The following is a 144,179-nucleotide window of genomic DNA, read 5'->3' as shown; positions in this document are numbered from 1 at the left end:
AAAAACCGCTGTCCCTGCCAGGTGGGCCTGCAGCTGCAGCCTCCTGTCCATTATTACCAGCCGCCGTTTCATTTTGAGATTTCCTTTGCTCCTGCGCCTTCGCCTCAGCATCCTCAACACCAGTTTTACGAACTTCTTCTTCAATAGCACGCTGCTCCTCAAGAGTCAATTCTTGGGCCGATTTATCTGCGTCGGGTTCCTCCTACAAGAAACCAATCATTCAAAGCCTTGAGTCCAAACCATAGCCCCCGTCTTTGGAGTGAAAATGCACATCAAACTTAAATGTCATCACAAGATACTTCCACGGCATAAGGGGGGCTGAATTCCCCAACAAAAGATGCATTCTTGTTTAATACCCAAACAAGAACATCTTATCAAAAATTCTCATTTCAAACAATTAAACTAAATTGAAAATTCTTCATAGTTAGGCAACCCTGCTAACAAGTTGCTGTCAAGTTACTTTAACTGAAGCTCCCATTTCATATATATTTCATATTTGACTCTTTGAAGGTAGGTTGCCTTTCAACATGAGCTGATTTTCAAGGGGCTCTCCGATAAAAACATAAATTACAATCTGTAAAAAATTAAAATTAAAAGTTGCTAGCCAGTATAAATTAAAATAAAAACCCTATCAACAAGATCTAAGTAAGTTCAACGAATTTATATAAGAACTTATGATTAAAACAAAGAAATTGTCATCTCTAAAAAGTATTTTTAAAACTGTAAAGAGTGGATGCTGGCTTTGACTCAGCTTAGATGATATCTTAAATTTTTGCAACTCTAGCCATTATTAAGAGAGCTGTAAGATTTTAATGACGTAATCAAGGACCTTATCTCAGCTCTCTGCCCCAGGCCTCTTCCGCCTCCAAAGAGTTTGTTTACAGAAATCAATCTACAATAACATATATCCACAAATCCAAAATAAACTGAAGTTAGAGCACTTACAATTCCCTGATCTTCTGGAATAGTTCCATCTTCATTTTCAATCCACGGGGGTGTAAAGCAGAGTTGCTCTGATGATGGGATTCGTGATGTTTCTTCGATTAGGCCAACAGAAAAATTCTACAAAACGATTAAAGAAATGCTGAAAAATATTTAGCAACAGATGCACAAAGAATTGCAAATGAGCTCTCAAAACAACAAAAATGAAATTTTTCTTTAATTTTTGTACAAAAAGGAGCAATGTGAGAAGATATCCACAAAAAACGGATAAAATGAAAAAGAAGCGAATTTCTAGAATTCAAACACATTACTAATTTTCGAACACAAGATTCCTAATTTGGAACACAAGATTCTGAAATTCGAACACGAGATTACTAAATTCGAACACGAGATCCTTTTCTTCGAACATGACATTCTGAGATTCGAACACGAGATTCTTAATTTCGAAAACGAGATTCTTAATTTCGAAAAAGAGATCCTGAAATTCAAACACGACATCTTGCCGAAAATTGCTATAAAAATTGCATCTTCTCAGCCAAATACTTCTGACTTGCTTTGGTCTTGAAAGGTCATTAAATTGTAGGTAAAATTTCGGAAAAAGTTGAAAATTAAAAGGCAAGGGCGTCTAGATAGAAGGCATCAAAATTGGACTGGTAAGAATTCTACCGTTGCATAACAATCTTATATTGTGTGATTGCACGGAACTCCTCCTAAGTTGTTGTTGTAGAAGCCTTTAAGTTCTACGGTTACGCAAAGCTCATCTTCACAGGATACAAGGCAAGCATCGCTTGCATAGCAACCTTACTCTTTGCGGTTACAAATAAGCCTTTATGTTCTACATATGCGTGAAGGGCCTTCCGTTCTGCGGATAATGCGAAGATCGTCTTTAGAGAATACTAGGTGGGAAACGATTCTCTTGTTGCACAACAACCTTTATATTTTGCGGTTGCGCGTAGATTCTTACTTTCTGCGGTGCTTACCTTCACAGAATCAACAGTTGTGTTTGCCTCACCATAAACCCCATTGTAATGCATTGTATTCCGGAAACTATCCAGAACAGGAAGCCTTCCTTGAGTGTCATCAGAAGCCGGTGCTTGAGTGAGAATCGTCGGTGTCTGCATGGAAACACTGGCAGCTTGTGTTGAAGATGTAGGAGACTGGGCCAAGTTTGACGTCATAGGGGTAACGATAGGAACACCGAAGTCACTTGCATACTCCCTTGGTGTCTGTATACCCTTTATGAAATATATACAATTTAGTCATCAGTTATGATGTAGTAACATACAGCGAGAGGAAACTATTGTCAAAAGGTCAATGGTCAAAAGATCAAGAGGTCAAAGGATAAAAGACGAGTAAAGGCGAATAGAGGTCAGTCAAGAAGATTATTTGTGCGTTTCTGACTATCAATAATATTTTAGATAAATCTATAAACAACAAAATACGGAAACAAAAACTATTTCAATACTAAATTACAGTACAGTACAGTACAGTACAGTACAGTACAGTACAGTACAGTACAGTACAGTACAGTACAGTACAGTACAGTACAGTACAGTACAGTACAGTACAGTACAGTACAGTACAGTACAGTACAGTACAGTACAGTACAGTACAGTACAGTACAGTACAGTGCAGTACAGTACAGTGCAGTACAGTGCAGTACAGTGCAGTACAGTGCAGTGCAGTGCAGTGCAGTGCAGTGCAGTGCAGTACAGTACAGTACAGTGCAGTACAGTACAGTACAGTACAGTACAGTGCAGTACAGTACAGTACAGTGCAGTGCAGTACAGTGCAGTGCAGTACAGTGCAGTACAGTACAGTGCAGTACAGTGCAGTACAGTACAGTACAGTACAGTACAGTACAGTACAGTACAGAACAGTACAGTGCAGTGCAGTGCAGTGCAGTACAGTACAGTACAGTGCAGTACAGTGCAGTACAGTGCAGTGCAGTGCAGCACAGCACAGCACAGCACAGCACAGTACAGTACAGTACAGTACAGTATAGTACAGTACAGTGCAGTACAGAACAGTACAGCACAAGTTTTGAAGATTTCATCCTCTCGATGCTTGATTCATTTAATTCAAAAGAGAAAAAGATTTTCAACTTAGTCAGTCAACATAAAGACTTGAAGCTGTTTTTGTTTGTTGAATTTCAAATACCCTCGAAATTTGAGAAGCATGAAAATAAATTTAACTAAGCAATAGCAAGCAATACGCCTCCTTTGTTAAGAAATGAAAATTCACTGAAAAAGAAATTTAATTCTCTGTTTCGATAAACCAATGAAAGGTGCTTTTAACACTGTTTTATCTCAATGGAGTAGTTGAAAGTGTCAGCTGAATTTTATTTTCAGTATAACTTTGATGGCAGTTGTATAGTTGAATAATAATTAAGGAAAGATGACAACGCTATAACCTTAACAATATTCGATAGTTGTAAACTCACAGAATTATTGTGACTGATCCAGGGTGGAGTAAATGGAATGCATTCATATGATGGAATCTTTGAAGATAGACCCTGCAGCTTTCTTTCAGGAGCAGAGAAATCCTTAAACAAGAAATGATATATTGAACAATATGTGGTCATTAAAATAGGTTATGTATATGTTAAAGAGAAGTTAGTGACAAAGCTGATGATGGAAGGGTAGATGGAATGGTGATCGATTGATAGTTTGATTGACTGATTCATTGGAGATGATTTATTAAGGATGACTGATTGATGAAAACGATTGATTGAAGATAATGATTGATTGATGATTATTGATGTTGACTGGTGACTAATATTTATAATTGATTGATTGATGTTGATTGATTGATGATGATTGATTGACGATGATTGATTGATGGCTAGTGATGATTATTCAATGGTGATTGATTGATGATGATTGATGTTGCCTGATTACTTGATTGACAAATGATGACTGACGATAAAAGATAATGATACACGTTGATTCATGTTGACTGATGGCGGTTGTTATTATATTGATTGGTGACAAAACTCACCTTCACACTGTCTTCTTCCATATCATCAAACCGAGGTACAACATATGGCACAGCCTCGCTTTGTTTACTCCTCTTCGATTTCTTGCGTAACTTCACACCACTTGTGTCTATAGTCGAGGTTGACACGACAGAACAGGAAGAATTTGTATCTTCCTTCACCGGAATAACTGCAACTTTTGGGCGATTCCCTGCAATACTCGGTTGGTCACCCTGTTGGTCATCCGTACTGGACAACAACGGAACGCCTTCTGCTGGAGTTTGGCAACCCTGCAGACAAAAGAAACTATGTCATGCTGATCCCAGCTATATCAGGAGCCATTAAGATGAAAAATCTCTAAGGGGAATCATATTTTGGAATACAGCGTTCCTGAGTGTGAAGCCATAAAAACAATTCTACATAATTGGATTTTGATGACATAACGTCAAATGACACCATAAAATACTTCTTAAAGTGCAAATAAAGTTAAATATGTTTAAATGCTTACCAATATATAATTATCAATAAGAGCGAAACAACAATATATATATACATTTAGGCCAATGAAAAAATAAGTAAAGAACGTACAGAGGGTGTCCAAGGTGGCGTTAGGTGAATTCGTTCGCTTGAAGGGATTCTCGATCCAATTTCCTGTCCATTTTCATATTTGGAGAAATCCTTTAAAGGCAATGGCAAAGCTAACTCAATAAAATTCAATTTAATTCAATTCAATTCTGTTTTATTCATAGACTATAGAGCAAAAATACTAGATTAATATTGTAATATAAACGATCGAAGAAAAGCACTTAGCAAAAGTTTGATAAGAGCAAGAGTCTGCTAATAGGGCAAAGGTCATTTTCATAATAAGGGTAAAGGTCAAATATAAGGGCAAAGGTCGACACTTTTCCAAAACATTACATAGACAAAAAGCTGCACATTGTTAAATTGGTTCAGTTTGTATCTTCAACTTACTTCCAAATTCCTCTTCATATGAAAATGATTATGACAAATCTGGTGACACAAACGCCATTAATTGATTGAAAGACTCTCCTTAATTAAAGGTATATTACCTTAACAGAGTCAGTTTTCTCTTCGTAGTACTTATAGCGGGGAAATGTCACTGAAACCGTACTTGTATCATTCGCATTCGTAGCGGACACGGAAGAGACTGGATCCAAATCCGGCGCTGATGACGTCATTGCTTTTCCTCTGTGGACCATGACAACACCCTGAAGGAGAAACACCAATAAATCACTTGAATAAACGGCCCCGTTTAGAGCATTTTACAAGAACCTGAACTCTAGTTTGGCTACAAGTTAGAAACTGAAAAGCTGGCCTAAGTTCCAGCTCAAGAATTCACCATACTGCAAATATACACTTTTCGTTTAAAAGCTATTCATTTTCTAAAAAGTTCCCTTCTCCTCAATCCCGAACCCCCGGCCTTCAAGGCACCAATACGCCACAAATACCAAACTAAACAAGCATACCTCTCTTGCTAGTGCTTCCTCGTCCTCTTCATACCAGGGGGGTGACAAGCAAACTTTCTCCTCAGACCCTGCTTTGCTTGTGTCTCTTTCGTGGCATTTGCGATCGCTAAAGTCCTACGATGGTGCAAAGGGAATTTATTAGAAATTAAAAAAAATTAAGCGAAATACAAACTGGTTGCTTCCTTTCAGTACTGCCCTGTGGTGTACTGTACTGTACTGTACTGTACTGTACTGTACTGTACTGTACTGTACTGTACTGTACTGTACTGTACTGTACTGTACTGTACTGTACTGTACTGTACTGTACTGTACTGTACTGTACTGTACTGTACTGTACTGTACTGTACTGTACTGTACTGTACTGTACTGTACTGTACTGTACTGTACTGTACTGTACTGTACTGTACTGTACTGTACTGTACTGTACTGTACTGTACTGTACTGTACTATACTGTACTGTACTGTACTGTACTGTACTGTACTGTACTGTACTGTACAGTACTGCACTGTAATGCTCTGCCCTATGCTGTACTGCACTGCACTGCACTGTACTGAACTGTACTGTACTATACTGAACTGTACTGCACTGCACTGTAATGTACTGTTTTGTACTTAGTTAGGTTGTATATATTCTATTCCTTCAATACTAACCTTAACCGAATCAACTTCATCATCGTGCCATATTGGCGGCCTCTTAATGATTTCATCGGACACCCTTTTGAAAATGCCTTCTTCTGACGTTTCAGCATATGTCATTTCTTTTCGTCGGTCCATGTCAGTAAAATCCTAAAGAATGGGAAAAAGAAAACATTTATTTTCAACAGTTGCAAGATGAACGCATTGGGCGTTAAACTTGGGTTTTCCAACCCAGGGCCCTTAAGGTGACAGGCCAGTTGGTCAAGCTTTATGCTTATGACAGAAGGTACCTGTTTTACTTTGTGATTCACTTGTTCCTCTATCTCAAAGCCTCAAACTTCTCGAAAACTAGGGATGTACCGGATATCCGGTAAGCCGGATAATCCGGCGCCGGATCGCTGATTTTTTGAAAATCCGGTTCCGGCCAGATTTGTTTCCGAAATCCGGCCAGTTGCCGGATTTTCCAGAACTTTAATCATAACTAAGAAAATTTGGAAAACCAAGTCAGACTCCCTTCATACAGTGATTAAAAATCGATTTTCCAGAACTAAACAATATCGACGATAAAACAAGCGCCTTGAAAACAGATTTGAAATAAAAGTGCTCGTCATCACGAAACAAGAAGACTGGATGATATAATTCACAGATTTGGTCCAGGGTTGCCAGATCGGCTTTTTAGGCCAAATTTTTCATTTTTGGTTTTTAGATTTAGATTGCCTGGAAAAATTGTTTTTTGCTTACTACTTAAATTTGACCTTGTTGGCCTTTTAAGCAGACGTCCAAAATTAATAAGTAATTACTACATTCATAGAATAATTAGTAGTTAACTACAAAGTGTTAACCAAATTTCAAATTTTATCACCTAACCTAAATATTATCTTGATATTAGCAAAGAGTTTTGGAAAAAAGTAAGACTCTTATCAAAGTTAAGAAATTATCTAACAGGCACAAGCGTAGAAATATAACCAGTGCCTGCTCGATGGATTCTTGAGAGAGTTTTTGATTTGGCCTTTTTATGAGCATTTTGGCTTAAATTGCTCACCAGTCTAGCCTTCGTTTGTAAATTCAATCTGGCAACCCTGAATAGGTCTCTTTGATCTTCTCGCTATACATTTTTTCGCAAAGTGGCTCAAAACTTTTTATTACTGAAAATTCTATAAATGGTCAGATTATCCGGTAGAATCCGGCCGGATATTCCACGAAGAAATCCGGTAAATCCGGTTCCGGCCGGATTCTGAAAATCCTGATCCGGTACACCCCTATCGAAAACCATGACGTTTCCAGGAGATGGTGACATCAGAAACTAGCTTGTTTAAAGAAGTTCTTCATTGTTTGTGAAAACGAAAAATGTCATATTTTTTAAGGACACAGTGTCCGGAGAAAACACAGGTGTATTATTTGAAAAATGCGTCAAAGTGCAGGGTTTTTGTGAACACTATCCCGGTTTTTTTATTTCATATTATATTCTATTCATATTCATATTATTTTATTATCATATTCATATTTTATTCCTGGATATGACGACAATGTCCAGGAATTGACCTTTTCCAGAAACGGACACTTTCCTACAATGGACAGAAACTCAAGTCCTTTTGGCTATTAGAGATTTCACTTCAATAACTTAGAAAGATATATAGATTAAGCATGAATCTCGGAGCAACAGCTTAGAACAGTCCTGTTCCATACACCAAAAACGCGTACAGCTCTGCCTATAAGGTACCGAACACTTTATAACAGACCGGTAAACAGTAATTTTCATTAGAAAGGTATATAAATGATTGAGATTCAGGTATCAAGGTTTTCATTTTTCAACCTACCCTGACACAATCCAGTTCATCCTCTTGCCAACATGAATCCAATTCTCGAGATCGAAGCAAAATCTCGTCCTCAACCTTTCGTATCATTTGAGCCTTTTTCGTTGGGTCATCGTTCCAGTTTTTAGCATCACGACATCCAGGGTGTTCTGGCCTGTCTTGGCAATAAGCAATATGCAGACGTGGATTTGCCGGAAAATTCGGTACTTGCTTATATTGTTGTGGTTGTTTGGGCTGCTGTTGTTGTTTTGCCTGTGGTGTCTGCGGTGGTTGTTGCTGTTGAGGTGAAACTGTTGCCTTGGAGGGGGGAAGTTTTTGGAGTGATGATTGCGAAACCTGTAAAGCAAGGTAGGATGATATCGTAATCACTTAATCATTCATTCAATCAGTACTAATCATGTGACATAATCACCCAGATCTGTGTAGACAAAAGAAGCTGGCTTTTTGGTCATGATGCTAAACATATAAAACTGAGCTGGAACAGAATTGAACTTCTCATTTCAACACTTGGACTATTTTCAAGGTTACCACTCATTGATTGGACAAACAAGGATTTTGCCGTTGTATATATTTGCTACAACCTATCTTTTCCTTGTCCTTTTCAGGGCACTGAGAAGTTATGCTTATCAAGCAGTGTCTTGGTCTTTTCTCTCAATGTTACCACACCTCGTGATTCACGCGTAGAATTACAGAGAGCTGGTGACTCCCTCACCCTGGGTGAAAGTTTGCTCATGTTAAGGACTCGAAACCTGGTTCATTGGATATATAGTCCGTAAACCTAATTATTGAGGAAATGTCCACACTTTGTGACTCCTCTGCTTGTAATAACAGAGAGTTGGCAACTCTCCTTACCTCTTGTAAAAGTTCAGTCATTTCCTGCCTTGAACCACAGATTTTTGGATTTGCAGTCCAAGACCCTAATCACTGAGCCATTCTTATGAGGAGCCAATCAAACGGGTCCATCATGCTTTGCAGTCATTTCCCGACCGATATTTGCTTCCACAAAACATTTAGCTGTGGTCATTCTCCGATATTTAAACCTTAAAAGTTTGCCATATGTAAAGTACTTCAGGATATAGCGATTTGTTTAAACCTTTCCGAGATAAAGTTTAATTTTGACTTTAACTCATAGGCCATAACTCAATAATATCAATTCTCTACGCTGAATATACAAATTCTGTACCTTTTTAGTCCTTGAAGACGCATTTGGTGGGGCGTATTTCAAATTAGTCTGAGGAGACACAATGGCCTTTTGCAGCCCGGGTTTACCAGCCTGCTTGGGCAGTTGAGGTGTCACCATTCCCATTGGCTTGCTTTGGGAATTCGCTGTTGCGTTACTGAATACAGGTGCCTGTGAGAACAGAGGTGCCTGAGAGAAAACTGGCGATTGTGAAGAAACAGGCATGCTGGGATACGGTCTTGAAATCGAGGCAGGTATATGTGGAGTGTTGTTGGGCGCCACAGTTTGGTTGTTGTGTTGATAATGCGAATTGTGTTGCGTGTTGTGAGATGAGATTGTTGGATTCTTGCAGCTTTGTTGCACCAGTGTTGGGCTTGTGTACCCCAAACGTTTGATTGTTGTCGATTCCGAAACAGTGGCAGTTACAGCCGCTCCAGAGTTGGGAAATACTAAAAAGAAATTGAATTGTTTATTTAAGATGTCAAACTAAGGGACAGGCTGGTAATAGAAAGGTAAATAGATTTGTTGACAATTGAATATTAGGGAAATCCGGAAAGCTTAATCATTTCAAAGGCCACTTTTGGGGGCATATATCTGGAGATATATTCAGGAAGGCAATATTCAAAGGGGCTATATTCGAGGGACTACATTCTGGGGGCTATAACCAGGGGGCTATAATCAGGAGGGTTAATTCAGGGGGCGTCATTGACGGATCAATTTGTAGAGGGCTTTATACAGGGGGCTATACTAAGGGGCCTTTATTCAGGGAGCAATATTCAGGGGGCAATTTTAAGGGGGCTTTATTCAGGGGGCTATATTCAGAGAGCAATATTAAGGGGGTTTTATTCAGGGAGCAGCATTCAGGAAGACAATATTCAGGGGGCTTTATTCAGGGATCTGTATTGAAGGGGCTATTATCAGCGGGCTATAATCAGGTGACTATATTCAGGATAGAGTTATGTCAGAAACAAATACAGAATACAAGTGCCCTTTTAATCTCTAAGACAGAACACACAATATTTTTACGATATCTCAAATTAGAATAACATATCAAATTAGTTTAGCGAATAAATCAGACGAGGACAGAAAATCGGGGGATTATATTTGGGAATGTGTTTCCCGCCCAGGGATGAAGGACGAATTATAAAACGAGGAATTACTAAATGATTCCAAATTAAATATACAAATCGTAAAGCATGGGCTAAATCACCTGGTTCCTGACATGATCCCTGATTGGTTGCTTCTCGCTGACTTCGTTTCATGAAAGGCGATGTCGGGTTTTTCGACTGGAAGTTGGTGACCGGAACTTGTTTGTTTCCGGCCGGATCACTTACCCTGCCCGCCGGAATCCAGGCGCTCCCAATGCAAGAAGTTGGTACCTAAATTTCAAATATAAACATATTGAAAATTGGACTCGAGGCAATACAAAAACAACTTAAAGTCGAATTGTCTTAGAAGTCGACATGCACTAGCGTAGTGTGGTGTATATTTGGGTTTTTATAAAGAGCGGGTTTTTTAAAAGGTGGGTTGAAATTTTCTGAAGTGAAAGTGTTTGCCAAAACATTTAGAATTTCGAAAATCTAGTCCAACATTTTCGTCGATGAATCAGGGGGTTAAAGTAACGAAGTCTTTAAAAAACCCAAGAAATGACAGAGAGGTTTCTCTATAAGTATCCGTTCTGCGTTTCCCATACCTGGTGCGTTTGAACAGCCCCTTGGGATTCAATTGCAAGTTTGCTTCGCTCAAGTTCTTCTTCTTCCTCTTCTGACAGATTGCACCTGGAGAAGATTGCATAAGATTTGGAGTCATTATAAGAATCATAACTTTGTATCACAACACTGATAATGAAACTATTCAATATTTGAATACCGAATTTGCAAGACCACGTTTCACGAGGCAGGCTTTTAAACTGTTTTAAGTCTCAGGATGAAAATTTAAAGAGAACATTCGATAACATTCAAACAACTACAATCCTAGGTAGAGAGGGAGTTACAGTTTTCAACCCCCTGCCCCTATTTCAATGTTAATAGATCTAAGTAAACATGTACAAAGTTTGAATGGGGAAGGGTTAGCTATCCTGCCCCTAGTTCAATAACTTTGGGTAGGGAGGGGATGGTTGTTGGACAATATATTAATCTTATCCGATACATGTCTAGGGATTTTTTTGACTAGCTTTGTCCAAGCTTGTGGGTGACATCGATGTGATATCTCGAATTGCAAATCAAACACAAGACGAAATGTGCTCAAAGCAACAAGGTTCCAAATTCTTTTTTATTAAAACGCACGTTATAAGAGCACAGGCATGGCCATATTAAAGCAATATAAGCAAAAAGTGCCTCATAAAAGGAGCACACTTTCATGAAGAAGGAAAGAAACCAACATAACAGGCCTAGCCATAAGACTTTTAACAGGGAACAGTAAACGCTATCCTAATTACTTCCGGGTGAGGTATTTCTAGATAATTAAGAATAGAAAGAAAGGGAAAATTGATTTCACGAAGGGAAATTTGCTTTTTAGAGCAGTTTAGGAGAGCAATCTGTGGCTCCTCTTCAGCATTTGAGGAGAGCCTGGTGGGGAGGAAGGTGGCTCCTCTCGAATGGCCAGACCTGAGAGCACCGAGGATCGACTTCCCTTAAAAAATAAGTAATATATCCTGAATGAAAGAATATAACCTGATGAAACAAAGTTCATTCGATCAGCTAGTCAACCTTGCTACTAGAAGTCTAATGAAAACAATGCTATTCGGCGGTTTTAGACCCTCTTTACACGAAAGAAAATGGAACGGTTCCAACTAGCCGAAAAAGGCGTTGCATTTACACGAGAACTGTTGGAATCGTTCCATTTGGGACCTGCTATCCGTTCTCTTTTGGCTTCGCTACAGAAGTAGTTCCATTTGGAACCGTTCTATTTGGCTCCCGTGTAAACGGGCGGAACCACTTGGAACCGAGCCAAATGAGAACGCTTAGATAACGAGGCTATTATAAGATGACTTTCAACAGTAATGCAGTTTCCTTCTCTGTCCAAACGAATAGTTTCTTGGTGCTTGTAGCTGCAATTTCTTAAATTTCTAGCTTCTATTTCTGTGTGTTCTTGTTGAAAATAAACATGAACCATGCGATTATCTGATTTACTGATTTTGGCGCCAAAAACTGCGCATGGTACTCCTCCCTTGTAACAATGCTGTTGCCCTGGAGCGGAGACGTTTTGAACCGTTCCAAGGTTCTTGTGTAAACGAAAGCATGAAATATTTGGAACCGCATCATTTGGAACCGTCCCATTTTCTCTCGTGTAAACAAGGTCTAAGTGACGGTGATTGAAATTACGAAATCATAGCGTCATCGTGTGAACAGAAGACCTATCCGATATGAAAAGCGATCCGATACGAAATGATTTCGGTATCGTGTGGACAGGGCCTGAGATTTTGAAATCATGCTGTGATTTGCTACAAAGCTCAAGAGTGATTGGGTTTCTCACGAAATGTTGATTGTCATTTTACCTTGGTGTTTCTCTGTCCAACTGGTCGATATTTCGGTCTAGAATATCATCTGAAAATGAAAAGTATTTCGTTAAAATTCCTTCAAAACGTAATTGACCTCTAGTCACAAACAGTAAATCAAAGAATATCACAGCAAAAATATATTATGGGGGAATACTGTGATTAGCACAAAATGGCTGCGAAAAATGGCTGCCAAACGTTACTCCACTGCGACACGTAAACAGGGCAAGATACAATATTATATGCACAAATTAAATTGATTGTTTACGTTCAGAATTAATAGAATACTCAGAAACCTCAGTCAGTTTATGTTAGAGGAACAAGCAGCTTCGATAACTAACAGCTTTTTGCATCAACACGGAGAAAATATTTCAGGCCTTAAAAATGGCAATAAACAAGGTATTTTTCACATTGTCACATTTTCAAAACAAGGCTTGGCCACAAAAGGTAGCAAAAAGCTACAAATATAAACGGCTTCTTTCTAAAAATGCTTTTCTGAGTTTGGAATAGTAAATCTTTTAGCTTTCGTCAAACCATTGCAATTTTTACACAGAAGTGAATGGACTTGATGTTTAGTTCATTACATTGGTGCTGGGTGAGAGCTAATCAAGTAGGGACTGAAAGACATATTTAGCAGTAGCGGGCACCTGGGGGGCGAGGTGACGGTTGCCCCCCCAATATTTTGGAATACAATGGTCTTTTGTTCTAAAACAATGGGAAAATGGTACATCATCTTTTCAAAACAATAGGCTTGCCCCCAATATTTGAGCAAGTGTCCGCCCCTGATGTTTAGGATTACTGCGACACCCCTATCACCAACAATACCCCCTTATCGTGCAACTGACATAGGCTAAGTTGCGCAACTGCTCAAAGGGTAGCAAAAAATTCTCAAAAACCAATAGCGAGAGATAGAGAGGGCTGCCACAGTCTCAGCCACCCAACCCCCCCCAACTTTGGAACTCGGCCACCTTAACCCCCTGGCTCTACACCCCTTACCTTCAATCACACGACAAAGCCCCCTTTACACGCTGTTAGCACGAGGCTTGAGCTGGTTCTTCAAAAAGAGAGACCTGGATCCATCCAAGGGGTAAACAATTGCAAAACGAGGAATAATGTGTGAAAATCTTCATATATTGGACTTATTCGAGCAAAATTCGGCTGTTTTGCAGAGAAAAATTCTTCTATTTCCACTTGATTTTTCGCTAACTTGAAACTTTTTGGCCAATTGCTCCGTCGCCCCATTACATGCAAACACCTTGATGCCCCGGTACTCGTATTCAACAACGTAATATTACGCACATGCAGCCAAGAAATTAATAAAACAGAAGACAATACCAACAGACTGCCTTATTAAAAATTTATGACGTCTTGGCAGATGAAATGGAAGCAAGACCTTCCCTGCAGAGATTTAATAGATTTTCTTTCTAAATCACGAGAAAAACAAGACATCTAATTTATTAAATCAAACACCAAAGTACTTTTGTGAATAAAAGTCGAGAATTAATCCTCTAATTGGAAAAGTAATTTAATATCTTAAACTTATTCGCATTTAAACAATTCGTTTTGGTATCAGCAATAAAAAACATCATCAAAGTTATATTATATTGTATGATATTATATTATATTGTATTGTATTATATCATATTACATTATATAATATTATATTATATTATATTATATTTCATTATATCATATCATATTATATTATATCATATCATATTATATTATATTATATTATATTATATTATATTATATTATATTATATTATATCATTTTATATTATATTTCATATGACATAATATATAAATATATTACATTGTATTTGTTAAAATCATATACTATATCATTACTCAAATGTAATAAAAGCCAAAAACCTAAATCTAGATACAAAAACTTATATTTTGAAACTAAATAAACTCAAGTATTTAGCAAATAAATCAGGATTCAATTCCCTGGCCTTGATTTGGAAGGGGGTTAAGAGGGTAAGGGGTGATCCCCACATCATAAATCCAGGTATCACTTTGTGATCTGTCTTGTGCACATTTCTTGACAAATTTTCCTTTTTCCTCTTGTTTCATCGAAATCAAATATACCTGATTACATTATCTATCAAAAACCCCCTTTTCCTGCTTTGAAGGAAATAAATAAAACAAAACCGCTCTCAATCAGATCTTCCTAGTGGTTAAAAGCGGTTACCACTTTCAATTTAAGTTTTCAAAGTTTAAGGTTGGGCTCTCATATATCATATAGTCAACTTAGAAGCTTAAAAACAGGATTAGGGCAGATCTTGACTGTCTTCTACATAAATCATGGCTGATCTGTTCATATTAAATGCAAAAACTTCTGCAATGAGAATAGAACTGCCTTGGGTCACAGAAAGGCACGCTATCTAGGAATGGGTAACAACTAACAAGGACATGGAACTCTCCAGAGATGATTTATTTATCTCTGTGTGGACAGCTACTTCTGAAAAGTTAACCAAGAGTTTTTACAAGACACCCATTTTTGAGCAAGATATTCCAACTGAAAGTCAATGGCTCCAAGGGAGATAGATGCATTTTCGTGTACCTATTAAATGACATTAGCAAACATTCTGGCACATGCAGAGACATAAATAAACTTAAGGTTTATGTATCCATTAGGGAGGGATGTTTACATAAGAGGCAAAAATGGGTACCTGTGGACAAATTTTCAGACCCATTAAAAACATCAGGAAGAATTGTTGGACATGCTAGTACTTAAGCAAAAGTGAAGCTGCCATAAACGGAAATAAAGTAAAGTAGTATGAATTGCATTATACAGTACATAATATCATACCATATCGTGCCAAATCACACCATTTGTAATGATATGATAGAGCAGACCTGGCCATAAGAACAGCTTTTAAGCAGAAGAGCAGTAAACATTATTTCCAGGTGAGCTGTTTGAAGGTAATTAAGAATAGACACAAAGGAAAATTGATTTCAAGAAGAGCAATCTGTAGCTTTTGAGGAGAGCCTGGAGGGAAGCAAGAGCTATGACTCTCCTGAAATGCCCAGGCCTGATAGGGTGATATGATAAGGTAATTTGCCTTTGTTGTGTAATGGCTAAGGCCTAATGATTGTGGGTTTCAAAGTCAGCACTTGCTACTTTTGTAGACAGTACCCTTGGGCAAGGAATTAATTCAAGTTTTTGCCTCTATCCACCCAGGAGCATAATTAGGTAATTTATATTTGTATTTGTTTCTACCTAGCATCCAAAGGTAGTTTTTTAGAACACTGAGAGGCTATGCCTATCGAGCAGTGTCCTGGTCTTTCCTCTCGATTTGACCACACCTCGTGATTCCTGCACCTGGAATTACAGAGAGCTGGCGACTTTGCTCACTCTGGGTGAAAGTGTGGTCATGTCAGGGACTAGAGCCACGGACCCTTGGGTCAGTGACCCTAACCACTGAGCCATCCTTGCTCTTAGGTAACACTGGCCCATAGCTAAAAATGCTATCTGTGGCTACACCCTGGTATGTGGTCCTAAGTATATAGTGACCAGGGGGTATTGTGCAAAATTACTAGAGTAGCCTTTGGCTAGTGACGTACTTTAAAACCTCAATTTTCACCATACCATGTAAAGCACACCATATCCCACCACAAATACAACAAAACTCAAAATTTAAACCAAAATCCAAACCATATCATCATAACCAAAGTTATACAACACAATATGATAAAAAACACTAGACAATAGCTAGTGAATTTACGGTAATATAGTTAGCAAATAGATTTAGTACCAGAATGAAAATATTATAGTTTGATTATTAACAACACGACGTCATGAGCATGTTCTCGTTATCAAATCAACACAAGAGCAATAAGAATTCAAGTCACTTGATAACGAGTACATGCTCGAAATGTTGGTTTTTAACAATCAAACTATTATATTTTAATTCTAGTACTCAATTTATTTGCTACCTATAGTATCGTAATTCTGGATGAAGTACCACATGCAACGTACATATTTAGCTAGTGAATTTACTTAACAAGAAAAGAGTAGCTTTTATAGTACAGATACCAAAGCTTTGATCTGTTGAAACTTAAGTGCCTGTTATCTGGAGATCAGGAGATAATTTCCACAAGGCATTTCACAAAGGAGGAAAATTTGGGGTGAAATGTCTTACTTTTGTTTAGATGTATGTCGTCTAAGGTGTTGGTTAATAATGGTTTCTATTCAGACAGTATAATGGCATATTTCTGGCTTCCATCCACCATATCATTTTACTCCTTTGAGCTCCCTGTTCTCCTTGTACAGTTATGTAAACTGAGAACCATAAAAAAGGATTGTTTTAAGAAATTATAGGCCTTCTATGAATTATGATAACTTGCTTCATTTACGACCTCCTGTACATCCTGTCTCTTAAGGAATATATGTGGCCTTAGTCCCCTTTTAGAGTGTTTTTCACAGACTGAGAAACATACCCCCATTACTTATGTAAAATGCTCTTCAGAATAAATTATAGTTTGTTATTGGATCTATCTTAATTTTGAGGTACCCTATACATCAAGACAATAAGAACTATTTGATCTTTGTCTTTGTGAAATAATGGGTATCTACAGCTGAAAAAACAGACAAAATTGATCGATAAGATAAACTTCAGGCCTTCTATACATTAAAATAACTTTAATTCCCTTATATTGTTCCCCCTTGCCCCCTCTAGAGAAGCACTGTCTTATTCCCTTTTAGAGTATGTGTTATTATAGACTAAAAAATATATCCTTCACCAGTTTTGTACAATTATCTTGAAAATAAATGATAGTTTTAAAGTGCATCTGCATCTTAATTTTGAGATATTAAAGCCATCAAGGCAATTTCCCCTGTTTAAGAACTCCCTGCTGCCCCCTCTCTCAGCCTATCTCCTTTGCAGAGTGTTGTGTTTTCATATAATGTTAAATCTCTCCCTTTTCGCCGACGCAAAATGCTTTTCAGAATCAATGATGGTCTTTAAGCGGATAATACTTTTAAATAATAAAGCGAATTTCGCCCGAAAAGAGGAAACACCAGCCGTCATATTTTATACAAAGCGTTTTTACGTGACCGTTTCGTGATGGCAGTTCAATAACGCCGACATGAAATTCTCACCAAGCCTCTTTGAAATCCACTGGCCTAAATAGTTTACCAATTGATAAAACAAATAAGTAAATAGTTCAAGATATGGTTGAAATCCTAAAGAATGAAATCGCAGTTCAATAAGTATTTACCTGAAAGGACCCAGGAAACGGGCCTGTTTGATGTTGTTCTACCTGAACCAAACATTTTTCGTCGCTAGCTCAAAGCCAATTTTCGCCAAGATAAACTCAAATTCTGCAACAAAAATAAAGATCAGAAGTAGTGAATTAAAACATCGTCCTTCAGATCCAATTTCCGGCATTAAATAATCTAAAATTGGCTATATTTAACGCTAAAGTCGCATGAAAGGAAGTGATATTGTTATACCGAAGTATGGCAGACTTTTCAAAAAGTTTTCGCAGGATTCCAGTTGATTTCCGTTGCACATATACCAGTCTTTCTTACTTTAACGTACATTCTAACTATCATTTCGGGTAAATCTTGTAAAATAAAGACTTTTCTAAATACTGGGAATCAATAATCTCTCGGAATGAGGGCTAAAGTGGTGCATGTTTTTGTAGCCGGTCCCAAAAGTCGGCATTTTCAAAGAAACTAGAATTCGAATAATGCCCCAGCGATGAGTCAGAAATCTTTAATTTACAACACAAAATTCTTCTCAATCATGTAGATACTTAAATTATCGATACATATTAGCCTTCGATAAGAGAAAACTTGGAAAATAATGTGAACTGAGCTATATTAAATGAAAAAACAGTCAGTCTGCAGGCCGTGACACTCTAACCGTGTTCACTATGATATAATTAAATGAAAATTATTGACACCGACAAACAATTTCAGAAACCAAATAAATTACTATAAGATTTAATATGTAATTAAGAATCAAAATGATAAAGAAATAATCGCATCAGGGGATCAATGTGATTACAAAAAGTAGCAGATTTCGAACGGAATAATCAGCATGTTGGTTAGGCCCATTTTCGGAGCGCAAAAACAACATCACACCAAGCTTACCTTGAATTGACTTTGTGAAAATAAATCTTCTTCATATGATGCAAAATAAAACTATTTTGCATCTTCTGTTTCAATTAATTCATTTGCCGATCGCACATGGAAGTAACCGAGCTTTCCCGTGGCTATTCGGGACCGCCATGTTTAAGAATGCTGAAAGCACAAAGTTGTTGTAAATTTTTGCTTCATTAAGCATAAATGTCATATTTTCCAGGGAGATTTTTCGTTTGTCAAAAACCGATCAAGATTTGGTCAATTATAAATGTCATATTTCTTTAGGGTTTCCAAGCATTCTCTTGAACCAAAAACTCCAAAATTTTAAACAGAAAGATGATTAAATAACTTTCAAATTATAGGTTTTAGAAGGAAAAATCTGTCATTTGGAAAACGAAGTGGAATTTTCAGTGCGGGACATTTTTGTAGCATGTATGGGGTATGACCCCATTCATAACATCTTTTTCAAAGCACGTGACCGCAAGAGGGGTGAAATGAGGGAATCACCACTTGTCCTGCCCTCAGGGAGGGGCAAGGGAAGCACCTTAAATCAAAGATACTGATTTTTTACGTGCATTTGAAAATAGAGAAGCAAATTGTTTTGGCAAGTCCAAAGTATCGATATTCTGTAGTATCAGGCACAAAGATAATTTTTGTTGGGTGCAGGGTTTAAACATGGTTTAAAAAACACATATTTTTGTCAAAAGTTTTGAAGGTACAACAGCTTTACATGCAAAATTGGCGCTATGACCCAAAAAACATCACTGACCTCTACCAAATGGAAGATATTTTCAACAGAAATTTGTTTTATTTTACATTTAAAGTCAGGGTTTGAGTCTTCTGAAGAAAGGATTGCAGATTTGAGTTTTCATTTTTGCAAAACATTTCTGCTCCACATTATACCAAGATAAAATAGGGATACCAAGAACCTTTTTTATCTTGATTATACACAGCAACACTTTTTCAATTGAAAATTATTTTTTTCTGTATGGGGGCGAAACAAGGGTTGTTGTGCTTGAGTGCAGTGGAATAGGGGACACGCACAGTGTTGGGGGAAGACAGATAGATCAGGCTCGTTCACAGAACCGAATTGTCTTTGCAAACCGTTATTTTGTAGATAGGAGGAACTCGTTTCAACCTTAGGGCCTAATTGGTACTATTTTCAATAGACAAGCGGCAGTGATTCAGCAACCTTTACAGTCCTGGGCTCGCGTTTTGATTGGCCTATTTCGATCTACAACTGTGTATATATATTTCCTAACGTAGAGATTTCGAACTATATTCTGACGTTTTAAACTCTGAAGAGTGTCAGACAAAACGCTAAAGCGTGTTTCAAGATATTTGCTTTTTCAAAGCCAACCAACATGTTTACCTAGCATTCTGTTTTCATGACTGGGCCTGCTTTGTTGGATAATGTGGAAACCTAATATTATAGCATAACTTGAAAAATCTTCTCGCGGAAATGTCCCACTGAGGCCATCTGTGTACCAATGTTGGGATGACATTTCGAGACAAAAAACAATTTATGAAGATTATGAAGAGCAGTGGCCAAAGACACGATCCCTGTGGCATACCACCATACTTTGCAGACTGGAATCTACCTCCTGTAGAAACTAAAACCATGGCACTCCTACCCTACTTGAAAACGCTTTTGGGTTTTTTACAGCACAGTCGATCAACTATACAGGGCCTCCGACGAAGGCCCCCCCCCACGTTTTTGCAAAACAATAGAGTTTTTTTCCAAATCTTTTGTTATTGGTGTTAAATTTTCCCTTGCCCCCCCCCCACTTTTCAACCTTTGTCGGAGGCCATGCTATAATTGCCCTTTTGGCAGACCCTCACCCTAGATGCAAGAATTTAATATTGTTTCCAATGATTGATTGTCTCCAAAGACGTTTAGCCACAAATCTGTGTAATATCCTTTCAAAACATCCGATTGGCTTCACTTCGCCTGAAAACCGCCGCGCGGTCTTGTTGTACACAAACAAATTAGAACGCCTTTAGAGCGCGGCGCCGCAGTGGTGTCAATATTTTTTACCATATCTATTTGTTTTAAACTATCGGAAGTAGCAAGCATAACTAGCTTAGAAAGGAAAGGAATGCCGAAATTGTTGACAAGACTCTTTTGGACAGGCTTGTTACCTTTTAAACCACAGAACTCGATTAGCTCCTTGAATTTCCATAACAGCAGACGTTTTGACAGGAATCAGGTTGCCAATACAATGCAATAGGGGCGTGAGAAAATTGGGGGTTGGGGAGAGGAAAGCGAGTGACGCGAGGGACGATAAATAACTTACTGGCAACAATTTGCAACGGATACAAATTTCATATACTTACCAAAGCCACTATTACCCTGGATAGCAGAGCTTCACCTCAACAAGGCAAAGGGTTAAAGAACGGGGGGGGGGGGGGAGAGAATTGCGAAGGAGAATGGGAACGGAGACCTTCTCTCTCACACCAATTCGATTTACAGCCTCGTTTTGAGCTCAGATTTTGTTTTATCAACATAGTTTTAGGCCGGATACAATTTTTCTTGTGCTTTTATTTGAGATTTTACGGAGAAATGAAGTTTGAAAACTTGTAAGGGATTTGACCTCAGAAGTCATTCCGGGTGAAACTTTACCCTCTTACTCGCCAATCACGGTCAAATCCCTTATAATTTTTTTATTTCTATGTCGTCATAAAACGATATCATGAGCAATACCATAATGAAAACTTCCAAGTAGACTAAAATCAATGCTCGCAATCCGAATCTGAGGTCAAATATTTTGTGCAAATGAATAAATCGAATTGGTGTATTTAGGCATTATGATTTACACTCTCATTTTATTATAAGAACCAGTAAATTTAAGTTCAGGCTAACTGTTCTTAATTCTTTTGAAAATCTGAGGCTGGATTGTTCTTCATTTGTTCTTAAATTAAGTGGGTGTAAGCAGTGCTATTGCTAGCTCTTTCGCTCCGATCTCATTTGCCAACAAAGTGAGTGAGACAGCCTTAATTTGCTGACAAATTTGAATATTCACCGAAAAAGCACCCACACATCGCTAAAAAATCCTCGATTTTGAGAAAAAACGTTGTTGGAAATTGCATTTTGCAGAAACTCAGCCTCAGCTTGTTCTTAATTTGTTCTTAACTTTTGACCAGTTTTGAGGCTCGTGTTCTTATAAAAAAAGAGTGTAGGTAAATAGATACAGACCATATAGTTGGTTACCTGTAGTAGAGTGGTTGGCAGCCGAGATAATAAAGAGGACGATGTGTCGTTAGCAAAATACCTGAAATCTTGCTGCTCTCTAAAGCCGCTGTAATGGGCCTTGTAAAACCACGCTAAATGATACTAAAGATATTCTCTTTTTTTGAATTGGTTTTTCTCCGGCCCCAACCGTGGGGGGAATCAATCTATAGAAACATGGTACGCCTTTAGTGTAAGTCCTATATTTTTATCCAAAAATTCCGAATACATTTTTTGTTTTGGTGGAAATCTCGTACGCCAATTGTAAATTAGCCCCCCCCCCAGGAACCCTACCCCCCAGAACCGTGCCCCCAAAACCCAGTAAGATAAACGGAAGTAAACTTCGACCCTACTTACTGTTTGGGGTAAGGGAACTTTTTAAAACTGGTAGGGGATGTGGACATTTGGGGTATTGTTTTACTATAAAGAACATTTTATCATACATAGTTTGGAGGGGGGGGGGGGCATTTCTATTGTAATGACACAAAAGACACTAGCGAGTTCAAACCACCCCCCTCCCTAATTAACACTCCACTAGTGTATTAAATCCACCCCGAATCCAGTCTTCACTTCTTTTCCATTGAAAGCCCGGAGCCCGTTTCAAAGTCTCAACACGAACAGCTAGGTGAGGTAATAATGAACAGAAATAGTGAAAAGGTAAATTTTTATAGGAAAAATAAATAAAAATTACAAAAAAGATTCGGAATCAATCATTAATTACTGAGTGTAATTTTAATAATAGAAATATGATCAAATGTGATAAATTAAGGGATACAGTGATGTTTTAAATATATTTTCTGTTAGATGCTGACTATGATTAAGTAATATATAAATATATAGTTTAAAGATTAAATGAAAATGATATGCAATGGAAACAGAACATACAGGGTGAAGCAAAGGGTGCGGTTGGTGGGATAAAGGGGTGATTTCGGATAAAAGAAGTGGAAGGATAAAAGAAGGGAAAAGGGGATATGTACGGTGAGGAATGGGTCGGCAGAGCGGGAAAGAGTCGACTTTGGTGGGGAGTCAAGTAAAGTGGGGGAAAAGAGTGAAGTAAGGTCAGGATGGTCTCATGTGGGGTGGGGACTTAGTCACGCTGGTTTAGGGAAGGGTTCAAGGAGGTAAGGGGAAGGGTTCAAGTGAGGTTTGGGGAGGAGTTGTATAGGATTGACGAGGGTCAGGCAGATAAATGGAGGGGAAATGGAGGTGAGAGGAAGGAGTCAAGCAAGGTGGGTAAAGGGGATGAGCAGGGGGCAAAGGTGTTGAATAGGTACGGGAAGGGATCAAGGAGGGATCAAGGAGAGATTAAGGAGGGACCAAGGAGGGACCAAGGAGTGTGCCAAACAGGGACTCATAGATTGTTTTTGCTTGTTTTATTTGTTTTCTTTACGCTTGAGAGACAAAATAAAATTAGATAAAATGTCAGTTGTGTTGTGTAAAATATTTGAAAAGAAATTCATGGGGCCTTGTAAGGATATTATGAAGAAGTGGGTCTAGCAAATAAACGCAAAAGCTAACTAATTTAAGATAAATATTGATGAGTGATATGTATACAAATTTACTTCTTAACCAATGGGAACTGATCTAAAATAGCACTCAGATTCATTATTAAAGGCAGTAAATGATATGGGGTACTGCAGCGATATGACATGAGCAACCCAATCTTAAAATAGAGGAGTTACCCCAGGAGTGCTGCCTTGAAAAGTTATGAGGGGGAGGTTTTACGTAGGCAATTTTTAGGAGTCGTACCTAAGACCACACTGATGGGAAAAGCTGATATACTCGCATTTGCGTTAAAGATTCTTTGTAGAATTTAATAAATTATTCAAACTATTCACCTACCCAAAAAGGCTGATAAAAATTGCTGATTCATGGAAATAAATAGCATCATAAAGGGTTAGTTTATATTGCCAAGTAAGAAAATCACCGACCCAAACATATACTGAGTCGTTAAGGGGATTGAGTACCCCCCTCCTTCCCCCCAAAAAATCTCACCGAATTTAAGCATGGCGTTTTTAAGGCATCCCTGAGTGACCCCTCTGGAAACTTGACAGTCTACAAAACATTATTAAACAACATACATTATAAAACATGATCTAAAATATGTCTTCTAAATTCAATAATGGTCTATGACGTCATGTGAGCATACTCATTCTTCGGCTACCTTTCTTTTTCTTGTAACTTTCCTCTTCTTTTGACCGCAAAACCGCGCGTGTTTTGCGAAATTTGTCTGTGCTGCAAAATTGTGTCCGCACTTTTCACAAGAATACGGTTTTTCGTCCGAATGCGTCCGCTTATGAACGGTCAGATCACTGGAACGATGGAACCGCTTACCGCAAGTATTGCATCCGTGTGGTTTTACGCCGCTATGGATTTGTTTGTGCCTCGTAAGCGATCTTTTCAAAGTGAATTGAGCATCACATTCAGTACACGCGAATGGGCGCGTGTTCTCGTGTATTCTCTCGTGTCCTACAAGCGACTCTCTGCGATTGAAACTCGCTCCACAGTATTTGCAATCTAAATTATAATTATGCACTTTTCCGTGTTGGTATAAACTCTCCTTTGTGGAAAATAACTTGCGGCAATACTTACAGCGTAATATGTCGCATTCCTTGTGGAGTAATTCGTGTTTCCCGAGTGTTTCCCGCGTGCCAAATTTCTTGCCGCAGAATCGACATGACTGTTTCTATAACAAAACAGTGAGACATTTTAGAATTACGCCCAACTGATAATGTGTCTAGACACTCCATGTTGAGGGTAGTAGCGTACCCAACTTAAATAAACTTTGACAAGTCTGGAGAGGTGATTGCCCCTTAGTTAGATACAGGACTGCAGATCCTAATATGGATTGGGGGTTTAGCTTAAAAAGACACAACATGCAAAAAGCCAAGCACAAGGGAATTCATTATATGGTTTAAACGGTAAGTTTGAAGGGGGAAAGCCTGCTCATCCTTCGAAGGAGGAAAGCTTGCTCACCCTTCGAAGGGGGAAAGCCTGCTCACCCTTTGAAGGAGGAAAGCCTGCTCACCCTTTCAAGGGGGAAAGCTTGCTCACCCTTTCAAGGGGGAAAGCTTGCTCACCCTTTGAAGGGGGAAAGCCTGCTCACCCTTTGAAGGGGGGAAGCTTGCTCATCCTTGTCCCTTTAAGACCCATTTTTTGTTTCAAAAATGTCCTGGGGTTTCTGTTCACCCAACAAAATAAGAACCCACCTTGAAGTCATCTGGGAAATTCTTCTCTTCTCCCAAAGCCAGATCATCACCAAGAATTTCTTCTTCACCTCTGTGAAGGCGCACATAATGGCGATACAAACTTGTTGATCTGGTAAACCTTTCATTGCAAATTTTGCATTGATAGGCCTTTGAAACTTCAATACCAGAATGACTTTTCTTGTGTCTGTTGAAATTGCTTGGATCTGAGAAGGTTTTTCCACAATGAGAGCATGTGTATGGCTTCTCCTTTGTGTGGATTCGTTTGTGGACATCAAGATTTCCTTTCTCCAGAAACCTAGTTGAAAAAAGTGTGAAAGACAAGAACTGTGACAAGAGATAGAAGTCTTCCAAAAAACCTGCCAAACATCATGACTGTGAAGGACATTCAATAATAAAAAACTTTTTTATTTAATATACAAATTCTGGTTGGCGACAATGTTTATTAATCATTTTAACTATACACATATTGTAAGTATGATAGGGTTGGTACATATTTAGTTAGTGGGAGAATCATGGCCTTACAAATCAAGCAGTTTTGATAGGAATATAGACATCTGTTTGGGCTACTCAAAGACAGTAAAAATTCAAAAATAGGTGCCTGAAGATCACATTAAGTGCAAAAATCAGCGCTTAAATGTAGAGCCATTATGTCTTTAAAACCAAGCATGTAGAGATTTGCCTATAAAATGGCATTGAGTACTATATGACAAACTAGCAAATCAGTTAAATGCATAAAGACCACTTGAAAAAAAACAGATAAATTGAACTAATGATTATCGCATTTAGCATGATTATCGCATTTAGCATGAAACATAGACCACTATTGTTAGCCGTTTTGTTACTCTGGGTACCACAGCCTCTGTGACAGAGTGGATCGAAAACAGTGGAAGATAAAGTAAAGAGCTGCCTGAATATAGCATTAAGCATGAAACACGGAGTTGCAACTGAGAGCCATCATGTCTGTGTGTATTACTCTGCCTATACTGCATCAAATCCTCTATGACAAAGAGGTAAACAGTCATTTCATTTTATTTAAAAAAGGGTCGAATTTTCAAAGGCAAAAAACTTGGTATTAAGATGTTTGCTCTTTTCTTGATCCCGTTAAAGGTGAAAAATATCAGAGTTGCAGCTTAGAACGATCCTATGTACACAACTAAGTATACACAGTTTGAATAAAGAAAATGTCTAGATAGCAGGCTACTTGATGGACTCCTAACTGCCTATAGGAGGGATTGATAATTATATGACAAACTAGTGAAACAGTAAAATTAACAACTTTCTTTATATATGAAAAAGATATACAAAACTAAAGAGCTGCATGGTTATGGCATTAAGTATGAAAATCAGAGCCGCAACTTAGAACTACCATGTCTACACCTAAAAATGTGCAGCACTGTCTATGACAAAGTGGTAAACAGTAATTTTCATTGAATTTATAAAAAGAGTAGAATTTCACAGGTAAACAATTTTAAACAATTTTTGGTGGCAGAAAACTTGAAAATGGCTTTGAAAAAAGCAAACATTTAGTAAACTAAAGCTTTTCTTCTGACACTCTTCAGAGTTTAAAACATCAGAACATAGATCAAAAACTCTATGCTAGGAAATATAAATAGTAAACAATTTTGTAAGTTAGAAATCAGCTGTTTGTATGGTGTCTTACATGAAGATTCCCAACTCCTAATTACTAATAGATTTTACCTCATCTTTGAATGAAAACATTAGCTTGTCCAAAACTTTTCAAGAACACTGCTTACCTTTTCTTACAAGTCTTGCATTCATAAGGTTTTTCACCAGAATGGACTTTGACGTGTCTCAACAATGCTTCAACGTCATTCAACTTTTTGCCACATACTGTACAGATTGTATTCAGATGCAAGCACATATGACTCATAAAATCCTTTTTAAATCTATAAATTTCAGTGCAATATGAACAAGAGTACAATCTTTGTTTTCTGTGACTCAATTTATGCTTTTTGTAACCTTGTAAAGACTTAAATGTTTTTGGACACTTCTCGCATGCAAACATGGATTCTTCATTTGCCTCAGGAGTGGACAGGCTTTCTCCTGTGTCATTATAATCATCATCACTTCCATTTTCCATTGAATCAGAAAAATCAAGTGTCCTCTTACTATCATCATTAAGACCTCTATCAGTCACACAACCAATTACTTCTTCTTCTTCATAAAACTCATCAACTTCTTCAAAATCATCATCATCATCATCAGAATATCTTCTTTCACGTTCAGCCCCAAAATCTCTTTCTAACATTTCTTGTACTTGCTCTTCCTCAAAACTTGTTTCCTCAAGTTGATTCTCTATCTTAATGTCATAATTTCTATTCTCATTTTCAAACTCATCTCTCATTGAAAAATCATTATTTCTCCTTTGATAATTATCAACATTTTGCATTTCATCTTGCTCATTACCTATCCTTCCTGTATTCTCCAGAGACTGACCCTCCTCTTCTTCACAGCTGTTTCTACTTTCTTGATCCGAAAGGGCTTCTTCCTTCACAATAAATGGGAAACTATTCCTGACACCAGAATCATATCTGCTATCTACTTGAGACTCGTGACACGATTTCTCACATCTGACTTCACTTGATACATGATAGCTCTCTGAGCTCTCTGTATCTTCTTCTTCTTCTTTTATGTAAACATCATTACTTTGTTGGTATGTCATCGTTCTAAAGCCACCTGGTTATAAAGATACACACCTTGAAAAAGATGACTTGATTATACGTATACAGGCAAAAAGTTCCATATAAGTTCTTCAACACAAAATAGAAACTTCAAGTCAACAGAAAATGAAATTGTTAATAGGGTGTAATAGGAGATGAACATGTCGATCAAACTTATGTTGTATGTTAATGTTAGTTAGGCCAAGAAATTTGTTGGTCCATAATTTATCTCCAGCCGTCTAAATATGTCCAATTACAGCAAATAAACAAACTTTAGGATTCAAAAAAACTACCTCTATGATAGCTTTCAAATATGAGGCGTCAGTTTCTGGCAATTTAACTTTTGTTTGTCATTTCCGTTGAATATTTCCCTTCCCTTCCATCAATCTTCTCCGCTATCAAAATAGTGACGGGTCTCTTTTTCATAACGAGACTCCTACCATGGCAACAAAATGAGCATTCTCCTTCCTCGAGAACAGAGTTTTGAAATTTGAAATGGCGGGAGTGGTTGAATTACGGACTCTGCTTGACCAAGCTTTGGGGCAACCGGAGCGAGGAGTTGTCGACTTTAAGTTGCTGAAAGAGTTCTTGCTTCATGTTCTTGTTGCAAGCAAACATACAGAAAATGCGGGAATTTCGGCAAATAGCGAAGTTGGTGTCAAAAATGGGGCCGCATCTGAAGTGACTTTGTTGGAAGAACCTAAAGCTTTAGAAAGATTTATGCATGGGAATTCGTTAGAACAAGACTTAAAAAGGTACGGCCGTTTATTCATTTAATAAAAAGCAAAGATTTGTAATCCCAATTTAAACAACGTTGAACAGGTACTTTGCGACGCTATTGATTAAATCACGAAATTTGAAGTCCTGTTTGGCCAGTTTCCTTCCTTTCGTGACTTAATTTCCTTCTTCCTTAGAAAATATTGCTAGATTTATGTATGGTATTTCTGGCTTTCACGTGTAAAGAAAAGGATATTTGGAATTCAAGATCCAATATCTTGCCTTGCTATTGCCATGGTATTTTATCAGATCACCTGTGCAAACAAACAATCCTCCAGACATAATTGTCATGCGTTTGGGTGATTTGGCGTTGATGCTCGAGCACGGATACTCAAGAATAAGAACTGGATACTTTTCTGAGCTCCAGCTAACTGGAATATCGCATTTTTGTAGTGAATAGTTACACAATGGGACCATTAAACCAGACACCGCGGAGCGTTAAGAAAAGTAGGGGGTCTAAAAAAAGTGGGGGGCTAAAACCGTATAAATTGAGGCATTTCTGATAGCTTGATACTGAATATTTGGCATTTTTTGCAAAAATTGGGGGGGGGCTAAAGCCCCCCGAGCCCCCCCTGCTCCACGGTGCCTGTAAACACCCATGTCCATGCTGGTTGAGGAGCAAATACCCTTTTTAGATCTACCAATGTTCCTTTGGTTTATTGGGAACACATTCCAAGTTTCTAAAATAATGAAGGTTTGGTGTTGTATTCACCATGGCTGTTGAGGGCAAAGCAGGGCCCCGGGGGCAACCAGTACATGTGCTTGTGGACTCCTAATATTTGACTTCAAATGTGTTTTGTGTGGCATGATATTAATGGCATAGCAAACATTACTTCATCTTGATGTGACATCAGGTTTTTTAGATTTTATTCTTGTAAGATTTTTCCAATGGCTTTAATGTTATACATTTTCTTTCAATTTCATTTAAGGTTTAGGGCACAGGACACACAGTGATAACAACAATGTTGAAGTTTTTATCCTGTATAAATATTATGATTATCATTATTATTACTAATATAGATTCCAGAAAATGAGATTTAACTTAGACCCTGTAAAAATTGACCCAGGTCCTGGGGCACTTGGCCCAGCTTCCCCCCTCTGTTTGCAGTCCTGGTACTCCCTATGCCCAAAGTAAGGCAAAAAGGAGGTTTTTACCAAGCTCTAAAGAAAATAATTCAATACAATGCTTAACTGTAACTCCTTCCAAAAGCTATGCTTTACTGACCACCCAATAATTTGGTTCAAATGATCAGTAAATATGTAAAATGTTTCAAAGAATTGCCTCCATATAATATGAAAAAGACTTTATTTCCAGAAATAGAGAAAAATATAATAAAATGCACTTATCATCAGAAGTGATGGTAGTATCACCTTCAGATCCATGACTTCCACTCCAATTCTCTCCCCTATTAATTTCTCCACTGCCTCCTTCAAGTGGACTCCCATCCACACTATCAAGATTCTCGGCAGATCTTTCTTGTTGATTTTTGCCATTTTCTCCTCTACTTGGGAACCTCACCTCATTACCACTTTCACATGCTATACTGCCTTCCCTCTGAATATCATCTTTCTCGGGTGTATCTTTAGAATTTCCTGGTCGCTGTTTTAAACACCCCCTCACATCTAATGCATTTTTAAACAAAATTCTTGTGACCCCATACCTTTTAATTCCCCAACATTTTCTTTTAGTGTCATGTATGAGTAATTATTCTCACATCACTGGGAAGTTTTATCATGATGGCCAAGAAATCAAGGCCAACTTACTTTTTATAAGATATTTTGCCTAGTTCCAATTTACCCTTTAAACCTTCCCTACCAAGCCTCTAGCCCCTCGTGTCAATGCACAGAAAATGATTTAAAGATCACTTCTTTTATGTTTCATTTTGAGTTTCACTATTATTTACATCTTTATTGTACATAGGGGAAATGGTCTATGGCACAACTTTTGTGTTAAGTGAGAAAGTTGCTAAGTTACCACCTACAATCTATTCTTTAAGGAAATTAAAGAATTTTCTAAGGTGTTTTAATTCATCATTGTTAACACTTCTACTTGCTTTATTTCACACCCCTTGAGATTTGCCAAATCACAAGCTGAAAATTATGTTACATTGATTCTCTGTTTCCATTGGCTTTCACAAACAGATAAAAATAAATTTCAAATGCCAACTAGTGTTTACTTTATTTTTTCAAGGGGCACATTCAGTAGGGGAATAGGAGGCTATAAACCCCCTAAAGTATCCCAATTTCAAAATGTTTTGGAGAAGTTTGCTCCCTTTTTGGAATATGCCTGAAAATTCTCTCCTCAATTCTTTCTCCCCCCCCCCCAAAAAAAATTGTTTCCTTGTGAACACCTGCTTTCGACTATGTTCTTGCAGATATAAAGGGATATTTGTACTCAATAACCTAATTAAGTTTTTACTGTTTAGATATGCCCTCGCCATTTTCAGGGGGCATTAAGGGGTAAATTTTAAGGTTTCTGAGAATAGTAAGAAAAAGTCTGTTTTATTGTTCCCATCCCCTCCCATCCCCCCCCCCCCAACCACTGCATCCCACTGTAGATATGCCCTCCCTATTTTTAGGGGAAATTAAGGGGTCAATTTCAAGGTTTCTGAGAAAAGTGAGAGAAAAATCGTTTTTTATTGTTCTCCTTCTTGTTATTTCTCCTTATAGTTACTTGAAACCTACTCTGCCATCCCGATATAATTGTCAAAATGGTTTCTGGCGAAGGTCAGGCAAACAGTAAAACATGAATTTTAGGAATTTGCAATCTGATCTATCTTTTTGCGATATTTCCGAAAACATTTTTGCTCTGGAATGGTTTTTCTGAACTTTCTCTGTTTATTTGCAGACAAAATTTATGTATAAGCTTTAGTTACCTTTTATTTTTGAAACATTGGTTTATAATTGCTATCTCACAGATCATCTGTGCACAATATTTACACTATGGTTGTTAGCTTATGACTTTCCCTTGCTTAAGTTGTGAAAAACTTTTAAGTGTTTATGTTAAACACTCTTTGTGACCACTAAATTACTTTCCAACACCTGCACACCTGCGGTTTCGAGTTTCTCTGGAGAAAATAATGATGTCAGAACACAATCAATGAAACAGGCACCGCGGAGCAGGGGGGCTGGGGAGATTCAGCTCCCCACTTCCCTTTAGCCCCCCCCCCACTTTTTGCAAAAATGCCAAATATTAAGTAATAAACTACCAGTAAAGCCTCTTTTTGTACGGTTTTAGCCCCCCCCCACTTTTTTAGACCCCCACTTTTCTTGACACTCCACGGTACCTGTGAAAGATCGTGGTTATTTTTATGTCAACGAGTCACCATTCTCAACAACAAGGGTTCCCTCTCAAAAGATCTTGTAAATTATCAAATATTTCGATTGATCAAGAATTTCAGAGATAAAATTTGGCTTTGGAAAAAGTAAAAATTTTACAGCATGCTGAAAGCTTTTTCGTCTCACACTTCTCAGAGCATAAAACGTCAGAATAAAGGTCCGAAAGAACTTGATGAAAAATATATACCCAGTTGTGGATCGAAATAGGCAAATCAGAAAAACGCGAGCACATGACTGGTATAGTTGACCAATCAGGGCTGCGTGCCTATAGGAAAATCACCACTGCATTCCAAGCAAAAATACGAACTCCTTCTGTCTACACAAAAGTGGCTTTTTCGTTTCAACTTTCAGCATGCTGTAAAATGTTTGCTTTTTCAAAGCCATGATCAAATTTCGCATCGCCAAAAATCGCTCAAATATGAAAGTGTGTTTTCCCTCCTCTGTCGATCAATTACACAGACGGTATAGTTTCCTAAAATATTTTTTGAACAGTAAGCTGGGTGTGATTGTAAACCAGGGACGAATTTAAGCAACAATGGGGGATAAACGACATTAATTGAAATCTGGTGTCACACCCTTCAGGTCACTGGTAAATGATGGAAACGTCCATTTTTAAGATTCGGTCTTTAACTTTTATATTAAGAAGATAAGAAGATTAATAAAGTAAACTCTTGGCGTTACTTTGTTACTTTTGTTTTGTTTTTTTGTTTTGGTCCCGTATTCGATATCGAATGTTGGGGAATGCACTGTTAGGGGCGCATCGTCCTGGGCCACGGCATTGTGTGGTAGGGTGGCCAGTTCCTTTCCACGCCGCTTTTACCTCCCTAGAAATATTAGGGGTGTCGCACCCCCTACACCCTCTGCTAAATTCGTCCCTGCTGTAAAGGGATCTGATTTGAATCGTTTGACATATTTGGATCTAAGTTTCATGTGACAGTAGCCAGCAGTGTGACTTTAAGCGGATTGACGTCCTTCGTCGTTTGTTGAAAGACTCGACCATGTCTAGAGCCTTGATTCCTATCTTTTCAATTTGGTTTGTTTTAATTCTCTCAGTTTAACCTCTCGCACTTTTATCCAAGTTGGTTGATATAATTTGAAAACTTTCTTAGAAAATGCAGGCTAGCCTGTTGCAAATTACTTTTGTAAAAGAACGGTTGTAACACAGATTCACAGATTCACAGATTCGTATAAATGAAATTGAGATGATTATCATGATGACTGATTAGTTCATTGATTTTTCTATTTCTAGCGTCAGAGAAAAGCAAGATGACATCGTGAAAAGACTCCTTAAAATCGAAAATGAAAATTCAAAATTTGCACCTCTTGACTCTTTGCCAAGCGGAGAGGAACTACTTTCAAAGAGAAGAGGGTTGCTGGATAATTCTAAAAATGAAAGCAGCCCAGTGGAGGGACAGGTTTCTTTATACAACGAAGAAGTTGAAGAGTCAGGAGAACCCGGAAGTGGAAAATTCTTGAATAATTCTTGGAACAACGTTCGAGTGAACAAGAGGCTGCAAGCTTTGGAAGATGGCGTCGATAAGTTGTTTGCAATGTTGGATATATTGACAAATGAACAAAAGAAGTTGAAAGGAGCGTATAATAATGATCGAGAAAATGACATTGTGGAGGAGATGAGAAAGCTAAGGGATGACGTCATAGCAATGAGGACGAGGCTAGATAATATGGATGGATTTGAAAATGATATAGCTGCTGTTAGAAAAAGACTTGATATCGTTGAGCAAACTTTAGATACGTTAAAAGCCACGAATAAAAATTTGGCTAATGATGACGTAATTAGTGATTTGGAAAAGAGGCTGCGTGATCTAGAGGCTACGAATTCTAAGGACGATTATAGCAAGTTTGATAAAGAGCTAGCAGATTTGAAGAAAAGAATAGAAGGGCTAACACCGCGAAAGGAAATGGTTGAGTACGTGAAATGGTCTGCATTAGAGGACGCATTAGATGTGAGGGGGTATTTAAAACGGGGATCAGGAAATGATAAAGATACACCTGAGAAAGATGACATTCAGAAGGAAGGCAGTATAGCACGCGAAAGTGTTATTGAAGAGAAGTTGCCAAGTAGAGCAGAAAGTGGCGAAAATCAACGTGAAAGATCTGCTGAAAAACTTGATAGCGTGGATGGGACTTTTCTTGAAGGAGGCAGTGAAATTAATAGGGGAGAGAATGACAATGGAAGTCATACATCTGAAGGTGATAAAAAGGTCAGTTTTTACCATTAAATTTGCAATATTAAGAGTCGTATAGAAAGAGCTAAATTAACCAAATATATAATCTTGCACATCCTAGAAATATGACGATCCGACATCCGTGGTGGCATTAGCTCTCGCTGACGGGGTTGTTTAGCTCCCTAAAAGGTCTAGAACACTACCCTTTCCATAATGAAGAAGCAGCTATTTTGACCGCGCATTAACTTTTTTATTTTTCGAAACAATGTGGTTATGAATTTTTGAAGACCATTTTTTCTCTAATCTATGCCCATAAAACCCCGACCGATTATAGTTGCATCGAGAGCCAGCTTTAGAACTTGGGTTTTACCAGGGTATCAAAGCCTAAGAAAACGGGATGGGAACCCCAGTGCAAAAACTTGGGTGAAAGAAGATCCTACGGTTTTACTCCCAACTACTCCCATAATCTCTGCAAAAAATGCTGAGACACTTCCAAAAAAGAAGCTCTATACAAATCACCCGCCCCCCCCTTCCCCTCAAATCAACGTTGTGATTGGATTGGTAACCAACGTAACCAACATTGACCCCCGGGGAAGGGGGTTTAGGTCACCAGCCTAAGTACAGTATAATCCGGTTATAACGTACTTTAAGGGACCAGCGTATTAAGTACGTTACATCCGAAGTACGTTGTAACGAGTGTAAGTAAAAGTTGACTAAAACCAAGCATTCCTTTTGCCGGGACCAAGCACAACAGTACGTTATATTCGAAATTACGTAATAACAGAGTATAGCACGCGAATTCCTTTTTGTTCCAATGTTTCAGCTATTTTTTGCCAAGATTGCAGCTTTTATTGCCTATGTTTAGCTTTTGTTTTGTTTTATAGGATGGTACAAAAATGACAACTGAAGACCAGACATTTGAGCCTCCTTCTGGGAAAGAATCCCAAGAGAGGCATCCATCAGCGGCTTTACAAGATTGTTTGAGAAGATTGAGCGAAATGGCGTCCAAATACGGCGATATGGAGTCCAAATATGGCGATATGGAGTCCAAATATGGTGATTTAGAGTCCAAAATTGACTCTCTCAAAGCGAGTGGAAAACCAATTGAAGAAAATAGGAGCCTTGACAAAGAACTTGATGGTTTGTTCATTTGCATTTTTGTTGAAAGATTTTTGCTATATCATGGCAGATCTCACTGCAGTGGTAGATCAGACGTCTTGAGTCGTACTCCAGCAGGGGATGTTGGGCTATAGAAAGGGTGTGGGGCCGAAATGGATGGGTTTTGAAATGAACGTCGGAGAATGGGTTGAAATTTCTCATTATAAACCTAAGGATGGTTTCATTTTTACCACAAGACGCCTGCAGTTGGATCATTTCCCTAAGAGGATCTGTCTGGAAATGGTTGCCCTCTTGGTCTGACAAAATTGTCTCTATCTTGTTATTTTTTGCCTTCATTGCCCTACAGCTCTGCAGACATCCCTGCGTTGAGCTTGAAGGTGCTATGACGTCATTTCTCAGTATAATGTTTACAAGATAAAAATTTCAGTTTGATAATTTCCCTAAGAGGATCTGTCTGGGAAAGGTTGCCCTCTTGGTCTGATGAAATTGTCTCTTTATTGTTATTGTTTGCCTTCATTGCCCTCCAGCTCTGCAGACATCCCTGCGTTGAGCGTAAATGTGTGATGACGTCATTTCTCAGTATAATTTTTAGAAGAAGAAAATTTCAATTTGATCATTTCTTTCAGAGGATCTGTCTGGGAAAGGTTGCCCTCTTGGTCTGACAAAATTGTCTCTATATTGATATTGTTTGCCTTCATTCCCCTCCAGCTCTGCAGACATCTCCGCGTTGAGCCTAAATGTGTGATGACGTCATTTCTCAGTATAATTTTTACAAGAAGTAAATTTCAATAGGATCATTTCTTTATAAGGATCTGTCTGGGAAAGGTTGCCCTCTTGGTCTGATGAAATTGTCTCTATGTTGTTATTGTTTGCCTTCATTGCCCTACAGCTCTTCAGACATCCCTGAGTTGAACTAGATTTAGTGACGACATTTTGAATACCAATTTTGTAACGGATTTGTTTTGCTACAAGCAAGTGAATCGCTTTCAAAAGCCTAAGCTTTCTCGCATATCTAGCAGAAATGTACTGTGTTTTACATGTCCTTATCTCGTATTGTGGTCATCAAGCTAATTTCAACGGAGGACATGACTCACAGGCTTAGATGACTGTGGGCCTAAATCTACCGTAAGAAGATTAAAAGTAGAATTAATAAGCGTCTGTTAAAGCTTTTGAAGAAGTTTCATTTCCACATTTGTCAACAAAACATTCGGTAAGCTTCACAAAACGCTACATGTTTTTCAAATCTTGTAGAATTGTTACGATCACGTGCTTATTCTGAAGTAAAAGACTGGATTCCTTGTTGTTTTAAAACACATTTTCATACAAGAAACATATCAAATATGTATGTGATATGTTGTATGTAATGATCCATTGTCATTGTCCTATTTGTATTTGTCAATAACCCGTACGAGCCATTTTTCTATTTGCACGTGTCAACACAACCCTTATCATTAACGTCATTACATGCTACATTAACCAGGGATATATCATTAAGGGTTAGAGTACTGGAATTCAGTTTACGATCAGAATCAGGGTTACAAAGTACAAGTGTCTTGATCATCCTACGTCTCTCTCTACACGTATCCACAAAATGGCTAGACTGCAGTTTAGCGACCCACCTTTTTTGTTTCCTGGTCAAAAGTTGAATTGAATCGCTACTACCTAGCAACAATGACGCGAGCAACAGTGAGAATGAAGATTTTAAGAAACCAAGACATTTGTTTATAACTGGGAATGGAGTAAAATGAATTAATCTACGGGCAAAAGCCCCCAAGGCAGCTTAAAAAATCAAAAAACGAAGTCATCCAAACTGATTTTGAAACTGGTGTATAGCTGCAATTGTGTGAGAGTGAATCCTTAACTGGCTGAACATCTGAGATTCGAACTTTCTATTGTTCAGAAACCAGGCTAGATCGAAAGAATTGTAATTCAATTCAACTTCCGACCAGGGAACAAAAAAGTGGGTCGCTAAAGTGCAATCATCCCGTCTTTATTAGTTGCTGGGTCATTTCATATTATTTTTATTTTCTCTTCTAGCTCTCAAGCAACAAATTTCATCGACAAACCAAATAGCTGAATGCAATAAATCGCTAATCGATTCAGCCAGAGCAGATATTGACCGGTTGCTAAGTAATTTTGGAAAAGAGGATAATGATGAAGACGAGGTTGGCAATAGTATAAATGCAATTAAAGAGCATTTGATTGAGTTGGATGAAAGAGAGACCAAGACTTCGACTGGGCTTGCCAATCTGAATGCAAACGTTTATAAAGAGCTAAAAGCAAAACAGGTACAATTTTTCTTTGTTTTTTGCTATACACATTTCTCTAAACATTTTGTAAAGGCCTTTTGCTGAGCCTTTCTAATTAAAACATTTCTTGCACATTGAAATATCGCAGCAACGACGTATGTTCTCCATTTCTCTCTAAAGTTTTTTCCTCTTTCTTATTTTCATATTCTTGTATTTTCTTCCTTTCGTTACATCCTTCTTTTACTTATTCCCTTCCATCTATCATTGCTTCCTTCCTTTCCTTCTCGTTTCCTTTCCCCCTTCAATCATTACTTCTTCTTTTCTTCTTTCCTCTCTAACCTCATTTCGTCGGCCTTCCCTAACCTCATTCCTTCCTTTCCTTCTTTCCTTCCCTCCTTACTATTTTTCATCCTTCCCTCCCTTCGTCCTTCCCTTCCTTTCTTCCTTCCTTCCACCCCTTCTTCCATCCTTCCTTCCTTCCTTCCATCCTTCCTTCCTTCATTCCATCCTTCCTTTCTTCCTTTCTTCCTTTCTTCCTTCCTTCCTTCCATCCTTCCATCCTTCCTTCCTTCCTTCCTTCCTTCCTTCCTTCCTTCCTTCCTTCCTTCCTTCCTTCCTTCCTTCCATCCTTCCTTCCATCCTTCCTTTCTTTCTTCCTTTCTTCCTTCCTTCCTTCCTTCCTTCTTTCCTTCCTTCCTTCCTTCCTTCCTTCCTTCCTTCCTTCCTTCCATCCTTCCTTCCATCCTTCCTTCCATCCTTCCTTTCTTTCTTTCTTCCTTTCTTCCTTTCTTCCTTCCTTCCTTCCTTTCTTTTTCTTTCTTATCGTTTTTTTTTCTTCACGCCTTTTATTTCCTTTATCAGACTTTGCCTATAGAATCACTGATGTCTGGTCTAGACGCTTTTATTTTTACTCTAAATATCGTAATGCGCCAAATAGTTATTTTGGTCTTACATTCTTTATCTCTTTCTGCAGCAATTGATCGACGCTTTATACGAATGCGTGGAACAGTTGCAAAGGAGCAAAGCTGATATCGGAAATGCTACTTCGATATTTGACCTTGAGGCCTACAAGAAAGCGTTGGACACTAAGGTGATTAGTTTTTAGTTCTGCAAATTTGATCTTTGATATTTGACATGAACTTTGATCTTATAAGCTACCATGAACTTACCTTTAGGCCTACAAAATGGCAATCGACACAAAGGTATCTGGTTTTTAGCTTCCTGAACCTTGACCTTTGGTGTTCCACATGATCTTTGACTTTTAAGTTCTTCGATCGGGTAATCGTCCATGATCTAACTTTGAAGTCTACCAGAAAGGGCTAAAATAGCTGGATTTTAGTTTTCTGAATCTTGACCTTTGATCCTCGACATTTCCCCCCTGATTTTTGATCTTTTAATCGATTGCCATCTTACTAAAAGGAAACACTCAACACTGAAGTAACTGGTTTTTAGCTTTCTAAATGTGAACTGTGATCTTTGACTTTTAAGACCTCCGATCTTCTATGATAAAACCACCTTTGACCTTTAACATATGTGTGCCTTGAATAAATCATCGGTTGGGAGAGGACACAGTGGCGTAAAATATTGTGTATAATATTGCCTTGTATTTTTCGCCATTATTATTTGTCATACTGTTATGTTTTGTTTTGTTGTGCATGCTATCGCTGCCTTTTTTTCATTGCATTGTTATGTATGATATTTTGTTGACGATTAAAATATTCTATTTACTGCTATGGATGTCACATAGAGCAAGCTCAAACCTTAATCTTCTTTTAGGTTAGCATGAATGATTTCGATCAAATGATGTTAGGCCTACAGAAAAGCATTGAGGATTTGCTTCAGCGGCTGGATCGATATGCAAGCGAGGAAGAAAGTCTGAAGGAGGCTCTTGAGAGAATGAATGATAACATGAGGGAAAAGTTGGATGCAACTGCGGAGGAATCACTTAAGAAGTACCTCGGTGAGTTTTAGTTCAATCATCTGTCTATTCCTTAGCCCGTTCGTTTATTTGTTAGTGTATTCTTCTATTTGTTTATCCATTCATTCATCCTTTTCTTCATTCATTTGTTTGTTTATCTATTCAAGAATTCAGTCATTCATCAGTTTCTTATTTGTTAAATTTTTTCATTTATTCATTCATTCATTCATTCATTCATTCATTCATTCGTTCATTCATTCCTTCATTCATTCATTCATTCATTCATTTATTCATTCATTCATTCATTCATTCATTCATTCATTCATTCATTCATTCATTCTTTCATTCCTTCATTCATTCATTCATTCATTCATTCATTCATTCATTCTTTCATTCATTCATTCATTCATTCATTCATTCATTCATTCATTCATTCATTCATTCATTCTTTCATTCATTCATTCATTCATTCATTCATTCTTTCATTCATTCTTTCCTTCATTCATTCATTCTTTCATTCATTCATTCATTCATTCATTCATTCCTTCATTCATTCACTCATGCATTCATTCATTCATTCATTCATTCATTCATTCATTCATTCATTCATTCATTCATTCATTCATTCATTCATTCATTCATTCATTCATTCATTCATTCATCTAAGCATTGTTTCGTGGTTTCTTCAACCATTTCTCTTTTAATTGATTAATTCATACATTCATATATTAACTCCATTCTTTAATTTATTTATTCATTCCTTGATTCATTAACCTTTTTCTTAATTAGTTGATTCAATCATTCTTTTTTTATTGTGAAATTGATGAATATCCAAAATGAAGGACCAAGGTTCAAGCTGCTTGCATTCAATCTCTTTTTGATTATCCTATCTTGATATAAATCTTCTTTTATAAAAGGAGGGCTTGCAGTTAAACTTCCTTAGATATGTTTAGGCGCTCTGTTGCAAAAGAAATGCATTGTTGGATATTATTGCAATATTGATTTTTGTTAGGCTATATTGTAACGACAATCTTCATAGCAAGGTGTGACCCTGAGGAGCTAAAAACACAAGTTATGGGGGCCTAACACATCCTAAATTCGAAAAAGCTTGCCAATTATTTGCCTGAGTGAATCGTGCGACAGTTTTATTTATTCTAAGCTATCTTGTAACTTGGATTCCTTGCGGTTGGCTTTGAATTATGGGTATCACAAGGTTGTTAATTGATTTGTTTCTGTTTACAGAATCCCGTATTTCACAGCTGCAAAAGTCTCGCGATAACCTGGTATCCCAAGCTGGCCAGCATATCATCACAAAAGCAGCCGGCTTCAGACGCCCATTAAGCACATTGTTCCACTGTATCTCATGTGACCGACCGGTTCATCTTGATGGAACCGGAAATGCTATATCCACTCATTACAGGAAGTACAAGGGTGCGAGTAATGTCGGACAGGTAAATTATCTATACTTAATCTTCTTCTTCTTCGTCTTATCTTTTTCTTTGCCTTTTTCACTTTCTTCTTCTTATTCTTCTTCGTCTTCCACTTCTTCTTTTTCAATCATGGTCTGGTTTCTCTTCTCTTCCTCTTTTCATTTACAGCTTCTTATTTATCCTCTTCCTCTTCTTTCTTTCTCTATTTTGGTCTGTTTTCTCTTCTTCTCCTCTTTCCATTTTCTTCTTCTCTTTACTCTTTCTTAATCTTGGTCTATTTACTCTTTTTCTCCACTTTCCATTTCTTCTTTTTCTTCTTCTAATTTATCTTCTACCGCTTCTTGCTTCTTTTCTTCTTCCTTTCTCTCTTTCCTTCCTTCTTCTCTCTGTCATCTCTTTCTGACTATCATAAAATGAACTTCTTTAAACGTATGGCTGGCTTAAAAGTACGAAGTGGTTGTAACTCCTTTTCTTGCAAAAGACTGCCGCAAATGCATAGTCCCATTTGATTTAGATACAGTGCTTCTTAAACTTAGCAGATGCCTTTGATCTTCTTTTCAGCTGTCAAAATCCAATGAAGTATCGCCAAGGGATGAAAAGTCTTCCATTGAGAGGAATTCATGGAGAGATCCATTTTCGGTATCACGTGCTTGTGGAGGCAACCACACAACTGTCGCACATAGTCCAAAGAAAGGAATCAAGCCTTCTCCTCACAAAAGAGCTGGTATTCACAATATTATGATTTTAGTTGATCATGTGTGTGTCATAGAATACTCGATACAGTACAGTGCAAACTACAATCACTGCCAAAAGTCTTGGAACACTAACGTCAGTTTTCAAAGGGAAATTCAGCCACCCCCCGCTCCCCCTAATGATTTACTATAGAAAAGAGGAAGGGGTTGTGGAGTCCGCTTTTTCGTGTGCCTTGTATGATATTTTTCTATACTTTCAACACTTTTTTGGGGTGAAAGGGGGGCGGAAGTGGTAGTATTCAAGAAAACAAATGAAAAATAGAAAAGCATAGTGCAAAGTGTTAGGTGTTCCAAGTAATTTGGTAGTGATTTTACTTGTGTATTTTGTATGTTAATTAGGGAAGAGTACAGTTAATTGGCTGTTGAATAGTCTTCAATGTCCCGTTTACTCCTGGGTGTGTAGAACAGGATGGCTCTAAGTTCCAACTCATGATTAAACGTTCCATCAAGGAGAGTCTTCTGGTGATAATTTGATAACAAGGTTACATATCGAACACTTAAATGTCCCAGATTCAATAGGGTTGCGATATTAACTTGTTAAAAAACATATCAATTAGAATTCTGCATTGTAACAGAAAATGATGGGTTTAGTTATCAGCAAAGCATGAAAACCTTTTTAAATGTAAATTCACCAACAACATAATGTATAATATCTAAATAAAAGGCAACAGGAGCCAATCCAATAGTCTCCAACTGTTGTAAAGAGATGCCTTAAACTTTATTCATGTTAGTGCCACGATAACACCCCCTGTGGTATCATAAATTCTAGACAGAGCAGTTCACTCTTTGGTGTGTAGAACAGGATGGTTCTAAGTTCTAACTCGTGATTAAACGTTCTATCGAGGAGAATTTTCTGGTGACATTCGATAACAAAAATGAATAGACAGAAGAGAAAAACCAAAGAGAAGATTAAACCTAATTGAAAGGCGAAATATTTTATGAAGAAGTTAATGAATATTTCATTCTGGCATACAGGGATTTATCATAGTAACGATATTTTTATATCAATCTATTTAATATTTTCATGTTTAATATCTATGTTAGTTTATTTTGGTTTGATATTTAAAATGTCATTCCTGGCAAAAATACACAAAAGTTTTTTACATCAAAGTTTACAAGTGCTGGCCTTTAATTGACGCAAACTGATCTCTCAAAATAAAGGCGTCTTTGACTTTCATCTAACCGAGGAACCTTTTTGATAAAAAAAACAGCCTTTTTCAATTCTTGCTATTGGTTTTAGAGAATTCTTTGGTTCCCGTTGCTCTTTTCATAACATTGCACCCCTGGTTGTACCCTCAAAGAAGTTGTCGCTTACTGCTGTTATGGATCACCCTTTGTTGTAATTTCTCATTCTTGCTCACGTGATATCATTTCTTGAATTTTTTCTTCTTTTAGCAGATATTGGACATCTGTCTAGAAGTTTTGTGGATCAACGAAAAAGAGAAAACACAATTGTAGACATGCTACTTGGTACAGATGGCAATGTTTATCGAGGAAGATACAAATTGGTAAATATCATTCTCGAGTATTCATTCTTACTGGTGCCGTGACCCTTGTAATCTGACCAATTCATTCTTTCTGGTAAACGCAAGCACATGACCGGCATAGTTATCCAATCAGTGCCGCGTGTCTCTAGAGAAATTACCACTGGAGTACAAGAGAGAAAACTAACTCTTTCTGTCTACAGAATTGCTGCTTTTTCGTTTGTATGTAGATCCTCGGTCATGTGCTTGCATTTTTCTGATTGGGGGTATAATTTCGATCCACAACTGGGTATATAATTTCAAATTTTCTGGTACCGTGACCCTTGACATCTGATTAATGCGAACTCTTAGAGCCGTAGAAAAGAAAAATGTTCTTGATTGGAGGGGCGTCAGCCTTGCAATCGACTTTGATACCGAGAAAAGCAGAACATAAGCTCACTGTTCTAAAAAGGGCAGAAAATAAGATCAATGTCGTACAAAGCGCACTCCCTGCTAAATAGATACTCTGGCCCTGTTTATTTTGTCGACTGTACCACAAATAAGTATGTCCTTGACCGTCTTCCTCTTTTCCTCTTTTTCTTTGTCTTTTCCAAACATAGTTTGTGTGAGAGTTCCTTTTTATATTTTTGTAGACCGATTTGCGATATGGAAAAGAAAATCATAATTTTGCAAGCGATAGAAGGCACCTAAGATCTCGTTCTGCTGAGGCGCGAAGGCCGGTAAGATTTTGATATTATTCGTTTAATGCAATCGTCGACCATGCCAATGTGCATTCCTTATAATGTCCTCGCATCACCTTTGCAGTTTCCATTCTTGCCATCTCTTTTCAAAAGCTCTATCCACGGCTGTTCTCTATACAATTTTCAAGCGACGCCATATACCGTAAATCCTCGAATTGCCCCTCCTTCCTCAAAAAAGTCCCCCATCCTCGACTATGCCCCCACCCTAGAATTACATATTTTCAATAAACACCCCCCCCACCCTCTAATGAACGCCCACTGTTACCGTACATTCTTAAATTGGACCCCTCAATTTGATGATTTTTGCCATCTGAGGTTGCCTTTGGCGTTTTATTGAACTACCGCAAAAATTCATACTTTTGGTAATAATCAATTAAATGCTCATAATGAAATTCCCACTAAATGAATGAGATCTTTTTAATAATGTCTTTCTAATGTCTACAATAATCTTATAAGAACCCCCCCCCCCAATCGAGAAAGCCCCCATCCAAAATATCAAAAATATATAAGCCCCAGGGGGCTAATTCGAGGATTTACGGTACTGTATTGTTTTTAAGATTTTAGGCCCTGATTTTGAAACGCTTCTTGTTTGCAGACAATGGCAGGCAACCAGCATTCGAACGGAATATTCTCAAATCCTAACTCAAGATCTAGTATACGAAGCTTGCCGCCTATTGATAACGAGGCTTTCATTTCGAGTACCCCACCAGCTTCATTTCGCATTGAACATCGTGAAGCGAAGAAGAAGAATGGGGGAAACGAGGTTAGAGATTGATAATTTTTTTTTCTTGGAGACAAATGACTCGTAGCATCGGTCTGCTCGGAGTTTATAACTTTTGGTAACGTCTGTTGTGAGTACAAAGGGGGCAACCGGGGCACTAGGGGCAAGATGTGGATTCTTCTATCAGGTATATTGTTTGGGAGACCAACAACTCCGAGAATACTAGTGATTGACACCCCCCCCCCCCGTCTACATTCGCATAATAGGGTTTCAAAGCGATGATGTCTAAAAAATCGATTTATAGAAGTCATCAATTTTGACCTCGTAACTTTAAAGACTATTAGAAAATACCTCTACTTGTACAAAAGCATGGTACTTTGCGATATATTGCAACGGATATACAACGGACACCTAGCCAAAACCAACAGTTTGTTGCAATGATCACAACGTTTTTGAAGGTATCTCCTATAATACAGACACTTCTATCAAGCAGTCGTGACTACATTACTACCCCACCACTAAAAAACTAATTTTGTTAAGGAAATGTGATTCAACTGATCCGAACAGCGGTGGCTCGACAGCGGGTGCTAAATATAGTTGCAAGAGAACACTATTCACGCTTTAAAAGTAACAACCCCACGTATTCAGCCCATCCCCGTGAAATTAGGCAAGCTGTCATCAAATTCTCTAATCCCCTTTCTTCCCGTGCAACGTTGATTCATTTATTCCAAGTGTTTATGCTTCTAATCCTGGTTAGATTATCACCAGGAACCCTACAATATTAAGAGAGGGGAAACAAAAATACAAAAACTGTGACAATAATCTGTAGATGTTATGATATTGTTTCCTAAGGAATATTTTGCTATCCTTAATACGTCTTTGAATTCATAAGCCATCCAAACGTTTTTTGTACTTTATCACCCTAATGAAAATATATTTTTTACAAGAAAGATTCCTTTGTTTGTTTTTGTAAATATTTGTAGATTAAAACTTTGATCGACCAACACGCACCACAGATTCTGATCTTCACACTAGATTTTATAAAACAGAAATGAAAAGATAAATTATATTCAAAATATAATATAATGGCCGAGTTGCGATATTCAGCTTCTTCTTGTCTTCGTTATCTATAAAAAAAAAGAAATTAATATCAGAGCTTTCAAAATTATTAATATCATTACAAAGATTTTTCGGCAAAAAGAAAGGCTAAAGGCTTAAAAAGATAAGTGAATTTGATCTTATCGATTTTTGGAAAGGCGAAAAATTATTGGCCTTAAAAAAATTAAATTTGATCCTCTCCGTTTTTTGCAAACGCTAGTTTATTCTGATCATACTAGAGCTAATTAACCTGTTTTTAGAAAGAAAATTTTTAAAAAAAAATCGATGATTTTTCTAAGCCTATAGCCTTACTTTTTCATCAAAAAATGGCCGCTCTTAAAATCACTTATTTCTTCAAAAAATCAACTTTTTTTCGAAACTAAACTGATTTCTAGTTTATTCTGGTCATACTAGAGCTAATTAACCTGTTTTTAGACAGAAAATTTTTAAAAAAAAATCGATGATTTTTCTAAGCCTATAGCCTTACTTTTTCATCAAAAAATGGCCGCTCTTAAAATCACTTATTTCTTCAAAAAATCAACTTTTTTTCGAAACTAAACTGATTTCTAGTTTATTCTGATCATACTAGAGCTAATTAACCTGTTTTTAGACAGAAAATTTTTAAAAAAAAATCGATGATTTTTCTAAGCCTATAGCCTTACTTTTTCATCAAAAAATGGCCGCTCTTAAAATCACTTATTTCTTCAAAAAATCAACTTTTTTTCGAAACTAAACTGATTTCTAGTTTATTCTGATCATACTAGAGCTAAACAACCTGTTTTTAGACAGAAAATTTTTCCAAAAAAATCGACGATTTTTCTAAGCCTATAGCCTTACTTTTTCATCAAAAAATGACCGTTCTTAAAATCACTTATTTCTTCAAAAAATCAACTTTTTTTCCGAAACTAAACTGATTTCTAGTTTATTCTGATCATATTTAAGCTAAACAACCTGTTTTTTGACAGAAAATTTTTCAATAAAATACGACGATTTTTCTAAGCCTTTAGCCTTACTTTTTCATCAAAAAATGACCGTTCTTAAAATCACTTATTTCTTCAAAAAATCAACTTTTTTTCCGAAACTGAACTGATTTCTAGTTTATTCTGATCATATTTAAGCTAAACAACCTGTTTTTTGACAGAAAATTTTTCAATAAAATACGACGATTTTTCTAAGCCTTTAGCCTTACTTTTTCATCAAAAAATGACCGCTCTTAAAATCACTTAATTCTTTAAAAAATCAACTTTTTTTCCGAAACTAAACTGATTTCTAGTTTATTCTGATCATACTAGAGCTAAACAACCTGTTTTTAGACAGAAAACTTTTCCGAAAAAATCGACGATTTTTCTAAGCCTATAGCCTTACTTTTTCATGAAAAAATGACCGCTCTTAAAATCACTTATCTCTTCAAAAAATCAACTTTTTTTCTGAAACTAAACTGATTTCTAGTTTATTATGATCATACTAGAGCTAAACAACCTGTTTTTAGACAGAAAATTTTTCCAAAAAAATCGACGATTTTTTTAAGCCTATAGCCTTACTTTTTCATCAAAAGATGACCGCTCTTAAAATCACTTATTTCTTCAAAAAATCAACTTTTTTTCGAAACTTAACTGATTTCTAATTTATTCTGATCATACTAGAGCTAATTAACCTGTTTTTAGACAGAAAATTTTTTAAAAAAGATCGATGATTTTTCTAAGCCTATAGCCTTACTTTTTCATCAAAAAATGACCGCTCTTAAAATCACTTATCTCTTCAAAAAATCAACTTTTTTTCTGAAACTAAACTGATTTCTAGTTTATTCTGATCATACTAGAGCTAAACAACCTGTTTTTAGACAGAAAATTTTTTAAAAAAGATCGATGATTTTTCTAAGCCTATAGCCTTACTTTTTCATCAAAAAATGACCGCGCTTAAAATCACTTATTTCTTCAAAAATCAACTTTTTTTCCTAAACTAAACTGATTTCTAGTTAATTCTGATCATACTAGAGCTAATTAACCTGTTTTTAGACAGAAAATTTTTTAAAAAAGATCGATGATTTTTCTAAGCCTATAGCCTTACTTTTTCATCAAAAAATGACCGCGCTTAAAATCACTTATTTCTTCAAAAATCAACTTTTTTTCCTAAACTAAACTGATTTCTAGTTAATTCTGATCATACTAGAGCTAATTAACCTGTTTTTAGACAGAAAACTTTTCCGAAAAAATCGACGATTTTTCTAAGCCTATAGCCTTACTTTTTCATCAAAAAATGACCACTCTTAAAATCACTTATTTCTTCAAAAAATCAACTTTTTTTCCGAAACTAAACTGATTTCTAGTTTATTCTGATCATACTAGAGCTAAACAACCTGTTTTTAGACAGAAAATTTTTCCAAAAAATTCGACGATTTTTCTTAGCCTATAGCCTTACTTTTTCATCAAAAAATGACCGCTCTTAAAATCACTTATTTCTTCAAAAAATCAACTTTTTCTCCAAAACTAAACTGATTTCTAGTTTATTCTGATCATACTAGAGCTAATCAACCTGTTTTTAGACAGAAAATTTTTCCAAAAAATTCGACGATTTTTCTTAGCCTATAGCCTTACTTTTTCATCAAAAAATGACCGCTCTTAAATCAATTAATTCTTCAAAAAATCAACTTTTTTTCCGAAACTAAACTGATTTCTAGTTTATTCTGATCATACTAGAGCTAAACAACCTGTTTTTAGACAGAAAATTTTTCCAAAAAAATCGACGATTTTTCTAAGCCTTTAGCCTTACTTTTTCATCAAAAAATGACCGCTCTTAAAATCACTTAATTCTTTAAAAAATCAACTTTTTTTCCGAAACTAAACTGACTTCTAGTTTATTCTGATCATACTAGAGCTAAACAACCTGTTTTTAGACAGAAAACTTTTCCGAAAAAATCGACGATTTTTCTAAGCCTATAGCCTTACTTTTTCATGAAAAAATGACCGCTCTTAAAATCACTTATCTCTTCAAAAAATCAACTTTTTTTCTGAAACTAAACTGATTTCTAGTTTATTATGATCATACTAGAGCTAAACAACCTGTTTTTAGACAGAAAATTTTTCCAAAAAAATCGACGATTTTTTTAAGCCTATAGCCTTACTTTTTCATCAAAAGATGACCGCTCTTAAAATCACTTATTTCTTCAAAAAATCAACTTTTTTTCGAAACTTAACTGATTTCTAATTTATTCTGATCATACTAGAGCTAATTAACCTGTTTTTAGACAGAAAATTTTTTAAAAAAGATCGATGATTTTTCTAAGCCTATAGCCTTACTTTTTCATCAAAAAATGACCGCTCTTAAAATCACTTATCTCTTCAAAAAATCAACTTTTTTTCTGAAACTAAACTGATTTCTAGTTTATTCTGATCATACTAGAGCTAAACAACCTGTTTTTAGACAGAAAATTTTTTAAAAAAGATCGATGATTTTTCTAAGCCTATAGCCTTACTTTTTCATCAAAAAATGACCGCGCTTAAAATCACTTATTTCTTCAAAAATCAACTTTTTTTCCTAAACTAAACTGATTTCTAGTTAATTCTGATCATACTAGAGCTAATTAACCTGTTTTTAGACAGAAAATTTTTTAAAAAAGATCGATGATTTTTCTAAGCCTATAGCCTTACTTTTTCATCAAAAAATGACCGCGCTTAAAATCACTTATTTCTTCAAAAATCAACTTTTTTTCCTAAACTAAACTGATTTCTAGTTAATTCTGATCATACTAGAGCTAATTAACCTGTTTTTAGACAGAAAACTTTTCCGAAAAAATCGACGATTTTTCTAAGCCTATAGCCTTACTTTTTCATCAAAAAATGACCACTCTTAAAATCACTTATTTCTTCAAAAAATCAACTTTTTTTCCGAAACTAAACTGATTTCTAGTTTATTCTGATCATACTAGAGCTAAACAACCTGTTTTTAGACAGAAAATTTTTCCAAAAAATTCGACGATTTTTCTTAGCCTATAGCCTTACTTTTTCATCAAAAAATGACCGCTCTTAAAATCACTTATTTCTTCAAAAAATCAACTTTTTCTCCAAAACTAAACTGATTTCTAGTTTATTCTGATCATACTAGAGCTAATCAACCTGTTTTTAGACAGAAAATTTTTCCAAAAAATTCGACGATTTTTCTTAGCCTATGGCCTTACTTTTTCATCAAAAAATGACCGCTCTTAAATCAATTAATTCTTCAAAAAATCAACTTTTTTTCCGAAACTAAACTGATTTCTAGTTTATTCTGATCATACTAGAGCTAAACAACCTGTTTTTAGACAGAAAATTTTTCCAAAAAAATCGACGATTTTTCTAAGCCTTTAGCCTTACTTTTTCATCAAAAAATGACCGCTCTTAAAATCACTTAATTCTTTAAAAAATCAACTTTTTTTCCGAAACTAAACTGATTTCTAGTTTATTCTGATCATACTAGAGCTAAACAACCTGTTTTTAGACAGAAAACTTTTCCGAAAAAATCGACGATTTTTCTAAGCCTATAGCCTTACTTTTTCATGAAAAAATGACCGCTCTTAAAATCACTTATCTCTTCAAAAAATCAACTTTTTTTCTGAAACTAAACTGATTTCTAGTTTATTATGATCATACTAGAGCTAAACAACCTGTTTTTAGACAGAAAATTTTTCCAAAAAAATCGACGATTTTTTTAAGCCTATAGCCTTACTTTTTCATCAAAAGATGACCGCTCTTAAAATCACTTATTTCTTCAAAAAATCAACTTTTTTTCGAAACTTAACTGATTTCTAATTTATTCTGATCATACTAGAGCTAATTAACCTGTTTTTAGACAGAAAATTTTTTAAAAAAAATCGATGATTTTTCTAAGCCTATAGCCTTACTTTTTCATCAAAAAATGACCGCTCTTAAAATCACTTATCTCTTCAAAAAATCAACTTTTTTTCTGAAACTAAACTGCATTCTAGTTTATTCTGATCATACTAGAGCTAAACAACCTGTTTTTAGACAGAAAACTTTTCCGAAAAAATCGACGATTTTTCTAAGCCTATAGCCTTACTTTTTCATCAAAAAATGACCACTCTTAAAATCACTTATTTCTTCAAAAAATCAACTTTTTTTCCGAAACTAAACTGATTTCTAGTTTATTCTGATCATACTAGAGCTAAACAACCTGTTTTTAGACAGAAAATTTTTCCAAAAAATTCGACGATTTTTCTTAGCCTATAGCCTTACTTTTTCATCAAAAATTGACCGCTCTTAAAATCACTTATTTCTTCAAAAAATCAACTTTTTCTCCAAAACTAAACTGATTTCTAGTTTATTCTGATCATACTAGAGCTGATCAACCTGTTTTTAGACAGAAAATTTTTCCAAAAAATTCGACGATTTTTCTTAGCCTATAGCCTTACTTTTTCATCAAAAAATGACCGCTCTTAAATCAATTAATTCTTCAAAAAATCAACTTTTTTTCCGAAACTAAACTGATTTCTAGTTTATTCTGATCATACTAGAGCTAAACAACCTGTTTTTAGACAGAAAATTTTTCCAAAAAAATCGACGATTTTTCTAAGCCTTTAGCCTTACTTTTTCATCAAAAAATGACCGCTCTTAAAATCACTTAATTCTTTAAAAAATCAACTTTTTTTCCGAAACTAAACTGATTTCTAGTTTATTCTGATCATACTAGAGCTAAACAACCTGTTTTTAGACAGAAAACTTTTCCGAAAAAATCGACGATTTTTCTAAGCCTATAGCCTTACTTTTTCATGAAAAAATGACCGCTCTTAAAATCACTTATCTCTTCAAAAAATCAACTTTTTTTCTGAAACTAAACTGATTTCTAGTTTATTATGATCATACTAGAGCTAAACAACCTGTTTTTAGACAGAAAATTTTTCCAAAAAAATCGACGATTTTTTTAAGCCTATAGCCTTACTTTTTCATCAAAAGATGACCGCTCTTAAAATCACTTATTTCTTCAAAAAATCAACTTTTTTTCGAAACTTAACTGATTTCTAATTTATTCTGATCATACTAGAGCTAATTAACCTGTTTTTAGACAGAAAATTTTTTAAAAAAAATCGATGATTTTTCTAAGCCTATAGCCTTACTTTTTCATCAAAAAATGACCGCTCTTAAAATCACTTATCTCTTCAAAAAATCAACTTTTTTTCTGAAACTAAACTGCATTCTAGTTTATTCTGATCATACTAGAGCTAAACAACCTGTTTTTAGACAGAAAACTTTTCCGAAAAAATCGACGATTTTTCTAAGCCTATAGCCTTACTTTTTCATCAAAAAATGACCACTCTTAAAATCACTTATTTCTTCAAAAAATCAACTTTTTTTCCGAAACTAAACTGATTTCTAGTTTATTCTGATCATACTAGAGCTAAACAACCTGTTTTTAGACAGAAAATTTTTCCAAAAAATTCGACGATTTTTCTTAGCCTATAGCCTTACTTTTTCATCAAAAAATGACCGCTCTTAAAATCACTTATTTCTTCAAAAAATCAACTTTTTCTCCAAAACTAAACTGATTTCTAGTTTATTCTGATCATACTAGAGCTGATCAACCTGTTTTTAGACAGAAAATTTTTCCAAAAAATTCGACGATTTTTCTTAGCCTATAGCCTTACTTTTTCATCAAAAAATGACCGCTCTTAAATCAATTAATTCTTCAAAAAATCAACTTTTTTTCCGAAACTAAACTGATTTCTAGTTTATTCTGATCATACTAGAGCTAAACAACCTGTTTTTAGACAGAAAATTTTTCCAAAAAAATCGACGATTTTTCTAAGCCTATAGCCTTACTTTTTCATCAAAAAATGACCGCTCTTAAAATCACTTATTTCTTCAAAAAATCAACTTTTTCTCCGAAACTAAACTGATTTCTAGTTTATTCTGATCATACTAGAGCTAATCAACCTGTTTTTAGACAGAAAATTTTTCCAAAAAATTCGACGATTTTTCTTAGCCTATAGCCTTACTTTTTCATCAAAAAATGACCGCTCTTAAAATCAATTAATTTTTCAAAAAATCAACTTTTTTTCCGAAACTAAACTGATTTCTAGTTTATTCTGATCATACTAGAGCTAAACAACCTGTTTTTAGACAGAAAATTTTTCCAAAAAAATCGACGATTTTTCTAAGCCTATAGCCTTACTTTTTCATCAAAAAATGACCGCTCTTAAAATCACTTATTTCTTCAAAAAATCAACTTTTTCTCCGAAACTAAACTGATTTCTAGTTTATTCTGATCATACTAGAGCTAAACAACCTGTTTTTAGACAGAAAATTTTTCCAAAAAATTCGACGATTTTTCCTAGCCTATAGCCTTACTTTTTCATCAAAAAATGACCGCTCTTAAAATCAATTATTTCTTCAAAAAATCAAATTTTTTCCGAAACTAAACTGATTTCTAGTTTATTCTGATCATACTAGAGCTAATTAACCTGTTTTTAGACAGAAAATTTTCCCAAAAAATTCGACGATTTTTCTTAGCCTATAGCCTTACTTTTTCATCAAAAAATGACCGCTCTTAAAATCTCTTAATTCTTCAAAAAATCAACTTTTTTCCCGAAACTAAACTGATCTCTAGTTTATTCTTATCATACTAGAGCTAATTAACCTGTTTTTAGACAGAAAATTTTTCCAAAAAAATCGACGATTTTTCTAAGCCTATAGCCTTACTTTTTCATCAAAAAATGACCGCTCTTAAAATCACTTAATTCTTCAAAAAATCAACTTTTTTCCGAAATTAAACTGATTTCTAGTTTATTCTGATCATACTAGAGCTAATTAACCTGTTTTTAGACAGAAAATTTTTCCAAAAAAATCTACGATTTTTCTAAGCCTATAGCCTTACTTTTTCATGAAAAAATGACCGCTCTTAAAATCACTTATCTCTTCAAAAAATCAACTTTTTTTCCGAAACTAAACTGATTTCTAGTTTATTCTGATCATACTAGAGCTAATTAATCTGTTTTTAGACAGAAAATTTTTCCAAAAAAATCGACGATTTTTCTAAGCCTATAGCCTTACTTTTTCATCAAAAAATGACCGCTCTTAAAATCACTTAATTCTTCAAAAAATCAACTTTTTTCCGAAATTAAACTGATTTCTAGTTTATTCTGATCATACTAGAGCTAATTAACCTGTTTTTAGACAGAAAATTTTTCCAAAAAAATCTACGATTTTTCTAAGCCTATAGCCTTACTTTTTCATCAAAAAATGACCGCTCTTAAAATCACTTAATTCTTCAAAAAATCAACTTTTTTCCGAAATTAAACTGATTTCTAGTTTATTCTGATCATACTAGAGCTAATTAACCTGTTTTTAGACCGAAAATTTTTCCAAGAAAATCTACGATTTTTCTAAGCCTATAGCCTTACTTTTTCATCAAAAAATCACCGCTCTTAATTCTTCAAAAAATCAACTTTTTTTCCGAATCTAAACTGATTTCTAGTTTATTCTGATCATACTAGAGCTAATTAACCTGTTTTTAGACAGAAAATTTTTCCAAAAAAATCTACGATTTTTCTAAGCCTATAGCCTTACTTTTTCATCAAAAAATGACCGCTCTTAAAATCACTTATTCCTTCAAAAAATCAACTTTTTTTCCGAAACTAAACTGATTTCTAGTTTATTCTGATCATACTCAAGCTAATTAACCTGTTTTTAGACAGAAAATTTTTCTAAAAAAATCGACGATTTTTCTAAGCCTATAGCCTTACTTTTTCATCAAAAAATGACCGCTCTTAAAGCTAATTAACCTGTTTTTAGACAGAAAATTTTTCCAAAAAAATCTACGATTTTTCTAAGCCTATAGCCTTACTTTTTCATCAAAAAATGACCGCTCTTAAAATCACTTATTTCTTCAAAAAATCAACTTTTTTTGCAAAACTAAACTGATTTCTAATTTATTCTGATCATACTAGAGCTAATTAACCTGTTTTTGGACAGAAAATGTTTCCAAAAAAATCGACGATTTTTCTAAGCCTATAGCCTTACTTTTTCATGAAAAAATGACCGCTCTTAAAATCACTGTTTTCTTCAAAAAATCAACTTTTTTCCCGAAACTAAACTGATCTCTAGTTTATTCTTATCATACTAGAGCTAATTAACCTGTTTTTAGACAGAAAATTTTTCCAAAAAAATCGACGATTTTTCTAAGCCTATAGCCTTACTTTTTCATCAAAAAATGACCGCTCTTAAAATCACTTAATTCTTCAAAAAATCAACTTTTTTCCGAAATTAAACTGATTTCTAGTTTATTCTGATCATACTAGAGCTAATTAACCTGTTTTTAGACAGAAAATTTTTCCAAAAAAATCGACGATTTTTCTAAGCCTATAGCCTTACTTTTTCATCAAAAAATGACCGCTCTTAAAATCACTTAATTCTTCAAAAAATCAACTTTTTTCCGAAATTAAACTGATTTCTAGTTTATTCTGATCATACTAGAGCTAATTAACCTGTTTTTAGACAGAAAATTTTTCCAAAAAAATCTACGATTTTTCTAAGCCTATAGCCTTACTTTTTCATCAAAAAATGACCGCTCTTAAAATCACTTAATTCTTCAAAAAATCAACTTTTTTCCGAAATTAAACTGATTTCTAGTTTATTCTGATCATACTAGAGCTAATTAACCTGTTTTTAGACCGAAAATTTTTCCAAGAAAATCTACGATTTTTCTAAGCCTATAGCCTTACTTTTTCATCAAAAAATCACCGCTCTTAATTCTTCAAAAAATCAACTTTTTTTCCGAATCTAAACTGATTTCTAGTTTATTCTGATCATACTAGAGCTAATTAACCTGTTTTTAGACAGAAAATTTTTCCAAAAAAATCTACGATTTTTCTAAGCCTATAGCCTTACTTTTTCATCAAAAAATGACCGCTCTTAAAATCACTTATTCCTTCAAAAAATCAACTTTTTTTCCGAAACTAAACTGATTTCTAGTTTATTCTGATCATACTCAAGCTAATTAACCTGTTTTTAGACAGAAAATTTTTCTAAAAAAATCGACGATTTTTCTAAGCCTATAGCCTTACTTTTTCATCAAAAAATGACCGCTCTTAAAGCTAATTAACCTGTTTTTAGACAGAAAATTTTTCCAAAAAAATCTACGATTTTTCTAAGCCTATAGCCTTACTTTTTCATCAAAAAATGACCGCTCTTAAAATCACTTATTTCTTCAAAAAATCAACTTTTTTTGCAAAACTAAACTGATTTCTAATTTATTCTGATCATACTAGAGCTAATTAACCTGTTTTTGGACAGAAAATGTTTCCAAAAAAATCGACGATTTTTCTAAGCCTATAGCCTTACTTTTTCATGAAAAAATGACCGCTCTTAAAATCACTGTTTTCTTCAAAAAATCAACTTTTTTTCCGAAACTAAACTGATTTCTAATTTATTCTGATCATACTAGAGCTAATTAACCTGTTTTTAGACAGAAAATTTTTCCAAAAAAATCTACGATTTTTCTAACCCTATAGCCTTACTTTTTCATCAAAAAATGACCGCTCTTAAAATCACTTATTCCTTCAAAAAATCAACTTTTTTTCCGAAACTAAACTGATTTCTAGTTTATTCTGATCATACTAGAGCTAATTAACCTGTTTTTAGACAGAAAATTTTTCCAAAAAAATCTACGATTTTTCTAAGCCTATAGCCTTACTTTTTCATCAAAAAATGACCGCTCTTAAAATCACTTATTTCTTCAAAAAATGAACTTTTTTTCCGAAACTAAACTGATTTCTAGTTTATTCTGATCATACTAGAGCTAATTAACCTGTTTTTAGACAGAAGATTTTTCCAAAAAAATCGACGATTTTTCTAAGCCTATAGCCTTACTTTTTCATCAAAAAATGACCGCTCTTAAAATCACTTATTTCTTCAAAAAATCAACTTTTTTTCCAAAACTAAAATGATTTCTAGTTTATTCTGATCATACTAGAGCTAAACAACCTGTTTTTAGACAGAAAATATCTCCAAAAAAATTGACGATTTTTCTAAGCCTATAGCCTTACTTTTTCATCAACAAATGACCGCTCTTAAAATCACTTATTTCTTCAAAAAGTCGGTTTTTTTCCGAAACTAAACTGATTTCTAGTTTATTCTGATCATACTAGAGCTAAACAACCTGTTTTTGGACCGAAAATATCTCCAAAAAAATCGACGATTTTTCTAAGCCTATAGCCTTACTTTTTCATCAAAAAATGACCGCTCTTAAAATCACTTATTTCTTCAAAAAATCAGCTTTTTTCCGAAACTAAACTGATTTCTAGTTTATTCTGATCATACTAGAGCTAAACAACCTGTTTTTCGACAGAAAATTTTTCCAAAAAAATCGACAATTTTTCTAAGCCTATAGCCTTACTTTTTCATCAAAAAATGACCACTCTTAAAATCACTTATTTCTTCAAAAAATCAACTTTTTTTCCGAAACTAAACTGATTTCTAGTTTATTCTGATCATACTAGAGCTAAACAACCTGTTTTTAGACAGAAAATTTTTCCAAAAAAATCGACGATTTTTCTAAGCCTATAGCCTTACTTTTTCATCAAAAAACGACCACTCTTAAAATCACTTATTTCTTCAAAAAATCAACTTTTTTTCCGAAACTAAACTGATTTCTAGTTTCTTCTGATCATACTAGAGCTAAACAACCTGTTTTTAGACAGAAAATTTTTCCAAAAAAATCGACGATTTTTCTAAGCCTATAGCCTTACTTTTTCATCAAAAAATGACCACTCTTAAAATCTCTTATTTCTTCAAAAAATCAACTTTTTTCCGAAACTAAACTGATTTCTAGTTTATTCTGATCATACTAGAGCTAAACAACCTGTTTTTAGACAGAAAATTTTTCCAAAAAAATCGACGATTTTTCTAAGCCTATAGCCTTCCTTTTTCATCAAAAAATGACCACTCTTAAAATCACTTATTTCTTCAAAAATTCAACTTTTTTTCCGAAACTAAACTGATTTCTAGTTTATTCCGATCATACTAGAGCTAAACAACCTGTTTTTAGACAGAAAAGTTTTCCAAAAAAATCGACGATTTTTCTAAGCCTATAGCCTTACTTTTTCATCAAAAAATGACCACTCTTAAAATCACTTATTTCTTCAAAAAATCAACTTTTTTTCCGAAACTAAACTGATTTCTAGTTAATTCTGGTCATACTAGAGCTAATTAACCTGTTTTTAGACATTAAATTTTTCCAAAAAAATCGACGATATTTCTAAGCCTATAGCCTTACTTTTTCATCAAAAAATGACCGCTCTTAAAATCACTTATTTCTTCAAAAAATCAACTTTTTTTCCGAAACTAAACTGATTTCTAGTTTATTCTGATCATACTAGAGCTAAACAACCTGTTTTTAGACAGAAAATATCTCCAAAAAAATTGACGATTTTTCTAAGCCTATAGCCTTCCTTTTTCATCAAAAAATGACCACTCTTAAAATCACTTATTTCTTCAAAAAATCAACTTTTTTTCGAAACTAAACTGATTTCTAGTTAATTCTGGTCATACTAGAGCTAATTAACCTGTTTTTAGACAGAAAACTTTTCCGAAAAAATCGACGATTTTTCTAAGCCTATAGCCTTACTTTTTCATCAAAAAATGACCGCTCTTAAAATCACTTATTTCTTCAAAAAATCAACTTTTTTTCCGAAACTAAACTGATTTCTAGTTTATTCTGATCATACTAGAGCTAAACAACCTGTTTTTAGACAGAAAATATCTCCAAAAAAATTGACGATTTTTCTAAGCCTATAGCCTTCCTTTTTCATCAAAAAATGACCACTCTTAAAATCACTTATTTCTTCAAAAAATCAACTTTTTTTCGAAACTAAACTGATTTCTAGTTAATTCTGGTCATACTAGAGCTAATTAACCTGTTTTTAGACATTAAATTTTTCCAAAAAAATCGACGATATTTCTAAGCCTATAGCCTTACTTTTTCATCAAAAAATGACCGCTCTTAAAATCACTTATTTCTTCAAAAAATCAACTTTTTTTCCGAAACTAAACTGATTTCTAGTTAATTCTGGTCATACTAGAGCTAATTAACCTGTTTTTAGACATTAAATTTTTCCAAAAAAATCAACGATTTTCCTAAGCCTATAGCCTTACTTTTTCATCAAAAAATGACCGCTCTTAAAATCACTTATTTCTTCAAAAAGTCGGTTTTTTTCCGAAACTAAACTGATTTCTAGTTTTTTCTGATCATACTAGAGCTAAACAACCTATTTTTGGACCGAAAATATCTCCAAAAAAATCGACGATTTTTCTAAGCCTATAGCCTTACTTTTTCATCAAAAAATGACCGCTCTTAAAATCACTTATTTCTTCAAAAAATCAGCTTTTTTCCGAAACTAAACTGATTTCTAGTTTATTCTGATCATACTAGAGCTAAACAACCTGTTTTTCGACAGAAAATTTTTCCAAAAAAATCGACGATTTTTCTTAGCCTATAGCCTTACTTTTTCATCAAAAAATGACCGCTCTTAAAATCACTTATTTCTTCAAAAAATCAGTTTTTTTCCGAAACTAAACTGATTTCTAGTTTATTCTGATCATATTAGAGCTAAACAACCTGTTTTTGGACCGAAAATATCTCTAAAAAAATCGACGATTTTTCTAAGCCTATAGGCTTACTTTTTCATCAAAAAATGACCGCTCTTAAAATCACTTATTTCTTCAAAAAATCAGCTTTTTTCCGAAACTAAACTGATTTCTAGTTAATTCTGGTCATACTAGAGCTAATTAACCTGTTTTTAGACATTAAATTTTTCCAAAAAAATCGACGATATTTCTAAGCCTATAGCCTTACTTTTTCATCAAAAAATGACCGCTCTTAAAATCACTTATTTCTTCAAAAATCAACTTTTTTTCGGAAACTAAACTGATTTCTAGTTTATTCTGATCATACTAGAGCTAATTAACCTGTTTTTAGTCAGAAAATTTTTCCAAAAAAATCAACGATTTTCCTAAGCCTATAGCCTTACTTTTTCATCAAAAAATGACCGCTCTTAAAATCACTTATTTCTTCAAAAATCAACTTTTTTTCCTAAACTAAACTGATTTCTAGTTTATTCTGATCATACTAGAGCTAATTAACCTGTTTTTAGACAGAAAATTTTTCTAAAAAATCGACGATTTTCCTAAGCCTATAGCCTTACTTTTCATCAAAAAATGACCGCTCTTAAAATCACTTATTTCTTCAAAAATCAACTTTTTTTCCTAAACTAAACTGATTTCTAGTTTATTCTGATCATACTAGTGCTAAACAACCTGTTTTTAGACAGAAAATTTTTCTAAAAAATCGACGAATTTTCTAAGCCTATAGCCTTACTTTTTCATCAAAAAATGACCACTCTTAAAATCACTTATTTCTTCAAAAAATCAACTTTTTTTCCGAAACTAAACTGATTTCTAGTTTATTCTGATCATACTAGAGCTAAACAACCTGTTTTTAGACAGAAAACTTTTCCAAAAAAATCGACGATTTTTCTAAGCCTATAGCCTTACTTTTTCATCAAAAAATGACCACTCTTAAAATCACTTATTTCTTCAAAAAGTCAACTTTTTTCCGAAACTAAACTGATTTCTCGTTTATTCTGATCATACTAGAGCTAAACAACTTGTTTTTAGACAGAAAATTTTTCCAAAAAAATCGACGATTTTCCTAAGCCTTACTTTTTCATCAAAAAATGACCGCTCTTAAAATCACTTATTTCTTCAAAAATCAACTTTTTTTCCGAAACTAAACTGATTTCTAGTTTATTCTGATCATACTAGAGCTAATTAACCTGTTTTTAGACAGAAAATTTTTCCAAAAAAATCGACGATTTTCCTAAGCCTATAGCCTTACTTTTTCATCAAAAAATGACCGCTCTTAAAATCACTTATTTCTTCAAAAATCAACTTTTTTTCCTAAACTAAACTGATTTCTAGTTTATTCTGATCATACTAGTGCTAAACAACCTGTTTTTAGACAGAAAATTTTTCTAAAAAATCGACGAATTTTCTAAGCCTATAGCCTTACTTTTTCATCAAAAAATGACCGCGCTTAAAATCACTTATTTCTTCAAAAATCAACTTTTTTTCCTAAACTAAACTGATTTCTAGTTAATTCTGATCATACTAGAGCTAATTAACCTGTTTTTAGACAGAAAATTTTTCCAAAAAAATCGACGATTTTCCTAAGCCTATAGCCTTACTTTTTCATCAAAAAATGACCGCTCTTAAAATCACTTATTTCTTCAAAAATCAACTTTTTTTCCTAAACTAAACTGATTTCTAGTTTATTCTGATCATACTAGAGCTGATTAACCTGTTTTTAGACAGAAAATTTTTCCAAAAAAATCGACGATTTTCCTAAGCCTATAGCCTTACTTTTTCATCAAAAAATGACCGCTCTTAAAATCACTTATTACTTCAAAAATCAACTTTTTTTCCTAAACTAAACTGATTTCTAGTTTATTCTGATCATACTAAAGCTAAACAACCTGTTTTTAGACAGAAATTTTTTCCAAAAAAATTGACCATTTTTCTAAGCCTATAGCCTTACTTTTTCATCAAAAAATGACCACTCTTAAAATCACTTATTTCTTCAAAAAATCAATTTTTTTTCCAAAACTAAACTGATTTCTAGTTTATTCTGATCATACTAGAGCTAATTAACCTGTTTTTAGACAGAAAATTTTTCCAAAAAAATCGACCATTTTTCTAAGCCTAAAACCTTACTTTTTCATCAAAAAATGACCAATCTTAAAATCACTTATTTCTTCAAAAAATCAACTTTTTTTCCGAAACTAAACTGATTTCTAGTTTATTCTGATCATACTAGAGCTAATAAACCTGTTTTTAGACAGAAAATTTTTCCAAAAAAAGCGACGATTTTTCTAAGCCTATAGCCTTACTTTTTCATCAAAAAATGACCACTCTTAAAATCACCTATTTCTTCAAAAATTCAACTTTTTTTCCGAAACTAAACTGATTTCTAGTTTATTCTGATCATACTAGAGCTAATTAACCTGTTTTTAGACAGAAAATTTTTCCAAAAAAAACGACCATTTTTCTAAGCCTGAAGCCTTACTTTTTTATCAAAAAATGACCACTCTTAAAATCACTTATTTCTTCAAAAAATCAACTTTTTTCCCGGAACTAAACTGATTTCTTGCTCTTTCTGATCCTATTAAAGCTAATTTACCTGTTTTTAGACAGAAAATTTTTCTAAAAAAATCGACGATTTTTCTAAGCCTATAGCCTTACTTTTTCATCAAAAAATGACCACTCTTAAAATCACTTATTTCTTCAAAAAATCAACTTTTTTCCCGGAACTAAACTGATTTCTTGCTCTTTCTGATCATATTAAAGCTAATTTACCTGTTTTTAGACAGAAAATTTTTCCAAAAAAATTGACCATTTTTCTAAGCCTATAGCCTTACTTTTTCATCAAAAAATGACCACTCTTAAAATCTCTTATTTCTTCAAAAAATCAACTTTTTTCCCGGAACTAAACTGATTTCTTGCTCTTTCTGATCCTATTAAAGCTAATTTACCTGTTTTTAGACAGAAAATTTTTCCAAAAAAATTGACCATTTTTCTAAGCCTATAGCCTTACTTTTTCATCAAAAAATGACCACTCTTAAAATCTCTTATTTCTTCAAAAAATCAACTTTTTTTCCGAAACTAAACTGATTTCTAGTTTATTCTGATCATACTAGAGCTAATTAACCTGTTTTTAGACAGAAAATTTTTGCAAAAAAATCGACGATTTTTCTAAGCCTATAGCCTTACTTTTTCATCAAAAAATGACCACTCTTAAAATCACTTAATTCTCCAAAAAGTCAACTTTTTTTCCGAAACTAAACTGATTTCTAGTTTATTCTGATCATACTAGAGCTAATTAACCTGTTTTTAGACCGAAGATTTTTCCAAAAAATTCGACGATTTTTCTAAGCCTATAGCCTTACTTTTTCATCAAAAAATGACCACTCTTAAAATCACTTATTTCTTCAAAAAATCAACTTTTTTTCCGAAACTAAACTGATTTCTAGTTTATTCTGATCATACTAGAGCTAATAAACCTGTTTTTAGACAGAAAATTTTTCCAAAAAATTCGACGATTTTTCTAAGCCTATAGCCTTACTTTTTCATCAAAAAATGACCACTCTTAAAATCACTTATTTCTTCAAAAAATCAACTTTTTTTCCGAAACTAAACTGATTTCTAGTTTATTCTGATCATACTAGAGCTAATAAACCTGTTTTTAGACAGAAAATTTTTCCAAAAAATTCGACGATTTTTCTAAGCCTATAGCCTTACTTTTTCATCAAAAAATGACCACTCTTAAAATCACTTATTTCTTCAAAGAATCAACTTTTTTCCGAAACTAAACTGATTTCTAGTTTATTCTGATCATACTAGAGCTAATTAACCTGTTTTTAGACAGAAATTTTTTCCAAAAAATTCGACGATTTTTCTAAGCCTATAGCCTTACTTTTTCATCAAAAAATGACCACTCTTAAAATCACTTATTTCTTCAAAAAATCAATTTTTTTCCGAAACTAAACTGATTTCTAGTTTATTCTGATCATACTAGAGCTAATTAACCTGTTTTTAGACAGAAAATTTTTCCAAAAAAAACGACCATTTTTCTAAGCCTGAAGCCTTACTTTTTCATCAAAAAATGACCACTCTTAAAATCACTTATTTCTTCAAAAAATCAACTTTTTTCCCGGAACTAAACTGATTTCTTGCTCTTTCTGATCCTATTAAAGCTAATTTACCTGTTTTTAGACAGAAAATTTTTCTAAAAAAAACGACCATTTTTCTAAGCCTGAAGCCTTACTTTTTCATCAAAAATGACCACTCTTAAAATCACTTGTTTCTTCAAAAAATCAACTTTTTTCCCGGAACTAAACTGATTTCTTGCTCTTTCTGATCACATTAAAGCTAATTTACCTGTTTTTAGGCAGAAAATTTTTCCAAAAAAATTGACCATTTTTCTAAGCCTATAGCCTTACTTTTTCATCAAAAAATGACCACTCAAAAAATCTCTTATTTCTTCAAAAAATCAACTTTTTTTCCGAAACTAAACTGATTTTAGTTTATTCTGATCATACTAGAGCTAATTAACCTGTTTTTAGACAGAAAATTTTTCCAAAAAGATCGACGATTTTTCTAAGCCTATAGCCTTACTTTTTCATCAAAAAATGACCGCTCTTAAAATCACTTATTTCTTCAAAAAATCAACTTTTTTTCCGAAACTAAACTGATTTCTAGTTTATTCTGATCATACTAGAGCTAATCAACCTGTTTTTAGACAGAAAATTTTTCCAAAAAAATTGACCATTTTTCTAAGCCTAAAGCCTTACTTTTTCATCCAAAAATGACCACTCTTAAAATCACTTATTTCTTCAAAAAATCAATTTTTTTCCGAAACTAAACTGATTTCTAGTTTATTCTGGTCATACTAGAGCTAATTAACCTGTTTTTAGACAAAAATTTTTTCCAAAAAAATCGACGATTTTTCTAAGCCTATAGCCTTACTTTTTCATCAATAAATGACCGCTCTTCAAATCACCTATTTCTTCAAAAATTCAACTTTTTTACCGAAACTAAACTGATTTCTAGTTTATTCTGATCATACTAGAGCTAATTAACCTGTTTTTAGACAGAAAATTTTTCCAAAAAAATTGACCATTTTTCTAAGCCTAAAGCCTTACTTTTTCATCAAAAAATGACCACTCTTAAAATCACTTATTTCTTCAAAAAATCAACTTTTTTTCCTAAACTAAAATGATTTCTAGTTTATTCTGATCATACTAGAGCTAAACAATCTGTTTTTAGACAGAAAATTTTTCCAAAAAAATCGACGATTTTTCTAAGCCTATAGCCTTACTTTTTCATGAAAAAATGACCCCTCTTAAATTCACTTATTTCTTCAAAAAATCAACTTTTTTTCGAAAATAAACTGATTTCTAGTTTATTCTGATCATACTAGAGCTAATTAATCTGTTTTTAGACAGAAAATTTTTCTAAAAAATCGACGAATTTTCTAAGCCTATAGCCTTACATTTTCATCAAAAAATGACCGCTCTTAAAATCACTTATTTCTTCAAAAATCATTTTTTTTTTCCGAAAATAAACTGATTTCTAGTTTATTCTGATCATACTAGAGCTAATTAACCTGTTTTTAGACAGAAAATTTTTCCAAAAAGATCGACGATTTTTCTAAGCCTATAGCCTTACTTTTTCATCAAAAAATGACCGCTCTTAAAATCACTTATTTCTTCAAAAAATCAACTTTTTTTCCGAAACTAAACTGATTTCTAGTTTATTCTGATCATACTAGAGCTAATCAACCTGTTTTTAGACAGAAAATTTTTCCAAAAAAATTGACCATTTTTCTAAGCCTAAAGCCTTACTTTTTCATCCAAAAATGACCACTCTTAAAATCACTTATTTCTTCAAAAAATCAATTTTTTTCCGAAACTAAACTGATTTCTAGTTTATTCTGGTCATACTAGAGCTAATTAACCTGTTTTTAGACAAAAATTTTTTCCAAAAAAATCGACGATTTTTCTAAGCCTATAGCCTTACTTTTTCATCAAAAAATGACCGCTCTTCAAATCACCTATTTCTTCAAAAATTCAACTTTTTTACCGAAACTAAACTGATTTCTAGTTTATTCTGATCATACTAGAGCTAATTAACCTGTTTTTAGACAGAAAATTTTTCCAAAAAAATTGACCATTTTTCTAAGCCTAAAGCCTTACTTTTTCATCCAAAAATGACCACTCTTAAAATCACTTATTTCTTCAAAAAATCAATTTTTTTCCGAAACTAAACTGATTTCTAGTTTATTCTGGTCATACTAGAGCTAATTAACCTGTTTTTAGACAAAAATTTTTTCCAAAAAAATCGACGATTTTTCTAAGCCTATAGCCTTACTTTTTCATCAATAAATGACCGCTCTTCAAATCACCTATTTCTTCAAAAATTCAACTTTTTTACCGAAACTAAACTGATTTCTAGTTTATTCTGATCATACTAGAGCTAATTAACCTGTTTTTAGACAGAAAATTTTTCCAAAAAAATTGACCATTTTTCTAAGCCTAAAGCCTTACTTTTTCATCAAAAAATGACCACTCTTAAAATCACTTATTTCTTCAAAAAATCAACTTTTTTTCCTAAACTAAAATGATTTCTAGTTTATTCTGATCATACTAGAGCTAAACAATCTGTTTTTAGACAGAAAATTTTTCCAAAAAAATCGACGATTTTTCTAAGCCTATAGCCTTACTTTTTCATGAAAAAATGACCCCTCTTAAATTCACTTATTTCTTCAAAAAATCAACTTTTTTTCGAAAATAAACTGATTTCTAGTTTATTCTGATCATACTAGAGCTAATTAACCTGTTTTTAGACAGAAAATTTTTCTAAAAAATCGACGAATTTTCTAAGCCTATAGCCTTACATTTTCATCAAAAAATGACCGCTCTTAAAATCACTTATTTCTTCAAAAATCATTTTTTTTTTCCGAAAATAAACTGATTTCTAGTTTATTCTGATCATACTAGAGCTAATTAACCTGTTTTTAGACAGAAAATTTTTCCAAAAAGATCGACGATTTTTCTAAGCCTATAGCCTTACTTTTTCATCAAAAAATGACCGCTCTTAAAATCACTTATTTCTTCAAAAAATCAACTTTTTTTCCGAAACTAAACTGATTTCTAGTTTATTCTGATCATACTAGAGCTAATCAACCTGTTTTTAGACAGAAAATTTTTCCAAAAAAATTGACCATTTTTCTAAGCCTAAAGCCTTACTTTTTCATCCAAAAATGACCACTCTTAAAATCACTTATTTCTTCAAAAAATCAATTTTTTTCCGAAACTAAACTGATTTCTAGTTTATTCTGGTCATACTAGAGCTAATTAACCTGTTTTTAGACAAAAATTTTTTCCAAAAAAATCGACGATTTTTCTAAGCCTATAGCCTTACTTTTTCATCAAAAAATGACCGCTCTTCAAATCACCTATTTCTTCAAAAATTCAACTTTTTTACCGAAACTAAACTGATTTCTAGTTTATTCTGATCATACTAGAGATAATTAACCTGTTTTTAGACAGAAAATTTTTCCAAAAAAATTGACCATTTTTCTAAGCCTATAGCCTTACTTTTTCATCAAAAAATGACCACTCTTAAAATCACTTATTTCTTCAAAAAATCAATTTTTTTCCGAAACTAAACAGATTTCTAGTTTATTCTGGTCATACTAGAGCTAATTAACCTGTTTTTAGACAAAAAATTTTTCCAAAAAAATCGACGATTTTTCTAAGCCTATAGCCTTACTTTTTCATCAAAAAATGACCGCTCTTCAAATCACCTATTTCTTCAAAAATTCAACTTTTTTACCGAAACTAAACAGATTTCTAGTTTATTCTGATCATACTAGAGCTAATTAACCTGTTTTTAGACAGAAAATTTTTCTAAAAAATCGACGAATTTTCTAAGCCTATAGCCTTACATTTTCATCAAAAAATGACCGCTCTTAAAATCACTTATTTCTTCAAAAATCATTTTTTTTTTCCGAAAATAAACTGATTTCTAGTTTATTCTGATCATACTAGAGCTAATTAACCTGTTTTTAGACAGAAAATTTTTCCAAAAAGATCGACGATTTTTCTAAGCCTATAGCCTTACTTTTTCATCAAAAAATGACCGCTCTTAAAATCACTTATTTCTTCAAAAAATCAACTTTTTTTCCGAAACTAAACTGATTTCTAGTTTATTCTGATCATACTAGAGCTAATCAACCTGTTTTTAGACAGAAAATTTTTCCAAAAAAATTGACCATTTTTCTAAGCCTAAAGCCTTACTTTTTCATCCAAAAATGACCACTCTTAAAATCACTTATTTCTTCAAAAAATCAATTTTTTTCCGAAACTAAACTGATTTCTAGTTTATTCTGGTCATACTAGAGCTAATTAACCTGTTTTTAGACAAAAATTTTTTCCAAAAAAATCGACGATTTTTCTAAGCCTATAGCCTTACTTTTTCATCAAAAAATGACCGCTCTTCAAATCACCTATTTCTTCAAAAATTCAACTTTTTTACCGAAACTAAACTGATTTCTAGTTTATTCTGATCATACTAGAGCTAATTAACCTGTTTTTAGACAGAAAATTTTTCCAAAAAAATTGACCATTTTTCTAAGCCTATAGCCTTACTTTTTCATCAAAAAATGACCACTCTTAAAATCACTTATTTCTTCAAAAAATCAATTTTTTTCCGAAACTAAACAGATTTCTAGTTTATTCTGGTCATACTAGAGCTAATTAACCTGTTTTTAGACAAAAAATTTTTCCAAAAAAATCGACGATTTTTCTAAGCCTATAGCCTTACTTTTTCATCAAAAAATGACCGCTCTTCAAATCACCTATTTCTTCAAAAATTCAACTTTTTTACCGAAACTAAACAGATTTCTAGTTTATTCTGATCATACTAGAGCTAATTAACCTGTTTTTAGACAGAAAATTTTTCCAAAAAAATTGACCATTTTTCTAAGCCTAAAGCCTTACTTTTTCATCAAAAAATGACCACTCTTAAAATCACTTATTTCTTCAAAAAATCAACTTTTTTTCCTAAACTAAAATGATTTCTAGTTTATTCTGATCATACTAGAGCTAAACAATCTGTTTTTAGACAGAAAATTTTTCCAAAAAAATCGACGATTTTTCTAAGCCTATAGCCTTACTTTTTCATGAAAAAATGACCCCTCTTAAATTCACTTATTTCTTCAAAAAATCAACTTTTTTTCGAAAATAAACTGATTTCTAGTTTATTCTGATCATACTAGAGCTAATTAACCTGTTTTTAGACAGAAAATTTTTCTAAAAAATCGACGAATTTTCTAAGCCTATAGCCTTACATTTTCATCAAAAAATGACCGCTCTTAAAATCACTTATTTCTTCAAAAATCATTTTTTTTTTCCGAAAATAAACTGATTTCTAGTTTATTCTGATCATACTAGAGCTAATTAACCTGTTTTTAGACAGAAAATTTCTCCAAAAAAATCGACGATTTTTCTAAGCTTATAGGCTTACTTTTTCATCAAAAAATGACCGCTCTTAAAATCACTTATTTCTTCAAAAAATCAACTTTTTATCCGAAACTAAACTGATTTCTAGTTTATTCTGATCATACTAGAGCTAAATACCTGTTTTTAGAGAGAAAATTTTTCCAAAAATATCGACGATTTTTCTAAGCCTATAGCCTTACTTTTTCATCAAAAAATGACCGCTCTTAAAATCACTTATTTCTTCAAAAAATCAACTTTTTTCCCGAAACTAAACTGATTTCTAATTTATTCTGATCATACTAGAGCTAATCAACCTGTTTTTAGACAGAAAATTTTTCCAAAAAAATTGACCATTTTTCTAAGCCTAAAGCCTTACTTTTTCATCAAAAAATGACCACTCTTAAAATCACTTATTTCTTCAAAAAATCAACTTTTTTTCCGAAACTAAACTGGTTTCTAGTTTATTCTGATCATACTAGAGCTAATGAACCTGTTTTTAGACTGAAATTTTTTCCAAAAAATTCGACGATTTTTCTAAGCCTATAGCCTTACTTTTTCATCAAAAAATGACCACATTTAAAATTACTTATTTCTTCAAAAAATCAACTTTTTTCCGAAACTAAACTGATTTCTAGTTTATTCTGATCATACTAGAGCTAATTAACCTGTTTTTAGACAGAAAATTTTTCCAAAAAAATCGACGATTTTTCTAAGCCTATAGCCTTACTTTTTCATCAAAAAATGACCACTCTTAAAATCACTTATTTCTTCAAAAAATCAACTTTTTTTCCGAAACTAAACTGATTTCTAGTTTATTCTGATCATACTAGAGCTAATAAACCTGTTTTTAGACAGAAAATTTTTCCAAAAAATTCGACGATCTTTCTAAGCCTATAGCCTTACTTTTTCATCAAAAAATGACCACTCTTAAAATCACTTATTTCTTCAAAAAATCAACTTTTTTTCCAAAACTAAACTGATTTCTACTTTATTCTGATCATACTAGAGCTAATTAACCTGTTTTTAGACAGAAATTTTTTCCAAAAAATTCGACGATTTTTCTAAGCCTATAGCCTTACTTTTTCATCAAAAAATGACCACTCTTAAAATCACCTATTTCTTCAAAAATTCAACTTTTTTCCGAAACTAAACTGATTTCTAGTTTATTCTGATCATACTAGAGCTAATTAACCTGTTTTTAGACAGAAAATTTTTCCAAAAAAAACGACCATTTTTCTAAGCCTGAAGCCTTACTTTTTCATCAAAAAATGACCACTCTTAAAATCACTTATTTCTTCAAAAAATCAACTTTTTTCCCGGAACTAAACTGATTTCTTGCTCTTTCTGATCCTATTAAAGCTAATTTACCTGTTTTTAGACAGAAAATTTTTCTAAAAAAATCGACGATTTTTCTAAGCCTATAGCCTTACTTTTTCATCAAAAATGACCACTCTTAAAATCACTTGTTTCTTCAAAAAATCAACTTTTTTCCCGGAACTAAACTGATTTCTTGCTCTTTCTGATCATATTAAAGCTAATTTACCTGTTTTTAGACAGAAAATTTTTCCAAAAAAAACGACCATTTTTCTAAGCCTGAAGCCTTACTTTTTCATCAAAAAATGACCACTCTTAAAATCACTTATTTCTTCAAAAAAGCAACTTTTTTCCCGGAACTAAACTGATTTCTTGCTCTTTCTGATCATATTAAAGCTAATTAACCTGTTTTTAGACAGAAAATTTTTCCAAAAAAAACGACCATTTTTCTAAGCCTGAAGCCTTACTTTTTCATCAAAAAATGACCACTCTTAAAATCACTTATTTCTTCAAAAAATCAACTTTTTTCCCGGAACTAAACTGATTTCTTGCTCTTTCTGATCCTATTAAAGCTAATTTACCTGTTTTTAGACAGAAAATTTTTCTAAAAAAATCGACGATTTTTCTAAGCCTATAGCCTTACTTTTTCATCAAAAATGACCACTCTTAAAATCACTTGTTTCTTCAAAAAATCAACTTTTTTCCCGGAACTAAACTGATTTCTTGCTCTTTCTGATCATATTAAAGCTAATTTACCTGTTTTTAGACAGAAAATTTTTCCAAAAAAATTGACCATTTTTCTAAGCCTATAGCCTTACTTTTTCATCAAAAAATGACCACTCTTAAAATCTCTTATTTCTTCAAAAAATCAACTTTTTTTCCAAAACTAAACTGATTTTAGTTTATTCTGATCATACTAGAGCTAATTAACCTGTTTTTAGACAGAAAATTTTTCCAAAAAGATCGACGATTTTTCTAAGCCTATAGCCTTACTTTTTCATCAAAAAATGACCGCTCTTAAAATCACTTATTTCTTCAAAAAATCAACTTTTTTTCCGAAACTAAACTGATTTTAGTTTATTCTGATCATACTAGAGCTAATTAACCTGTTTTTAGACAGAAAATTTTTCCAAAAAGATCGACGATTTTTCTAAGCCTATAGCCTTACTTTTTCATCAAAAAATGACCGCTCTTAAAATCACTTATTTCTTCAAAAAATCAACTTTTTTTCCGAAACTAAACTGATTTTTAGTTTATTCTGATCATACTAGAGCTAATCAACCTGTTTTTAGACAGAAAATTTTTCCAAAAAAATTGACCATTTTTCTAAGCCTAAAGCCTTACTTTTTCATCAAAAAATGACCACTCTTAAAATCACTTATTTCTTCAAAAATTCAACTTTGTTCCGAAACTAAACTGATTTCTAGTTTATTCTGATCATACTAGAGCTAATTAACCTGTTTTTAGACAGAAAATTTTTCCAAAAAAAACGACAATTTTTCTAAGCCTATAGCCTTACTTTTTCATCAAAAAATGACCACTCTTAAAATCACTTATTTCTTCAAAAAATCCATTTTTTTCCCGGAACTAAACTGATTTCTTGCTCTTTCTGATCCTATTAAAGCTAATTTACCTGTTTTTAGACAGAAAATTTTTCTAAAAAAATCGACGATTTTTCTAAGCCTATAGCCTTACTTTTTCATCAAAAATGACCACTCTTAAAATCACTTGTTTCTTCAAAAAATCAACTTTTTTCCCGGAACTAAACTGATTTCTTGCTCTTTCTGATCATATTAAAGCTAATTTACCTGTTTTTAGACAGAAAATTTTTCCAAAAAAATTGACCATTTTTCTAAGCCTATAGCCTTACTTTTTCATCAAAAAATGACCACTCTTAAAATCTCTTATTTCTTCAAAAAATCAACTTTTTTTCCGAAACTAAACTGATTTTAGTTTATTCTGATCATACTAGAGCTAATTAACCTGTTTTTAGACAGAAAATTTTTCCAAAAAGATCGACGATTTTTCTAAGCCTATAGCCTTACTTTTTCATCAAAAAATGACCGCTCTTAAAATCACTTATTTCTTCAAAAAATCAACTTTTTTTCCGAAACTAAACTGATTTCTAGTTTATTCTGATCATACTAGAGCTAATCAACCTGTTTTTAGACAGAAAATTTTTCCAAAAAAATTGACCATTTTTCTAAGCCTAAAGCCTTACTTTTTCATCAAAAAATGACCACTCTTAAAATCACTTATTTCTTCAAAAAATCAATTTTTTTCCGAAACTAAACTGATTTCTAGTTTATTCTGATCATACTAGAGCTAATTAACCTGTTTTTAGACAGAAAATTTTTCCAAAAAAAACGACCATTTTTCTAAGCCTGAAGCCTTACTTTTTCATCAAAAAATGACCACTCTTAAATTCACTTATTTCTTCAAAAAATCAACTTCTTTCCCGGAACTAAACTGATTTCTTGCTCTTTCTGATCCTATTAAAGCTAATTTACCTGTTTTTAGACGGATAATTTTTCTAAAAAAAGCGACGATTTTTCTAAGCCTATAGCCTTACTTTTTCATCAAAAATGACCACTCTTAAAATCACTTGTTTCTTCAAAAAATCAACTTTTTTCCCGGAACTAAACTGATTTCTTGCTCTTTCTTATCACATTAAAGCTAATTTACCTGTTTTTAGGCAGAAAATTTTTCCAAAAAAATTGACCATTTTTCTAAGCCTATAGCCTTACTTTTTCATCAAAAAATGACCACTCTTAAAATCTCTTATTTCTTCAAAAAATCAACTTTTTTTCCGAAACTAAACTGATTTTAGTTTATTCTGATCATACTAGAGCTAATTAACCTGTTTTTAGACAGAAAATGTTTCCAAAAAGATCGACGATTTTTCTAAGCCTATAGCCTTACTTTTTCATCAAAAAATGACCGCTCTTAAAATCACTTATTTCTTCAAAAAATCAACTTTTTTCCGAAACTAAACTGATTTCTAGTTTATTCTGATCATACTAGAGCTAATCAACCTGTTTTTAGACAGAAAATTTTTCCAAAAAAATTGACCATTTTTCTAAGCCTAAAGCCTTACTTTTTCATCCAAAAATGACCACTCTTAAAATCACTTATTTCTTCAAAAAATCAATTTTTTTCCGAAACTAAACTGATTTCTAGTTTATTCTGGTCATACTAGAGCTAATTAACCTGTTTTTAGACAAAAATTTTTTCCAAAAAAATCGACGATTTTTCTAAGCATATAGCCTTACTTTTTCATCAAAAAATGACCGCTCTTCAAATCACCTATTTCTTCAAAAATTCAACTTTTTTACCGAAACCAAACTGATTTCTAGTTTATTCTGATCATACTAGAGCTAATTAACCTGTTTTTAGACAGAAAATTTTTCCAAAAAAATTGACCATTTTTCTAAGCCTAAAGCCTTACTTTTTCATCAAAAAATGACCACTCTTAAAATCACTTATTTCTTCAAAAAATCAACTTTTTTCCCGAAAAAAAAATGATTTCTAGTTTATTCTGATCATACTAGAGCTAAACAAACTATTTTTAGACAGAAATTTTCTCCAAAAAAATCGACGATTTTTCTAAGCCTATAGCCTTACTTTTTCATGAAAAAATGACCGCTCTTAAAATCACTTATTTCTTCAAAAAATCAACTTTTTTCCCGAAAATAAACTGATTTCTAGTTTATTCTGATCATACTAGAGCTAATTAACCTGTTTTTAGACACAAAATTTTTCTAAAAAATCGAAGAATTTTCTAAGCCTATAGCCTTACTTTTTCATCAAAAAATGACCGCTCTTAAAATCACTTATTTCTTCAAAAATCATTTTTTTTCCGAAACTAAAATGATTTCTAGTTTATTCTGATCATACTAGAGCTAAACAATCTGTTTTTAGACAGAAAATTTTTCCAAAAAATTCGACGATTTTTCTAAGCCTATAGCCTTACTTTTTCATGAAAAAATGACCCCTCTTAAATTCACTTATTTCTTCAAAAAATCAACTTTTTTTTCGAAAATAAACTGATTTCTAGTTTATTCTGATCATACTAGAGCTAATTAACCTGTTTTTAGACAGAAAATTTTTCTAAAAAATCGACGAATTTTCTAAGCCTATAGCCTTACATTTTCATCAAAAAATGACCGCTCTTAAAATCACTTATTTCTTCAAAAATCATTTTTTTTTTCCGAAAATAAACTGATTTCTAGTTTATTCTGATCATACTAGAGCTAATTAACCTGTTTTTAGACAGAAAATTTCTCCAAAAAAATCGACGATTTTTCTAAGCCTATAGCCTTACTTTTTCATCAAAAAATGACCGCTCTTAAAATCTTTTATTTCTTCAAAAAATCAACTTTTTATCCGAAACTAAACTGATTTCTAGTTTATTCTGATCATACTAGAGCTAAATACCTGTTTTTAGAGAGAAAATTTTTCCAAAAAAATCGACGATTTTTCTAAGCCTATAGCCTTACTTTTTCATCAAAAAATGACCGCTCTTAAAATCACTTATTTCTTCAAAAAATCAACTCTTTTCCCGAAACTAAACTGATTTCTAGTTTAATCTGATCATATTAAAGCTAAACAACCTGTTTTTAAACAGAAAATTTTTCCAAAAAAATCGACGATTTTTCTAAGCCTAAAGCCTTACTTTTTCATCAAAAAATGACCGCTCTAAAAATAACTTATTTTTTCAAAAAATCAACTTTTTTTCCGAAAGTAAACTGATTTCTAGTTTATTCTGATCATACTAGAGCTAATTATTCTATTTTTAGACAGAAAATTTTTCCAAAAAAATCGACGATTTTTCTAAGTCTATAGCCTTACTTTTTCATCAAAAAATGGCCGATCTAAAAATCACTGATATCTTAAAAAAATCGACTTTTTCCCTGAAACTAAACTGATTTGTAGTTTATTCTGTTCATATTTAAGCCAAACAACCTTTTTTAGACAGAAAATTTTTCCAAAAAAATCGACGATTTTTCGAAGCCTATAGCCTTACTTTTTCATCAAAAAATGACCGGTTTAAAAACACTTAAATCTAAAAAAAATCGACTTTTTTCCAAAAAATAAACTGATTTTTAGTTTATTCTAATCATAATAGAGCTAACCAACCTGTTTTTAAAAAGAATAATTTTCCCAAAAAATCGACGATTTTTCTAAGCCTTTAGTCTTGCTTTTTCATCAAAAAATATCCGCCCTAAAAATCACTTAATTTCCAGAAAGATTGACTTTTTTCCCGAAACTAAACTGCTCTTTAAGTTCTTCATGATTATAATAAAGATAATCAACCTGTTTTTAAGATAAAAAAATTTTTAAACAAATTGACGATTTTACTATGCCTTTATCTATCGGTTTGAATCAAATTTTGGCGCTGTTAAATGTCGCTGTTTGAGAAGTAGATAATTTTCTTTATTTAATCATGACAGACAAGCGAAGAATATGGGTCCGGAATATTGCATCTAAGATCAATTCCTTTGTCGAAAGGACAAAACGTAAGTGTTTGAAAAATAAAGCCTTGAGTAAGCTGTGGCCTTTCGTTACCTCCTGTAAATGGCAAATTTCTAAACCGGTATTAAACTTGCATTTGGATTTGATTGAAGATCTAGGTGCAAGAATTATTAAGTTCAAAATTGCTCAAGAATTTCCAATAAATAAACGTCACTTACTTCTTGAAATGTAAGAATTTCCTAGCCAGTATATATCTGCCACATTGAAATCTTGGTGAATTGGGCTACAGATCGTTTGTGACAGCAGGGAAAACCATCATATGTAAAAAAATTCCCCTCTCGTGTTTATGATTGCTTCCACTTTGCAGTACACCAGCACGATTTGTAAAGGTGCCACCGTTAGTGGGTTGTAATGAATCAGGTTTTCTTGACTCTGGCTGTAGTTTGATAGGCCAACGCACCAGGATTGTCTTCGACACCTTCACTTTCTTCTACCTGTCGGTCAGAATTTGTGGCTCTTTCTCCATTAGAAGTCAAACTCCATTGGTTTCAAACAGCTCTTGTCCGATGGGCACTTTCATCTTAATTCGAAGCACCAAGATAAAGTTGTCTGCCTTTAACTCTCTTCAAACTGAACGTATTTTCCACTTTTCAACGATTTGGTTCTGCTAAACCTTTGTCGCATACAATATCCTCGCTTTAATGACAAGATATCGTGTACTATGGTATTCGATTAAAATGTATACGAATGGAAGCCGCTTTCGTCTAAATGTTAAATGATTTAACTCTTTCAGTATACTTTTGGCATAACAACCAAGTTGACATTTCCTGCCATTTTTATCGAAAATACATCAAACGTGGCACTTCACGGCCGAGCTATGCACAGCTCCTTGTTTCTTCTCATTTTGACCTACTTTGAATATCCAAACAAAAGTCTCGTTTTGTTTGTCCAATAAACTTGCTCCCCTACTCACAATATCTTTTGTTGACCTGCCACAGAGAACGTGCAGGTCGCTCATTTGGGACTTGAAGACCCGTTGATGCAGGGGTTTGAATAAATTGCCAAACAGTCACGACCAGGGGTGCAGTGTGTCGAGAGCAAAATGTTTTTACACTATTTTGCCCTAGAGGCCTCATTGTTATTCTGGTAGCACTACACCCCCTGGCCGCAATACAGTGAATCTCCCGTGACAGGCATCTAGAATTCTACTCTTAAAATCTAAATTTTCTGTTCTTGCTGCAAATTGCTTGGAAATCAGTCCATGTTTTGGTCAGTTATTCTCAATTTGCCATTTCTAATGTTGCAAGCTGGGTTTAAAAATCAAATTCTTTTAGACTAAGAAACAGAAAAAGCACCATTCAGACTATATATGTATAAAAGACGATATTTTTAACATAAGATAAAGTTAACTAAAGCAAAACTTTACAAAAAACTTTCTGAATTCAATTAATATTGATAAATTAACATTTAGTGGTACAAACAAATTTTGCTGCTTGATATCGTTCGACTTACAACCACAAGAAGCGTTAATAAAATGCAACCCGAAGCACCCAAGAAACAAATTCGTTCTCTGATATTGTTGAATGGGATTTGCTGGAAAGCGCAGATCTCACAAAGTTGCAGTCTACCATGAAAACGCGGGATCCTGCGGGACTTCTTTTGTAAAAAAAAGCGGGATTTAAAAACAGATTTCTTGAGGGATTTGAATTGCAGGATTCTCGCAATAAACGATTCTCGCACTTATGTACGCAGAAGCACTTTAGCAGTTGGATACTGAATTCAAAACACGCGCTTCTCCCGCGGTTGAAGTACTGATCTCAACTGCCTGGGACAAATATCTAAATCCAACTTGCATCGTGGCAACATCTGAATAAGAGCACATACTACGCTCGGTACATTTTAAGCTCGTATGTCACCTGGTTATAGTGGGTTAATCGCTAACTGGAAGAATTCATTAGATAGGCCACAGTTGCACTAGTTAAATTACATCACGACTATCCTTTAATATTAACCTTTTAATGACCTATTACTGGAGGTCATGACCTTTGACTCGTTTCATCTCACTTTACAAGAATTATTTAAAATTATTTATGCACGGTTGCCCCATCATCAAGAAAAACTGATCTTCAGGATGAACTAATAGCCCTTCATCTTATTGAACATCGAGTCAAGACTTTCTCCTGCGATCACTATCTTGACCTATGGCTCTGGCCTTTTGAACTTATATTGTTCCTAAGGTCACAGATCAAAGCCTTGACGCACAGGCTTTGAGCATACGTTGGTCTAAAAGGATTTCACCAAGGTCACAATCATCACTTTTGACTTTAACCCTTTAAAATGGCTTCCAAAATTCTTACTAAGGTCAAAGATCATGACTTTTAACTCATAGCCTTTGAACTTACATGGTGTCAACTCGTTAAGTCTACATAACTTAGAATTAAGCATAAGTAGGATTCCTTGAATGCATTTACCTATTGGATACATCAAAACAGCGTATATGATACAAATAGAAGCAACACAGGACATCTGCAAAATAAGTGCAATCATAACTTTATAAAAGTCCTTGTTCCTTCAGTCTTCGTCTCTCTCTTAGCGACATTGGCTTCGACATATCAACCACTGGCCTTTCCGGCACTTTAATAACAGGTGCTGGTTTCTTTGGTTCCGGGGCTTTCTTCTCCTCCACAGGAGCAGGCTTTGCTTCCTTCGCAGTTCCGTTTGAAACTTTCTCTTCGGTATTCGCCTCACGTTGTTTCCTCCGTTGCTCCCGTTTTTTCTCAGCGTCTACATCATCGTCGTCATCCTTAGGGCGTTGCCTGCGGCGTTCGTGACGGGTGTCAACATCTTCTTGGTAGCCATTGGCGACGGTCTAAGGCGATAGATCATGTCACACAAATGTCACATTATTTGTCACTTTCGTCGATTACCACTGAACGCAGTTAGTCTCTAGATACAGTTCGCACAGGTTTGAAATAGCAGTGAGAACAATCAAGACTGCTATTCAAGCCAATTAAAGAGAGGCATCAAACAATGTCACCTTATTTGTCACTTACGTTGACTTGCACTGATCGCAGTTAGTCTCTAAATAAGGTTCGCACAGGTTTGAAATAGCAGTGAGAACAATCGAGACTGCTATTCAAGCCAATTAAACAGAAGTATCAAACAATGTCACCTTATTTGTCACTTACGTTGACTTGCACTAATCGCAGTTAGTCTCTAAATACGTTTCGCACAGGTTTGAAATAGCAGTGAGGGAAATTAAGCCAATCAAATAGAAGCTGCTCAGTGACCCGTTTGGGAACTGGAGGGTTTTGATTGGTCAGTGAGTAAATATGAACCGTAAATAAAGTACAGCGATAAAGTAGCAAGCTCTGAGATAAATTATGATTGCTGCTGAAGCCTTGATAAAATATCTTACCTCCTCTTCATTCTTCTCCTCCTCATCTTCGCCTCGTCGGCGCCGTCTTTTTTCGGCAAAACTCTCAGACTGCAAATAGCAAATGTTATGATTGTCATTATAAAACTTCAGAAGAAGGGTTCAAAATAACAAGACTGAAAATGTATACCCAGTTGTGGATCGAAATAGACCAATGAGAAAAAAGCCCGATGTTTTGTTGGACCCTAATTTTGACGTATAAAATTCCCAGGACTCTCTGAATGTTAGTATGTTGTGAAATTTTTGTTTTTCTTTCAAAGCCGTTTTCAAATTTTGCACCGCCAAAGAATTTGTTCAAATAAAAACATGTTACGCATCCTTTAGTGGCAGTAGTTAGATGTGGAAAGCAAGAATCTTTCACACGAGTGTTGGATTCATTCTGCAAAATTTCTTAGGTAGAATCTTTTTCAACTTAGAAGACGATTGATTTTACAAAACCCGTATCAAACTCTTTGAACTAAGGTCACAATGGAACGACGGTTTGAATTAAACAAAGACGCTTGTAAAATCTAAAATTATAAGCAATATAAACGACAAATTTTTCATGCTCATGGAAAGAGCATTTATGAATATTGTGTAAGATCAAAGGGTTACTTTACGTGAAGTTTCCAGAGATATGCGCTTTGACAAGTGGGTATATCAGAAAGCTAACACCTGTCTCCTTATCCTCATAATGAGGGACATCAAAAAGCTTGCTTTGAGTACTAGACAACTAATTATTATGTCATCAATAACGATGATTAAAGTACAATCGGCTCATACTTTTTCTGTGCCATCCTTATTGGACTTCCCTTCCTCCTTCTTGGTAGAAGGAGCGGTTGAAAGTAGTTTGTCGATGTCTTCCTCCTGTTGAATGAAAAATTAATGTCCTCTAAAATCAAGAAAATGAAACATTGAATCGTTACAAAAGAAGAGGCTATACCAGAATGAATTCAGCTATTATTCCCGAGCTGCAATGCTATTGGTGGACTTGAGACTGATTACATTAAGTTATCTTCATCTAATTTTAGAAACATGCTCTGTCAATGAACTGTTGTAATTTATGGCTGCCAAAGTCACGTGATTCCTCTAGAGGATGCCTGTCTTATATGACTCCCTACTTTCTACTGAAACATATGTTACTACGGTAACCAACTTGTTGAGCAAGCGATTTCAGATAGTTACTGTTAGTTACATATGATTATCTATGGCACTTATATAAGTTACTAAGTGAAGGAAATGACGTCATTGAGAACAGGCAGGTACGAATGGTTACATAAGATTACAAGTGGTTTCCAATATCTTTCTTGGTTGAAGAAGAAACAAATGATTCTATTGATCACAGGCAGTTACTTTTGGTTACAAATGGTAACACGTAGCTAACACAAACTAAAAGGGGTTAATTTTGCTCGTAAATTCTTACTTAAATAATTAGACTAATAGACCCAAAATAGGGCGCTGACGATTACACTCCTTTCGCTGTGTTTCTTAAAAGACTAATACATTACCTGGTTTCAGGATATTCACTTTTCGATTCATGAACTCTCCTTTCACTAATTTTTTCTGCTTACCTCGTCAACAATTTTATTTCGGCGCCTGCCTTTGAAGGAAGCGGCCTCCAAACCACTTTGGAGAGGAGCTGTAATTCTTTCACCCTTAGGTATCCTTGGATCCCTTTGTTTGCCTACATCATTGTTATTTCGATCTGTACTTTCTTCTGTGTCATGTTTCTCAACGACAGCATCTGCTAATATCGAATCGATATCTTCCTCTTCATCGTGTATGACACGACGACGCCTATCCTTCATGGTCACGGCACCAAGGCCTTCTCTTGCTTGGGTCGTTAGCTGCCTTCCTTTGGGTATTCGAGCACTTTTTTCTTTCTTACCGACATTCTGACTGTTTTCTTTTCTAGCCGATGCATCGCTACTTTCTCCTCCACTTTCTGCAGAATCAGTGACGTCATCAACAATGTCATCATCCTCAAAGTCATGATGACGCCGCCCCTTTCTTGTTGCTGCACCGAGTCCTTCCTTTCCATGAGCAACGCCAGGGCGATGTTTCTTCCTTGCATCATTCCTGGTACCTTCTCCATTTACAGCATATTCCCCTTCTTCCTCATCTTCCTCATCAATACTCACCGCATCAATATCTTCTTCGCCATCTTTGTTTCGCCTCCGTCTGCCTTTCATTGTCGCTGCTTCGAATCTCTCCGTTCCTACGTCCTCTAACCTTTGACCACGTGGTAATCTCTTTGTTTTTCCCACATCCGCAGTGTCATCACCATCCAGCACATCTTCTTCATCAACCTGATCGTCATTTTTCCGAGCAACAGAACTCAACAGCGAATCGATATCTTCTTCTTCATCGTCGTAAACCTTGTTTCGACGTCGATTTTTGAAAGACAACGGAGATAGTTCTGCTACCTGAAGAATGAAATTCACATACATTTTTTCAGGAGGTCAATTTCTCGACTTTTTGAACCAGTCCCTGTCGCCTTATGGTACAGATGTCATTTGTACCACAATACCATTGCATACGTATTGTCTATCACCAACTTTGTTTTGTCACAAGTGTAATTGGTGGTTGAATGTTGTTGGAAGTTTATGAGTAATCATTTTGTAACAAACAGCGTTTTCAAACAAGTTGAACAAGATTATTTGGCACTGTCATCCGGTTTCTGTCACTTTCTGGAACAAATGTTATTTGTAGCCACATATCGTCCGTCACCAACTTAAAACCATTGTAATTTTTGATTGAATGTTGTTGAAGGTGAATGCATTAATGAATGTGCTACTAACAGCGTTTTCAAACAAGTTGAACATGAAGTTTTGGCACTGTCATCCAGTTTCTGTCACTTTCTGGAACAAACGTTATTTGTAGCCAAACAACTCCTACACATATCGTCCGTCGCCAACATAAAACCATTGTAATTTGTGGTTGAATGTTGTTGAAGGTGAATGCATTAATGAATGTGCTACTAACAGCGTTTTCAAACAAGTGGAACATGAAGTTTTGGCACTGTCATCCAGTTTCTGTCACTTTCTGGAACAAACGTTATTTGTAGCCACATATCGTCCGTCGCCAACTTAAAACCATTGTAATTTTTGATTGAATGTTGTTGAAGGTGAATGCATTAATGAATGTGCTACTAACAGCGTTTTCAAACAAGTTGAACATGAAGTTTTGGCACTGTCATCCGGTTTCTGTCACTTTCTGGAACAAACGTTATTTGTAGCCAAACAACTCCTACACATATCGTCTGTCGCCAACTTAAAACCATTGTAGTTTTTGTTTGAATGTTGTTGAAAGTGAATGCATTAATGAATGTGCTACTAACAGCGTTTTCAAACAAGTTGAACATGAAGTTTTGGCACTGTCACCCGGTTTCTGTCACTTCCTGGAACAAACAGCAATTATAGCCCAATGACGCTTTCACATATTCTGCACCGCCAACTTAAAACCATTGTGATTTGTGGTTAAATTTTGTTGAAGGTGAATGCATTAATGAATGTGCTACTAACAGCGTTTTAGAACAGGTTGAACAAGAAGTTTTGGCACTGTCACCCAGTTTCTGTCACTCTTTGGTATAGTCGTTATTTTTAGCCCAACTGCTCTTACACACATCGCGCATTGCCAACTTAAAACCATTGGAATTTGTGGTTGAATGTTGTTGAAGGTGAATGCATTAATGAATTACAGCGTTTTCGAGCAGGTTGAGCAAGAAGCTTTGGCACTGTCGTCCCGTTTCTGTCACTCTTTGGTACAAATGTCATCTGAAACCCACCGCCATTTTTTAAGCACCCTGTATTCCAAACTATGTTTCGTCATCCTGAAAATCAGTGTAATTGGTGGCTAAAAATTGTTGGGGGTGTATGCATTAATGAATGTGCTACAAAAGGGCGCTTTCATACAAGTGGAACAAGTAGTTTTGCCACAGTGATTAGGTATCTGTCACATTTTGGTACAAAAATCAGTTTCAACTCACTGTCATCTTACACGTATTGTGCATCGCCAACTATGTTACGTCACCTGGAAAACCACTGTTTAGGGTGTATGCATTAACGAATGTACTACAAACAGTGTTTCGAACAAGTTGAACAAGTAGTTTTGGCACTAGGTTTTTGTCACACTTTGGTGCACAAATCATTTTCAAACCACTGCCATTTACACGCATTGTGTATCGCCAACAATGTTTCGCTATCTGGGAAACCAGTATTGAGGGTGTATGTATTGATGAATGTGCTACAAACAGCGTTTGAGAATAAGTAAAGCAAGTAGTTTTGGCACAGTCCCTAAGTTTCCGTCACACTTTGGTACCAAAATCATTTTCAACTCACTGTCATTTTACACGCATTGTGTATCGCCAAATATGTTTCGTTATCTGTGAAACCAGTATTGAGGGTGTATGTATTGATGAATGTGCTACAAACAGCTTTTGATAATAAGTTGAGCAAGTAGTTTTGGCACTGTCGCCCAGTTTCTGTCACTCTTTGGTACAAATGTCCATTTGTAGCGCAATGCCTCTTTACATGTATCGTGCGTGACCAAATATGTTTCGTCTTCATAACAACTAGTTTGGTGACTGAATGTTGTTGAAGGAGTATGCATTAATGAATGTGCTACAAACAGCGTTTGAGAATAAGTAAAGCAAGTAGTTTTGGCACAGTCCCTAAGTTTCCGTCACACTTTGGTACCAAAATCATTTTCAACTCACTGTCATTTTACACGCATTGTGTATCGCCAAATATGTTTCGTTATCTGTGAAACCAGTATTGAGGGTGTATGTATTGATGAATGTGCTACAAACAGCGTTTGAGAATAAGTAAAGCAAGTAGTTTTGGCACAGTCCCTAAGTTTCCGTCACACTTTGGTACCAAAATCATTTTCAACTCACTGTCATTTTACACGCATTGTGTATCGCCAAATATGATTCGTTATCTGTGAAACCAGTATTGAGGGTGTATGTATTGATGAATGTGCTACAAACAGCTTTTGATAATAAGTTGAGCAAGTAGTTTTGGCACTGTCGCCCAGTTTCTGTCACTCTTTGGTACAAATGTCCATTTGTAGCGCAATGCCTCTTTACATGTATCGTGCGTGACCAAATATGTTTCGTCTTCATAACAACTAGTTTGGTGACTGAATGTTGTTGAAGGAGTATGCATTAATGAATGTGCTACAAACAGCGTTTCCGAACAAGTAGTTTCACAAGTGTCGATTCAATTGGTTGCGAATCTTCGTAATTTGTGGTCTTGGTGTGTGGCGTAAATGTCTTCTCAGTCGCAAATGCCTAATTGTATGCTTGTTTCTGTTTTTCAAAACTGCTTTTCATAATTTTCTGCTGCGATACCTATTAATATATAGCAGGTAAAACCAGAGTTTTTAATTTACCAAAGCTACTGGCTGATAGCAAAATAGCTGTTTCAAATTGATACAAACATTGCTTTATATTGTTTTAACAATTTAGGATATGTAAACGTTAGAGAGCGTGAATTTTGGTGCTGCGTTAGCCGAGTGGTTAAGGCGCTCGACTGCCATGGCAGCGCCCCGGCCCGTGGATGGCCTTCAGTTCACTCAGCTGATAATGAGTACCTAGTCGAAACATACTAGAGAGGTAAAAGCGGCGTGGAAATGAACTGCCCACCCTACCACACAATGTCATGGCTCAGGACGATGCGCCCCTAACGGCGCATTCCCCGACGTTCGATCTCGAATACGGGGGACTAACCTTTACCTTTACTTTACCAACGTCGAAGAGCGTCGATTATAACATAATCCGGTTTTTCATTGGGTCCAAATTGCCTTGACGTGTTTTCGAAAATGTTGAATGACTGGGTTTATCTTAAATCATCATATTAAAATGTTTGATAAATGATATCTGAAGTTTCCCGCGCTTCAAATGCGTAATGTCCCGTCCATGTTCGCATTTCTGCGAGTCTGTTGAGAATAGTTCTGTAGCAGGTAGCTTAGCGTCTAAGTGTAACACAAACACGAGTCAAGCTGCAGAAAGTCGTGCTTTTCCAGCTCTCCCGCGCATAGAACGCGTCATATCCCGTAAGTAAGTGTTCTATTGGCGTGTTCAGCAAAAATGTAGATATATTGATTAGCTTATGTCGAGTTCTCCTGCGCATCAAACGGGACACAAATCCTACCCGTTTTGATGTTTTCTTGGCGTTTCCAGCAAGAGCTGAATTATATTAAACAGCATTCGATCAGTCCTTCCGCGCATAAAATGAGTCACGTTGTTGCAAATGACGTTTGTTTTAGTTTCCCGCGCATCAACCTCGTGAATGTCGTCATTTACTCCCGGGTTTGCATAACAGTAGGAGTACAAAAAACGCGGTTTATGTCTTCCTGCGCGTTATATCCCGTCCATTATTAATCACAATTTCATATCTTCTGTCGACTTACAATAAGCCAAGTAAAAGTTGAGAAATTTGTCTTACCTCTTGTTTTCTTACTTGTCTCCCTGTGGGCAGTTTAGTAGCAGATTCTCTCCTCGAATGAGACTCTTTATCTTCGGCTTCTTGTGCCTCGGTATCATCATTGGTCTGTTCTTCTGGTTCCGCCTTTTTGTCTACTGACTTCAAAAGATCGTCTAGGCTTTCGCCCTCTTCATCATCCGGGACCCTTCGCCTTCGCCTACCCTTCATTGAAGCTGTCTCCATTCTGTTGACTGGCTGAGCTCCGATTGATTTTCCTGTCAAGAGATGGGTATAGGATATCAAACACAGTGAATGAAAGATAACGGTTGCAGGGCAGTGGGAGCGAAAATAATGTTGGGGACAGTTGTAAGGGACCAGGGGTGTCACATACATTTAAAAGTGGGAGGGAAACAGACAGGAAGATAATATATGCCGCAGAGAAGGGATGTTTACCCAAAAGCTCTAAAGGGGTGCTTCCAAGAAAAAGGGACAGTCTTCGAAATATTTAGGGACATGCTCCCCTGGTACCCTTAATTCAGATATGCGGGTGAGAAACAGCTGCTGACACGGGGAATTCCTCTTGTGCCTTAAGCTGCCAAGTTCCCGGGAGGGATAGCAGCTGAAAGTGCCGTTGAGCCACCTCTGGTACACACAGTTGTGGGGCAGTGAGATTAAAAGGAGGGTCAGATTTAGGGAATCACAAATGAAAAGAGCTGTAGGGAAGCTGTGGGGACACCTGCTGGAGTCTTCAACGTGGTGGAAGGCAGGTGTCTTCAATTGGCTCATGTCGCCACTTGGGGGTCAATTGGACTATCCAAGGGGTTGAGAGATGCACATGGGAACTTCAGAACCTGGGGGTTGATGAGAAATCCCCAGGTCAGTGTTATACAACCTTTGTCTTAAGGCATTCGAATCACATTTAGGCAGCTAGTCTTTACTGATGCCGGAAGCTTCACGAACTACCCAGAAAAAACTGCAAAACATTTCTTTATCAGCGAGGAAACGGGCACCTTAGGTGATGCATGTATTCACTCAACGTGGCTTTTGCAATTACCAAGACTTAAAACTGAAAAGAACACGCCAAAACACGACAAAACACGCCATAACACGCTTATACACGCCTGAACACGCATTTCATACCGCTTGGGACTCGACTGTGACCGCTATTATCTACAGTCTCGTCTCCATCCAAGTCGTTTTCGAACTCGTCCTCATCAGCCTCTTTTCGAGGAACTGAACCCAAAATATCATCGAGGCTTTCTCCTTCGTCATCTTCCCTTCTTCTCCTACGCCGTACCGTATCATTGTCGACCTCTCCTTCAAGTGGCTCTAAAAGAACAGCCCTTTCAAGTTTCCTAATATTTTCTAATATTCTACTGTAACTGACTCTATTCGAGTGTACAGTAGTGCAACTATTAGGTACCCTGTATCACGCTGTATCATATTTAATCATCTGTATTGTAATGTCTTTTATAACGTTGTACTGAACTGTATTGTTTCATATATTATGTTGCATTGTGTTGTATCTGACTGTGTTTCATTTTATTGTATTATTTTATGAAATATTGTTTGTGCTTTATAGTATTGTACTGTGTTGTTATTGTATTGGCTCGTATCACGTTCTATCACAATTTAACCTCTGTACAGCATTTTTTTAGTTGTGTTTGTTTCGTCGAATAGCACTGTACTGTGTACTGTTTTGTACTGTTTTGTACTGTATTGTACTGTATTGTACTGTATTGTACTGTATTGTATTGTATTGTATTGTATTGTATTGTATTGTATTGTATTGTATTGTATTGTATTTTACTGTTTTGTACTGTTTTGTACTGTATTGTACTGTATTGTATTGTATTGTACTGTATTGTATTGTATTGTATTGTATTGTATTGTATTGTATTGTATTGTATTGTATTGTATTGTATTGTATTGTATTGTATTGTATTGTATTGTATTGTATTGTATTGTATTGTATTGTATTGTATTGTTTTGTATTGTAGTATATTCTCCTGTCTAGTCATATATTGTCTAGTTTAATCTGTACATTCGCTGTACAATTTCTGCAATAATTAACGGGGGGGATTATTCAAGCAGGAAGCTTAATCGAATTATTATTGCAAGTTTCTACCACTTACCGTTTGGCAGTTTCTTTCTCTCCTTAGGCTGAGTGCTCCCCCCGTCCACACTGCTAAGCATTGCATCTAAATCTTCTTCATCATCCGCGGGTATCTTGTTCCTTCTCCTTCGCATTGGAGCGTTATCTAGAGACGCAACTTGCTGTCCTGCGATCTGCCTACCCGAGGGAATGCGCGTTTTGCTCGAGGGGTTGCTGGCCTCCTCCGCCTCTTCTTCCTTATCAGCTTCTTTTTGCTCAAATTGACTGAAATCAAGCTCCTCCGGCTCGTCATCGTCAACTTTCTTGCGTCTACGCGTCGCTGCTCCAAGAGGTACCTAAGACAGAGTTTAAGGAAACTATTTAAACTATAATGAAATTATTGAAATTTAAAATAGCAATAAAGTAAATATACATCAAGTTTATACCAATTTCCAATGAAATTTTTTGATACCATGAACAACTATTTTTATGATGCATCTCAAAACCCTATAACTGTTATTTCAAGCTCTTATTATAAATGAGTAGAAAGCATGTCAATGCCCCCTTAGAAATCATCCCCCATCCCCCACAAACATATGCCCCCATTACAGCTGCTAGCTACCTGCTCATCCTCAACAACTTTCCCACCACGCATTGCTCTTTTTCTTGTCTCGGGATCCATTTTGCCTTTGCCTCGTTTCCCATCAGCCTCGTCTTGATCATCCGTCTCCTTTTGGTTACTTTGAGCGTCATCATCCTCCAGGTCCTCTCCTCTTCTACCCCTCCTTCGCTGCATTGCACCCATTCCCTCAGCACTGTTAATTGCAGAAGCTGAATCTTTTCCTCTTCTTCGGCCCTCCTAAGAACAACAAATAACATTAAAAATAACTGATGAACGCTTTCAATTTCTGTTTACATAACTTCATCTTCAGTATTGCCATTATTTACGCACGTCAATTTCTATTTCCCATTCACACATACAGATATAATTTCTAATGCATTTGGAATTTGTCCAAACGCATTCGGCAAACACACTATCGAATCTGCAACGTTTCAATGCGATGTCCAGCATGTACCCAACTGAGGCTCCAATCCGGAGTTTATAACTTGGGTATCGTATAACTGGCTAACGTACGTTACGGCACATGGCCTAAAGTAAATAGTGCCAAAAACATGTTAGGCGGCTAAATCTGATAAGATTGGCAAAAGTTTGCAGATTAAAAAATTATTGCATACGATTGCAGACGGCCAGAGATATTTTCCAAAATATCAAAAAATGACACCTTTCCAGAAAGATGACTTTACAAACGTTTCCGAAGGCTGTTAATTCTTTCAAAGAAAATCAAAGGAGAAAGTTGTTTCTATGATAAAATCCAGAGAATGGAAGATTTGAAGTAGATAGAATGGAATTTCTTCCCACCTCTCCATTAACCGCGCCAACATCATCATCTTCTTCATCGACTGCATCTTCACGATTTCTTCTTCCACGTCTTCTTCTGCTAGAATCTTCTTCATTGGGTTTTTCGTCTTTGTTTTCAGTAGCAGTGTCACCTTCAACTTTCTTCTTTGACTGCTCTTCAATGCGCTGGAATTCGGAGCTGAGTTCACCCGTCTTTTCCTTATCTTCCCATCTTTTGCTGACCTGGAAAGAAAATTGAACAGTACAATGCACTGCAATACAGTACAGTACAGTACAGTACAGTACAGTACAGTACAGTACAGTACAGTACAGTACAGTACAGTACAGTACAGTACAGTGCAGTGCAGTGCAGTGCAGTGCAGTGCAGTGCAGTGCAGTGCAGTACAGTACAGTACAGTACAGTACAGTACAGTGCAGTGCAGTGCAGTGCAGTGCAGTGCAGTGCAGTGCAGTGCAGTGCAGTGCAGTGCAGTGCAGTGCAGTACAGTACAGTACAGTACAGAGCAGTGCAGTGCAGTACAGTACAGTACAGTACAGTACAGTGCAGTGCAGTACAGTACAGTACAGTACAGAGCAGTGCAGTGCAGTACAGTACAGTACAGAACAGTACAGTACAGTACAGTACAGTACAGTACAGTACAGTACAGTACAGAGCAGTGCAGTGCAATGCAGTGCAGTGCAGTGCAGTACAGTACAGAGCAGAGCAGTGCAGTGCAGTGCAGTGCAGTGCAGTGCAGTGCAGTGCAGTGCAGTGCAGTGCAGTGCAGTGCAGTGCAGTGCAGTGCAGTGCAGTGCAGTGCAGTACAGTACAGTACAGTACAGTACAGTACAGTACAGTGCAGTGCAGTGCAGTGCAGTGCAGTGCAGTGCAGTACAGTGCAGTACAGTACAGTACAGTACAGTGCAGTACAGTACAGTACAGTACAGAGCAGTGCAGTGCAGTACAGTACAGTACAGTGCAGTGCAGTGCAGTGCAGTGCAGTGCAGTACAGTACAGTACAGTACAGAGCAGTGCAGTGCAGTGCAGTACAGTACAGTACAGTGCAGTGCAGTGCAGTGCAGTGCAGTACAGTACAGTACAGTGCAGTGCAGTGCAGTGCAGTACAGTACAGTACAGTGCAGTGCAGTGCAGTGCAGTGCAGTGCAGTGCAGTGCAGTGCAGTGCAGTACAGTACAGTACAGTACAGTACAGTACAGTGCAGTGCAGTGCAGTGCAGTGCAGTGCAGTGCAGTACAGTGCAGTACAGTACAGTACAGTACAGTGCAGTACAGTACAGTACAATGCAGTGCAGTGCAGTACAGTACAGTACAGTACAGTGCAGTACAGTACAGTACAGTACAGTACAGTACAGTACAGTACAGTACAGTACAGTACAGTACAGTACAGTACAGTACAGTACAGTACAGTACAGAGCAGTGCAGTGCAATGCAGTGCAGTGCAGTGCAGTGCAGTGCAGTACAGTGCAGTACAGTACAGTACAGTACAGTACAGTACAGTACAGTACAGTACAGTACAGTACAGTACAGTACAGTACAGTACAGTACAGAGCAGTGCAGTGCAATGCAGTGCAGTGCAGTGCAGTACAGTACAGTACAGTACAGTACAGTACAGTGCAGTGCAGTGCAGTACAGTACAGAGCAGTGCAGTGCAATGCAGTGCAGTGCAGTGCAGTGCAGTGCAGTACAGTGCAGTACAGTACAGTGCAGTACAGTACAGTACAGTACAGTACAGTACAGTACAGTGCAGTACAGTACAGTACAATACAGTACAGTGCAGTGCAGTGCAGTACAGTACAGTACAGAGCAGTGCAGTGCAATGCAGTGCAGTGCAGTGCAGTACAGTGCAGTACAGTACAGTACAGTACAGTGCAGTACAGTACAGTACAGTACAGTACAGTGCAGTACAGTACAGAGCAGTGCAGTGCAATGCAGTGCAGTGCAGTGCAGTACAGTACAGTACAGTACAGTACAGTACAGTGCAGTGCAGTGCAGTACAGTACAGAGCAGTGCAGTGCAATGCAGTGCAGTGCAGTGCAGTGCAGTGCAGTACAGTGCAGTACAGTACAGTGCAGTACAGTACAGTACAGTACAGTACAGTACAGTACAGTGCAGTACAGTACAGTACAATACAGTACAGTGCAGTGCAGTGCAGTACAGTACAGTACAGAGCAGTGCAGTGCAATGCAGTGCAGTGCAGTGCAGTACAGTACAGAGCAGAGCAGTGCAGTGCAGTGCAGTGCAGTGCAGTGCAGTGCAGTGCAGTGCAGTGCAGTGCAGTGCAGTGCAGTGCAGTGCAGTGCAGTGCAGTACAGTACAGTACAGTACAGTGCAGTGCAGTGCAGTGCAGTGCAGTGCAGTGCAGTGCAGTGCAGTGCAGTGCAGTGCAGTGCAGTGCAGTGCAGTGCAGTGCAGTGCAGTGCAGTGCAGTGCAGTGCAGTGCAGTGCAGTACAGTGCAGTGCAGTACAGTACAGTACAGTACAGTGCAGTGCAGTGCAGTGCAGTGCAGTGCAGTGCAGTGCAGTGCAGTGCAGTGCAGTGCAGTGCAGTGCAGTGCAGTGCAGTGCAGTGCAGTGCAGTGCAGTGCAGTGCAGTGCAATGCAGTGCAGTGCAGTGCAGTACAGTACAGTGCAGTGCAGTGCAGTGCAGTGCAGTGCAGTGCAGTGCAGTGCAGTACAGTACAGTACAGTGCAGTGCAGTGCAGTGCAGTGCAGTGCAGTGCAGTGCAGTGCAGTGCAGTACAGTACAGTACAGTACAGTACAGTACAGTGCAGTGCAGTGCAGTGCAGTGCAGTGCAATGCAGTGCAGTGCAGTGCAGTACAGTACAGTACAGTGCAGTGCAGTGCAGTGCAGTGCAGTGCAGTGCAGTGCAGTGCAGTGCAGTACAGTACAGTACAGTACAGTACAGTACAGTGCAGTGCAGTGCAGTGCAGTGCAGTGCAGTGCAGTACAGTGCAGTACAGTACAGTACAGTACAGTGCAGTACAGTACAGTACAGTACAGAGCAGTGCAGTGCAATGCAGTGCAGTGCAGTGCAGTACAGTACAGAGCAGAGCAGTGCAGTGCAGTGCAGTGCAGTGCAGTGCAGTGCAGTGCAGTGCAGTGCAGTGCAGTGCAGTGCAGTGCAGTGCAGTGCAGTGCAGTGCAGTACAGTACAGTACAGTACAGTACAGTACAGTGCAGTGCAGTGCAGTGCAGTGCAGTGCAGTGCAGTACAGTGCAGTACAGTACAGTACAGTACAGTACAGTACAGTACAGTGCAGTGCAGTGCAGTGCAGTGCAGTGCAGTGCAGTACAGTGCAGTGCAGTACAGTGCAGTACAGTACAGTACAGTACAGTGCAGTACAGTACAGTACAATGCAGTGCAGTGCAGTACAGTACAGTACAGTACAGTGCAGTACAGTACAGTACAGTACAGTACAGTACAGTACAGTACAGTACAGTACAGTACAGTACAGTACAGTACAGTACAGTACAGTACAGTACAGTACAGTACAGTACAGAGCAGTGCAGTGCAATGCAGTGCAGTGCAGTGCAGTGCAGTGCAGTACAGTGCAGTACAGTACAGTACAGTACAGTACAGTACAGTACAGTACAGTACAGTACAGTACAGTACAGTACAGTACAGTACAGTACAGTACAGAGCAGTGCAGTGCAATGCAGTGCAGTGCAGTGCAGTGCAGTGCAGTACAGTGCAGTACAGTACAGTGCAGTACAGTACAGTACAGTACAGTACAGTACAGTGCAGTGCAGTGCAGTACAGTACAGAGCAGTGCAGTGCAATGCAGTGCAGTGCAGTGCAGTGCAGTGCAGTACAGTGCAGTACAGTACAGTGCAGTACAGTACAGTACAGTACAGTACAGTACAGTGCAGTACAGTACAGTACAATACAGTACAGTGCAGTGCAGTGCAGTACAGTACAGTACAGAGCAGTGCAGTGCAATGCAGTGCAGTGCAGTGCAGTACAGTGCAGTACAGTACAGTACAGTACAGTGCAGTACAGTACAGTACAGTACAGTACAGTGCAGTGCAGTACAGTACAGAGCAGTGCAGTGCAATGCAGTGCAGTGCAGTGCAGTACAGTACAGAGCAGAGCAGTGCAGTGCAGTGCAGTGCAGTGCAGTGCAGTGCAGTGCAGTGCAGTGCAGTGCAGTGCAGTGCAGTGCAGTGCAGTGCAGTGCAGTGCAGTGCAGTACAGTACAGTACAGTACAGTACAGTACAGTGCAGTGCAGTGCAGTGCAGTGCAGTGCAGTGCAGTGCAGTGCAGTGCAGTGCAGTACAGTACAGTACAGTGCAGTGCAGTGCAGTGCAGTGCAGTGCAGTGCAGTGCAGTGCAGTGCAGTACAGTACAGTACAGTACAGTACAGTGCAGTGCAGTGCAGTGCAGTGCAGTGCAATGCAGTGCAGTGCAGTGCAGTACAGTACAGTACAGTGCAGTGCAGTGCAGTGCAGTGCAGTGCAGTGCAGTGCAGTGCAGTGCAGTACAGTACAGTACAGTACAGTACAGTACAGTGCAGTGCAGTGCAGTGCAGTGCAGTGCAGTGCAGTACAGTGCAGTACAGTACAGTACAGTACAGTGCAGTACAGTACAGTACAGTACAGAGCAGTGCAGTGCAATGCAGTGCAGTGCAGTGCAGTACAGTACAGAGCAGAGCAGTGCAGTGCAGTGCAGTGCAGTGCAGTGCAGTGCAGTGCAGTGCAGTGCAGTGCAGTGCAGTGCAGTGCAGTGCAGTGCAGTGCAGTGCAGTGCAGTACAGTACAGTACAGTACAGTACAGTACAGTGCAGTGCAGTGCAGTGCAGTGCAGTGCAGTGCAGTACAGTGCAGTACAGTACAGTACAGTACAGTACAGTACAGTGCAGTGCAGTGCAGTGCAGTGCAGTGCAGTGCAGTGCAGTACAGTGCAGTGCAGTACAGTGCAGTACAGTACAGTACAGTACAGTGCAGTACAGTACAGTACAATGCAGTGCAGTGCAGTACAGTACAGTACAGTGCAGTACAGTACAGTACAGTACAGTACAGTACAGTACAGTACAGTACAGTACAGTACAGTACAGTACAGTACAGTACAGTACAGTACAGTACAGAGCAGTGCAGTGCAATGCAGTGCAGTGCAGTGCAGTGCAGTGCAGTACAGTGCAGTACAGTACAGTACAGTACAGTACTGTACTGTACTGTACTGTACTGTACTGTACTGTACTGTACTGTACTGTACTGTACTGCACTGTACTGTACTGTACTGTACTGCACTGCACTGCATTGCACTGTACTGTACTGCACTGTACTGTACTGTACTGTACTGCACTGTACTGCACTGCACTGTACTGCACTGCACTGCACTGCACTGCACTGCACTGCACTGTACTGTACTGTACTGTACTGTACTGCACTGTACTGCACTGCACTGCACTGCACTGCACTGCACTGCACTGTACTGTACTGTACTGTACTGTACTGTACTGCACTGCACTGCACTGCACTGCACTGCACTGCACTGCACTGCACTGCACTGCACTGCACTGCACTGCACTGCACTGCACTGCACTGCACTGCACTGCTCTGCTCTGTACTGTACTACAGTGCAGTGCAGTGCAGTGCAGTGCAGTACAGTGCAGTGCAGTACAGTACAGTACAGTACAGTACAGTACAGTACAGTACAGTACAGTACAGTGCAGTGCAGTGCAGTGCAGTGCAGTGCAGTGCAGTACAGTGCAGTACAGTACAGTACAGTACAGTGCAGTACAGTACAATACAATACAATAAAGTCACCATACCTGTGCCGCCTTTGCCAACATTTCGTTCATCATAGCCGGGCCCTTTTTCTTTTTCTTCTTGCTGTCGCCTCGCATGACAATTTTTCTTCCTTCAAAAGAATCCGGTCCTCTTCTCTTTGGTCTTCTCAAAACCCATGGTGGCCTAAATTTTGCGATGATTCTTTTCTGTTCCGGTAAATTGTAACACTTCTCCCCGTTTCGTCTTGCTGCTCGTACTGAAAAAAGGAAAAATGTCTTTGATTGAATGCATTATGGCATGGCATTTTGAAAGTCTTCTCGTGATGCGGACGCCAGGAATATTTCCGTTAAAAACACAAGCCCATATGACCTGACAGTAGGTTATCAACTTCATAGGTCTTCCTTTCACGCATTTACAGTTCACGAATAATCTTTTTTGATGAAGAAACTAAACTCAATTTTCGTGCATCTAATAGCAATCTGTCTTACATTGAAAAGCTCCCAGGAAGATTACGCCTAGAATCACAGAGAGTTTTCGATTCTCCTCACTGTAAGCGAAAGTTTGGTCTTATTAGGGACTGGAACTACATAATGGATTGTTTAATTATAATTACCCCCCTTACCCAGATATTATTATGTATGGTCCAGTCCATTTCCTCCCAAAGTTCTAATTTTTAGGGTGTCATTACCAAACTGACGGACCAGGTTCCAAAGGTGACCAGCCCCTGTGACCCTTGATATTTTCAAGCAAAAGTTTGGTCATGTTTCAAACTACATAATGGATTGTTTAATTACCCCCATTGCCCAAAGATTATCATGTATGGTCCAGTCCAACTCCTCCTAAATTGTCAATCTTAGGGTGTCATTACCAAACTGATGGACCAGGTTCTAGAGGTGGCCAGCCTTTGTGACCCTTGACCTTTTCAGGTTTTTGTCTGCCTAGCATATAAGCATCTTCAAATTTGTTTATATAAATTTTAATTTTTTTCTACTTACAAAGGTCGTTATTTCTAAGAATAAATCGGTTCATTGCATCTCTTGGTCCCCTTGTTTCGAAGCTATAACCAAAACTAAGCAGCGTGAAGTTCTTTTCGATGCAAGCTGCCATTTCAGCTTCACACTTTGGTCCAATTTTGCTGTACTGAAATGAAAAGAGGAAAATTCATAAGAGAGTGAAAAGCCCAAAAAGACCCAAAAGATCGCATTCGGCTCTCTAAAATGAAAAAAACCAAGACTGAAAGATAAAAACGAACGACCTCTACGAAACTTCAACCTTACAAGTTATCATTGATGCATAGGACGACAGAAACCGCTTGAAGTTTCTAAGGAAAAATTCAAGCCGCGTAAACTGAAAGAAAAATCCTAAAATCTGTCAGCCTTAGTCAAAGATATTGTCGATCCCATGAAGCAGCCTAAACATAATTGCTTTTACACTATTTGTTTCTTTCAAAAAGTTAAGAATGGTATAAACTTGGAGTGTATATTACTTGATTTTCCAAACGAATCTCCCTCAAACTCTTGCTGTCTTGAATCGCATCAAGGATTTTCTGAAGAGAAAGAATGACAAAACATGTTTAAGTTTGAGCATAATTTCAAAAGCAGGAAGATAAGAAAATGTTTGAGATGAAGTTTCCTCTTTTGTGTGTCTTTCAAAGGATCTGAATCATTGTCTAAAGATTATAACCATTGTCTTTTTCTGTATCAAGTAAAGATATAAAGATGGCTGACTAAGAAAAGACTATTACAAAACTTTAACTGTGTCCTGATTAAAATTTTATCGAGAGAGAACTTTAATGATTCACAAACTCAGCTTGGAAGGTCAAAGGAATTTCTCGTCATGAATTTAATCACTTAAGACCAAGTGTATTGTCCAATATCTTTAATACACTACTGAAACTTCAAACCCAATACACAAACTGAATCAACGCACTGTCTCGTTTCTTGAAGTTAGGGCGGCTTTGTCAAAAATATTTAAAGGTTAGAAACTTTTTATAAAACTCACCTTTACACCAATTGGCGTGATAAAATTCGATTCTAGATTAAGCGTTTCGAGTTTTGTATTATTTGCTAGTGCTTCTGCGAATGACTGCAAGAAAAAAAGAAAATGAGCTTTGCTTTTTGCCTTTTGACCATTGACCTTTGACCTAAACCATTAAACAAATTTATTCGTGTCATGTATCGTTTCTGTATCAAAATTTATACTCTAGTACCATACTTTAAAAGTTCAACTACACAAAAATTTTGATATGGCACAAATGTTGCAAAAGGTTGCAGAGCGAGTGCAGAAATTCCATCTTTTGCCAGCAAAAATTCTCGATGTGCCAACAGACAAATTGTTGGGGTACTAGACCCTCTGTACCCCACCATTGGCGATGCCTCTGCATTTAATAAACACTCAATTCAGTGACAAACAATTGTATCATTAACAACACTTACATCAACAACACCATCAGTGAAGTTACAATTAGCCAATGATAGATGCCGTATGTTTTTATTAGCCAATAGGTGAGCAGCAATCTCTTCCAGCACTTCTGGATCCATATATGGTTGGTTGTTGCACATGATAATGGATATGTCTTCGCCTTTGCTGCGCATCGCCTTAACCATACCATCAACATCGATGTACTCCTCCTCATCGTCATCGTCATCGATTGAAAAGGATTTTTGCGGATATTGTGGTCTTACCAGAGCTACGGGTCAAAGGTCAAAGCGCAAAAGTTAAAGCGCAAGTATGTTTTAGCTAAAGAGCAATGGCATGAGAAATAAGGCCGTCGTACTGTGGGCTAGCGTGAAGAAGTTTACTGAAAACAAATGATTTTATGGGACACACCAAATTTATAAACTGTAGTTGAGTGATGTTTAAAGAGTGTGATCCACTGGTAGAATTATGAAAACTATTCTTCGCAGGCAGAAGCTGCTAAACTGAGCAGTGGTTGAATGACATCATTCATTTGGAAAAAATTTAGAATAATTTCACTTGTAATTGTTAAGGTTACCTACGAAGGATGTTCAACTGGATGTTTAAACTTTTTCAATAGAATCTTCTCGAGTTTTTCTAAAATGCCCAAAATCAAAGTTAAGGAGACTTCAATATAACTATATTTGTGGCTGAAAGGTTACAAGACAATGTTGTCCGGGTTACAGGTCAAAGATCACTATCAAAGAAAGTGAATTTACGGTCTAGCTTTGTGCTGGAATTCTCTAACCACTGCGCTCACAAGTTAAGTCGAGAGAGAATTTTAACAAGGTCAAAGAGTTAAAGGTCAAAGGCCATAGTTATTGTTCACTTACTTGGTCTTAAAATGCCAGTGCCAGTATGCTTGTCACCTCTGTTTATTGATTCGATTTGCTCAGCTGTGACCAGCTCGTTCATTTTCAGTTGAGCTGCAGAAATGTAAGGATGTAGAAATTTTACAAATTGCCAGAAACATCGAAACACCTATCGCAGTGCAGTCAGCAAGATTACATTCAAGCAAGGGGGGATACTAATGTGAATCTAGGGAGAAGGGGGTCAAATATACAATTAGTGATGAGGAAGGGGGGGTAGAGAGATAAAGTGATGAAGAGAATGGACGAGTTGGAAAGGAGCAGAAGTATTTGTGAAGTAGAAGGAACAGAATGGGAGGTATGGAGAAGGGAAAATCGAGGGTATCAAAGATTGAGAGAAATGCTCATAAAAAGCAGGATAGAAAGTGAAAAAAGGAAATCCAAGTGGAAGAGGTGCCACAGGAAGCCAAGGATAAAAAAGAGATCGGGAAAATTAAACAGAGGATAACGCAAAATCGAGAGAAGATGAAAACAAATTAAAAAAATTCCCCCAAAAGTTCAATAAAATGGCCAAGAAATGCTTAATTTGTATAACGAAATAATGTTATCTACAAATAATTGTTTCTGAGATTAATCTATAGCATACCTGCAACTTCGACCAGCTCATATTCTGTTGCATTCTCAATGCATTTGATTTCTTCCTCTGTTAGATCGGGTAGTGGTGACGGGCTTCTTGCCCTGGGTACTGATTTTAATTGTGGTAGATTCAAAGTATGATTGCTATAATCCTTTTGCGGTTTGATGAATGGTACATAGTCTTTTCCAATAGTACTCTCCGCAAGCTAAAATTTGGAATTACGAAGATAAAATTGTGTTGCGGTGAATTTCTAAACTTCTATGTTAATTTTGACTTGAACATGTTATGTTAGGCTACGTTACGTTACGTTACGTTATGTTATTTTATGTTATGTTGAGTTATGTTATGTTATGTTATGTTATGTTATGTTATGTTATGTTATGTTATGTTATGTTATGTTATGTTATGTTATGTTATGTTAAGTTATGTTATGTTATGTTATGTTATGTTATGTTATGTTATGTTATGTTATGTTATGTTATGTTATGTTATGTTATGTTATGTTATGTTATGTTATGTTATGTTATGTTATGTTATGTTATGTTATGTTATGTTATGTTATGTTATGTTATGTTATGTTATGTTATGTTATGTTATGTTATGTTATGTTATGTTATGTTATGTTATGTTATGTTATGTTATGTTATGTTATGTTATGTTATGTTATGCTACGTTACGTTATGTCATGTTATGTTACGTTACGTAATGTTATATGTTAAGATATTTCGTACCATAATCCTACATTGCGATTGCTTGGTTAATAATTGTAGCTTTAAACTTGATAAAAATCGACGTTAACACTGAAATGTTACCGAGATAATTTCGACAGGGTCCTTGGCAGCAGTGGCAAACTGTCGCAACTTAGTCAATGAAAACTTCTCTTTACGGCCAAAAAATTGACATGACAAAAAAACTCCCGTAATTGTTGTCGTAACTAAGTAGTAGCGAAAATATGTAGTAACGAGTAAAGTAATGTAGTAACGTCGCAAGTGCGACAGTTGATGTCGTAGTCACCTTTATCTTTTCGGCCATTGAGTGAGGATGCGTAACTGGTCGTAACGCGCCAAAGTTCAGCTGTCAAAGCACAATCATGTGTTAATCATATATAAAATCAGTTAATCATGATTGCAGTGATAGCAAGTGGTGCATAGTCTTACCAACGGTGCGTTGTGTGCAGTTGTTAATCAGTGAATCATAAAATTAGTCTATCGCTGATGACGTAATTTCGAGATCATAATGCGACAAATATACTAATAAACAATTTATTTACAGTTGGCAACGAGATCTAGCATTAAGCTAATTTGAGACAACTATTTACAATGAAAATAAAAAGCAATTATTAAAATACTAAATGTGCAGTAATTGTTTTACACAATCTGTAGCTGCGATCGACATCTTTCAAAGATTTTATGTTTCGCTTAGGAATATGTAATGATTGGGACCCATTAATTTCAATCAGGTAGCTTTTGCCATATTTTTTGGCCAATAAATCCAATGGTCTCTGTGCCATTTGTTGTTGTTCTTGCACAGGGTAAAATAATGTTACTGTTTGCTGGAAATTCATATTTTATGTTTTTTTAATAACGATAACATCGTCCACTAATGTTGGATCCAAGTTATTGATAGCTTTATATATCTTTAAATAATCTGTCGCAAAAAAATGAGCTTTCCAAAGAAAGAATCAAAGAAAGTGCAAGATTTTGGATAAAGAAGCATAGAATACATATTTTTAATGTAACAAATCAACTAGCAGACAAACTACATATGACAGGACATTCTGAAGAAAACTGACGTCACGATTCAAAACATCCTTCAGATAATAGGCTATGTTCAAAACGTTGTTAATAAATTCGTTTATTTTCATAGTACAATTTTTAACTTAAATTCCTAGTTTTGATCTATCACATTGTAAAGCACGCAAGCTAGTTTATTTATGTGATCCTTCAGACAAGATCACCATTTAAAGGGTTTGTTTGCACAAGGAAGATGGCGAAGTGACAAAGATGGTAAATTATGGAGACTTACTTTGGCCTTGAGATGCTCAGACAGCTGATGACTGTCAAAAATTCTGCTTGGTTGTTTCTCGCATTCATAGTTGATTCTTTCGTGAATCGGAAGAAGATTGTTCTGAAGTCAAAGAAATGACAACACCAATCATATAGGGTAGTATATCACAAACGAAATCAAAGAATCAGTGAGGATATTAAGCAAGTTATGGCTTACAACATTTGATGATGATTATGATTGAGTGATTGAATGATCGATTCAAGTGATTGATTGATTGGTTGATTGATTGACTGATTAGTTCATTGCTTGATTGATTAACTGACGTCAAAGAAATCACAACTCAAATCACATATATGATTAACATGAAAAACATTCATGAGGATTTTAAGCAGAATATCACCTACAATAAGAAAGATGGAATTAATGATGATGATTTTGGTAATTATGACGATTGATTGATCAATTGATTGGTATGACAGACTGTCTGATTGAAGTGATCGCTAGATTGAATGATTAAGTGATTGAAGTGACTGATCATATTTAAGTGAATGTAGTGATCAACTGGTTGATTGATCGATTGACTATAGTGACGGAGTAAATAATTGATTGATTGTACCGGAGTGATTGATTGATTGATGTTAATGATTATTGATTATGATGATTCAAACTTCTAATGAATAATTCGTCAAACCTCAGGATCAAATGTTTCATTCAAGTCTTTTAATTCTTCTTCAGTGAGATCTTCCAGTAAATCAATGGTGTCATCGAAATCGTCTTCTATATTCTAATGAAAGGTTAAAGGTCACAGGTTAATGTAGAAAAGCAATTTCTTATCTCGGTTACCCGCTAACTCGAACAAAATTCAATTTCGTGAAATAATTCGAGATAGCAGATGTCAACTGTATCGCGAACTTTTTTCGAAGTATGACCGCAAAAATACGTCACTTTATTGACATATCTGTAACAAGCATCAGCGGTGGCATAAAGCACAGCATGACGGGTAATTAAAATCAATGCATTGAATATTGTACAAAAGCAACCTAAAGGGCCTAGTCAATCGCTTGCTAATGTTTTGTAAAACTGCGAACAAACGTAGTGGAATTATACAGCAGGGTCCGGTTGAAAATGCCACAGGGCTTCATGATGTTTGGAATTCCATGCATGGTTGGGGCATTCGAACTCTAGCCTTACTCTTTCATGAGTGGCAGATTACGCACTGAGCTAAAAAAAGACTGGATCGAGCTTCCTATTGTCTTGAAACACCAAAGTTTGCAGCCTGTTAAATTTCAAAAGGAAGAGAGCCCCGAACAATAGCGGGAAGCCATTTTTCAAAAACAATACACGAATGATATGGATACGCGAGAGCAGCAATGCTGTGTACGAGTCCTGAAAAAGAACAAGGCCAGAGCAGCTGAAAACATTGCTAGGAATGACAGTGAAGGCATTCTCCTAGCATAGGCTGTTCTGGGGCCCTCTTCTCGGGTGGCGACACTGTTGTCACAAAAGAAGCTCGATCCAGTCCAGATTACGTCACTGAATTGGATTGATAGACGCTCAGTCACTTATAGCAACCACCAGCGAAGCAGAGGCACTAGCGAAAGGGAGGCTCGTGGAACATCTACTGATAAACTTGGATGCAAGAAATATACTGGGTTAAACATACCACCGTCTCCATGTTGAATTTTTAGATTGTTTTCTTTCTTCAATCAATAACCAGAATCTGAAATAGTTAAAAAGAAGCAATTATGTTAAAGTTTAAGTAGAATGTACAGTGTAAGATTTGAATGGCATGGCGATGGAAAATTACAAGTACTTGTTTATTCAATACTTGAAATTTGCAAGATAATTTTCAATAAATGCAGAAAACTTGACTGGCTGTTAGGCAGCATAGACCGCCATGCGCCATGTTGCTGCAGCCTCGTTTAATCTGATAAGCTATGGCGAAGCTCTGTACTGAAGTACTGACGAAGCTCATAGATAACAATTTCATATTGTGTCTCGTATTCAAAATCTGCGATCTAATCGTTATTATCCCGGGCTATTCTCCATTAAAACTGTTTTGTTTCGGTCTTTACAAAGTTCCAATCCCCCTGAGATTAAAGATATGGGCCGCAGATAATCACAAAATTTATCCATCTATTTACGATCTGAAAATAAGCCTTGTGCGTTTGCCGTTATCGAGCCCATGCCAACCCGAGGATGTTTCGATTAAAGCTAGTGCGAAGGAGACTGACGTAAATAGGCTACGTCACAAGAAGGGGCAGATTTGTAAGCTGCATACAGAGTTAGCATGTATTCCTTTTAGCCTGTTTTGATTGGTTGATTTAGCAAGTGGGGCATTTCTAGAGGGGGGCTAAAGGAAAAGGCGTAGAATTACAGGAACACCTTCAGTAAAGGACATCTCCTTAAGACGGACATCCCCCCGTCTTCGGAGGCCCTGTTACAGTTTGTAGAAGAGAAAGAACCTCAAAAAAACTTCACTGCTAATCGTAGCGGAAACGCAGAGATAACGAGAAACACGTTTGCTTTCAAGCGGGCTGAATCAAGTGTGAAAATCAATTTACTGATTTGCCACCTCTGCCTTCTTCCAAGAGAAGGAACTGAATAGGTTTTTACTGCCAGCAATGTCCCTAATGGAATCAAATTTGATTAATTTCAATTTAAAAGGGCCTAGCCAGGACATCAAGCTAGCAAACCAAAACGGGCCGTAGGAGAGTGTTGAAAGTGGGGGGAGGGGGTACGGCCAAAAGCGACTTCACTTTGTATTAAAGGATCTCTTTCACAAATAACAAGGGGCAGTTTTCCGATAATTTTGAACACTTATTAAAGTCCCAAACTTACACTTTATAATTTCACCTTTACTTTTAACTTCATTTAAATATTTACCATTCAAATATTCCAGCCCAGGTCAACCTACTTATTTCAATAATTCGACAAAATCTTGCTTTGTTCCCTTGAAAGTTTGAATAAACAAACGTTGACTGTGTTTTTGAGCCCCAGGTTGAACTCTTTCGATCAGAGGACACAAGAGGGTTACGAGCGTCCCAATGACGTCATGACCTTTATCGCCTCCTCCCTTAATGAAACCCAAATAACGTACTCTTGATTACACCATTCATTTTTCTCGAATTTTGAATTCTATTCAATTTTGAAAGATTAAACCACTTCGTTAATCATCTCATTTTTATACCCCTACTTTTGTAAAAATATGGTCTACATAATTCTTTTATGGATAAAAATCAATAGGTAAGGGTATGGCGTATTATTTCAAGATCTGCCCAAGGAAAATACTCCACTGGTATAAACCACTGGAATGAGGTGAAAGGGGCCTTATGGTTTCAAGGATCACCCCCACTACCCTCCTACCCGGCAGTTGCTTTTGCCACCACCGATAAATACGATCTCCTGAATTGGGGAACTTTGCCAATAGTACACAGCATGTTGAAAACTTTTCCCTCTCCTCCTTCCCTCTACTCTCTCTACCTCAATCGTCTCCCTTCTCTCTTCCCTCCTCCATCCCTCTCCCCCTTCTCCATCCCTCTCCCTATTCTCCATCCATCTCCCCTCTCCCCTTCCCTCTTCCCCCTCTCCCTCCCCTTCCTCCTTCCCCTTGACCCTTCCCTTTCCACCTTCCCCCATCCTCTCCCTTTCCCATCTTCATCTCCCTCCCCCTTGTCAATCCCCCTCTCCCTTCCTTCTCCTCCTTCCCTTATCCCTCTCTCCCTAATTTTATAACATACTTTGCCCTCTCTACTGATCTAGGCAATTTCCATGGACGCGATATAAACAAATATTGGTAGACTTTATATCCAACACCATTATTGACAAAGACAAGCAAATAAAGGCATTGCGTACTATGACGTTTTAAACCAAAGTTTGCTTAGGCATATAAAAGGATTTCACTCGCACATTGCTCATTTTCTTATGACTGAGCAGTTCCAAATTTTGCAACGATTGAATTACTTATTTGCGGGATAAATCAAAGAAATACAGTGATGAGATGTATGCTACAATCCTGGACTAAAAAAGTTGAGATTCTTCAAGAAAAGTTGATGTTATCTTCCTTTTGATAAATAGCAGAGTTTCTTCGGAGGATTTTGCACAAACTTTTCGTGTATAAAAGATTTCGAGGCCCTATTTATACTTGAAATTAAAAGATTGCCAGTTTGCTACGAGTGCCGGTTTTGATATTATTCACGTAATTTTTAAATTCAAAGAAAAGAGGAACAAACCCCACACTATTTCGAGTCGTTGTGAACGATTAAAACGAAAACAGCGCTAAAAATGTTATACAACAAAGCACAGATGATTGGATAGACTTTGAATAAACGGTAAAAAAATATGTTCTTGTGATAAGCAATTCATGTTTGTAATAGTCACTGCTTGTAATGTTTACTAATTCTATCAATTGCGTTTGAATTTCAGAAACAGATTTTAAAAAACGATTCAAATACGATCAAAGAGGAAATTTTCCACGCAAACTGATCAATCGATTCTTTGATGCTGTTTAAGGCTGTAAAAAGTTTTGATACACGGATGATTTTTTCTAGAAGATAAAATTGAAATATGAAGTGTTTGCTTCGGATGTTGGCAGAATTCCGAAAACCGATGAATTATCTATTAATTAACAAACGAAGTTCGATAGCAGATTTCGCATACATGATTTATCTTACAAAATTTTCGGTCAAATTGCGAGTTGATTTGTGAGGTTTTTCAATCTGATGTTGCAAAAACTTTATTCTGTCAACAAAAACCTTTCGCTCATTGCAAAACCCAGCTTTCTATGATCACAAAGATGTTATTACACACTACCATACACCAACATTGAGATTTTCTTTATTAGATTTCCAACATAAACAAGAATCCAACACTTTAAATTACCTTTGTCGAAGTGTTGTCTTTCCAAAATACGATGAAAACCAACCAAAACTAGACCGGCTTCATGTGCTTGCGAAACCCTTGCAATGTCATCAGTTTTCTGCCCTTGCATTCACATGGTTTCATCGCAATCGGCACCAGATGATTGGAGAGTTCACGAATGCTCCGATCGTTCGCAGAGAAGCTTTCACGTTCTAACCCGAAAACAAAGGGCACGTCGTTCATCCCTGTTAAAGAATTTGCAGAATTGAGATCTGTTCAATGGGAATTATATTCAAGAAAAATTAATCTCGGCATTGTTTTTTGTTTAACGATATCCAACCGTTGTATTACTGTATGAGGGATTTGCAATACAGCTGTGAGTGGCAAAAACATTAGCAATGTCTGGATTTTCCCCTGCTCGTTTGCCGTCGCTTTTAATAATGCTAAAACTACCGTGTCAAATTTCAAAGTTAATTTGCTCTGTAAATAAGCAGGAAATTTGTTTTGTGAGTCAAAGATCGCTGGAATTGCATTCAAGAAATTGTTTGTGACGGAGAAGAAAGGGTCAAAATCTCGGGAAGCTAGCACCCCCACTTTTCAGAAAGTTGGTCCTTGAGATTCTTGCAAACCTGAAATGAAAACCTCAAGGTCAGGGGGGGGGGAAAGTATGTACGTTATCTAGATTGTCACATTTAAATGACATTTCTTGGGAGACAAGGGGTGTTTCCTCCTGAAGAAAATGTTTTAAAACACACCTTTTGTCCCCCCACTTAACCCAGTCGAGAGGGCAGGGGTGTCGAGAGGGGGGTTAGGAGGGGCAAAAGATCCGGGGCCCGTGCTCCGATGGGGCCCGTAATAAAGTAACAATTTAAAATGCAAAAATCTACTATTCCAGCTACTTACGTGGGACCAACGCCTGTAAGTTTATCGCAAAGAAGTGTCCACATGTCTTTGATTCATGTAAAAATATTTTGCACATTCTTGTAAAAATCTTTGAAAAATTTTCCGAAAATTGTAACTAAAAGGGCGTTTCCCTTGTTCTCTGCGGGGTTTGGCCACAGGAAATTTTCTTCAGAGGGTCCAGTTTTGTTAATCACCTCTGGGCCCGACCTGGCTCTCAACGGTCCTGCCTGGTGGATCATAAAAATACAATAAAGATGTTTAGATTTTAGGCCATATTCTAATCATGAAACAAATTCGCTAACGATATAGTAGAAAAAAGTGGAAAGAAAACAGAGCTTCGTAGCTTCACAAAACGAAAAATAGAAACAATAAATGCAAGAAGTGATTGCAAAGTAGTTGACTTTGAAAATGAACGATCATCTTCCGATAACATAATTGCAAAAATATGTTTTGGGGGATACTTGGTTGATAGGTTGAAATCAGCAATGGAATTTTATTGTCTAACTATATAAAGTTGGTTTTTATGTTTATCAATATAACTGCTTATAACGAATTGCCTGAAAGTTACAGAATGTTTTTACAAAGGATCGTGTACAAAGAAACGAAAGAAATCGTTTTTCTTTAGTCGCGTCAAAATTCAATTTTTGTGGTATTTAGATATTTATAAACAAATTATAAACAAATTCAGCAATTATTGCGGTAAACTAAAGGGTTAACCAGTTTCGGAAACATAAATGCACAATCTGCTTGATTAAAGATACACTACGGTTGGGAGGTCACGATGGAAAGTGTGGGGTGCCCATAGAGATAGGAACATTCCTATCTTTATATGGGGGTACCACAACCCTGCGTTGGACCCCCTTAGAGAATTTAGCAAATTTTTGCTTCGACGAGCTTTTAGGCCACCCCTATCGAAAAAATAGGAAATGTCTTATTACAAGCTCAAGAAACCTGTAGTTCACAAAAGTTACTTTGTGCGGTAATGCGATTCCACATAGAGGCATGTTCAGATACTAACAACAGCTTGCTAAGGTTGGGGTCTAATGCTTCGCGAAATCGAGCATTTTTCTTCGTTTTTCTTTTGCTTTGTCCTTTTCTCTAGCGTTTTGCCCCCGTTGCCCTCTTCAAGTGCAGGCTTCCCTGATGTGCCCCCTAAGAGCAATAATAGTTACGACCCTGATCAGCGTCTGTTTTGTGTACCTTGTTTTGTGCAATATTCTCAAAATTATAAAATTATTTCTAAAAATTAAACAATTGCTTTTTCGTGTCAGCAAAAAAGGGGTGTGAGACCCTTGCTTCTTATTGGCAAACAAGCAGGACCCTGATGATGGGGGAGGGGGGGAAGAGGTTGGCATGCCCTCATTTCCTTGAAAGACAATAGAGCCTTGATAGAAAACCTTTTGTTATTGGTCTTTAATTTGCCATTGGCCTTCCCTCTTTCAAACTTTTGTCGGAACTCCTGACAAAGGACCAAACACGAAACAAAATGATAAAGCCTGGCTCCAGAAAAGGCAATCAAAAGACAATTTAGAATCATACCTTTGCTTCGAATTGGAGCATGTCTCCTTTAACTTGGATATCATCAAGCAAGTTTCGCATTGGCAACATGCTTTTCTGAACCGTCCACCCATAAATTTCGCGCGTCCATTTTCAAAACATTAACTTTGGCCTAGCGAGGCTTGAACACGTGGGCTTGAAACGTGTCAGCTGAAACGAGGCTGAAAGTTGGAGGGAGGCACCGAAGTGAGTACGCTTTTTGACAACCTTTTCTCACTTTGGAATCCCTCTCCCTAACATTTGGGATAGAATACTAGCCGATTCTATTAGGGGAATCATAACAGGATTCGGGAACAACTTGAATGAACCATCAATTAGTCTTCATCTCACTGGATGGAATGAACTTTTTGCCTATCAAACAGTATTTGCATTGGCCTCTGGATCATGACCTCTTGACATGTGAGATATGTCCCCTGGCCCATAACCTGCAATGACCTCTGACCCATAACCCTAAGCTGCGATTTTGACGTTCTTCAACATTTGTGGCTGTATCACAAGCTCTAACTAAAATACTTCGTGATAATCAAAAGAGACGAAGACAGACGGTATCGTAACTTTCTATGCATACTTCTCTTCCCTAGCCTTGGGGTCTGGAGCATAGGCTACCTTTTCCCTGTCACAACTAGCGGACTCATTGATCTAAGAAAAGTTGAAATGCACATTTTATTTTGAAAAGGTCGAGCGCCTCGATATTTGTAACGATATTTGCACATTCTGATAAGAGTCTGTCACAGGGAACAGGAACACAATATAATGCTATGATATTTATACGAAATTTTAAGTGCACGCAAACAAATATCAACTACGGGCAAAAGTTCAACTTGAGGATAGACAAAGGATCATCAATTTGGAGAATAATGCTTTATAGATTTTAGTACGCGCCGCAAAAGGACATTTTTAGGGGACCGTCGCTATGATGAGGCGTGGGGGATGACACCCCTTGGAAAAAATTTCAATGCAAAAACGAGTAACTTTTTATAAGTAGGGGTGCTTCATTGGCAAACGTACAGACTTGTAGACAAATAAAGGATGGCTCACCCACTTTGTCGGCAGAAAGGACCTTAGCAACCCCCCCCCCCCCTCAACCTTAGAAAATAGCTAGCATCAGGCCTGTCCTTTTCTGTCTTGATACGTGCAGTTTGCCAAGAAATGAAATGATGTTTTATCGTTTCATTTAGGATGTGCAGAAGTGATAGGCTGTCGAATATAGACTGTCAAATTTACTGAGGTTTTACAGAACAAACTCTTACAAAACACACAATTTTGAATCGCATTAGAAGTTGGCAAACCTAAACTCTAGTGTGACTTTGAAACCTCATACCTCAAATGATCGAAACAAGATTGGTATTTGCGTCTAGGTGTCTCGGCGTTTTGATATCATTTTTAATGGCCATTTATAAGCACTGAGGGCAGTGGCAAAATGGAGGCATCTAGGGTCCTAAGGGAAAACTAGATGGGGCATCTATATATACAATGGAAAAAGGTCTCGTCAAACGCTGTACTTTCAAAAATTGAGTATTTCCGGCCCTTTCTCTTAAAGAGACTGCCGAGTAGCTGCAGCAACTTTTTTTCACAATTGAAAAAATAATTCATCTAAAAATGAGTTCCTTTTCTACCAAAATGTATTTGACACTTCGCATGGATAGTCCATGGGTAGTGAATGATGCCTCAAAATACCGAAATCTCAATTCAACGGACAAAATTGCCTTTATTCTCGGAAATCAACAAATTTCTTAGAATAACTGTACTGCTTTCGAATACGGCACGAAGTGAAGACTTACTTCCTTAACTAAAAAATAGTTCTTCAGGAGCTCATAAAAATAGGGGCAGTAGGGCTACAATGTTCAAGGGACCATCAGCACAAACTTCAATTTCCATTACTATGACGTCATTAGGTACCAGGCCACCTTACGGAAATCGATTAAATATATATAGTTTAATCGGGTAATTACAGCGTAAATATCCTGTTCTATGTATGTAGATATATAGCTTTATACAAACTAAATAAATTCAATACAATGAGAAAACATCACGTGAACAACTGACGATAACACGTGATCAAGACTAACTCGAACATATCATTAAATCATCCATCAATACTGCACAGAGTAAGGCTCTGCGAAAAGTATCTGATCGTTTGTTACGAAATTACAGAAATGCAATGAACTAACAGTAAAACAAGGGTATTTAGGAACGGGACAGAGAAGGCACTTTTTTGTGCGGGGATCCTATTTGGTAGGGTATCTTTTTGATCGGGGTCCCTTTTACAGTTGGGGGACTTTTTGGTTGTGGGCCCTATTTGGTCGGGGACCCTTTTTGGTCAGGGAACCTATTTGGTAGGGGATCTTTTTATTTATGGGCCCTATTTGGTCGGGGACCCTATTTGGTCAGGGAACCTATTTGGTCGGGGGCCTTTTTGGTCGGGGTCCTTTTTTCGCTTGGGAGCCCTTTTTGGTCGGGGACCCTATTTGGTCGGGGGCCTTTTTGGTCGGGGGCCTTTTTGGTCGGGGTCCCTTTTTCAGTTGGGAGACTTATTTGGTCGAGGGCCCTTACTAATCGAACAAAAGTGCCCCAGACTGTGTTAGGCCACTGTCACGAACCCACCAATTACCATATGACACTTTTCAATATTACCAAAATAATATGATTCTAACTATGTACAATTCTATGCAATAATTATCATTCATACAAACAATTAAATCAATACCACTAGCTAAGATAGTAAATTTCCATTTCGGAGGTGCTTCATTTAAACTGAAGTCCTGTCAGTTCTGTTGCTGTGTAAAACAGGAGATATGCTGCCGAAGACTGCGAAGGAGAAGATAAATTATCATAATTTAGTACTATGCGTCAATCAATGCAAGTACATCTGCAAAGACATGCTTAACTTATTAAGTGACCTTAACCAACGATACTACAATAGACCTCTTTTTCATTTCAAAGAATTATAACATAACACTCAAGCCTGGCAACACAAGGCATTGACATATTCAACAGACGTTAAATTATGCTGATTCGATCTAATTATGCGCAATATATCATTGTTTAAACTAAAGACCTTCTTCTGCTGATTCCAACTTATCATACGCAAGATAAACAAATTTATGCTGATTCAAGCTAATGATGCGCAAGATATACTAATTTATGCTGATTCATGCTAATTATGCACAAGACATCATTGCATAAATCAAAGACGATTTTCTGTCGATTACAGCTAATTATGCGCAAGATATACTAATTTATGCTTATTCATGCTATTTATGCGCAAGACATCATTGCATAAATCAAAGACGATTTTCTATTGATTCAAGCTAATTATGCGCAAGAAATACTAATTTATGCTTATTCAAGTTAATTATGTGCAAGTATCATTGCATAAAATAAAGGGAGAATACACAAACCTTGAGTTTGTTTTTGTCAATTTCACTGACAACATTGTCATCGTAACAAAACCATTTATTTTGGTTCGCACAGTAAGCTGTGTAGTGTCCGCTCTCAAAGCTGCCATAATGATTAACAACAGCAGTTAACTCATATTTCGCCTTGTCTCTTCGTGGCCCAACAAGATGTCTGCCCATATCAAAGTTGGAAACGGGAAAATCAACATTTGTTTGCAGTTTGTTATGCCAGATGCCATCGGAGGAGAATCTGTGATAACGAGGTTGTACGATAAAGAGGCTGTACGATAAAGGGGCTGGACAATAAAGAGGCTACAATGTCTGCCAAAATTCTCGATACACTAACTGAAATTTTTTTGAAAACGCTTCCTCCATTATTCCTCTGTGGCTCAAACAGGGTCTATTGATCATCAACGAAATTCAGATTTTCATTCTAGCATTTTTCACTATTTTGAAAAGGTTTCACGACCCAAAATTGGAAGAGCAGCTTTTATCCATCATGAACTTTCGGCTGGTTTGCCCCACCTGGGGTAAGGGACAAAGATATAAAACCATAGTATTTCATCGTGACGTCACGAATTCCGGGATTGTCTATTAATGTAAAGGGACAAGGGAAAGTAGGAGGGTGTGATCAACAAGTCGAATTTACCTTTTCAGTTGCACAACAACAACGGGCGGTAGGCTCCAGAGTTCGATTGTCTTCTTTGCCTCACGGTATGTCTTGCAGTTTGAGCATTTCCTATCAAGGGAAAGAGGCTTGTTGATTACGCTATCGAGGAATTGGAGGGGGCGTAAAGGCTAGAAATGGGGGCTGGAAATGGGGACTGGAAATGGAGACTGGAAATGGGGAATGTAAATGGGGACTGGAAACGGCGGTATAACTGGAGAGGATTTTTGAGTCCTGAAATTTGCAAAAAGAAGGCAAAGGAGAGTGAGTTAGGAAAAGGGAGATAAAGTGAGCAAAAAACAAGCTTATGGAGTTGTAATGTTTAAGGGGGTGGTTAAAGGGGGTTAGATGCGTCTCAAGCTTGTGGGGAGTGAATGGACCTAAGCAGGGAGGGCTGGGTTGTACTAAGAGAACATGCCCCTAACCTTTGAAAAACCCTTTTTATCAAATAACCTCTTTTATCAAGTGACTTTTGAAAAATTGCTCCTTTTCAAGATATGACCAATTAGGAACTTTTGGAAAATTGCTCTTTTTTAAAGAAGTAACATCTTGAAGGCTTTTGTAGGATTGTCCCATTATCTGGGACAAAGCTAGGATTGACCCATCCTAGCTTTGCCCCTCAAAAATTCAAATGCTTCCAGCGTCACTGGGTATAAAGTTGTGGTGAGAGAGCTAGAAACTGTGGATTTAATTTTATGACGATATGCAAAAGTTGATTGAATTCCCAATTCTTCTCCTTAAGTTATTTTTGATTCCCTCCTGGCTTTGAATTTCTGTTTACATTTAGTCATTATCAGAAACTTTTGGGGACAAAAAGTACTCAAGGACACCATATTTCTAAAATTTCATGCCATCTTTGATGCTAAGGTCGAGAAATTAAAAGTCTGGAATGAGAGTTGACTTGAAATAAATTGAATATTTTGAAAGCAATAAGAAGTAACTTTAAAAAAGGGTTCAAAAGCAAAACTCACCAACTGTTATTGCCGCCAATCATCTCTGGACTTGTGAAGGCACGAACACAGCCCTACAAAAAGGGTTAAAGTCAAGAGTGTAACAGGGAACGCGCACCACTCTTAAAGTGGAGGGGCTGAAATGGGTGTGACTGAAATTTGTTGAAGCCGCGCCCTCTTGAACGCCGGAAACGCCCCTTTTAGAAAATTTTTGCTCATTTCTAATGAATTTTTATGACCATTCTGGTTCAGAGAAGATATCAATAACTATGAAAGTAGATAGAATTAGCGCGAAGGTAATAAAAACCAAGCTAACCAAGCTAGAAAATATATCATATCATTAAACAAGATCAAACACCTAGAAAAAGAACAAAAATGGTATCCAGTCAAGAAAAACTGCAACTACATAGGAGTAAACTATCCAAAGTTGCGTTAGAGTGAAACTTCCCAAAAATTTCTAGCCTATTATTGCAAAAAAGTGGGTGGGCTATAGCCCCTGCTAGCCCAATGGCTGCGCGGTTCCTGGAATGTAATATAGATCAAAACGTTTTCACACGAACGTCCGTCGTAAAACAAACAAATACGTCTCGGATCAGAGAAATCAGAGCGGAAAAATGACAATCTCTAGTATTAACTCAAGGGCTAGTATCGTAATAGTGTAACACAAGTAACAAACGTAACACAAGCGACACAGGGTAAACAAATAAGAGAAACCACACAAGAACACGAGGATTTCAAGTAACAAATAGAACAGATGTTACAAAAGTAACAACGGCAACATGATGCGATGAAGAAAGGTTTCCACCAATACTTACATCAAGTGAGCACGCACTCTTTGAAGTGAGTTGCAAAGGCAAGCAGCTAAACACATCGAACGTCACACTGTTTTTACCACAAGTCTTGCAGGAGACGGTCGATCGGAATTGTCCCTTTGAAGAAAGTGATTCCTTAGATTATTGGTAAGAAGACGAACATTTGTAAGCCTGTGTTGTCCGTGTAATTGTTGGGGAGACGAGCAAGAGAAAGTTTTAAATGAGTCAGGTGACCCTCCGACCTGGAGTCAAAGAGCATGTTACTATTACGCATGCTCTTTGACTCCAGGACGGGGGGGGGCGCCTCACTCATTTGAAAATTTTCATTTGAAGAGCTCGCTCGTCTCCCCAATAAGTAATGAAAGCAGTGACACAACAATCGACACCCGCCTCTTTCTCATCCCTTCTTACGTTGAAATTCACCTACTCTTGAAACCCTTCAATTGCCAATACACTTGCAATGTTGAAACCCTTCTATTGCTGAAACCCTTGTTCTGTTGAAACCCTTGTTTTCTTGAAACCCTTTTAATGAAGTAAGCTTTTTAATAGTAAGACTCTTCTAATGCTGAAACCATTTATGTTTTGATCCCTCTTAATGTTGAAACCCTTTTATTGTTGAAACCCCTGTTCTGTTGAAACCCTTATCATGTCAAAACCCTTATAATAATAACATTGAAACCCTTCTTATGCTGTCGCATAATGCCTCAAGGTAGGCATCGATTTATTTCATGCATGAATCGAAAGAAGCGCGAGAGAAGGAGAAATTAATTGTTTGATTGGGTTCTTGTTTAAGGCTCCAGCTGTTACTGTACCTGGAACAGATCAACGATAACGGAATTGTTGTTTTTGGAGTAGTCTTTCCAGGCGCTAATTGCAGCAACATCATCAGGCAGATTATCGTTGTTTTGTTCGATCATGGGCACTCTCTTTCTGACCTGCGAAACCAGAAGAAACGGATAAAAACATTTCTACTAGGAAAAAAACCAAAAAATTCAACATAACAGTCACTTTTCTTAAAACGGGCACTTCCTGTAAACAAAGGAAAACCTTTTGACATTAATTTTCTTTTCTGCTTGCAAACCCTTGGAAAAGTAGGTAAAGTAAACAGTGAAGTGGAGACTTCCCTTTAGCTGACAGTAACAATCTTTACAGTAAAACCTGATACACTTTTTTATAAGAAAAGTTTTATAAGAACACGAACCTTAATATTGGTAAAAAGTTGAGATAAAAAATTAAGAACAAGCTGAGGCTGAGCTCCTGTAAAATGCAATTTTGAACAATGTTTTATCTCAAAATCGAGGATTTTTAGCGATGTGTGGGTGCTTTTTCGGTGAATATTCAAATTTGTCAGCAAATGAAGGTTGTCTCACTCACTTTGTTGGCAAATGAGGCCTGAACACCTCCTTAGAGCAAAAAAGCTAGCACTCGCACTGCTTACACCCTATCAATTTAAGAACCAATTAAGAACAATCCAGCCTCAGATTTTCGAAAAAATTAAGAACATTCAGCTTGAACTCATTGGTTCTTATTGAAAAATTGCAGATAAAAACTCCAAGCAAGGACATTCCCTATAAGAAATAGTACTGCAGTTTCCATGTGTCCACTTCATATGGGATTCACAACACCATAAAAACACGATCAAATCCTTTATCAAAAAGACGTGTAAAGAAATTAAGTTGATTACGATGAAGTTAAATGAACTAGAGCATATAAAAGTTTAGGGGTCAATCGATACATCACACAAAGTTGCAGAAAAAGCTTGTGGAAAACTTGTTTTTCTAGCTAAAACCTTACATTAGATTCCAACGATAAATGTTAAACATTTGCAAAGAATCTCAAAACGTTGCATATAAAAGATAGAATGTAAAAATAGAAAATCTGGAAAATACCTTATTGACATCTTCGTGGATTCCATCCATAAAGAACATGAGAAACTCGTGTGCATCTTGTTGTTTTGTTCCAGAGAATTGCGACGCGAATCTCCCAACTGCAATCTTGAAATCAAGAGGCGAAACAGAGCGGTATTGTCCGGACCAGAGGACCTTGATAAGAAATGCTAGCTCTTTTACTACTTCTTCTGGTCTGCGATTCATACTGTTTGGATTAAGGTGGCGCAGATATTCACCATTGTTTAAGTATCTAGCCAGCGCGACTGTACTGCTAAGGCACTGGATAACAGAATTCATGTAACATGTGTTACCCAGGTTTTTCAGTCCAGTAAGGTTTTGACCCTGTAAATGAACAATTCAAAGGAAAGTTAGCCTTGTCATTATCAAATAGATGCAGATGATCTTGTTCTTTATATAGTTCAGCTTGTGAAGATTGCCTTAAAAATCGTTGGCCTCTTTCTTTAACAGCAAGTACTAGCGTAAGTATTTTTGCGGTTTAGGGGTCAATCGATACATTACACAAAGTTGCAGAAAAAGCTTGTGGAAAACTTGTTTCTCTAGCTAAAACCTTACATTAGATTTCAACGATAAATGCTAAACATTTGCAAAGAATAACGCACATGATAAAACGGGTAGCGATTCGATTGAACTTTTATCTAAACAGCAAAATGAATATGCGAGAAAATTTATCTTGGTTTATGAATTTTGCCATCCTAAACCTTTGTTAGACATGTGGCATTTTCCAAATGTCAAAAATAGGTGAAGAGCGAGACAAAATAACGTAGAAGACTCATATCAATGCTGTGATGCTGAAAATCATATCATATCAATGATGTGATGGTGATGCTGAAAAACGACAATCAATGCTGTGGTTACGATACAATACCTTGCTGCCATAGACGGGAGAAAGATTCTGCAAGCGTGATTTTGGGAGAGGCTTCGTTGATCTGTCAACAATCTGCTGTTTCGATTGACTGTAGAAAATAAGTATCACAATTATAAAAACAGTCCAGCAAAAGAGCTTCGTAAGAAGTACATAAGGAGGATTTCATCACTGGAGGTGGTTTCAACATCAGAAAGGTCTCCACTTAAAAGAGATTTAGCAAAGGGAGCAACATTGGAAAGGTTTCAATATTGAAAGGGTTTCAACATAAGGAAGGATTCTGTGTCAGAAAGGTTTCAACATCAGAAAGGTCTCCACTTAAAAGAGATTTAGCAAAGGGATCTACATTGGAAAGGTTTCAATATTGAAAGGGTTTCAACATCAGAAAGGTCTCCACTTAAAAGAGATTTAGCAAAGGGATCAAAATTTGAGGGGTTTCAACATTGAATGGGGCTCAAGATAAGAAGGGATTATGCGTGAAACAGGTTTCAACATCAGAAAGGTCTCCACTTAAAAGAGATTTAGCAAAGGGATCAACATTGGAAAGGTTTCAACATTGAAAGGGGTTCAACATAAGGAAGGATTCTGTGTGAGAAAGGTTTCAACATCAGAAAGGGTAACACGTTAAAAGAGAATCAGCATCAAAAGGGATCATCATTTAAAGGGATTCAACATTGGAAAGGTTTCAAAATTGGAAAGGTTTCAACGTTGAAAGGATTCTGCATGAGGCAGGTTTCAGCATCAGAAAGTTTCCACTTTAAAAGAGAATCGGCATCAAAAGGGATCGACATTTAAAGGGATTCAGCATTGGTAAGGTTTCAACATTTGAAGGGTTTCAACATCTAAAGGGTTTCAACATTCAAAGGGTTTCAACATCAAAAGGTTTCAACATTTGAAGGGTTTCAAACATTTGAAGAGTTTCAACATTGGAAGGGTTTTAACATTGGAAGGGTTTCAACATTGCAAGTACTTTGCCAACAGAAAGAGTACGACAATAGAAGGGTTTCAATAAAATAAAAGAATCGGCACTGGACTGGTTTCGATTGTTTGAAAAGACATAAGCTTTACCTTGGCTTCAATGTGCGGTCAACAACAGGTCGAACTGGTTTTGCAATCTCTTTGTTTACTTCAAGATCAGCGAGGTTTGGGGTTGACAACGACCTCTTCAGTGCCGGCTGCGGTTCCTCTTCCTCCTTCGCAGTAGGCGGCTCTGGTGCTTGTCTTTTCTGTTTCTTCGTTTCAGTCTCTTTCTCTCTACTAGCATAAAAATCAGGCGGAAGTTCCCAGTGAGTGGACTTTGTTATATGATCAATGAAATAAATACGTCCAGTTCTTTTATCAACGCTTTTTTCCCAGCCGTGGGGCAGACCTGGGGTTGTGACAATCTGCAAAAATAAAACGAGGTACATAGATCTGTAAAGCAGAAATCATTATAACGATGGAGACCCAGACTTGCTTATGCGCTGGCCGTTAAAACCGTTTCTTCGTTAGCAAAGTCACTTTTTGCCAGAAATTGCCTGACATTCAGGGGTGTTGAACTGGGCAGGGGGCGAGGGGGCTGTGTCCCTTACTAATGCTAAAAAAGTTTATTCCTTTATTTCAATATTTTCTCTTTGGAAATATTTCGCGAGGGGCCTCTTGTTCTTTTCATAGCACAACATCCCTATCGATGTCCTGGCAAAAGCAAAAGACAGTGCTATGGAAGTACAATGATCTATTTCATAAATATAAACATAGTTTGCTTCAATTGTTGACATAGGCAATTCTCGATTAGTATCCAAAATTTGGCTATCACATTTACTACAGTTGAAACGATCGAGTTCTCAGTTCTGGGTCGTGCCCAGTCCTTTCTCCCATCAACCACTGCGGACAAAAAAAGTATGAATTAGAACTTATAAACCTCACAAATTGGACGTCCTTTGTGCAACGGCCTAGACTAGCACAAACTACCAAAGGAATGCTCTACCTCTTACCCTTCAACAAAACAGAGTCAAGTTAAATCCGAAACTACTTGATTTTCTTACCTCTTGTTCCATAGTTTCTGAATCCGCCCTGGCAGCTTTAAAATTGTCACTTGACATCTGCGGTCGTAACATTGTAGAATTTGACAGATGGCTGACTGTATTACTGGGGCGTGTGATGGGAGACATGGGGAAGTTACCAGAATGCCCTTTAGTTGGAGATTGTGTTAGTTTTGGCTGCTGACCCTCACTTGGTGTAGGTGGCTTTGTACCCGATTGGTTTGCGTTTGCACCAGGTAAGGCTCCACTTGTTCCAGGTTTCCCTGGCACGTTGGTGGTTGCTGTGGGACTCATTGGTACATTGGCGCTTGGTCTTAAATCCTGTGGTAAATTTGCACCTATTCCTTGTTTCGGTACTAAATTAGCATTTGAGCCAGTGTTAGGAGGAATTTTGTGGCTCTGTCCTGGTTTAAGTGGTACATTTCCTGAAGTACCAAGACCAGGTTGCATATAGCCACTTGTTCCTGTTATAGGTCCGTTGGCTCTGGTAGCTGGACCTCCGCTTGACATGTCCGCATTCCGTGGTAGAGACTTTGAGGAAAATGACTGATGGGGTACTGGGGTATTGGCTGGTTGATTGTAGGGGGCTGAATTTGACCTTTGAGTTGCAGGGTTATCGTGGGGAATTGCGGCATTTGCTCTAGGGTAGCCCTGCGACATGGTATTTGAATTGGAAGCTGCTCTAGGGAGAGTTGAATACCTGCTTGCATCCTTCTCAGAAGCATTACTCGCATTAAAGGCATCCTTGGAGGTTGAGGTGGCACTAGCTGGTACTGTGTGTCCCTCATTCTCCCTTTTCAGTGTGTGAATCCCAAACGGTTGGTACTTTTCATTCCTTGAGACAGGCTTCCCATCCTTTCCAATGGAGCCCAAATGCTTTCTCATTTCATACTGTTCTTCAAGACCAACGTCTTTATACTTCGCAAACAATACCTGACCATCATCACTTCGCAAAGGCTCTTTCAAGTCCCCTACATTAAGCTTCTCTGTTGCACTCTTCATGGGAAGGTTTCCAGCAATTGCACCATCAACATAATCGACAAAAAGCGGGGACTTGTCTCCTGTGTTGCCATTAGACCCAAGGGTACCTCGACTAGCATTTGGCATCAATGAATCTGAGTGTTTCTCCGAATTTGTAAAAGCTTTCCAATCACTTTTCAAATTTTGGTGATCAGTTCGTGATCTTTTCTCCCCACCTCCTCTCATTAACTGAGGACTTTCATTTCCTAAACTTCGTTTATCCTTGTAAATGAATGATTCGGTACTGGGATCCGGAGTCCCGTCAATCTGACGCCGTAGCTTTGCAAGCAGATCATCTTCGTTAAAAACTACAAAAAAATATTTGATGTGGTCTACAAAAACAAGTTTTTTTCCAAAAACAGGCCTGTTAATACCATAAGTCACTGAAAGTGGATGCAGGATCGTTTTTGTAAAAATAAATGTGAAGAATATGCATTTTGTTGTGTTTGGTTAATAAGAATGCACGTAGCCTTTGAATAATGTTTTAAACATTAACTTGTTTATCTAGAAACATATCTGAAACTGGATACAGCATAGTTTTGAAAAACCAATAAAAATAAGAAAACGATTTCTCGGATTAGATTATCACAAACTTTCCTCAAGTTTCAAACATAAACTTGAAACATGAAACAGGAAACGTTTTGATTTTCGAAACAAATATGTATGACGATGCATTTTGTTTACTTAGGTTTATAACCACGCATGTAACGTTTGAAACGTGTTTGAAACGTAAACTTGTTTATCTAGAAACGTGTCTGAAACAGGATACATTATTGTTTTTGAAAATCAAACATGAAGAAGATGCGATTTTTCATTTAGGTTTGTGACAATGCAAAAAACTTTTGAAGTGTGTTTGAAACATAAACTTGTTTATCTAGAAACATGTTTGAAACAGGATACAAAATCGTTTTTGAAGATCAAACATGAAGAAGATGCGATTTTTCATTTAGATTTGTGCCAATGCAAAAAACTTTTGAAGTGTGTTTGAAACATAAACTTTTTTATCTAGAAACATGTTTGAAACAGGATACATTATTGTTTTAGAAAATCAAACATGAAGAAGATGCGATTTTTCATTTAGGTTTGTGACAATGCAAAAAACTTTTGAAGTGTGTTTGAAACATAAACTTTTTTATCTAGAAACATGTTTGAAACAGGATACATTATTGTTTTTGAAAATCTAACATGAAGAAGATGCGATTTTTCATTTAGATTTGTGACAATGCAAAAAACTTTTGAAGTGTGTTTGAAACATAAACTTTTTTATCTAGAAACATGTTTGAAACAGGATACATTATTGTTTTTGAAAATCAAACATGAAGAAGATGCGATTTTTCATTTAGGTTTGTGACAATGCAAAAAACTTTTGAAGTGTGTTTGAAACATAAACTTTTTTATCTAGAAACATGTTTGAAACAGGATACATTATGGTTTTTGACAATGTAACACGAATAAGATGCGTTTTTGACCTAGGTTTGTGACTATACAGAAAACTTTTGAAGCGTGAAACCTTTCAGAACATAAACTTGTTTACAACGTTTATATTAAGTGTGTTGTAAAGCTGTCAGGACAAGTCCTGGTACCAGTTTGTATGCATGAATAGCTTAACTCCTACCCTCTTACCACACAAAGTTGGTGTTTATGTATTGTAATACCAGAGACATGAACGTAAGGCCGTGAGGGGGGGGGGGGGGTTACAAAACCTTAACATTGCCTGTCTAGGATTGTCAACTGTAGGCAGCCCAATTTGTTCTATGTTGCACTTTATATATACTGAAGCAACGGGAGGAAGGCACCTGGGGGGAGGGGGGTTATCCTAGGTCCAAGAGACAAAAAGTGGCCTGTGAAAATCTTTCTCCCATGTAGGAGTTAACACACTTAAATCCAATCAATCCGTAAGTATTGTGAAGAAGTCAGAGCAACGGTTACTCTTGCACAATTAGTCATAGACAGAGTTAGAGTCGAGTTAAAGAGAGGAGAGTAGTGTTGGCGAGAAAGATCGATGGAGTTGAAGTTCGAGTTCTGTGTAGAACTATGTTTTGCTTGTAAATATGCTTGTAAACAGTTTTATATGAAGTGGAATTGGATCAATATGAATTCTCCTCGATCGTGTTAAACTGTAACCTACGATTTTAACAGTTATGAATTGGTTGACACCAATCTTCAGAAGAATCATTAACAATAAAAATAGGTGTGAGAGAATAACAAATTTTTCTGCGAAGATAAATACCTGGGCTCTTTTCATCTTTGCCAACCGGCGCTGTCCTCTTCTCTAACTTTCCTTCAGGCTCGGGTGGTTTATTTGCGCTTGGTTGCTTGCTGAAATATCAAAGAAAATGTAAAAATAAGAAAGTGGTTAATACAGCGGATATTGTAGAAATATTCTGAAAAAGTAACTGAACAGAATTTCTCGCAAATGATAACATATGTCATAAAAAAGAGACTGCTTTGATACTCGAAACCAATAAAATACAACACAACACGATATGACTTGAAACAATAAGATACAATATGATAAGATACGATACAAAACAACGATACGATATGACAAAATATAAAACGAAATGATATGATTTGAAACAATAAAATACAATATGATAAGATACGATACAGTTCAATATAGTGAAATACAATACAGCACAATATCAAAACATGTGATACGAAAATATCAAATAAAAACCATACAATATAATACAAGACAAGTCAAGACAAGACAAGACAAAAGAAGACAAGACAAGACAAGACAAGTCAAGTCAAGTCAAGACAAGACAAGACAAGACAAGACAAGACAAGACAAGACAAGACAAGACAAGACAAGACAAGACAAGACAAGACAAGACAAGAAAAGACAAGTCAAGTCAAGTCAAGACAAGACAAGACAAAACAAGACAAGAAAAGACAAGAAAAGATGAGACGAGACAAGACAAGACAAGACAAGACAAGACAAAACAAGACAAGACAAGACAAGAAAAGACAAAACAAGACAAGAAAAGACAAGACAAGACGAGACGAGACAAGACAAGACAAGACAAGACAAGACAAGACAAGACAAGAAAAGACAAGAAAAGACAAAACAAGACAAGACAAGAAAAGACAAGTCAAGTCAAGACAAGACAAGACAAAACAAGACAAGAAAAGACAAGACGAGACGAGACAAGACAAGACAAGACAAGACAAGACAAAACAAAACAAGACAAGACAAGAAAAGACAAGTCAAGTCAAGTCAAGACAAGACAAGACAAAACAAGACAAGAAAAGACAAGACAAGACAAGAAAAGACGAGACGAGACAAGACAAGACAAGACAAGACAAGACAAGACAAGTCAAGTCAAGACAAGAAAAGACGAGACGAGACAAGACAAGACAAGACAAGACAAGACAAGACAAGACAAGTCAAGTCAAGACAAGACAAAACAAGACAATACAAATTAATACAATACAATAACTAATGCAAAACAAACCTTTCATTGATACTCAATCCAGGCAGAGTTGGATAATTCAAACTTGACAAAAGCTTCGTTGGATCTGGAATTTTGACATGTGGGACAGGTTTCTGAAAGAAAGACAAAAAGGTTTGTAAGACCCAAAATATTGTTTTGTATTCTAGCCTTTTCAATTTTCAACAGAAGATTCATCAGTGTCCATTTTAGAGTTTGCATATCATGATATCATATACCGAACAAAGATCAACTTACTAATTTCAACTTTAGTAAACGCGATTCCAATTTAATGCTAAATTACAGCTTTTGAAAAGACTTACAAAAAAATTTGACTTAAATTTGGATGTTTTTGGAAAATCAATATGACATTTTTTAATCATTGTAGCCATAACATATGATAAAATGTGACCTAATGAAAGAACAGAAAGCTATGTTTGCAATACCATTTAAAATAATATTATATCGCACAATACAATACAATACAATACAATACAATACAATACAATACAATACAATACAATACAGTACAGTACAATACAGTACAATACAGTACAATACAATACAATACAATACAATACAATACAATACAGTACAGTACAATACAATACAATACAATACAATACAATACAATACAATACAATATAATATAATACATTTTATGAGACGGTATGATGCAACATAGTATGATAATATGACATGATACAATATATACAATAAATACAATGCAATATGACAGATAGAATACAATATGATAGTATAAAACAATAAAGTACAATACAATGCTATACAATTTAATGTAATAATACGATGTAAAACTTACGCTTTTCTTGTAAAAAGGATTAGTACACAGTGATGGATAGTAAAGTTGCCATCCGTTGAATCCTGCATCAAGTAATCTTGGTTCAGATTTTACTTGTGCACTTGAATCCCATTTGAAAATCACATCCTTGAGAATCTGGATTGGAGAATCCTGCTTTGAATTCTCACGAGTACCATCGTGATCCATAATGATAATATAATCCATGGATCCTCTCTTAATCCAAGTTTCCCAAACATCCTTTGGCAGTCTTCTTTCTACGCTATTGACATTTGCCCCCGGTTTTAGCAGCTCTTCACGAATATTCAAGATATTACTGTGTTTGACACGGGAAGCAGCGAATTCATCAGGGGGTCGTGTATCAAGGATTAAGATGGATTCGGATTTCACGGATTTCAAAAGATTGTAAAGTTCATCTTGTGCAATCCAAGGGTCAATTTTGGTAGGCTTTCTTGCGATAGAAATATCATCCATTTCAGTATCTAACGCATAAGAAAAGAGAATAAATATATACATGATAATGAACAAAATATGATATTATAAAAATAGCATAACATGATATAGCACTTTGATGTAATATTTTTGTATTATACGGAATAGCAAATTTGCATTATACAAAGTAACTCCCGAGCGAATGCCCGAGGAACCAATGAATTGGTTCGTGATAGCATATGTTCGATTTTTCAGGGGATTTTCAAATGAGAATACTAGACAAGGGGAATCTATGTCAGTTCGACTTAACAAATGTTCGAGTTATCGGGAGGTTTGAGCTATCGCGAGTTTTCTGTATAATATTACATTGAAATTACATAAAACTACATAATATCAAATTACATTTTGAAAGCAATTACAAAAAGCAAACATTTGGAAACATATAAAGTTTCAGACGAAAAACCTAAGTATGTTTCGAAATTTTTGCCATTTTCAAATTCGTTTACACTAAATTATTCTTACTGCAAAATAAACCCACCAAAACTTGGAACATCAGGCAATGAGCTAGCATAATTCCCAGGTAGCTGTAGAAAGTCGGAAAATAATTTTCGTCATATATTTGGTAACATCAGGACAATTTGATCACATTTTAAATAAAAACATTTATTTCTTCAGCTACAAAAAGCCTAAAACGAACAATACTGTCAATGTGAAATTTCTTAAATAAAAACCTTCAGTAATACTTATATCCAAAATAAACAGCACGGAAGAGAAACTTCTTAAGCCCAAACAATGTAAAATTGCCCTAGATGAGTTTGCTCACCATGCAAAAAGACGAGTTTGCAATTAGGCCTAAAGAGATATTTTGAAAATCCCCAAATCAAAAACAATTATCGCTCGATTTAGGAACGGAAAGAGAATGGCTAGATGATGATGCAACGCAAATTAATTTTACACAATTTAAAGATTTTGATAGGCAAACTAGTTATAAAGTTTCTTATATAGCACCATACACAAATTAATTCTTCTTCGTATGTGCGCTATAAAAATGTAAATTATTATCATTCTTATTATTACCTTTGATTCAGGTTGCCTTGTATTTGTTGGCTTGTCATTTTGAAATTCTTTGTTATTTTGGTTTTTTGCTGGTCTGAAATGGAAAAAATTCACCAGAAATATGGATAAAAGATAAAACAAAGCAAAAGTTAGAAGAGAAATATGTGTGATATTAAAGTGTATCATAGTGTTTGATACAAAAAATGACTGCTAAAATTACTTCAAAGAGAGGGCCTAACCGAAATAAGGGTGGAAGGAGCTAACGTTGGGCGACAGCATTGAATAAAAATCAAGGCCAAAAAAGGAGATTAACAGAAAGAAAAGAAATCAAAAAAATTGATTGAACTCAACATTGTTTACAAGACAAGACTTTTTCAGATCTTCTATTAAGCACCCTTGAAATGTGTAGAAAAGTGGCAGGGCAGAAACAAGAATATCAATCTAGTCTCTGCATTGCAAAAACAACAAAAGATTGTAAACAAACAATCTCAAGAAATATCATAATTTCAAATGCCTATTATCTAGACTAACTACTAATCCAAAATTTTGTGAATTATTCTGTCAAACATGTTTACCTTTTGCCCTCTTGGGATGCCTTCTCCTGCTTTTTAGTCTCTGCAGTTACGTTCCCTAGAGATAAAACACAAAACTATATTTGCCATAATTTGGCTCAGGGTCTTCCTTGTCTCCATATTCTATTACCAGTGCAACCAAGGGGGGGGGGGCAAAAGAGGCAAATTGACTCAGAACCCGGCCCTGAGGTCTGGGGGCCTTATAAAGTAATGAACTCAATTTTAAGAATGGAATTAATCAAAGGCAGCAAGTATGCCTAAAAATAGTGAAACATTCTAAACGATTACAAGAAATGACTGCAAGAAATATCATGAAATGCATTTCAAACTAATTGAAGAGTGTGGTCCCAGAAATCTTCTGCTCCCTTCACTCACAGGGGCCTTGCCTTTCTGTTTCACACAAGGGCCTCTGAAACCTCTCAGCGGCCCTGTCTATTACAATAAAACTTTCCCTAATTTATACATAAGCTCAAGTAATAAAAATGACATGTCTAAATCAGAGCATAAATCAGAGTTTAAAGAAACATGTTTGCTTATCAAGCATTACGCATAAAAATAGCTGCATGATTGCATATATTTTAAACGCCACATTCCTTTCTGGCCTGAACAATTTCCAGCTTGACATTCAGCAAGTAGTTTAAACTAAGACAATAGCATGTATAAATTCTGGCTGCTGATGCTGACAGGGTGTCACTTGAACAATTTTTAGGGGACACCTCCCCATAAATAGCACCTTACAACACAAAATCTACAAATATTAAAATTTGCAAGGAATTCATTTTCAGAAAAATTTAAAAATGAACCTTGAGCATTGGGCTTTGAATTTCTGTCCTCAATCAGTTGCTTATATCTGTGTGTAAAAAAACAGAATTTCAGAGAGACTGCTTTAAATAGAGAGTTATCAATGACACTAGTATAAAGTAAAGCACACAAAAGACTTTGTACTCGTCTTCTTCTCATCTTCGATTTCAAAGTCGTCTTTCATTTCAATCTCATCCTCTTCTTCCCCATCATCCAAATAACCCTCCGAGTTCTGGTTTAGGCCCATGTCTTCTACACCAACTTTGTTTTTCAGTTTTTTCTTCTATATTGTATATTGTCTGACCAGACAACTTCTTCTTATACATTCCACTAAAAATTGTCCATACATACTACAGACTACACTACTAACCAAAACTACTATTCAACAAGACAGGGAATGATACTCCAGGGAGCAAAAGGCTGTGACTACTCTGGGGCCATTACATAAAGTTAAACTACAATTTACTATCTCAAGCAGTGTGCTAAAAAAGGAATAGAAAAGTCAAAACAAAACAGAATAGAGCCAAGATGGACTCTACTTTAAATACGATCTGCTGGCCGTGTTTGGTTGTTTTCCTTTGAGTTAGTTTACTCAAACTGGCCAGATTTATGGATGAATTGGTTGGTGAGAGTGGGGAAATGTATATGGCCAGATATCTTGCCAGCAAGAAACTTTTAACACCAACACTTGATCACAAGAAGCAAAAAAACTGTTTTTTCCATTATCAAGCTACCAAAAAATTACGGCAAAAAGCAATTCGCATTTTATGAAGCCGTGTGCCAAACCTTGGACTAAACCCAAGTGAAATAAATTCCAGTTTAAACAAAGAATAAATCAATTCCAAAATGGAATTAGCCCTTCTTGTGTCATTGAAAACAAAACTATAAGCTTTGAATCCTAAAAAACTTTTCTTTGAATATATATTCTAAGAAGGCCAGCCTGTTTAAGACTAATCTTTTACCTTTCTCTGACTTTATGCGAGTAGATTTATATATGAAAATGATAGGAAAAAAATTCAGCAAACCTTTCTTTTAAGCTATCAGCTAGAGTTTCAGCTCTTTCGACTGCTGTTAACACATTTCGCACCTCAATCAAGTCATTGTAAATTTTCTGTAATAAATCAGAGTATTTGGTGTTAAAAACATTATAAAGTCATGGCAAATAGGCCTTTTCTATAGGGGGTCAATCTGCTTCAGTGTGATTGCTGCAGTTTCATGTGATATTGGCATCTGTTGTTGACAACTTGCGATTGATGGGAACTGTTTTGTTAATCAGTACGAGGTGAGTTCATGTGACTAGTTTCAGGTCAACCAGTAGCATTGCAGCATGAAAATCATGACTCAGTGGATCTGGTTACGTTTGGGTATACCCTTTCCTTTAACTGTGACTCAATGCCTTTAAGCTACACTAAATAATACAAAATAATACTGATTTTTTTAGAAATACTTTGAGTGATTATCCTGACCTAAGTTGTGTTGATTTCACTCTGCAAAAGTATATAATGATGTAAAAGTAACACCTGTTAGAGGGGGCCATAAATAGTAACCTCTGCTAGAGGGGGCATTAAAAGGGGTTCGGCATTAAAAAGCGCTTTAATGACTTGGCTCCACAGTTCAATGAAGTTAGTAGAGAGATCATATCATAAGGCAACAATGAGCAGAATACAGAGAGTTTAAACTTTGAAGGGTCCTGTCCAATATACTGTATTCTTTTTTTACTTCTGCGCTAGTTAACACCAATTTGATTGATGGGTTTTTATTTAAGGATATACTGGGATAGCAGAATGAGAAATGACACAGGCCAAACTGCTATCATGGGGGGATAATACCTTCTATTGAAATGTGTCTCATAGCAACAATAATGCCTTGTGAGGAGCAAAAAGCAGGCGCTTGACAAACTGAGCACCTTCTAGGCTCTCAATTGAGCATCATCAAATATCATCAATAACAAAATTTGGTTTTTTGCATTTAGTTTCTCGACAGCATAAACACACTAGGTGCTTGATCAATCAAGCTCCGAGAATTTTCTAGGTCCATGCGAAGGCATTTGATCAAGCTTGACTGCCTCTTCTTGTAAGGCCTGGCAACAGTAATAGACTAGGGGTTGACATGGCAAAAACAAGGAAACTAACAAAAATAGTTTATACCATTTGCTTCTGATATTCATAGGTTTTCTTGATTGCCTCAAATATATGCAAGAATCGCATATAAAGGATATAAGCATTCTCGTCATCACCATCTTGAAATCTTGCCTCTGCTTTCTTGAATATACCACCCAATGAAAGACAATATCTATGGAAGACAAAGAGATTCATGTTAAAATTCATCCAACAGTTTAAAAAATTCCAGTGTTGTCGTTTTGGTATTTAAAGAGAATATCACACAAAAGGATAACTTCACGAAAAGATTCTTTAATTGTCCAAATTTTAGCCACAAAGTAGAAAGAACCCTGGAATACCTCTAAATGTGTGAAATCAGGTAAAACTGTAACAGATTTCAAGAGATATCATGGACAATGAAAGATTGAAGTTTATTTAAAGATAAATGCTGACTTGGTTTACTTCATAGGATAAAAAGCTAGGACCAAATAACAACGAATTCAATCGAAAACGAGCTTTGAATTAGTTTCAAGCTGTCTAAGACCCTTACGCATTAAAGTAAAACTCCCTTCCAATTTGTTGCCAAATATTGCTTAATCTGAAACACAAAATCTGTTAAGTAATAATTTTCAATCCCCTATCTGGAATACTGATAGTCACCTCAAAATTTACAAAGCCTAGTTAAAAATATGGAACACTTAATCATTGTCTGAAAAACACCTCATACTTGACCTGAAAGTTGTCAATGTCACTGCCAAAAAATACGGCCTAAATTTCAAAACAACGAGCTGATAAACTTACTGTCGACACTGTAAAGAAGTCTTTATGCTGATCTTAACATTCTCTGCGTGACTATTTAAATCACTAATCGAATTTCCAACTGCAAGTGGTTTCTTCTTCGCAGGAACAGGCATTTTCTTGCATTTTCTTTATGTTTCAAGAATAAGTCAACTCTTTCCTAAAAACGACTTCGCAAAAGCAATGGGGAAAACAACAGCTGCTCCTCCGCACTAACATAGAGACAGCAGTTTCAGGAAATGTTGATGACGTCATTTCTAGATGTCACAAAGTTTTACATGGATTCGGTCAGGTAATTTGAAAATGTACTGTATGAAACTGCTTGTTTCGTTTTGATAAGGTGTAGAGCAGTGGTGGCGCCAGAAATCTTCCGACAGAGGGGTTGGAGCTTCCGACAGGGGGGCTAAAATGACTACAATAAGCAGTTTTCGTACATTATTTTGTCAAATTTGCTCCGACAATAACCTAAAATTTCCTCCGATGGGGGGGGCTAGATGCTTCCGACGGAGGGGCTGTAGCCCCCCTAGCCCTCCCTTGGCGCCACCACTGAGCAAAGGAGGGTAAGGTTACCAAGCATGTACAGCTCTGCCTAGAAATAACTTAGCAAATGTGTGGGTAACGAAAATGCATGAAGGGGAATAATGCAAAATATTAAAAAGAGTTTGACATACGCGTTTTCTTGTTGCTGTCATACATTTAAAATTCATGCTCCAAGAGCAATTGTCACAGCCCTCAAAGGATAATTGTAAGGTCATGCAAAAAAGGCACATTAAGAACTGAAATTCAGTATGTAAGGGAAGGAAAAGAGGTGCTGGTGTATGGTAAGGTCAGGTAAACTTCTGTGAAGGAGACACATAAAGTCCTAAAGTCCTAGAAGAAAAGGCTATAATAGCATCATAAAGAGCTCTTTGGGATTTTTTTTTGGATATTGATGGGCGATAGATTGTTATGGAAAACACTGTGGAATTAGAAGTGGAATATTGATGGTTGGCCAGTTGTTAGTATCGTATTGCTTTCTATAGATTTAGACAGTTGAAGAAAATGAATGGCTGAATAAGGACCAGGTCCGTATGAAGGAAGATTAAAATCCCAACCCAAGAGTCAAGCAACGAGACTTTTGGTAAGATAAACAATCTTGTACGAAAGAAATAGACTGTATCGTAAAAGAGCAAGGGTATTTTGCTAGAAGTCTCATGGGTGCCGTGTCCTTATTGCTAAAAAGTGCTAAAAAGTAGCCAATTTCTACTACTGATGTAACATTTTCATTGAAATGTGGGCACCCTACAAAAAAGAGCCTCAAATAGAGGTTGTGTTTAATAGTTGAAGAGTGGAGTCCAGCTGTAGAAGAAAATACGAAAAGCGATGAACCTTTGTCTTCCCCAGGGGCGTACCTACCGAGGTGTGGGGGGTGGTACAGCCCAACCCCCCCCCCCCCCCCACTTTTAGAATGTTGGTTGGTAAATTTTATGGATGGTCGGTAAATGTTCTGGACTGTCGGTAGATGTGTATCTTGACTCTATATAGTATATTGGTGTATATCAAAATCTGGAGGGTTGAATTTTGGTCGGTAAATTCACCCGTTTTCACCCCCCTCCACTCAAAATCGTCAAGGTACGCCCCTGGTCTTCCCCTTCCCTTCCACTTTTCGACCCTATTTTTAACTGAGGCTCTAGTACCCTGAGTAAAATGTGGGTAGAATGGCGGAAAATGGGAGATCTCTATCGAATTGGAAAGCACGAGGATGAGATAGATAGCCTAGGCCGTGGGGTCACTTTAACCTTTTATATACAGAGGGATCCATTCAATAATTATGGGTAAGAACTTTCCTTATGTTCTGATACTTTTGGATACCTTATTTAACAACAAACTTTTCTGATACTTATGGGCTCAACTTATACATAATAATATCAAAAACAGAAATAAAATAACATACCTGTTTAAACTGGTTATTATAGGATAAAATCTAAATTACTGTGACTAGTGGTGCTCAACACCAACATTTTGTTTTTGTAGCGTAGGGATGGCCTTGTTGGGTAGTTGGCTTAACATCCTTGTAAGGATACATGGAAGGTCCTGCTTCCTTAGTTTCCAACATTTACGACGATTGTAAATATTAAATCCAGCTGTAATAACTTAAAGGATGTCAGAATACGAAAATATGGAAACAAACAGCTACATTTTAGACTGTGATGATTCGTGAATGAGATAAATGATATATAACGTTTCAATATGATAATGCATTCGTTCGTGATAATTCCAGGTGACAACTTCTCCCCTCAACAGGCTTATAAGGATATAAAAATTACAAAATTTTATGTTAAAGCAGAAAAGCAGAAAGTCCTGGTAGATTCAGATACTGGTGTGTAAGATTTAAAGACTGCACAGAATGAAAATAGTTTATCAAGAGATGAGTTACGTGGGCAAGCTGAGGGAAGAGGAAAGGAAAAAATGTGATAATGGTTGGTTAAGTGAAAGGGTCAGTTGAAAAATAGGTTGGGCAATGTTAGGGCACAGGAAGAAAAGTTGAGATTCCAAAGATTCAGAAGGGCTAGCTATTTTGTTTGGGTTGGTTTGATCATAAAATTAACGGAAAAAGATAAATCGAGAGCTTTAACAGTGCAAACATTATCAGGGGCTCAGACGAAGGGGATGTCCCCCCCCCCCACTTTTTCGCAGAACAATAGAGCTTTTTTCAAGATCTGTTGTTATGGATGTTAAATTTTCCCTTACCCCCCCCCCTTTTCCAAATTGTATCAGATCCCATGATTATTAAATCGCAAGGCAAAGAAAGGCTACTGTCAAATTTTAATGAAAGTAGCTAATTTGTGAATTTGGCGAAGAGGAAGCCAACAAAGTAAGGGAATAGGTGGTTGTGAAATTAAGGGCTTGTTTAAGAGTTTGAAAAGTTGAAAGCGATTTCGCGCTTGTGGATGGAAATCAGGTAAAGTAACAGCAAGCTCGAAATAAAAGTAAGAGTGAGGTGGAAGTGAAGCTAGGATAAAGGGGATTATTATAATACAAAAAGAGAGGACACGATAATGGCACTGAAGAAAATGCAATGGAAATAAGTGAACAAAGAAATAAAGCAGTAAGCAAATTAGAATGGTGAAGAGATTAAAGGAGAGACAAGAAAATGATGGTAATTCAAAAGTTTAAATAAGAGTGAATCAAAAATCAAATTTAGGGGAAAGTGGAATAATTATAGTCAAGAAAGAGACATTAGAAGAAGAAGGTGAGAGAATAAAGTAAGACTTTTTATTATTTCTCATTCTTTTTGAAAGGCCATTCTTATATTTGACATTAAAAAGGGCCTTATATCTTCTCCCTGACAGAATCATTCAAAACAGCGTTGAGGATAAAAGTCAGCAGATGTATTCTCTACTCAGCGCCCACGCCATGAATTTGAAAGTGGGGGGGGGGGGGGAGGGCATGGCTAACAAAAGTAGGGTGCCAAGGTTTCTTTCCCTTTTCTGCAGCATTAAAACTACTTGCTTCGCAAAAAAGTGGAGGGCGGGGCATGGCTGCCCCGGCCCCCTGGTAGTATGGGCCTTGCTACTGTTATGAAAAGACCAAGGGTGCTATCGCAAAAATATCTTGGAAAACGATAAACACCAATCCCTGACAACCACAGCCCCTTAAGGCCCTTGATACAAGTGCCTTTAGACAAAAAGCCCCTGGTTTTTCTAGCTACGCCTTCTTTCTCTCAATAGATCATAACATCTTGAGGATGCATTAATTAGCTATGAAATCAGTACAACGAGAAAAAAGAAAGTCATGGTAAAATGGATATATTTGTATGGTAGTATTAACATTTTTAGATTTGCATTTATTTAATTACTTATTTATTAGTTAAGAAGAGTCAGTAGGCTTGACTTTATAAATGTAGGCGAGAGAAGCACTCATCAATTGAAAAAAGTCCTAAAGGACCTTCTTTAAATTTTAAACGCAGAAAAAGCTCTTTTTCCCAAGAACTGAAAAAAGAAAAGGATGCAATGATTGAATCGATATTTTGAAATGTGATATGATTTTCCTAAATGTTTAAGAAAACTGACATGAACCACACTGGTAGTGAATACTTGCCCCCCCCCCACCCTCTTTGGCGTGTAATCAGTAAAAATGCTGCCAGCTAAGCCACCTAGTTTTGCCATGCAGCATATTTGAGGGTGTCACGATGGATAGAAGGATGAACTTCCGACGCATGACATGCTTAGAATTTTTGCTCTATGTTCCTTTAGGGGTATAGTGCTAGGGTGGCTCGGGGGGCTGATCATCCCTTTTTGCAAATATCTACTTTTTCTATTGTTTTCGCAACATTTTCCGCAACAGCCCCCCCCCCTTGTTATTTTGATGGCATTACACAACTGCGCATCGTGCGTTAAATACCAAAACGCCTGCATATGACTGTAGGTAGCACAAATTAGCTGGAATCAGTGTCAATGTTGGTCGAAAGATCATAATTCTAAATGTGAACTTTCTTCCCCCGAAATTTCCACACAGTCACATTTTTTTGGAAAATTTAATTTTGCAGAAAAGATCTACATTTCATAAAACCATGCTGAGCAACACCCAATAAATTGAAATACAAGCTGGCTGTTCTTTTCAATTTCGAAAATTTTAGGCTGGAATATTCTAAATTTGACCTTAAATTATAAGTGTACAACCTGGAATTTCCTCGAAGAAGTCTCCTCTCGAATAAGCCCCCAGCCTAAACATGTTAATTTCTAAAAGCCCCCAACCGCGAGAAAACCCCTAACCTAACATACCACTTTTGATAAAATAGGCTCTTTTAGTCAACAAGAAATGTCATATTAAAGGAAGAATAAAAACAAAACTTACGATGTTTTTGTTTTTTTTTGCGATGTTTTTGTTTTTGTTCACTTTCGATGGTATTAAATTTTGGAACTCCCTACCTATAGAGTTAAAGAAAATGGATAATAAACACCACTTTGTGAAACATATGAAATATTTTCGTATGAACAAAATTTGACATCTGTAGGCTTGATCACTTTATGATTATTTTATAATTGCACTTAGCTGTTATTACAATATTACACATAGTATTATTTCTATTTCGTTCTACTTTATTTTATTCTTATTATATCTTACTGTTATCATTCAAACTTAGAATCGTCATTATAAACACGTCAAGTTCGATACATGGCTCGATAGCTTGCCCAAAGTTCTTTCCATGTGTCCTTCAGCCTAAAATTGTTTAATTCTCATTGCTGAATTATAAAATATTGCGGTTGACCATTCATTGTTATTTAGCCAAATTAACTTGGATATTGTATATTAAGTATAGTTATGTTAACCGGTATATTGTAATTAATCAATTTTATGTTGAAAAAAATATTTTGAGTTTGAGTTTCAGTTTTTATTATTGACTTGCAAAATTTTCGCTTCGAAATGAAAAGGCTTCGAAGCAAAGTTTTTGAATAGCAACTTTATTTAGCCACTCAGCTCCAACTTCAAACAATCTCTCCCCTTTTCCCTCTCCCTCCAATAATCCCCGCCCCCTCCCCCAACGCACTTCCATTTACCTCCCAGCCCAGAAATTCGTACAAGAGGATCTGAGGTAACGCCCCAGCGAAGGAGCGTTTTTTCCCCAAGGCCGACAATTTCTTTGACATATTTTCCCGTTTAACTTGTTTCAGTGTTTACAATCAGAGATAAGAACACTTATTGTAACCAGCTAGCCAATCAGAACCAACTGCTCACATGATCACAAGGATGATTCCTATGGTCTACTGAATAAACACTTTTGGTTTTTAACCAATTAGAGAATTGTGATCACATGTATATAAACCCGCCATCTCGTTTCATCACTTTATCTTCACGAAGGTATCCGAAGCAAGACGAAGGCAGTTCCAGGATAGAAATTTTGTAACTCAGTTCGTGAATAAGAGAAAGAAACAATGTCAAACGAAGAAAGAGTGATAAATTTCTTTCCGGGGCCTTCGGCGCTCCCAGCTGAGGTTAGTATCCTTATAGTTTTTTCAAACCATGTGAGATTTCTCTCATCCTAATATGGTTGACATCCAAATATGGCCTACGGACCTGCTAATATGGAACAGGCCGACCTTCTGCTTTAACCTTATTTGGGGAAACGCGGAAATTTGAAAACATTTTACTCGAAAATTAATTGATAAAACTTAAAAATGCAGATCTAATGATTTTAGATTTGGATTAATAAATATTTTAGGATTTTTGTTGTTCGTTGCTCCAGGCTATAGAGCTGGACGATCGGCCCGACATGTTTGTCTTCGCTTTTGGAAGGAAAATTTTGAGTGTTGGTCACATAGAGATTGGCCTAGATACGACAGGGTTCTGTTCACGACAATTTTTCTTAATTCTCTTGATTTTTATCAAAGGAAAGTGAATCTAGCTAAAGTTTCCAAGAAAGTTTTCCTTTTTATCGGGCCCATGGAACAAGAATTTACAATCACACTACGTGGCAAAATAATTACACCATTGTGTGCAGTCAGTGTGCATAACAAATTTTTGCGTTCGGAGCCCATTGAAATCCGCGGTTTTCTTGATACCAATAACAATGTTAAAGTATTATGTGTATTTAAATCTGATTTTGAGCTTAGATTGAAAATCGTGGACTGTTAATTTTTGTTGAAATTTTCTCGGGGTTTAGAATATGGGACACGGGCAAAGCTTTTGGACCGAATCGACCTTTGTACCTAGTCGATCCATCATGAAATTAAAAGACTCTTTTTCCATATCAGAAAATTTTTGCCTCGCAAAATCTCATTCTGTGAAGCGTGGATAATTCAGGAATGTTTGAACTTTTTGCCTTCCCTATTTACTGAATTTTATCTAACGTCTTAAAGCGATTGTTTTATATAGCAGCTTGTTGGAAAAATAAACTCTGCTCAATCTTTGCGAGCCTTTAGGGAGTTTTGGAGACGCATTTTTCCTCTTGGAGTTTTTTGCTTAAGGCCTCTTTCCTCAAATGGGGGGTGTCAGCTAATACAACTGGGGAAAAATGAACAATTTCTAAAAAAATTGACAATTTGGTGAAACAAAGCTGTTTCATTGCCCTAAAGTTTCCAGAGATTATTAGTTGCCCAAACTGCACATTGTCATTACAAATCTATTACTTTTAATTCTTTTTATTTTGTGTGGTTTTTAGCCATAGTCTTTCAACCACAATCATTGATAAGGTCATAAAACTCTGAAATGACTTTGTTTTTAGGTACTTCAAACAGCTGCAAAAGAAATGCTCAACTACAAGGGTCTCGGCTATGGTGTCATGGGTGAGCCATTTATTTTTACACCATATAACCCCAATGAAGGTTGGAAAGTGAAGGTAACCCCAATGAAGGTAGGGAGCAAGCAGGCCTGGCCATTTGAGGGGGCCATAGCTCCCTTGCTGCCCTCCAGGCTCTCCTCAAATGCTGGAGGGGAGCTACAGATTGCTCCCCTAAATTGTTCTTAAAGAAGATTACCCTCCTTAAAGTCAATTTTCCTTTGTTTCTTTTCTTTTTTATCTACAAATAGCTCACCTGAAAATTACTAGGAGAGCTGTTAACTGCTCCCTTGCTATTAAGTCTAACAGCCAGGCCTGGGCCAAGGGAATATTTGAGGTCCAAAACTGCAATTTTTAGATCCCACTTGACATGGAATGTCCCGAATGGTTACGCTGCTCCCCCCTTGGCAATTTATTTTTACACTGAACCAGGAACTTCTGTCACAATAGCATAGTGTCAGGACAATACCATGACAACCACTGGTTACAATTAGCCACTAATTAGGGGATCAGAATAAGGAAACCTGCCAATGTAATTTAATGACCTGCAAGACTGGAGACCATGGCAGCTCCATTATTTTCTGCAAAATAAAAGATATTTTTTGAAATCTTTTTGTTGTGAATCTTTAATTTCCTTTGCCCCCCTTCCAACTTGCATCAAAGGCAATTTAAGTCAAGACCTTTTGTATTCGAACAAACCCTTTCCTTTGGTGGTTGCAGGACCATTGCTAGCTATTGTGCTTAACATGGGGTGCCCAACAAAGGGGTGCCAGGGGCCCCCTACATTTTGGGAAACACTAGAGCTTTTTTCGAAATTCTTTGTTATGATTGTTAAATGTTCCCTTGCCCCCCCCCACTTTCCAACCTGCATCAGAGCCCATGAATTGTGGTTTGTCAGAAAAGTGGGTGAGTCACCCTCTATTTCCAAACAAGCTTAATGGTTTGTTGATAAAGCAATCCTAGATTGAAAAATACTCATCATTTTGAAACAGAATTTTGTTTTGAAGGGGGGTGTCACATACTCCATGCTTCCCCTCTCATTCCTCATTCCATGCCTTTGATGTAAAAAGATGGCCAATTTTTGCTTTGACTATTGCTGTAGAGGATTGAAATTTTGCAACATTGGAGCAGGGCCTGGAAGAGTAACAACTTGTTCATTTTGTTTTTCAGAGATGAGCCATCGTTCCAAAGAGTTTGTGCAAATTTGCGACAATGCGGAACAAGACATTAGAGATTTGATGTATGTTTTTTTGAATTAGCAATTTGATAGTAGCACAACTAAGCACATGAAAAGCCATTAACATAAAACGTTCAACATTGTTTAGGAGGGAGGGGGGCCTGCATGCAATATCTAGTGAAGTTTTTCAATATTGCTTTGAAAAAAGCAAGCATTTCAAAACGTACTACATAAAGCTTTTTTCATCTGACGCTCCTCAGAGTATAGAACGCCGGAATAAGGGTCCGAAATAATAAGATGGGAAATATATACCCAGTTGCAGATCGAAATAGGCCAATCAGAAAAACACAACCACACAACTGACAAAGTTGGCCAATCAGTGCTGTGCGCCTATGGAAAATTACCACTTTTTTCTAGTAATTCCTCAAGGATGGTAGATGCTACATTTTCTGTCAATTTTCATGGTTGGGACATGCTAGCTTTTATCACACCATATTGAAAATAGTATTTGTTCTTTCAGACAGCTAATTTCAAACTCCTATGATTCAAACTTGATTCTATGAGTTCCTCTATTCTTATATAAACTATTTCAAACCTTTGTTTGTTATTTAGGTCTATTCCAGACAACTACAAAATCATGTTCCTGCAGGGAGGGTGTACTGGCATGTTTGCTGCTGTTGCCCTGAACTTTCTAGAAGGTTCTTAAAGTTTCTTTTCCATTTATATTTTCATTTTATTTGAAGCTATTTATCCAAAGAGAAAGCCTTTCTTGTTTCCTGTCTATTCATGTAAAAGAGCCCTGACAGACAAGGATGAATTGCAAGATTATTTAAAAGCAAAATGATGCAAAGATCTTCTCTTTATCAGTTCCATTAATAAAATCCAGAACTTTGGAAAGTCGTCAGTTCAATTATTTGATACAAAGCAACAAAGCAGAAGGAGAGCAGCTTGTTTAACACAGAAAGGAAAGAATTTTGTGACACCAATTTGGGATTCTGTTGCCTCAAAATAAATTTCCGTTTTACTTCTCATATATACTTGTGCAGAAAGTATTTATCATGCGTGCAAATCAAAATGGATTTTAGTTACCATTTTGCTTGATATTTGTTTTTCATAAAAATGTTTTGAACACACTTTTTTAGAAAAATTTTGTTTACCAATGATTGTTGTTTTAATAATCTATCTTTGCTTTTAGAAGGGAAATCAGCAGATTATCTAGTTACTGGCACATGGTCGGACAAGGCGGTGATTGAGGTAACATCAAATTCTAAATTACGTTGCACTGTTCATTTTCCCTGTTGTTATAAAGAGAAAGCAGGACAGTATAAATTGTTGCTAACTCTTTGTATTTTGAATTTTTCAGGCTGAAAAGTATGGGAAAGTCAACAGAATTTTTCCAAAGCAGAGCAAATACACAAGTAAGTGCTCAAAAGTTCTTACTAATACCTAAAGATTGGGAATCAAGCTGGGTGTAGATTGATTCCGTAAGCAGGCCTTGTGAGTAGCAAAAAGCAGGCGCACAATTGTGAATCATCAATAACAAAAGTTTGTTTTCACATTTAGTTTTTACACAGCAGAAACTCTCTAGTTGCACGCTCAGTCAAGCTCCTAAAACTTTCTAGGTGCAGCGGAGGTGCTCTCCGTAACTTCTCTTGTTACTCCCAAAAACCTTTTTGGGTGTCAATTATCAAGTCCCTATACTTCAACTTTGCAAACCATTGGTTCACAGCAGTTCTGTTGATAATTGTTGTTACTTGGAGTGTTTGCAAGAACAACCTCAATTGTTACTCACCTGGGGCACAAAGATTCATTGCTAACAGGACCTTTCTGACTGAGAAGTCTTTTTATAGAGGAATTCATTGAATTTACTCTCGTCGAAGTCTATAAAAACAGTTGAAAAAGCCAGAATCAAGGTTTATTCTTTTAAAGTTTCCATTTTGAGCCTGAAATCTCAATCATCGTCAAATCTCATTAAGCAGCCTTTTGAGGTTGATACAATACCAAACCATGAGAACTGTTTGTCAAAGGATTTAAGTTATTCAAAGGATTTAGGGACTGGATTTGGATTTAAGTTATTCATGACGATAAAGGGATTTAAGTTATTCAAGTTACCATATTGTGTAAATCATGACCTTTTGATATGGTCTGCTTCAGCAGAGAAATCTATGACAGACATAAGTCCTTTAAATCAGAGATATTAGTTTCATTTAAAGGACTTATGTCTGTCATATGTATTTTTGTATTTATTCCAGATTTTGAGAATGGTAAAGCACTTGAAAGATTCTTAACACGTTGTTTTACTGTATTTTCAAGAAGCTCTGTCACTAAATGGGATCAAGATTTCTATAAATGGCTTCATTCCCAGACGGTAGTGTCTTGGCTCCCCAATTGCACAGCATTGGCCTCCTTGACCTTTGATCAGTAACCTTTCACCTTTGACCTTTGAAATGTTAGTTAAGAATGAAATTTTGATGGCTCTGCAAACCAGGTGAAGAAATATTTAAATGAAATTTGTCTAATGTTTTGTTCTTTCTATTTACAAAAGCGTGTTCTCTTATAGCAATCCCACCCAAATCAGAATGGAAATTTAACAAAGATGCAGCATATGTCTACTATTGCTCCAATGAAACTATTGGCGGTAAGTTTCTTAATTTAGAAGTATAAACCCTGTAATTCTAATCAAGGATCTATGTATACCTTAGATAAATCTCAGTTGTTAGGGTCACAAACAATAGATACAAGAATGTGAGGCTCGAGTAACCAACACACATGACAAAACTTTCGCTTGAGAGTGTTGAGAGAGACCAGACCTCTGTAATTCCAGACATAAGAATCAAGAGATGTTGTCACCTTCTCAAAACTCAGAGCAAAAAGAAAACACACATACTCAGAAGACAAGGCAACAAACAACAGACCTAAGCACATGTAGTTTGAGTCAATAACATGACTAAACTTTCAATCATAGTTAGGAGAGTTGCCTGGTCTCTGTAATTCCAGGCATAGGAATCACCAGGTATGAACACATCCTCAGCAGCTAGGGTCACAGACTACAGATTCAAGGCTCTTGGATTCATGTCCCTCCATTGAGTTGCTAGCTCTCTATAATTCGCAGTTTAAGAATTGAAAGGTTGTGTGACATCAAGAGGAAGGAATTAAACAATGTTTGATAAGCATAGCTAAACATTGTCCTAGAAACTACCTTTGGATCATAGGTAGTAAATGCAAATTTCAATTGAAGACCACCGAATCATATTTTTCTAGCAAGTCTATTCTTCTTACACAATAAAGCTTTTATAATGGTGTATTAAAATGTAATTCTTATAATGTTTTCTTATTTTTTGAATTTTATCTTGGTTTATTTTATCTTAATTCATTCCAGCTGTAATTCAATTTAGGACCCATCCTTAGCTCTCTACGTAAGTGATTGAGAATTATGTCTTTCTTCAACAGGGATTGAGTTTCATGATATTCCTGAAACAAATGGTGTCCCATTGATCTGTGATATGTCATCTAACATCATGACAAGGAAATTTGATGTGACAAAGGTATATTGCTTGAGTTTTTACCGAAAATTTCTAGTACAATTGTTTTGTAACTATGTATCTGGTGATTGTTCAGTGGACATAGAACAAATCCGAATGTAATTACGAAACATCTCTCCTAAGAATGTTGATAGACATTGGGTCCTTTGACGTAGATTCCCTTTCTATTTTTTGTGTGTATAATTGTCCAATGGCAGAAACTGGTCCTCTCTGAACTATGTCCCATGTATCAAGGAACATGCAACATGGAAAATATTGTGTTAGTATCCTAGTCTGCAATGTGAAGAGCTTTGTGCCACTTGCAAACCCAACAAAATAGGACTAAAAATTGTCCTTGGAACTATAGAATCATTGGATTTGTCTGTTAATCAGCTCTCTCTTTTTTGTTTATGTTTAGTAAAAACCTAACTTTAAGAAAAATTGATTGCTGCACATTTTGTTCAAGTAGGTTTTTAGGGCGGGCCCTTGAAAATTTTCGCTCACCACACATTTTTGCAACAGATACATTCAGGCAGTCAATTTTGTTTGTCGTTGACCATAAATTTTGAAGTTTGTAAGAAGTGCAATAAATTTGCCCACTATGACTATGAACACTACACTCTTTCACTGTTCATCACAAAATCGTTTTATCACTAAACAAAATGGCTATCATGGCAGCTTAGAATTAGGTATGGTCTAGTGGAATACTAATCGAGTTCCTTTTGGTGTTTTGGAATTAAGTTTAGTAACAGTTTATACATTTGTTTGTAGTTTGCTTGCATTGTTGCCGGTGCACAAAAGCTTTTGGGTCCAGCTGGTGTCGCCATTGTCATTGGTATGTAGCATATAATTTTCATTATGATTTATGAAAATTTATGTTGATTTATGATATGATTTATGTTTACCTATGAAAATTTATGTTGAGTTTTAATATGATTTATGGTTACCGGTCTCTCATATGGTGCAGTGCAGAGTGGAAACAGCTCATAATAGGATGTGGTTCTTACCAGACTATATATGTACAGGCATATTGACTGAAGAGGAATACTGTTAACTGGTCTGTTGTTATGCACGAAGAATGAGTACATTAAGAGGAAATGTAGTGGGAGGCTCTTTACTTGGTACCTTGCTTGTAAAGCATTCGATGCCGTACAGGATGGTTCCAAGTCGCAAATACCAGGCATTTTATGTAGTTTTTGCTAGACTATTTGTGTACAAAGCATATCAAATGATGAAAAATACTGTTTACCTGTCTGTCATAAAGTGCTCGAAGACGTATAGGCAAAGCTGTACGCACGTTTGATGTATAGAACAGGACGGTTCTTAGTTGCTAAGTAGAGGCACAAGCTTGTCACTTGTCTTATGATGCGATTAACTTTGTTTGCAGTGCGAGAAGACATGCTTGGTAAAGAAAGAAAGGAGTGTCCAACAATTTGGAATTTCAAGGTATTGTCAAATTCTTTCGTAAATGTGAGCTGCACACTAGGGGGAAAGCATACACGCGACAATTTGATTTGTAAGCGAAAGTTGTATCAGCCAAAAGGACATTCCTCTGAAGCTTCTCTTTCAAATGCACTACCACCCAACATTTTGAAAGTTTTTCAAGTTGTGGGTGGTTGTGCATTATCATTCCTCTTCTCTGATCCTTACTGATCCTTATCCTAACCTTAACCCTATTATTGTTTCGTATGGATGCTAAGAATTATGTTGATGCATCAGCGCCAAATTTGGTCTCTTGTATCTTTGTGCCAACTGCCTCTTCAATGTGGCAATAACGTGAAAATTTTGTCTGGAAATATGCATTATTGCCCATCCTCGTCGTTGTTTGTCCATTTTTTATTTGACAACCCTTAACATTGTTTCACATTATACTGGCAAAAATTCTATCTATGGTGTTCTTTATATCCTGTTTTTTTGCTTCAGAAACAAGTTGCAATGGAGTCGAGACTTAACACCCCACCTTGCTACAGGTATGATTCATTCCAAACATTAGCATATATTAACATAATATGAGTTTTCATAGTATATGTTAACATAATCTGTGAGCGAATTTGGTTTATTTTTTTGGAAGATCATCAAACATTCAGTGCGGGGTCAGGAGTTCTCTGTAGGAGGCACATATGAAAAAATGTCTGCCAGATTCGTTTTATGTATTGTACCAAAAATATTTTTGTTCCAACAAGTTTTGTTCCCTTGTTCTCTGACAGGAGGTCTGAACCCTCTATGCCCCGCTGTGGCAAATTCTCTTTGTAATTGTGGACGTAAAAGTCTCTGAACTGAAACCTGCACTATTTTTCTTCTTTTAGTATTTACATTACTGGTTTGGTCTTAAACTGGATGAAACGACAAGGGGGAGTTCAAAGTTAGTATTCTGATGTTTTATAACGAATAACATCTGCATGACATAATATTACATTTGGTAATAAATAGATATTGCAATAAATAGGGTCAAGGTTAGGGGGCTTTGTCCCTCGCACTTTTGCTGAACTATGATATTCAGGTAGTTGCATCAAAGATAATGTGTGAAAAACTGCCATAAAAGTTTGTCCATTTGTCTAGAGCCTCCCCACTCCAAAATGTGTGGGGAGAGGAGGAGGGGGGAGAGGACTTTTCTTGGAATATAATCAAAATTCTCTCATACACGATTTGAAATAGGGGCCACTTCTCTTGTGACAGCACAAAGACAGTTGCGGGTTCACACCACTCCCCCTGCCCCCTCTTTGCCCCTCTTGGGGTTATTCCACTGGCTCAGAGTAGAGTGGTGTGTTTTCCGGCGTCCCTGATGTGATTA

At 36.2% G+C, this 144,179-nt stretch overlaps 6 protein-coding genes across 12 annotated transcripts in view; 2 read left to right on the top strand and 4 right to left on the bottom strand.

Annotated features, from left to right (window-relative positions):
• Positions 1-18,826, bottom strand: part of LOC135690373 (uncharacterized) — a 30,213-nt gene extending 11,387 nt beyond the window's left edge. The window contains exons 1-16 of the mRNA XM_065207901.2: positions 18,641-18,826; positions 17,761-17,863; positions 12,533-12,581; positions 10,730-10,814; positions 10,247-10,415; positions 9,040-9,485; positions 7,860-8,192; positions 6,058-6,192; positions 5,407-5,520; positions 4,990-5,148; positions 4,508-4,597; positions 3,943-4,209; positions 3,386-3,487; positions 1,923-2,177; positions 946-1,062; positions 1-202 (exon numbers count right to left, since the gene is read on the bottom strand). The exon at positions 1-202 is cut by the window's left edge and continues 50 nt beyond it. Of these exons, the coding sequence (XP_065063973.2) occupies positions 1-202; positions 946-1,062; positions 1,923-2,177; positions 3,386-3,487; positions 3,943-4,209; positions 4,508-4,597; positions 4,990-5,148; positions 5,407-5,520; positions 6,058-6,192; positions 7,860-8,192; positions 9,040-9,485; positions 10,247-10,415; positions 10,730-10,814; positions 12,533-12,581; positions 17,761-17,815 (2,578 nt within the window). The 5' untranslated portion in view covers positions 17,816-17,863; positions 18,641-18,826. The remainder of the gene's footprint in view (positions 203-945; positions 1,063-1,922; positions 2,178-3,385; positions 3,488-3,942; positions 4,210-4,507; positions 4,598-4,989; positions 5,149-5,406; positions 5,521-6,057; positions 6,193-7,859; positions 8,193-9,039; positions 9,486-10,246; positions 10,416-10,729; positions 10,815-12,532; positions 12,582-17,760; positions 17,864-18,640) is intronic.
• A 3,669-nt stretch (positions 18,827-22,495) lies between these two features.
• Positions 22,496-28,167, bottom strand: LOC135690377 (uncharacterized). The gene is made up of 4 exons (XM_065207912.2): positions 28,044-28,167; positions 26,824-27,766; positions 25,070-25,364; positions 22,496-24,546 (listed from the first exon to the last, which is right to left on the bottom strand). Exons 2-4 carry the CDS (start codon positions 27,750-27,752, stop codon positions 24,010-24,012), a joined length of 1,761 nt encoding a protein of 586 aa, XP_065063984.2. The 5' UTR covers positions 27,753-27,766; positions 28,044-28,167; the 3' UTR covers positions 22,496-24,009.
• LOC135690376 (uncharacterized) lies at positions 28,133-45,662 on the top strand. 2 transcript variants are annotated; one of them, XM_065207909.2, is made up of 11 exons: positions 28,133-28,505; positions 33,116-34,088; positions 34,937-35,192; positions 37,209-37,459; positions 38,394-38,510; positions 39,197-39,380; positions 40,581-40,789; positions 41,330-41,492; positions 42,919-43,028; positions 43,637-43,723; positions 44,340-45,662. In XM_065207909.2, the coding sequence occupies exons 1-11, from the start codon at positions 28,246-28,248 to the stop codon at positions 44,517-44,519; spliced, it is 2,790 nt and encodes a 929-aa protein (XP_065063981.2). In that variant the 5' UTR covers positions 28,133-28,245; the 3' UTR covers positions 44,520-45,662. The 2 variants fall into 2 exon arrangements, with proteins under 2 accessions (XP_065063981.2, XP_065063980.2); XM_065207908.2 differs by having other exon boundaries at positions 42,916-43,028; positions 44,340-45,661.
• Positions 45,663-76,813: 31,151 nt separating this feature from the next.
• Positions 76,814-105,728, bottom strand: LOC135690375 (uncharacterized). Of its 4 annotated transcripts, XM_065207904.2 has the most exons (21): positions 105,339-105,728; positions 102,121-102,177; positions 101,149-101,241; positions 100,476-100,577; positions 99,465-99,524; positions 98,460-98,655; positions 97,838-97,930; positions 96,983-97,236; positions 96,549-96,632; positions 96,034-96,093; positions 95,543-95,687; positions 94,589-94,803; positions 88,815-89,036; positions 88,017-88,253; positions 87,435-87,750; positions 86,440-86,628; positions 85,321-85,574; positions 80,443-81,297; positions 79,655-79,738; positions 78,875-78,943; positions 76,814-78,325 (listed from the first exon to the last, which is right to left on the bottom strand). In XM_065207904.2, exons 2-21 carry the CDS (start codon positions 102,130-102,132, stop codon positions 78,008-78,010), a joined length of 3,858 nt encoding a protein of 1,285 aa, XP_065063976.2. In that variant the 5' UTR covers positions 102,133-102,177; positions 105,339-105,728; the 3' UTR covers positions 76,814-78,007. The 4 variants fall into 4 exon arrangements, with proteins under 4 accessions (XP_065063976.2, XP_065063979.2, XP_065063978.2 ...); XM_065207907.2 differs by lacking the exon at positions 80,443-81,297; XM_065207906.2 differs by lacking the exon at positions 86,440-86,628.
• Positions 105,729-109,643: 3,915 nt separating this feature from the next.
• Positions 109,644-129,633, bottom strand: LOC135690374 (ubiquitin carboxyl-terminal hydrolase 8). 3 transcript variants are annotated; one of them, XR_016143771.1, is made up of 21 exons: positions 129,436-129,633; positions 128,683-128,827; positions 127,561-127,646; positions 126,538-126,584; positions 125,738-125,792; positions 125,184-125,256; positions 124,645-124,690; positions 123,678-124,156; positions 122,879-122,970; positions 121,648-121,736; positions 118,401-119,725; positions 117,445-117,761; positions 116,380-116,467; positions 115,494-115,835; positions 114,417-114,539; positions 113,608-113,721; positions 112,814-112,866; positions 111,825-111,914; positions 111,179-111,425; positions 110,174-110,585; positions 109,644-110,106 (listed from the first exon to the last, which is right to left on the bottom strand). XR_016143771.1 is itself a non-coding variant. In XM_089116316.1 (20 exons), the coding sequence occupies exons 1-20, from the start codon at positions 129,546-129,548 to the stop codon at positions 110,523-110,525; spliced, it is 3,987 nt and encodes a 1,328-aa protein (XP_088972442.1). In that variant the 5' UTR covers positions 129,549-129,633; the 3' UTR covers positions 109,644-110,522. The 3 variants fall into 3 exon arrangements, 1 of the variants encoding a protein (XP_088972442.1); XR_016143775.1 differs by having other exon boundaries at positions 109,644-110,205; positions 110,258-110,585; XM_089116316.1 differs by having other exon boundaries at positions 109,644-110,585.
• A 5,613-nt stretch (positions 129,634-135,246) lies between these two features.
• LOC135690202 (phosphoserine aminotransferase) overlaps positions 135,247-144,179 on the top strand; it is a 12,105-nt gene continuing 3,172 nt past the window's right edge. The window contains exons 1-12 of the mRNA XM_065207685.2: positions 135,247-135,407; positions 136,637-136,697; positions 137,861-137,930; positions 138,480-138,565; positions 139,063-139,121; positions 139,231-139,285; positions 140,428-140,505; positions 141,318-141,412; positions 142,160-142,223; positions 142,776-142,834; positions 143,312-143,358; positions 143,695-143,750. Of these exons, the coding sequence (XP_065063757.2) occupies positions 135,348-135,407; positions 136,637-136,697; positions 137,861-137,930; positions 138,480-138,565; positions 139,063-139,121; positions 139,231-139,285; positions 140,428-140,505; positions 141,318-141,412; positions 142,160-142,223; positions 142,776-142,834; positions 143,312-143,358; positions 143,695-143,750 (790 nt within the window). The 5' untranslated portion in view covers positions 135,247-135,347. The remainder of the gene's footprint in view (positions 135,408-136,636; positions 136,698-137,860; positions 137,931-138,479; positions 138,566-139,062; positions 139,122-139,230; positions 139,286-140,427; positions 140,506-141,317; positions 141,413-142,159; positions 142,224-142,775; positions 142,835-143,311; positions 143,359-143,694; positions 143,751-144,179) is intronic.

This window comes from Rhopilema esculentum, chromosome 1 (genome assembly GCF_057945365.1).
Source record: "Rhopilema esculentum isolate cy_ngs chromosome 1, ASM5794536v1, whole genome shotgun sequence".
Classification (NCBI taxonomy): Eukaryota; Metazoa; Cnidaria; class Scyphozoa; order Rhizostomeae; family Rhizostomatidae; genus Rhopilema; species Rhopilema esculentum.
Note: the sequence above shows the minus strand (reverse complement) of the source record. Positions and strands in the feature narration are given on the sequence as shown.

What these genes read in the sequence shown, in the direction of transcription:
- LOC135690376 (XM_065207908.2), top strand. Translation starts at nt 28,246, where the DNA reads ATGGCGGGAGTGGTTGAATTACGGACTCTGCTTGACCAAGCTTTGGGG. An exon ending in TTAGAACAAGACTTAAAAAG is followed by an intron (nt 28,506 to 33,115) that starts GTACGGCCGTTT and finishes TTCTATTTCTAG; the next exon opens with CGTCAGAGAAAAGCAAGATG. An exon ending in ATCACTTAAGAAGTACCTCG is followed by an intron (nt 39,381 to 40,580) that starts GTGAGTTTTAGT and finishes TTCTGTTTACAG; the next exon opens with AATCCCGTATTTCACAGCTG.
- LOC135690374 (XM_089116316.1), bottom strand. Translation starts at nt 129,548, where the DNA reads ATGCCTGTTCCTGCGAAGAAGAAACCACTTGCAGTTGGAAATTCGATT. An exon ending in CTCCCGTCTATGGCAGCAAG is followed by an intron (nt 115,836 to 116,379) that starts GTATTGTATCGT and finishes GTTCATTTACAG; the next exon opens with GGTCAAAACCTTACTGGACT. An exon ending in TTATCGTTGATCTGTTCCAG is followed by an intron (nt 113,722 to 114,416) that starts GTACAGTAACAG and finishes CTTTCTTCAAAG; the next exon opens with GGACAATTCCGATCGACCGT.
- LOC135690377 (XM_065207912.2), bottom strand. Translation starts at nt 27,752, where the DNA reads ATGACATACCAACAAAGTAATGATGTTTACATAAAAGAAGAAGAAGAA. An exon ending in TGCAAGACTTGTAAGAAAAG is followed by an intron (nt 25,365 to 26,823) that starts GTAAGCAGTGTT and finishes TTTTTCAACTAG; the next exon opens with GTTTCTGGAGAAAGGAAATC. An exon ending in ATTTCCCAGATGACTTCAAG is followed by an intron (nt 24,547 to 25,069) that starts GTGGGTTCTTAT and finishes GTTTTGTTATAG; the next exon opens with AAACAGTCATGTCGATTCTG.
- LOC135690375 (XM_065207904.2), bottom strand. An exon ending in AAGTTGTTGAGGATGAGCAG is followed by an intron (nt 87,751 to 88,016) that starts GTAGCTAGCAGC and finishes ACTCTGTCTTAG; the next exon opens with GTACCTCTTGGAGCAGCGAC. An exon ending in ATAAGGATGGCACAGAAAAA is followed by an intron (nt 78,944 to 79,654) that starts GTATGAGCCGAT and finishes TGCTATTTGCAG; the next exon opens with TCTGAGAGTTTTGCCGAAAA.